Source organism: Melozone crissalis, unplaced genomic scaffold, assembly GCF_028551555.1.
Source record: "Melozone crissalis strain CALT ecotype California unplaced genomic scaffold, PUWL_Pcris_2 ptg000106l_1, whole genome shotgun sequence".
In the NCBI taxonomy this organism is placed as follows: domain Eukaryota; kingdom Metazoa; phylum Chordata; class Aves; order Passeriformes; family Passerellidae; genus Melozone; species Melozone crissalis.
In genome coordinates, this window is record NW_026535883.1 from 4,664,008 (window position 1) to 4,808,186 (window position 144,179).

The 144,179-nt window shown below is 40.7% G+C and overlaps 2 protein-coding genes across 3 annotated transcripts; one reads left to right on the forward strand and one right to left on the reverse strand.

The window, feature by feature from the left end:
- The first annotated feature begins 211 nt into the window (after positions 1–211).
- ATG5 (autophagy related 5) lies at positions 212–71,770 on the forward strand. The gene is made up of 8 exons (XM_054291754.1): positions 212–289; positions 990–1,144; positions 6,498–6,625; positions 13,039–13,117; positions 18,810–18,972; positions 31,662–31,756; positions 46,735–46,852; positions 71,365–71,770. Exons 2-8 carry the CDS (start codon positions 1,037–1,039, stop codon positions 71,499–71,501), a joined length of 828 nt encoding a protein of 275 aa, XP_054147729.1. The 5' UTR covers positions 212–289; positions 990–1,036; the 3' UTR covers positions 71,502–71,770.
- Positions 71,771–100,247: 28,477 nt separating this feature from the next.
- PRDM1 (PR/SET domain 1) lies at positions 100,248–122,394 on the reverse strand. 2 transcript variants are annotated; one of them, XM_054291767.1, is made up of 7 exons: positions 122,317–122,394; positions 120,562–120,810; positions 113,957–114,076; positions 110,682–110,934; positions 101,856–102,964; positions 101,424–101,552; positions 100,248–101,010 (listed from the first exon to the last, which is right to left on the reverse strand). In XM_054291767.1, exons 2-7 carry the CDS (start codon positions 120,742–120,744, stop codon positions 100,435–100,437), a joined length of 2,370 nt encoding a protein of 789 aa, XP_054147742.1. In that variant the 5' UTR covers positions 120,745–120,810; positions 122,317–122,394; the 3' UTR covers positions 100,248–100,434. The 2 variants fall into 2 exon arrangements, with proteins under 2 accessions (XP_054147742.1, XP_054147741.1); XM_054291766.1 differs by lacking the exon at positions 122,317–122,394 and having other exon boundaries at positions 120,562–121,475.
- Between the last annotated feature and the right edge of the window lie 21,785 nt (positions 122,395–144,179).

Consider the following 144,179-nt stretch of genomic DNA (forward strand, 5'->3'; position numbering starts at 1 on the left):
CTAGGACCGGCTCCGAGACCGGCTCTCGGCTCCGGGAGCAGCTCTGGGACCGGCTCCGAGACCAGCTCCCGGCTCCGAGACCACCTCCCGGCTCCAGCCCTTCCCGGCCCCGCCCCTGGCCCCGCCCCGCCGCTTCCTGCTTCCGGCGCCGGCGGAGGCGGGCGCGCGGGCCGGGCGGAAGCCCCGCGGCGGGCGGCGCGTGCGCGGGGGCGTGGCGGCGGCGGGGGCGCGGCCGCCGCTCAGTTCCTGCCCCGCGCGCGGGCGGGCGGTGTCGCCGGTCGCGACAGAGGTAACGGCACGGCCCGGCCCGCACAGCACGGCACGGCCCGGCACGGCCCGGCCCGCACGGCAGGGCTGCCCGCCCGCCCGGGCCCGCCCCAGGCCCGGCCGCTGCCCGGGACAGCGCGCCTGGCGCGGCCGCCGCGGCGCTGCCTGGTCCGGCCCCGTGGGGCGGGAGCGCCGCTGATTCACCTCGGCCGGCTGCCGGCAGGGAGGGAGAGAGGTCGACAGACGGGCCGACAGACAGGCAGACAGACAGACCCCGCGGGGCCTGTCCGGGCTCCGGAGGGCGCCGGGTCGCAGCGCGGCGCTCGGCGATGCTGGGGCCCGTCCTGCGGCCTCGGTGACCCCCGGGCCGGTGCCGCCCCCGGCGGAGAGCCCGGCTCGTTTCGGTGTCCGTGCGCGGCCCCGGGCTCTGCCCCCGCACCGCGGCCTCTCGGGGTACCGGGAAGGGACCTTTGGCTCTGCGGCTGGGGCGTGATGCAGCCTTAGGAAATGCTCATTTATGTTTCACTCCTTATCCACCATGCGTTTGTAGCTGGGAACTTAATTCATCCCGTTCTTTGTGCCAAGCGATGCATTTAATGCCCCGGTGACAGCGTTGGTCAGCCTGCAGGAACGTAGTTATGGGAGAACCTTTAGCAAGATGTGTTTTATTTGCAGTCGTCTTGACTTGTTTTCTCTTTGGGGGGAATGGGTTACATTTGTAGCTGAAGAAACAAATTGATCTACATGTGCTTCACTGTCTATTGGAAGAATGACAGATGACAAAGATGTGCTTCGAGATGTGTGGTTTGGGCGAATACCGACCTGCTTCACTCTGTATCAGGATGAGATAACTGAAAGGGAAGCTGACCCCTACTATGTGAGTATGACAAAGGTAGTCACAAATAGTCCAAGGCCACGGTTATGTTTGTTTCCTTTATTCTCTTCATGTGTACTACTGCATATTGTGAAAAAACCCCGCTTCTTTTCTTCTTATTCCTAGAAGCTTCTGAAAGTAAACATATAGCCATGCTGTGTGACTTCATCTTTCTTCACAGCAAGTTGTGTCACTAGTGAGAGGAACTTATCACAGGTCATTAAGATCTTTGAAAAAATTCTTAAGAAGTCAGTGAGTGACTAAGTAAAGGAGGAGGCTGGATGTGAGTTTGTATGTTCTTGGATAATGAGCAGTTGAAGGGAGAGAACTCCTAGTAATGCAGAAATAATTTAATCAGACTTATGAAATCTCAATGTTTAAGGTTGGTCACCTGTGTATCACAAATTGCTAATAAACACTGGCTCTGTGGATGACCTCTGCTCATTTTTTTTCTTTAAAGTCCAGACTGCTGGACTTTAAAGAAATAAGAAAAGCAACTGTAATGGCTAAAGAGAACACTGCCTGAACAGGATTGCTGGCTGATGATAAAAAAGGGATGATGGATGTATTTGAGTTATAACATGGAAGTGTCTTCTATAATGATGTATTTATTTATAGTGTTCTCATCAGTTTTCATTCTTTCAGCACCTAATAGACATGTAATTGAGAAAGAATGTTAGCTGATTTCGTGAAATGCAAATTTGAAATGTAACGAGTATATGGGAGGGAAATATTGAACTTTTAATTTTTATGGGATTCTGAAATTCTTAAGCCTTATCATATCCCATTCCACACTGGATGGATCTCTTTTTTCTGTGTCAATAATATCTTTGGGTCATCAGTTTCTCATTTGCGTGTGTTGTTTTAAAACCTAATAAACTATTGGTGCTTTTTGTTCAGCAGTAATAGTGCTTATCTTTGTATATTTTAGTTTCATCACTGCTGAAAGATAAGCACTGCACTTCATTTTTATTGACCTGTTGCCAAATACATCTAATCTAAAAGTCTGAGACTTTAAATTATACATATGAGTTAAAATATGTTTGCACACTTTGTGTAAGAGCTACTTGAAAGTTATAGATTTAAGTTTAGAGCCTTAGAGCCCTGATCTGCTTAACATTGGCTTGGAAAGCATGAAACCATGTTATCCTTGTGGTGTGGCCAGCTTTCTAAGTCAAGGAAATGGTTTTAAGGTCATAGGATTTCTTTTATTTACTCCATATAAAGTGTGCACAAAATTCTCAATGCTTAATTTTTTCTTTCTGCAAAATGTGGTTACTCAGGATGACAGTTCTAAAATTTTAGCTTCTTAAATTTTCAGTTCATGTTGGAGCTGATAATACAGCTTTGTGCCTTATGAGGGACCAAGGATTTATAATAGTATCAGGCAGAAGAGCAATCAGGATTTTAAGTCCTGGTATAGTTCTGATAGTTTCAGAGTGTGTTTGCATTAATGTTTTTGTTCAGATCTGGAGTGTGTTTGAAATAAGTCTTCATCCTCCCCTCTTCCTGTGCCCAGGTTGGCATCACAGAGCAGTCAGCCCATGGGTTGAATTATTTTCATGTGAAGCTGAAGGAGGTGATGGACTTCAGTTGCTAATGGACATTTGGTGTATGGGAGCAAACTTGAGCTAAATTAAAAAGTAAAATTGTGGGTAAAGTAGAAAAGCACATGTGTAGTTAACATTTCCAGCCCTTGACATCAGCTCTTCAGCTTTACATGGCTCCTCTTACTTGTTAGTATTGATACAACTTCTTTATTCCAGACTGCCTTTCATAAATGGAAAGACTGCATGGAAAGGGAATACTGGCATCATTAAGCTGAGAGAGGATAAAGGATTCTGCTCTGAGGAATTTGCTTTATGAAGATGAAGGATGACATAGACTTGGGGGGTGAGGAGTTAGAAAAACAATTCTGAGTCTGTGGGATGGATTTTGGGTTTTGTGAGTGGTGTGACAGGAGAGCCCTGTCTGTCAGATGGGTTAGTGCAGCACAGCAGTTGGAGTTGTGTGTATCACCTTCTGGCACTGCACAGGGGTAGGACAAGTAATTTAAAATTAACTTGTCTGTCTTTTGGAAAGAGTGGTGACATAAAGCCTGGGCAGCTCCAGTAAAACATTGTCCTGTGTTTTAATGTAGTCATGTAGGGTAGGTTTCTGCAGTTATGCTGGAATGGATACATCCATTTTCTTTGGAGTGTTTCAGACAGATGGTTATGTTTTGAGTGGCAGCACATTTAGGAACAATTTGCTTGATCTGCTTTGGTTGCTGATTTATCTGATTTTTCTCTCATCCTAAAATTGTTATGCATTTCATTTTAAAATTATATGATGTTTGCCTGTTGCTGCAAGCAACAGTTAGAAAGAAAAGGATGAAAGAAGTATACAGGAAGCAGAGACTCATTGGCTGAGACTTGTCAGATGTATAAAGAACAAAATTACAGCAGGATACAGTTTTAGAATGATGCTCTGCCCCAGGGACTAGTCTTTAACAGGACCACTCCTTAGCTTGCTTGGTGTCAAAAGTATTATTTTGTTAAGATATCTGTAGGAAAGAGCAACATGAAGCCATTTCAAGATGGGATGTTTTGTTTCATCTCCCTTGACATTTTAGTGATCAGACCAGTCCAGTTCTTGTTAAATCTATAATTTTTCTATTTTAGTGCTTTGTATGTAAAAATACTGCATGCTGTGCAACAAAACCTGTGGATATACCTGGAGAGGCACTCTTTCCACAAAGTTGTATTGCAGGCATTTACTTAGGCATTAGGAGTTCTTTGTTATTCATTTAACCTCCTGGTTAATAAGAAAACATTCCTGGTTATTGTGATTAAATACTGTAGCAATTACATACTATTCAAAAGGAAGGTGTTGAGATTTGTGTAGTTTTTGGGCATAACATTTAGGAATGGCTGTTGGGATTTATTCTGCTTAGTGATGAATTTGGAGGTTTACTTTTCTTAATTTAATGAAGGGAACCCATGATCAGGTATCTTTCACTGGGTGGAGAATGGATATTAAAAGGGGTAAGAAGGTGAAAATGTGTTTAAACTGCTCTTAAAGATCTCACTTAACAGATTTAGTGTACTGGTAAATCTCTAAGATTAATAAAAGCTAGATAAATTAAAGCTAGAAAAGTGGTAGATTTGGATCCTTTCATTTATCCTATAGGGGCGTAACTATATCAAGGGAAGGGGATAACTGTATCATGGTAAAAGAATGGGGGGGACCAAACAAAGAGTTCAGTAGGCTCTACAAATGCTCAACATGTCTGAAAAAGAGGTAATTCCTGTTAATCTGATTAACTGTTGGGTTTTGTACAGTTGTACAGTTTTTGTTGAAGTCATTTGGGAGTGCTGGCCACGTTCTGTTAAATTCAGTTGAAAGCTGTTTGGTTATTGTCTGTTTTCTCTAATTTTGTTGAAGTAGAAACTGGGTTGTTCTTTCACAACATAAACTGAAGCAGAGTATTTTATGGAGGAAATTATGCAATCTAAAGGGTTATGTGAAACACTGTTGCAATAAATAATGCTTTAATATATTTATCAATTCCAGCATGGCTGTGCTACATGCAACATGCTGAAAAATGTCTTTTGTAAGAGTCCTAGTAAGTCTTCTCAAATTACACCAGCATTAATTTAACTGTACATATCATGCAGAAATAACATGAAATTACTACCAAAAATATGTGGGTTTGATTGGTATAGCCTGGACTGTATTGTCTCAAGAGCAATCAGTGAAGATATGGAATTAGGTAAATAAAGGATAAGCTTCTGTCATTAAAGTACCAAACAATTCTTACTTGAATGTGTACATAACTTCATTAAATTTATTGAGTTTGTTTGCCTTTTAAAAATGAAGGCTGTGTTTTGATTGCATTGCTCCTATGAAACATGGTAGAAATAATGTGATGATGATAATAAAAGCAGCAGTTGGAAAAAGAGAACCATATGGTACATGAAAAATGAAGTGTTAACTGACATGATGACTGTGACAGGGGTGAGACTTGGCCTTATGTAATTTTATAAAATTGTGAAATTTACCTGTGTCACAGATGTAACCTAATGCAGCATTATCAAAAAGATGAATCTGTTCTTCCAGATACTTGAACAGAAATATTATCTGATTGGCCAAAATATTATCTGATTTATATATCAAAGTGTGGTCTAGTTATTGGAGAAATTATGGAAGAATGTTACAGCAGAGATCAAGTTTTCTGTCAGGCAAAATATATCCTTACATGATTTAGGATGTCTGTACCACAGGCATTCACTGAGGCCTGGCATTATTCATATACTATAAAGAAAATACTTTAAGAAGCAGCACTGATTATGAGGAACACTGGAAAAGAAATGTTTCTCTAAACATGCAAACGATAATCTATATATACCTTAGGCCCATCTATTTTATTAATAATTATGAAGCAGAACTTTACAGGATGGATACTATTAATTTAAAATGTTTGGTCTAAAGCGAATTGATATTTTATAGGAAGGTTACTGAATACTGAAAAGCATTGTTTGTTAATGCTTAGGGATTGATTTATCTCTAGTCAATGTGCCACACAGTCATCAGTCAATTCACTGATTGGTACTGAGTGCTTAACCACTCCTGGGCATAAGGCTTTAAAAAAAGAGGTGATAGGGAAGATGTTGCAAATAAAAATAGCACAACATTCTGATTTGGATAGTATACACTTAAGACAAGAAGCTAGTATATGATGAAGCTTGTTTCAGCTAATAAAATATTTACAGTTTTCTTTCTGATTTTAGTTCCTGGGTGAAGGTTAAATAGTAGAAGAATGGCAGTCTTGACTAATAGGTTGAAATGGCAAACCCAGTGCAAAGAAAATGGAAATTAACAACTATTGAAAATACAAAACACTGGGAAACCAAGCCTTTAATATCTAATTTTCATTGGCTTTATTTTATTTTTCCTTGTATAGGAATTTTCATTTTGAATAATAGCTAATACACATTCTCATTCTTTTCAATTAGAAGTTATAATGTCTTCTTATGTGCTCATATAATAAGGTTTAAAACTTCATTATTTAAATACAGAAAATCAGAAATTGAAGTCCACTGTTCTCCCCCCAACCCACTGAAAGAATCAAGAACTTAATTTTTAACTTTTTTTGGTGTTAACATATTGGATACTACTATTCTGCGTAGTACATCTTCTGTGTACATCATTTTATAGCCTTCCATTGACCATTAAAAAGTAAACTGTTTCACCTTAAAAAGGGGAAGAAAAGAATGCTAACTGAATTTTGATTATGAAAATGCATACTTGTTACAGATTTTTACTAGTTTAGTGTATTTTACTTACACTTAACGCTTCTATAATTTTTTTTCAGTTGCTTTTGCCAAGGATAAGCTACTTGACACTGGTAACAGACAAAGTAAAGAAGCACTTTCAGAAAGTTATGAGACAGGAGGAAGTTAGTGAAATATGGTTTGAATACGAAGGCACACCACTGAAATGGTGAGTTTATTGAACTTTGTACTTTATGCACTTTATCATGTAGAGAGTTCCCAGGTTTAGCACAGTGTCAGTAGTTTTTCTGAAGTAATCACTCCCTTGGGCTTCAAAGATAACAATAGAGGAGGAGGATAAGAAATGCATGTTTTTGGGGAAAAACAAAAGGTTTAATGTTGAACATATTTTTTATTATTCTGCTTGAATTTTTATTGTATGCTTAAGACTGTGGTGTTGTGCTGCACTTACTGGTTTTGTTCTCGTTGTTACCATAATTCAGAATGCTTGTGGGTTTGGCTTTACAGTAGAATTGCCAAATAAATCTTCCTTTAACATATTTCACCTTCATAAATATGTCTAGTAACACAGATAGGAAGTAATAATTTTGGAGTCTGAATGCAAACAGCTTATATACATCATGGTAATAAAACATGAGTAGCCTTCACTGTTCACTGGTGTGATACGTGCTTGCACTGTAAACATCTAATATTGATCTTCAAGGGTTTGTTGAATTCAATTAGTTCAAGTTGACTGAACTAATTGCTGTTGATTCTGTTTTTATTTTGTCCTATAGTCTATTAAAATGATCTTTTTTGGGTTTTTAGTTTGTTGGATTTTTTTGGTGAGAGGTTCGGGACTTGGACTGATATTGTTTCATTTAATTAATTTTCATAAATACTTTTCATCAGGTTTTCTACTTCTTTTGCTGTTAAGGAGTTTAAAAGAAAGTATTTTGAGAGCTGCAGTGTTTCCTAGTTTTATATAGACAGCATCAGCCATCTAGAAGGTATTTAGTATTTTGAATGATTAAGAGATTTTTATCTCTTTTTATTTCTTGTTTCATCATAGGAAATCAAACTAGTGATTTTTTAAATTTTACTGGACCTGGATTGTCTTGTGATTAGCATCACATCATGGAGTGCCTGTAGATTTGGTGAGGCAGTAGATATTTTATAGTCCTTTGTTTCTTTGAGACCAACCTAATGTAAACCTTGACAATATGTAAAGAGAAACCCATAAAAACAATCTCTTTAAGCTTTTATTTAACTGACTGGCAAAACCATCTTTAGACGTCTAAATAAATTATGTGAGATTTAACAAGAAATGGTGTCTTATGTGCCACAGGAATGTGAGTCATGGATACTACCTAAATAAAAAGCAAGGTACCACATTTATCCCAGTGTGTTCATAATCCCAGGTAAATATTGGAAGAAAACTAGTTTTCACTGAAGTTGTAACAAGAAAGGAGAGAGAGGCTTTGTACTTCAACCACAAATAGATCCATATTTTCTGTAAGTTTTCAAATACCATGATGTTTGAAGTAGAATAAAAAAACCAAAACTGTACAATATAGGTATAGACTGAATATGTAGCTGGTAATTCTAAAATCAGGTGAAGAGTTATTAAATTCATTGAATGAAAATAAAAAGTGTAATGATATTTCAATGAAATGAAAATAAATAGTGTAATGATGATCTGCTAATTAAGGCTCTCATCTTTCAGAAAAACAAAGCCTATTCTGCCAGGGACAGCTCCACTGATTTCAGTGGAACTGCTTTTCTAAGGAAAGTGCTATTTGTAAACCAGTATTTTAGGAGAATGGGTCTTCTCCAGAAGAAGCTTCAGCTCTTTATGGGATTACCAAACACCAGAATTGAGAATTAGATTGAGCTAATAGTTGGTAGAGAAAGAACAGCAGGCATTAATGTTTAGTCTTTTAAGCTATGACTTGTGCATTCAGAATCAAATAAAACTTGTTAATAATATTGTTTATTCTAATTATTTACTTTGCACTGTGAGGTCTTATTGCTTCTAGTCTGCAGTTTCGCACCTAGTTGGGATGGAGTCTATATCTGTTCAGATGCAGCTCTTCCATTTTCCAGTGAGATTTTGGAGGAAGTCTGAAACATAGTTTCTACTTCAGGCTCTGCAGTGCTTGGGTCAAGTTCTTACAGGAGAAGGAAGCCCTCCAGGCCTGGAGTTACATGGGCCTGGGTTCTTTGTCCTGCTGAGCGTGTTGGGACAGGGGAAGATGGATTCTTTACCTGCAGGAGGTGGGGGAGGGTGTCTGTCACCAAGGTAAGGAGTTTCCGGAAGAGATTATCAGACTGTGCAGCACTGGAGACTACAGAAAGAAATGGATGAAACCTTAGACCCTCCTGCAGCTACAGGAGACTAAACCTGCAACCACAGTGAAGGAGATGCAGTCAGAGAGTGTGATTACAAACTGGATTAGAAGACAGTCTTCTAAGATTTGGAAGAGCTGGCAGTTTATCACTTCTTGCAACAGGAAGAATTTTACTACACCTGCATTTCTCTAAGTACAGCATAGGTTCAGTGCTCTGGCTGCAGGTGAAGGACTGAAGGTGTTGTCCAGTAATGCATCTGATAGGGCTGAGCCTGAACTGTGTGGGGGCGCCAGGAGGAAATGAAAAGTTAAGTCATAAGTCTGTATTTGGCTTACTGTCCTTTCTCCAGGACTTTTAACTCTGACATTTCATGATCACTGCAGCTAAAGCTGCCACTGGTTATCACAACTCTTTTGTCTTAACAGATAAGTAACAGATTTAGCTTTGGGTTATCTCTGGTTTATCTGGTGTCTGTATCAAGAAATCTTGACTACTTGTCAAGATTTGTTTTCCAGAAGATGTGGGAGATGAATAGGAACCAGGATCTGTGATGTAGACACTTACTAAGTTGTTTAAAGAAGACTTTATCAATTTTCTCACCTGGATTGCATGATCTGTCGCCCTTCCTAGTCCCTCCTCTGTTCCTGACCCACAAGAACTCAACCAACCTGTTGTCTGTCCTATTCAGTTCCATACATCTGAGCTGCTCTCTGACATGGAAGACAACCCTCTGTCCTCATCTGCTCTGCCTGCCTTTACTAAGCAGCTTATGTCTGTCCTTCCACAGCAGTATTCCAGTTGTGCAAGCTGTGTCACTGTCCCTCAGGTAGCCCAACACTCTCCCAGTAATGTCACAGCATGTGCAACTCTAGTTTTTCCTGCTTGTTTCCCAAGCTATGTGCACTTCTGTAGATACTTGTGGTGGGCTCTGTCCTCCCTTCTTTTATCACTTTGACATCTCCCTTGCAGCTATCACCTTTCACCACTTGCTATCCACCCATGACCATTAATTTCTTTTTATCTGTGGGTTGTTATTTACACTTCTGTTGTTTGTGGTCTAAAGCTCTCACTAGGCTGGGCAACCTTAAGGCAAAGATACTTTTGTCTGACTTAGGTGGATTCCATCTCTCCCTAGCAGTCCATTATCCCCAGAGAGCATCCTATGTCTGTAAAAGCCAAGAAAGTCCTTGTTATTGCACCAGCTGCATAACCAGCTCCTGACCTGCAGACATCTCTCCGAACCTGTCTCCTTTAATGGCAAAATTGTGGAGATGCCTCCTTGCCCCTAGAACTTGTTGAGTCACTTTTGATACTCTCAGAGGTCCTGTTCCAGCACTTAAAATTTGTGCCCATGTGGGTAAACAGCAAGGACTAATAATCCAAGCAGAGGACAACTTTGCCAATCTGCAACTTTTCACCAAGCAGCAAACCTCTGCTGGTTAACAAGTGAAGTTGGCTCAAGATGGGGCTCTCTCTCCTGTAGGATGGAGTCTCATAGTGCTATGTCTGCTTCCTCTGGCTGTGGATGGATGTGCTGTTCAGACAGCTCTGATGCTTCCTCACAACTTCCAGCCTCTTGTCTGACACTGAAACACTGCCAGTGGTTGCAGAAGGCTTGCCCTCTCTTGGCCAGAGGTTAAGGAGACTTTCCTGTCTGTCCATCTGGGAGCTGCTCTGGCAGTCAGTCACACTCTTGGACCCCCTGAGCTGGGACAGGTCCCTTTGCAGCCGGTGGCTCCAGGGAGCGATGGGGGCCTTGCTTGGCTCCCTGCACACCCACACAGCCAGACAAGGTTTCCTTTCCTGCTCGACCCTTGGTTTCTCACAGCAGAGCCTCAGGCATCTGGATCCTTAAAAGAGCTTAGTCAGGTGTAACAACAGAATAACAGCTTGGGCTGGTGTCCCTGAGCAGGGACCCCAAACCAAGGAACCCCTGGGCTTCTGTACCCTCACAGTCTGTGTGTGATAGTGTGGGGTTTTTCCTCTGTGCCATTGGCTCCTGCCCTGTCCCTGAGTGTCCTGTCGCCTGGCAGGGCCACAGGTCCCTGTGCTCTTTCCTGTGCAAAGGGTCCCATCACATGGAGCTCAACCTGCAGCTCCCTGTGCAGCTGCACTCTGTGCTGCTGGCACTGCATGGATTCCTCATCACCAGAGTTCATACAAGTCTGGTACTCCCAGACTCCCTGTGACTTCCCACTGACCACTTCAATGACTGCTGACACTTTTTCTCTCCAGATTATCATCTCTGTGAGATCTTGGTGAAGATGCCATTAATCTCTGTCTTCCCTGATGCTGTGCAGCCCCCTGACTTCCTGCAGCTCCTTAGCTTGGTGACATAGCTCCTCACTGATGTGCACCTCCTCTAGGCAAGGACATTTTCTCTGCTTGCTCCAACCCTCAGGAGAGGTCCCAGGCTCTCCTGGCAGCTTGAAACCTGGAGAGCTGCAGCCTTTCTCAGGAGCCCTCCCTGAGTGATGCCACTGTGCTGGAGTAGTTCCTTCAGCAGATGCTGGGGGATGAGACCTGCAGCTTGTTTCCATCCTGTTCCATGAGCACTTGCACATGGCTTTCAGTGGGGTTTTTGTCCCTTTTGTGCAGGTTGTGTTCTAGCCCTGGTAATTGTAAAGGTGGCTCTCCAGTACCAACTGGATGGGTGCTTGACCCTTCCTGTTCATAAATTAGCAGAAGACAGAAGGTCAAAGCATCACTTAATCAGGCATTGATTTACTCTGCAAAGCACAGAGATTTTACTGAAGAAATTTGATTACATGAACTTTACTGTGTAATCTTAACTGTTTATAAAATACAGATGTAGGCCAAGACCTGCTACAGGAGTTTTTGTATGGGTGTTTTGTTGTGGTTTTCTTTTTCTTAGTTGTTTTCTTGTACTAGTTGAAAGTAACTGGAAGTCATTGTTCGTGTTGAAAACTTGTGTTCATCTAATTATCAAACCTGATTTTTGTTACTTAACTCACCTGGAAAACCACTCTTTCATGGAACTCTTGCTGAATCCTTGTTTAGTGTTTAGCACATGATTGGCAGCTAGTAGATAAAAATCTTCATGGTAAAAACTTGAGCATTAGCAGTGAATCAGGATAAATCTGGATATGCATCCTTTTTATTCTCAGGTAAGCTCAGGAATTGTAGCAGTATTTTATATTTTATTTTGCTGTTGTAGTGAATTTGTCTTAGCTTACGGGTGGCTCACCCGTAGAGGGTGCTAAAGCACTGTTGTGTGTGAGTTTCACCGATCTGGAAAGTGGCTTGGCACAGGTGCTGTTAAAGCAACGCTCTTGGTTAGTACTCTCAGGACTTCCAAAACTTGTGTACGTGCTTGGGTCTGTGACCTGAGATCAGTTCCATTAGTTCAGTGAAACTACTGACTTTACAGTTCAGTGTGTGTTTCTCTCTTTGTAGGATGAAAAGCAAGTAAGGCTGTTTGGGTTATGATTTTTGAAAGATAAGAGAATGGATCTTGGTACAGTGAATGTAAAAAAAAACTATTTTATCAAAAATCTTGCCAATATCTGTGTGTGAGAAAACTGAAAAAAGAGCTTTTTTTGTAGTGCCTGTGGAGGTTTTGTGTGTGTGGTACACGTTCCATATACTGCTGGGGGCTGTATATTCTAATGAATTTAAAGGAGAGAAAGCTGTGAGACAGAAGGGAATATTTGTCAGAAGCAACCTTTTTTGTGTAACTTCTTTAATCTAGAATGCCACTGAAATACAAAACTCCAATAATTTTTTTCCTTCCTTTTCATTCTTCTTCATTTGATAGCAAAGATACAGAGTTGATCTTGATCTGTCATCTTTCAGGCCTTTTACAGATATGTAATTTTTTCACTCTTCTCCTTATTCTCTGCATTGCTATATCAGACATATGGAAGAAGGAAAGGATATTAAGGGTCAGTGTGGTATGAACCCCAGACACTCAAGCATCTGAAAGCCTGTGTGCTTTTCCTGGTCTGAGGCTTTTTAACCAGAAGTTCTGTTTTGGAAGGTTCCACAAAGCAGCTGTGGGCCACTTAAGGCTGTTGCAAAAGTAGCAGTGTTTTGTGGGCACAGCTTGGAAACCACTGGTTTAGATATTGAACATGTACATATGTACATTCCAGACTTAATTCTGCCTGTCAGTCATCTAAATTTGCCTGTATAACTTTTCTAAGTTATAGAGTGGGAGTCAAACAGCTATTTTGTGTGTGTGTGTGTAAATGCAGGTATGTTGATACTGGTGATACATAGAATTAAATGCATGGCTTCTATATTAAATTAATATCTTGTCATTTTTAGGCATTACCCAATTGGTTTACTCTTTGATCTCCATGCATCAAATACAGCCCTTCCTTGGAGCATCACAGTGCATTTCAAGGTAAATTGATAGAGATTTCTTAAGAATGAGTGAACATGAGATTTCATGACATTTGGAAGCTGGGAAAAGGTTTCATAACTATTTTATAAAACAGGTGTATGATGTGATTTGAAAGGGAGACTATCCATTGTTCAGGAAGCATTTAATGGTTTCTGTAAATCTGCAGCTATTTTCCATGAGACTGTGTGTGCTTTTACTGCACTTTCTGTAGAAAATTATTCTATTATAATCTCAAAATACAAAATTGTTTTTCAAGTTATGAGGCTTATAATAGAAGAACTTCCTATAATGTTTTAAATTTAATTGGTTTGAGTTCGCTGAAGATTGGGAAGATTGAGAAGTGCTCGTCCTTTTAGGCATATATGAGCATGGATATGAGATGCTGTAGAAATCTTTGAAGTCAGGGAATACTGTTGTACTTAATGCTGGTCCCTTTTGGAGAACTGAGTGAAATGAGTTTGGTCTTGTGACTGCTTAGTCACAGGAGAGACATTATTTTGATTATGCATTGTAAAACCATTAGGTATGGCTTAACAGCACTACTGATGTTTGCTCAGAATGGAACTTGAACAAGGTTAGCTTTGGTGCAGGATTCTTGCATACTCTGAAATGCATTGAGGCAATAATTCCAAGGATGTTTTGAAGTCAAAAGCACAACTAGAAATCATGATATTTAACTTTGAAATGTTAATTTCTCCATTGTAAAAGAAACAGCGCAATAGGAAAACTGATCTGAAAGACAACACTACATTAATAGGCTTTACTTTAGTGCTTGAGGGATTGAGTGAAATGAAAAATGTATTGGGGAAGCACTAGCACTTGTGTTGAATGTTTTCATTGAAACAATTCTCAAAGGTGTGTTAGAAAAACTTTTTCCAACAGTAATCTGATTCTTTTTGGAAGTGTACACTGAAAGCATACATTCTTATGATATGTATTTCTACATGTTGAAACTTCTAGAATGACTGACTTAATAGATCTGAAGTCGGGGATGTTTTTGAAACCACTGTAATTGCTACACTTGTCTGATAAATGTCAGCGAGCTGGGATGAGGAAACTTCCAGAATGTCCTAATGAAAATGTAGGGCGTCTAGTTTCATAAACCATGCTTTAATTGTTATGTTCTGAGAGCTCTGGGATATTAACAGTGGCAATGTGGGGATGTTGCCATCACAAAGTAGAGGCATCTTGAGAAGTTGCAGCACCACAGTGCTTTTTAATCAGCAGCATAAATTTGGCTTTAATGTCCATGTTGCTGCTTGCCAAAAGATCAGCTACTTTTAGTTTTTCTGAAAGGTGTACATTAAAGATCAGCAGAAATAATTAACTGCTAAGGTAGTATTATTTTAAAGGTTGATGTAATTTAGTAATATAATACTGTGGAGTTAGCACCTGCATAATCTCTCTTCCTATTTTGATGTAATCTAAAGTTTATTTAAATAAAATCCCTCTGAATCCTTAAGTCAAAACATAGCTGAAAGATATCAAAGTATGTCAAAATATTGAAGAGGTTTTCATGTGTTACAGTTCCTTACAGCTTAGGTGTGGGATTTTTGAGTAGAGTGTTCTTTTCATTTCTGTGTAGTTATTCTTCAAAGAGTCGTAATTCTTATTTGGCTTAATTAAACAGTGTTAGCTTTTATGGTGTTTAACTTTTGTTGTTGTGGCTGTCTCTTCTACCAATGCATGCAGTCAACAACAGATATCTCAAACATCTGTAAAAAGTGTTTTTCAACTTATTTTTAATAAGTCAGACTCCCCCTATCAGGTTTCCTTGTTTGAAGTTAAAAACATGGAAAAGGCTTATTTGTGTTCAGCAGAAGTTTTCAAGTTGACAGGTGTTTGTAATTGTCCTCCTGTGTTATGTATGCAGACCAAATCATAAACACAGTGAGCTTTTGCATTGAAGAATTAGTTTGTTAATTTTTACTTCTGGTATGCAATAAAATTACATGCATTGTATCTTGTAAAGTTGAAAAACAGTTGCATTAAATAGTTGCAGAAGGATGAGGCTGAACAGCATACTGGGGTCTGAGAATCATGAGAGGCTGTAGCTCAAGTTGCTGTTGTTATCCAGGTGTGGCTTTAGAGGAAGGAGGGAAATTCTACCCCTTCCTGTTAAAACCATCTCACCTTACTCTGAGGCCTGTTTAACACTACTCAGTTCTCAGTGTGGTAATCACCCCTCCAGATTTTGGGCAGTAGATAAGATGGCAGCACTGTTGGAGGAGAGGGAATTGTGTGTGCCGGGGAAATGCTGAGGTTGTGCTGAAGCCATTGTCTGCTGGTGCCTGCCCCTCCACCCATGACCTGATGTACAGGAGGAGAGGCAGCAGCTGTCCTGGTGTGACAGACATCATCTTTGTGGATTTTTAGGTGAAGATTGGGTCGGGTGCAATGGAAAGGAAGTACTTTTCCATGTAGCATATGGATAAATTGTGGAACTGCTAGGAGATATTGTGGAAGCCAGAAGTATAAATGAGGTTTTTTTTAAATCAGTCTACTTAAAGAAAGACCACTGATGGTAACTAAACACAAATATATAGATGTACCCCCTGCCACTGGATAGATTCCTTATGATTTTTAATGCCCTCTTTTCTGTAAATGTAGTCTAATGCAAGTAGACTGTCACAGGATAAACAGATGTTTTGTGAACTAGAACTGAGAGATAAATATGGGTGGAATGGAGTTATGAAACCAGACTGTTGAAATTGCCAGTGATGTTTTTGGTACAGTTTTTTTTGTGAGAGGTCATTTAGTGCTCTTGTCTGTACAGACAGTACCTATTTCTTGGTGACCAGTTCATACTGCAAGGGTCTACTGGTATGTGAAAACAAAAACCAGAACTCCTTGAGCTTTCTAAGAAAATCAGAGCCAATGCGTAGTAACTGTTCTTTCAAAGATGCAGGACATGGAGGGAGTAAGACACCACCAATGAGAGTACTTGAATTAAAGCTACTTATGTCATCTGTTAATACTTTTTGCAAATCTCCTAATTGTATAGCCAGGAGTGGCAACCAGTTTACAATTGTCCCTTTCTTCAGGGATCTGAATGAAGTTATTTATGATTGATCAGTATTTCTTCAGGTAGAATTTTTTTTTAAAAATACAAGCATACATGACCTACATTTAAATATAAAACTTACTGTTTTGTACCCTGATGGATAAATCAGCTGGGATGCCATGTTTTCTGTTGACAGTCTCATGTAGGTGAAACTGTTTCATTTACTTCTTGCAGGTGTGCAGTGTTTCTTTTTAAGTCATCACTTTCATGTTTAGGTTTTTCAGCTTCTCCTCACAGTACTTCATAGAAATGTGTCAGTGTTTTCCTGCTAAAGAAAAGCATATGCAGCACTGAGGTTCAGGAGTGTTTTCCAGTCTTTCACAGTGTTACTCCTTAGAAGCTGGGAAAATTAATCTTGCCACACCTAGTTCTACTACTGTGTCTAGATTCTTTACACTAGCTTAACTAGCTTTGACCAATTTTAAATAGGTCATTGCTGTTCTGCAGACTGCACTGTGTATGTTTTCTGGAACTCATCCTCAGGGAGTGACATTAGCTGCAATTTGAAATGCATTGGAAAAATGTAAGCAGGAAGATGTCTACCTGCAGAAAGAGAAGAATGTCCAAAAAAAGACTCTGCAGTCCAATATTTACATGTGTGGTGAAACAGTTGTTGTAACAAAACTGTTGTTTTCATAAACTTTGCTAAAATATCACTTTTAAACTAGGAAAGTCAGTTTCTAGGTTCTTATATTATTTGGCATTAGGTATGTACCACTGTTTTTTCCTTTGTTGTAAGGGATGCCAGTGTCTCTCTTTGAATTCTTGTGTGTAAAGAACTTTTTTGATCTTTAAGTATGCTATTTCTGTCTATTTGTTTCTTCTGGATTGGTTACGAGACTTTACATTTTTATTTGAGCAAGTAAATTGAACTTCTGAAAGAATTTACAGGCCTATGCAGATGTCAATTGGCAAGTAACAGTCTCAGTAATGTTTTCCTTGTAATCTTGGGCCCAATTATGCTGAGACACTCCGCTTTGTGGAGTAGAACAGGAGCAAGGTCTGCCCCCGAAGAACTTTCCTTATTGTTCTGTCTTCTTTAATGTCTTCATACTTGGCCATTCTCATGTAAGAAACTAGATTTACCTCTGTCCTTAGCTTTCTAGTCAGCTTAACATACACCAGTCCTAACAACAGCATTTCCTTTTGCAAGTTCAGCTCAAACCATGTAAACTTTAGTGGAAAAGATATTGGCAATCTTTTCTTTATGCCCCTGTTTTTGGAAAATACTCATCCTTTTGATCCACAGTTTCCAGAGTTTGGGTTCTCACTGTCATAAAGAGGAAACACTATCTGAAATTCCATTATTTAATTTCCAACTCTTCTCAATAACCTAATGAGGAGGGAACTATCACTGTTTTCCTCAGAATTTCTTTCAGGTAAGGCAATCCTCAGCTCCCTTTTTGATATTTTGGGTTTCTGTATTTTGAAGCAGTCATTTTTTCTTGAGGTTATGTGGGGGAGTGAAGGTAGAGTTTTTTCTGACATTAGGTTGCTCCTACTTTTACATGTTAACTATGTTGTAAAAGCCTTTGAAAGATACTCCATTATATGTATTTGTATTTCCAAAACGGTTTTGACAGTCCCTCACAAAAGCTTTTTAAAGTGCCAGTTTGTAATGGATTAAGAGGAAAGGGCCTCTGTTGGAATAGCATGAGAATTTAAGTATAAACATGTGGCAAGCCCTTGTTAGGAAGGGAAGTACTGATGGTGCCACCACTCTGGCTTGGCTCTGAGGTTTGCTCCATTCAGCATGGTCATAAGCAACTGTGAAAATAAAGTTAATTAGGAGGGAATAGGGGTTTAAAACTTGTGAAAGCTAAAGGTAGTGGATTTGTGGTAGTGAAAGCTTGTGTTATTATAAAATGGTTAGTGATAGTAAGTGTGGATAAAAGAAAAACTGGAGGAAGAAAACCCACAACCTCTACAGTGCCAGACTTCTGACCAGTTAATGTTCAAAGAAATCTTTTTTGTATCTGAATGAGATATACTGCCATAACTCCTTAATAAATTCATTAGGAGAGGTAGGTGTCATTTACTGAAGGGTTAAGAGTTACCTGAGGAGTGGTAGCTGTGCATCTGCAATGCTGAATGCTGTGTGCCAGTGTAACCAAGCAAAAGGGATATAAAATCAAGTCACACAAGCTAGCAGTAGTCATGTGGATTAGTTGAAGCTGGAACTGACAAAGATTTCCAGTGTCTCTAAGGAAAAATGTTTGTAAGTGACAGATATGCTACAGTTCTTATATGTAGGGGATACTGCTTGATTTTCAAGGATCTGCATAGAAATGGTTGATAAAATATCAGAGAGCTATTTCGTATTAGATGCTTGTCACTTCTCATCATTTTCTTCTATTTAATGTCTGAGATTGAATATCTGCTTGAAAACATATTAAAATTCTGGTTTTACAGAAAGTTGTTGAGCTTTTATTTTTCCTGAAACATTTTCACTGCAACCTGTTTCTTGTCAGCAGAGTGAGAGAATGGTTGTTACATTCTTCTGTAAGTAGAAAATTCCAGTGTGCTTCTTTTGCATAAATGTGTGCCCATTTAAAATTATCATTTATTCTTCATCATACAAGGTGTATGATACATTTATTTTTCTTGATCTATCATTTATTTTTGTAGAATTTTCCAGAAAAGGATCTTCTACACTGCCATTCTAAGGATGTGATTGAAGCTCATTTTATGGCTTGTATAAAAGAAGCAGATGCTTTAAAGCACAAAAGTCAAGTCATCAATGAAATGCAAAAAAAGGATCATAAGCAATTGTGGATGGGATTACAGAATGGTAAATACAACACATCAAGTATTAATTATATTCAGGTTGAACAACCTAATAAATAATTTCTTCAAATTTCATTTATTGCATGAGATATAAAATGTCATTGTTCTGCAGAATTTTTGTCTAGTGTCATGGAAAGCATTGATGGTTTTGGTGTTTTATAGGTTTTTTTTTAATTAAAATAATCATTTTGGTGTTAATTTAAATGTGCCTGGAGTTATTCAAGGAATTAGATTGGGTTGTGACTCTGTTTTAACAAACCAAAACTAGCAGCAAGTCAAAATAGATAAATATTGTCTAGTGTACTTCTGTGCAAGTGATGGTCTTTATTTGGGAGACACCTGGGGTGTAAGTATTCAGTATTAGCTATCTTGGACCATGCATAAGAGATTGTCTCCTCTAGTTAATGCTTATGAATTGTCACTGGTAACAATATAAGTAAACTTTAAAAAAAGTTGTCCCGTAGATTTAATAATTTTACTTTTCTCTCTGCCATTTTTTTAAATTGCTTGATGGCTTTCACAAGGACTTCTGCAAAAATAAGTATTGACTTGGAAAAGTCAGCAAAATAATTCAGAACAAGATCTTTAATTAGTGTTCTTACTTTGCACAAATGGTATGAATCCATATTACAGTGGACAATAAAACTTCTGTTTGTAGTGTCTTCTGTATTAAGGTTTGTAGAGCTTGTAAGGTTAAAAGCTTTTGTAAGTATTTCAGAAACTGCTCTCTGGAATGGGTGATCATGTTGCTTTCATTGCATTTTTCTCATCTCCTGAAGCTGTCATTTATATTATCCTTAGTAAATTTATTTTATGAAGACATTTTACTAGAAGCGTGAAGATGTTTATTCTGTGTTGTGGGACAAAATACTGAACAGTTAGAATTAATGTCTTCCCATATATGTATAAGAAAGATTAAATGAAAAAGAAGAACCTTAGAATGCAAGAAGACTTGAACCATGTTTTTGGTTTAGAGCAGAAGGTTCCAAGTTAGTTTTGGTTTAATGTGTGTGTTCAGTGGGTGTGTGCCTTTTTTTTTTTCATTGTTGTTTAGTGGTACTGCCTTTCATATTAAAGGTACTCTAGTGATAATTTTGAAGATGAATTGTTATTAGAAACTCTGCTTTCTATTTTTTATTTATTTGGACGAGAGTTAAAAATTAAAGCATTATCTGAATTTGCCATTTGAGTAGTAAGATCTTGAGGAAGCCCATGCATACCTCCAAAATGAAACAGCGGAAGTTAAAGTTCCTTTAACCAGAAGTTACAGAATCTTGATACTCTTGATATTTAAGGTAATAGGACAGATAAACAGCATGTTTTTTTTGTGCTCATCTTAGACTTTATCTTTTAGTTGATTATTTGTCTAAGAATATCTTCAGTTGTAGGCAAAGGAGAATTTTTCTGTTTTGCTGTATAATGTTAAGAACAGAGGTTGCCTAGCAAAGGTTTCACTGTACTTAATGAGAAATTGCACCTGTGGAATCTGACACCTGAATGAGAAGTTTAAGCAATCTTTCAAATGCTAATTTTAATTTCTCAACTCTTCATAAAAGAGAAACAAGAAAAGCTTGTGAAACCAAGAAAACTCTTTTTAAGCATGTTGTATCTTTCAATATGTTTTTATAGGTTTTCGTTTGAGATGTAATAATTTTAAACCCCTTTGTGAAACAGAATAAATGACCACAAAAAAAGAAAAGAAAGTAGCATTTGTGATAACTGCTTTGTAAGTAAAGGTACATCTGCAGACTGGTTTTGCTGTGCAACTTCAAACAATTTTCTTCAGTTCTTAATTACAGGAAGTGTTATTTGTTTAATGAGTGATAGCATTACTTAGAAGACATGTCCTGAATTTACATTTTTGAAAAAAACCCATATCCAGTTTTGTTTGGAGAAATATAACTATCAAGTAATTTGGTATAAATGTTTCTGCTGAGAAGTAGTTACTTGAACAGGTAACACATGAAACTTAGCAGTTGCTGTAAGTTGCAGCACAGAAGAGATGTAATAGTGAATTTGTGGGAAAATCTTATGCTGGTAACAGCTGCTGGTTATTCATATCAACCTTTACATCCCTCCTCCCACCGTTTCTGGTTTTATGTTAATCTGATACCAAATCAGGAAAGAAAACATATTCTTCTATTTTGTGCTGTGGTTTTTCTTGCTCTTCACAGACGATTTTTGATTCATAAACCAGATATTTCTGAGGTGGAACTCTTCTTTGGGACAGGTACATTTTTGACCAGCCATGGATATTTGTCTGTGGTAGGGAAGTGGAAAGCAGACTGTGCAGCATACTGACCTTTGTTCTTTTGTATGAATTGTTCAGATTCTTTGGTCAGAATTCATGGAAAACGTTACTACTGTTTTTGCTTTGATCGAGTTATGGCCATTTTTATCATGCATGAAAGGGATTTTCAAGTGGGTGGGTTTTTTTCTTCTTGCCTTTTGTGTGGAAAAATAAAGGCTTTCAGCTTTGAAACTCTTAAGACTCTATGGGTCTACTGATGAGTCAGGATCAAACCAATGAAATCCCAACTGTTTCCAGGGGGAGAGTTGTATTTTTTGCATGGTTCAAAGAATTAATATCTATAACTTCAGTATATAATGGCTCTGATAAATGAGGGGATTTAGATTTAGCACATCTGCTTTTTATCAGTTGTGGACTAATAGAAGCGACTGTACCCTGGAACTTTCACAAGCATCATTTATAACCAATGAAGAATAGACTTGGTATTTCTGATACATGAGTGGGAAAAATAAACAGTAAGAACTCAGAACTATTTTAATGTTTCTTTTATATATTATAAAATATAATGAAGTCATTATTTTACTGAAAATATTATGGAAAAAGCATGTAATGCTCATTCATGCTGTAGGGATTACCAGAAGTTAAGTGGCCATATTGAATTGTTCTTAGTAGAGGAGAAAAATCCTGCGAACATTCAGAATATACAATATTTTATCTTTTAATGCATCTGATCTCTTTCTTGCCTTACTGACACAATCAGCCCTGTGTTGTCTTGCATTTCATTCCAAAATCTATCTAAACTGTTCTTGGGTTTTTGAGAGCCAGAAGTTGTGTTTGTTCTCAGTTACCACCACATTTCTGTTTAGAAATGTTCAAGCTGCAAAAAAGGGAGTGTCTTAGAGCCTTTCTTGTGTTGCTTACATTTGACCCACTGAGGTTTGATGGATGTGTTTCGCCTCCTCATAGAGAACTGGTGGAAGCAATGCTGTCCTTTACCCCATGGTGAGCATGCTTTAGTAGCTGAACAAGTCTTTGTGATCTCAACTCATCAGATGAAATTTGCTTAGAAAATCTTCTGGAGTTTATCAGGAGAAGCTACTGGTTTTTCAATGCAAAGCTACCTGTTGCTTCTTCCCTGAATTGGCACCAAAATGGGGAGTTCTTTCCATGTTCAATCTGTGGAGGTTTGGTTAACTGTGAAAAAAAGATTAAATAATTCATTTGAACTTTGAAAATTAGTGTATTGGTTAAAAGTGATTTTAAAAACCCAATCATTACCTTCCTGGGCCTCCTTAGTTAAAAATGTCCCAAAGTGCATCAAGTTGGTTTATAACTAGCATCAGTACCTGCTTATTCTGGAGTTCAGCTAGCATGGCCCACACCAAACATTGGTGTTCCTGATACCATGGAACTGAGGGAATGTGATTTAGGCTGGTTCAGATAGCCCTGCACAAAGTGAGCCCACTGCTGGTTTGGTGTTGAGCAGGGTCTGGCTTCAAGCAGGCTGGACCTGCAGAATGAATCAGCTGGTTGTTAATGATATTCCAAGTGGCATAAATGTTTGGGATTTTTTTTAATCCAAATATGGGATTAATCTTTTTGTATTTTGAAATTTTAATTTCTTTTTTATTTTAATACAGTGTAATTTGCATTAAAGGGATGTTTTGGGTTTTTTTCCATAGCAGCAGGTTTTATTTGGGGTTTAGTTAGTTGTGGTGGTTTTTCTGGTAATGGATTATGACCTAGACCTCACTGTTAGTTCTGCAGTGTTTATGGGATTGTTACCCTTTCTGCACAAATGACTAAGGCAATGCTCCTCTCACATGGGTGAAGTATTGTGAGTCTAAACTGCCATCCCCCTGAAACTGCTTCTGGCTTTGTTTGTCCCCTGTGCTGGCCTGGTGTCTGCTTGAGTAGCTGCCCTTTGCTGTGGCACAAAGGTGGGGAATTGTTGGCAGCCTGCATTGCCCCCTTGCCTTTCTCTTCTCTGCTCTCAAGCAGGAGGGCAGAGCAGGTCTGTCTGTCTGTCTGTCTGGCCAGTGAGAACCAGTGGGTCTCAAAGGAGGGCAAGAACTACATGAAGGCAGAGAAGGAAGGAAAACAAAAGGTAACACAGCATTCACAATCGTACTGAAGTCTCTGCCATGAGAGCAGGTTGCATAGAGATGAGGTAGAGATTGTGTTTCTAGCATTTTCACCCTCTTGTGTTAGATGGCCATGTGTCCAGTGAAAACCATTATTACACTCTGAAGGAGCAAACTTCAAGGTCTCTTTTTGCTGCCTTCTACTTTTCTTCCTCCCCTCCCTCTCAAAATAAGTCATTTCCTGAAAAATCTGTATGGGCAAACTAAAATTTAGAGTAAACTGTCTCTAGAAAATAGACTTCACTTTTAAATTTAACTTCCTTTAGTTGTTGAAGGTTTCTTGTTTTGCAATTTGAAATGCTTCTAAGTTACTTTCTCTTAGTAAATGGCTGAATTTATTAATATGCATTAACATAAAGGTTCCTTAACTTTTAAGAAAAGCTTTTTTTTAGGAAAAACATAGTACAGGGAAAGCAAAGTGGGTTGGAAAGTTACATGGTGTTATACTGGTCAGTTTTCATATTTATAGAGAAAGCATAATTAGAAATGAAGAAATCAAAATTCCAAGGCTTTCCTAGACATGGAGCAGGGAGCTGGTGGAAGGATAAAATTGCTGGGAGTCCTTTTCCCTTTGACTTTCTCAGGAAAGTCTGTAACAAGCCCTGCTTCTAATTCCTATACAACCTGTGGGGTATGTGTTTCAAAAGTGGCTTTCCCTTTCTCCTGATCCTGTCTCACAGCAGAAGTGAGTGCATGGGTGATTGGCCAGCACTGAACCCACCACACTCATCAGCGCATTGTTTGGGAAAACCTCAACATTGGGGAAATCTTAAATTGGTGAACCAAAACCACTACACCTTGTCTGTCATCAGAGCTTTCCTTTTAGTTTAAGTGACAGGGCTTCTGAGATCACCTGGTTTTTGTACAGAGAAAGCTTTGTAGGATCTATGCATTTTGTTATTTGAATAAAAGAAAGGAAGTAGTCCATCTTGATGACTTTCTTTGCCTAAACCTTTTCCAGGTAAACTGGTGACCTAGAAATGAAGGGAGGTGGTGGTAAGGAAACTGTAAAATACTTAAAGTGAAACTTCTGGTTTGTGAGTATGTTTAGTAAGTGAAAAGAATGTTGGTAAGGTATGGGCTCCCTTGTGTATACTATAAGAAAACAGGGGGAAAATGCCTTTTTGATCTGATAGATAACCTGAAGAATGACATGCTGCTTTCTTGTACAGTCTTCAAAATGTCCTCTTATGTTGAATCTTGTTACTTTGCTGTCTGTCACATCAAGAATATTTTCACATATTTCTGTGGCTTCTGCTACATTAAGTCAAAACTGTTCTAAGGTCCTGTCTCTCTCTATCTGATAGTGACTCATATATGAAGGTAGTCTGAAAAGCTCAGTAAACTTGTGTTCCCTTTTTATGGGTGGATTTGTATTATATACCATGGGTTTTCAAATGCCCAGGTAAACTAGGTATTTAATAGCAAGAATAGTTTAACTGTAGCAATGTGTAAAATGGAAGAGAAAAATTAATATCTTAATAATGTCATACCAGTATTTCAAGCTGTGATCTCAAAAAAGCTCTCACTAACTGTAGTAGTCATTGAGAGTCAGATGTGTACTAAAATCTTCCTGAAGTCCTTGATAGTTGTAATTATTGGTGTTTTTATAAAACAAGAATATGAATTATTAATTTAGGTGAACTAAGTAATTTAGAAACAAGTCTTTATATAGCTGGGAAATTTTAATAATCAGCTGTTCTGACTAGCACAGAAATTAGTTTTAAAGTGTTCAAAATACCTATTTCATCAACAAACACTCCTTCATGTTTGAAGCGTACCACTCAAGAACTTAAGTTTTTATAAAATTGGTTAGAAATACCAGTGAGCAGAATTATGTATGCATGCAGAGTCTTAGTCTTCCTGGGAACAATGTGGAAGTAGTATTTATAGTAAATTTTGAGAAGCCTTTTTTTTTGGCTACAGCAGTTAAAAGCAATGCTTGTTAAAACATGAGTCAGTAGAAAATATGCTTGCTTTAACATTAAAGGGATACATATAAAGGTATCTTTGACTTTCAGCTGCAGGTCTCTGTACCCTACAGTTTGATTGTATGGATGTGACAGATCAATCCTTAGTGAGTTTGTCTGTGAGTGAAGGGAAAAATTGGTGGGAGCAGTTGGTGGATTGAAGGGCAGATCTGCCATTCAGAGGGGTCATGATGGGCTAGACCCTCCCAGAGCTGACACAGAGACTGGAAAAAGCCCATGGCAGTCTAAGAGCTGACTGGAAAGCAGCTTTCTGGAAGTGGATAATGGTGAACAAGAATCTGAGCGAAAGCCTGTTGCCAAAATAAAGATTAACCTGGGATCAAGCTGTTGTGCCCCCTGCTTGGCTCAGCTCTTGTAAAGCTGTACTGGGAGTGCTGTGTCCTCTTGGATCCCAAGACAAAAGATATGTGGGCAAACAGAAAAGAATCCAGCAGAGTGCTGGTAAAATTCTCAGGGGCTGGAGCACATGCTGTGTTAGAGAGTGGGGCAGCTGCCTTGTTTGGCCTGAAGATGAGGAGGAAGCTGAAGGTGGATTTAATACCAGCTTTACCTGAAAGGAAGGCCCCTAGAGCAGATGGAGTCAGACTCCTCTCACTCTTGTGTCCACTGTCAGTGGAGCTGGCAATTACCAAACAAGAACCAGTTACTAGGTAGAGCAGCAGGAAATCTGATGGTACCTGGGGAAGGGAGGGTGGGGTGTGATAGGGAGTGAAAGTGGTTGAGTGGAAACCCACAGAGACTGTCAAACTTCACTGGGCAAGGTCTTGAGCAAACTCATTGAACTTTGTGTACTTTTGGGACAGGGTGAGGAGCTGCTATTCCAAAGCTTGACCTCTAAAGTTTTTCTGTCTTTCTTGTACATCTTGTACATGAGTCTGTAGTCTCTAAGTGCTGTCTCCAAGTATTCCATGGTTCGTATGGTTGTTAGACAGTGGTGAACCACTGAGAATGGACAAGTTTTGTGTTTTTTAAACTTTAGTACTGAACATAGTTGCCTGCAAGTTGGTATTGCTTGCACAGAGCTACAGATATGATTTAATTTCAAGCTCTCAGTTTAATTTATTCCAATAAATGTCTTTAAGAAGAAACCATGAATAATCCAGACAAAACTGTGCATATGTGCTACCCAAGGGCTACACCAGTTTGTTCACTTCTTTGACTTGCTTAAAAGATGCTGAAATACAAGAGCCATGAATTAGTATTTCCTTTCTGAATTTCAACTCATTTTTGTATTAGTTCTTTCTGTTTTCTAAACCCTCTCAACAGCCTTCTTGAAATATGTCCAGTCCTAGAATCTGATAATCTCTGATAGTTACATCCTTATCAATTACAGAAACAAAATAGTTCCTTACAATTATGATCTTTTTGTTGATAAGGTTAAAGATTAGGGTGGAGTTTTTTAGTTCTTTTGCCTACTACACTGCAGTGGGAACTTCATTTCAACTGTCTGTATGCTTTTACCAGGGCTTTTCATCGCAAGATATTTGCAGGTGTATTTTTCCATTCTGTGGTAATTTCCCAGATTGTTTGTGTGCAGATTTAAAGCTATGCTGCAGTGAAATGCACGTGTTGATGGGGGGCACTTGAGCAGTGCCCTTTACCCTCTCAGTGATCCATCCTGTTGTAGCCTCATGTAGGTGAAAGGGACGTGTCTAACTTCAAGATCCACGTGAAATTTCAAGTTGTTTGAAGCATGACAGTAGTTGAGTTTCAGAAAATGACTGTAAGAGGCTAGTATGTGTGAAACTAATTTTTCTGGTTGCCTGAGGACCATTTCAGGTTGAGACTCAGGGGCAAAAGGGAGCCCAGCCTTTTAGCCCTTAGCTGGGACTAATCCTTAGTTAACACTGCTCAACACTAAGAAGTTCAGCAATTGCTGTCTATTAAGAACAAAGTATAATGGCATTACCAAGAACTTTTTAACATAACAAGGTATAAATTTGTATTAATTTCAATGACTGCTAAAGGATCTCTATCGGTTTTTCTGTGTCTGGATTGAAGGCACTTGAGATGCCTTCATGTATCATGTAGTTTGAACAGGTATTTCATGTTCAAACTCAGGTGTTTATTATTTCTTATTGGTAAAACAGTCTCACTACTGTGAGTTCAGCAGCTTTTCATTAGAAGGCACAAAATGGCCAACAATCTCTTGTTACGAGGTCTTTTAAGACTAAACTATCCAATTAAGAACTGACACCTAGATTATTTTCCCTTTTAACCCCATAACTGATCCCAAAGAGCCTCCAATGCAGACTTTTCTGCTCAAAGTGCCACCCAAACCCATGAAGAAGAAGGAAGAAACATGAAGAAGAAATCCAGGACGACGCACTGTGCCCTCCATCTTGCTTCCATTCACAACATACTAAAAATCCCAAAACCTAAATTTCTCACCAAGTGATACACCTACACTACTCTCTATAATCTGTTTCACACTTTTGTGGATTCCAGTCTATCTTGAAGTCTAGGAAACTTTCTCCATGAATGAGGGTGAAAGTCAGTGCTCCCCAGAGCAGACAGAGAAATATTCCCGGTGCCGTGGGTTTCCAGAGATTTCCAGTCTGGTTTAATGGAGAAAACAACAATTCCCAGTGTTTCCCTCTGTCAGTAATTTTTCCATCAGTTTTAATGGGTACTTTAAGGACATTAATAATTTTACTGATCAGTTTCTGAACCCTACATGCATAATGTAGGCATACTGTATTTGTAAATTTATATTTGAGTTTGCTTTGTTGCTTAATGAATTTTTGTACTGAGATTATTGTCATGGGTGACATGAATTCTTTGTAGTTTTGCCAACTCATAGATTCCCTGCATCTCTGTAGTACTGAAGGCTGATGTCTGTTTTTTGGGCATTCAGTGACTGCATTTCTAAGCAATAGATAGTTATAAATATTAGCAACTTGGCTGATACATTTCTCAATTATTTGGTCATGAACTTTCTGATCTTTGACATGAAATACATAGAGAAGCTTTTATATTTCATTTTATGCAAATTTATGTAGAATCATCATCTCTTGTTTAAGAAATATGATTAGTGGAGTCATATCAAACTTTTATACTGCCACAAATCTCTTCAAATCTATTCAAATCTTATTGTCATTACTTTAAATATTGTTATTCAGATAGGGACATCTGCCTTTTGCAAGTACTCTTTTTGCTAATACAGAAACTCTAACAATTCAAGCAAACTGTGAAAAACAAAAGGGATCAGATTTGACTGTTAGGGTGGTTTAGGTGTCATGCAGACTGCATAAGCTTTTTATGAGGGAGGGAGACAAGGGTGTAAAGTGCTTCTGCTGATAGGTAGAGAACTCTTCCTTGTTTACTGGCTTGATGAAAGCTTAGTTTTGTTTTGATTGTTAAATTTCCAGCCAGTACCTTCTGTCTTTGTCCTGTCTAGCCAATAAACTAATTAGCTCTTCCAGCTCAGTGTAGCACTAATAGCTTCCTTGAGACTTTGCAAAAATAGGGGGTACTGATACATAAAAATGAGAGAAGGAAGAATCCTTTCACTTAGGTTTTTAAGGAGATTGGGGTGGAAATTCGTCAGTGGTTTTGTTTGTCTATTTAAGCTTTTAGTCCTAAGGATTCTGTGAAAAGCAGTCCCTTTTGGATTTTGTACTTTTGGAGCTTTAGGATTCTGGCACCCAGCCACTGCTCTCCTAATAAAGGCTCTTGCCAGGTCATATATATCAGTATGCAAACTGGATAACTTTTTTCTCCCCTGCTTGCTTTAAAAATTTGTGATAGTTTTCTTACACCCAACTCTGTTTCCTGTGGTGAAAATACTTTATCACTGGAAAGATGTTCGGAGGACAGCAATATAGGGTTGTGAGGAGGAATCTGTTCAGAGGTCTTTAGACAGTGCTGTACACAGTGGAGATCTTAGGATACCTGACTTCATTATGTCTAGCTAAAATTCCTGGGGTATCAGGTGGATTGACAGAACATGCTTGATTACAAAATGCAACAAGTTCATAATTTAACTGTTGCAGATTTATTGCTGTTATATTTGGGAACCACAGAAACTATTAGAACTTTGAACAATAGATTGTCTTAAGCACTGCCTGAGTGTTCAGAGTAATTTGAGGGGTATAAATTCGTAATTTTAGCTGACTTAAATAAGATTACCTGGTTTCTGGCATGTGTTGTGGGAGGTGAGGAAGCAGGAATGAAGAACAGAAGTGAGTCAACTGCACATTACCACTGTTTAACTTCTTTTTGTCATCCAGAGCCTTCCTTGTTTTCCATATTTGCATGCCACAAGGGTTAATGTGCCTAATTTTCAGACATAAGTCTTTTAGTTGTTCATAATATCTTTTTCTCCTGATCCATAAGATGTGATGCTTATTTCTGGTGAATTTTGAGAACAGTAAACTGTTCATCCAATATTCCTAATTACAGTAATATGAGCATTAAACAAGTAAATCAAGTTAATGTTTGTTTTATTTCTGTTCAAGTAGGATGTCTCCAAATATGGAGATTCCTTATTTAAGTCTGCTGAAGCTCACTAGCTTAAGTAGGTCTGAATTGTTTTGTTTGGTGTATCACCATAACAGTTTTCTCAAGTGATTCAGAAGTGGTAATTGGAGTATAAATCTATCAGTGCCTGCTGTGGAATGCCTGTTCACACATCTGTAGTGAAAGCTACAAGTCATTCTGAGTGCTGCCTGCAAGCAAAAAGGAAACCTGCTGAATCTTCACCTTGTTAAATCTTCACCTTCCCTCTGAAAGGGTTCCTGAGGAGGAGGCGGTCATCTTTGTGTTGGACATGTCAGATTAACCTCTGACTCTGCAGACTGGCGTTCCCAAATGTGGGATTGTTTGCTTGCAGTCTGCTCCAGGGCTGTCCCTGTCCCTCCCAGCCCATGGGATGGGTGATGGATGGGGTGACACCCTGCATCAGGCAGCTCCCCATGCCGGGCAGGTGCCTGCCTGGAGCTGCTGCTGTGGCTCAGGTAAGTGCCTGTCAAGAGGCACTTGCTGCTAATCAGGAATCAAGGGTGTGGAAGTGCTTTCTCAGATAAGTATCAGGAAATGCTGCTACAGCATACCTGGCAGGAGTTTGTTCCCAGTTTCTTGGAAATTCCTGCCTTGTGTTGCATTCAGTCAGGAAAAGCAATGTATTATAAACCCTGCAGTATATACTAACCTGTGCCTTTTAGTGCACTGACAGGCATCTGTGCTGTGTGCTGGAGTGAAGCAAATCTCAAACTCATTTTCTGCAATTGCTTTAAGTGTAATCAGCACTTTTGGAAGCAGGAAGAACCTTTTTCCTGTGAATACATTTCTGAATTTTACCTTGTTTCACTGGGGATGAATTTTGTAATGGGTATATTCTGTAAGAGCCCAGCTTCTTGAAACTTGGCTGAACATTGTACCCAGGAGAGAAAATTGGAGACTGTTTGTTCCTTCTGCAGAAACATCTTGTGTATTTGGTGTCTTGGGAGAGTTAGGGCCTATAAGGAATTTGATCCCTTGCTCTTCCCTGCCTTCTTCAGTAAGGCCAGCACCAGCTTTATTCATCTTAGCTCTTTGTATTTCTTTCTGTCACTTCTGGTGCTAGTTACTTGCTTCATTTGAATAATTGATTTACATGTATCAAAGCCTTTATTACTCTTAAATTAAAGTACATTAAGAGTACATTTTAAATGTAATAAACTATTCAGTTCTTTTAGTGTATGGACAGCATGAAATGGTGTGCAGGCTATTTACCCTGCTTACTTGGATAATAACAAAAATGTGTTACAAGCATAAACTTTTATTTTCAGGTTGTGTCATGAATCTGGCAGTATATTTTCTGATCATACCATGCATTTTTACAGATTATTTTAAGATCTATATATCCAAATGTAAACCACTCAAGAAGTATTTCTCTTGCTTTAGTTTCTTTATGCTTTATACCTGTTGCTCAGTTAAAGCTAAGAACAATTAGATGTTTTTAGCAAACTGTGAGGCAGTATGGACCAGTAACATCAGGGAGTGGAGAAACAGGCACTGTTAATTGAGTAATGAAATCCATAATTTATAGCCCAATATTTCCTCAACAGTGGGAGATAAGATATGAGTTAAAGTTGCTTTCTCTTTCCATTCAATAAATCACCACATCACTGTTTTCATAGGAGAATGCAGATGACCTACTTTTGGCTTCAGGCTAAATAGGGAAGAGAAATGTGGGGAATATTAATTAATACAGGTTTAAACTTCTGTAAGAAAAGCTTGCATGATATTCCAATTGTGTCTCATTTACCTCTTTAGGCTGAAAAAATGTTACTGATATTGACAAAGTCTAATTTTACCTTCACAGATAAATTTGAGCAGTTTTGGGCAATAAATCGAAAACTCATGGAGTATCCTCCAGAAGATAATGGATTTCGATACATCCCATTTAGAATTTATCAGGTAGGAGACAATAAAATAAAATCAAACTCTTCCACTGAGGTGTCACATGTTGTAATATGTTTTCAGAATTATGTTTCCTTTTCTAGCATTATGGCAAAACTTTGCATGCTCATTTTTGCTGGACCCTTGAGTTGTATGCATTAGCAGACAAAACAGACTGTACTTATTCTAATAGGTAATTAACATTTATTATGTTGCAAGTGTGTAATACTTGACAACGTGCTACAGCTGGTGTAGATAATGTTTGTCTGTTCTTTTTTAAAAAACAGTTCAACAACCTAATTCTGTTTTTATAATAGCTGCTAACTATGAGGAATGCTTTAGATGCAAAATGCCCTGTGAAAGTTCTAAGCCAAACACTTTAGAAGCAACACTTTTCCCTCAAACACTGTATGGGGTTTTTTTCCTTGTAGGCTTTTTAAGGTGGAAGTAATGGCATAGGTCTTGCATCTATTTCTTACTTTTGTCTTCTAGTTGTATACTTACATTCCAAAACCAGCTTTGAATGTGGATTTTTTTCCTGTTTTAATATACCAGCACTTTATTTTTCTCAGCATTTTGTTTGGAGAAATATTCCTTGGAATCTTTAAAATTTTTTCTTATCCTAAGGACACCTCCTTAGTTTTTATAGCATTAAGGTCACAATGAAGTTTGGAATGATGTATGGCTAAAAGCTTATACAAAAATTCAAGTAGCCTCTCTGTAAATTAAACAGTTGTGCTCTGTTGGAATGTTTCAATCTATTTATATTTAAGTTTTGCACCAGTAGCTATGAAAAGAAAGTCCTTCATTCATAGTACTGAATATTCTGATATTACTCTGTAACAGGTTATAATGACCACAGAAGCCTATACAGTCTTGCAGTGGGCGTGGAGTAGCTTTTAATGTTAGATGTAAGACATTTACTGTCATAATGAAACCTCAGATTGAGAACGGAAGTCAGTTATTTTGACAGAGATCACAACAGATGGCAAGGTTTGTATAAGAATCAAAAACTATGTATCAGGAAGAGTGGTACTCGCAGTATTTGTTTGGTTGGTGACTAAGTTATTTGCTTGTTCTCTGATAGGTGTGAGGTTTTTAAAAAGTCTTTTCATAGAAATCACGTAAATAGGTTTGCAAAAAAGAGGTTTTGCTCTCTGAATAGGTTGCAGATCTTTAGGGCATGAGGGAAGATTTCTATGATACCACATGATTTCCAACTAATAAAGTTTTTTAAAAATAATTAAATCAATAACATCTATCACTTGAAACAGTTGTACTTATCTTGATTGCCATTACCTTTTCAATTGGAAACCCTTACTTGCCATGGTTTAAACCCAAAATATCTAACTAAGAATCAAAGACCAAACACAAATAAAGATGATGCTGAGACAACCTTTGAGAAGGTTGGTATATATTATTTTCAGTAATGCTGCTCTTAGCATTTCTAAATATTTCCAATATTTTTAAAAATGTGGGCGCAGATGTCTCTAGCTTTTTTATTTGATTTGTTAGTGTGTGTACTGATTACTGCTCTATGTGTTTAAAGGAATTTTCAGAAAGCCTTAGAAAGGGTGAGGTTATAATTTAATTCCAAACAAGGAGTTAGTGACAAACTTGCATATGGAAAATTAACTGATTCTAAAGTGTTCTTCAGATGTATTTAACCCCTATCCAGTATGCATTTGATTTCCATTAGTGCTGGTAGGAGACCTCTTGACATTCTAATTGGTTGCTTGTTTATCTCTACATAAACACCTGATTTAACCTGAGTTTATGTTGCAGTGGATATTTATTCCCTGTGTGTCTTCACACAGTGTTCCTGTAGGTACTTAGGGATACACAAGTGGATGGCAGGAAATAATGAGGCATTGCCTTCAATGGGAAGAGTTCCCCCTTGTATTCTCTATACTTTCTATTATGCCAAATTATTAGAAGGAAATTCTGTGAAGGGAACTTTCTTCTTTTTGGCAGTAGGAGGTGGATGAATTTGTTTTCCTACAAAAAAATTGTACTAGATTATGATACCAAGTAAGAAAAACCAGTCTTAGCTGCAATTAAATGTGAATTGGCAAAGTTGCTTCAGAAAAAATGCATTCAGTAAAGTGATTTGATAGCTCTTTTTCACTGAAGAATTCATTATTTTAAAAACTCAACAACTCTTTCAGTTGTAAAGTTTGTCTACTAAAATACATTTCTAAAGAATAATATGAATCATACCTTGTGTGGTGACCAAATCTGATGAGGTGTGTGGGAGAAAGAAATGGCAAAAATATGAACATCATACTTGGGTAAGTCAGAACTAAACTAACCACAGGTAATTTTAAAAACCCTTGTCCAGCACCTCTTCTTTTAAGTATAGCAGCTAAGATTGGACCAGAATCCTGGAATCTACAGTAGATAATGTGAAAAAAGGTTGAGAATCACTAAGGATTAACTTGTTTGCAATTTTAATAGTTAGCTAAGGTATCTTGGTGATTTTATTGCCAGCTGCTGTCGTATTCTGTTAGCTGTGCTGTATGGAACTTGAACCAGATAAACCTTTGACATAGGTGGAAACTTTTTCTACCAGAGACAGTTTAAAAATAGTATTATATTTTTGTGATACTTTTAATTCAATGTGTCAAAAAAGAAGTTCCCCACTTCATCTCTTCAGAGGCATAAGCTGCTTTGTCTTCAACTGACAGGTGCACAGAAGCTTTTTTGCCTTTTATCTGATAGTACTGTAGAATTGAGTGCTTTTTGCACTTGTTCTTTAATGGCAAGAAAGAAAATAATAGTAATGTTTTGAGTATGTTTTGAATCCCAGGTGTCAAACTGTTTGTATCCAGTACTAGAGCTGGTTTGGCTTGTGGAATTTCCCCCTGTGTTTATAAGACCAGCTGATGTTTCACAGTCTGATTGAACAAACTGGCTGATAGATGGCAGGAAGTTTTCATCAGTCTTTGGCTCCAGGCTCTGTGACAGGACATATTAGTCAGGAGAGGAGTCTCTACATGCTGATAGAGACTGCTCTGATGAGCTGCTGCCTGCTGTGGGAGCGTTCTGAGTCTCAGCTGTTGTGCACCTAATTTGTACTCATTCCCCATTTTTGTTTCTTGCTCTCTTCCCATGTCATGCTCAGCCACCTCATCAAGCTTTTTTCTCTGGAGTCTGCCCTCTGAGTGTATGGGATTTACAGCTGTATAGTGTATTTCATTCTTGAGATTAAAATTACAAAATTATTGGAAGGAAAGTAGATAAGAACTCTTCATGCCAAGTTTTCCTGAGTTTTTTTAGAGTCTCAATTGCTTGAGGCAGGTTGGCTGTTTTGTGTTTGCTGTCCCAAGAAGGGATGATTTGTGATTGTGTTTCCTTTATTTGGTACTGAACAAGCATTTCCTTTGCTTCCATTTTCTAAGGGTTTTGATTAGCTTATTAATTTTATTGTTTACAATTGCATACTAGGCCTTAACTTTGAACGGGTTTTCCTATCATAAGTCCATTAAAATGTTGAGATTAAGTTGTACAGTCAGAAATAGTGAGGATGTTTCTCTTCTTTTGTAACATGAGTGAAATTCTCCATGTTTAATAACATATAAGTTAAATTCAACACTTTGCTCTTTACTTAAGGCTGCATTATTGAGATGTCTGAGTCAATATAAATGTTTACCATGACCTGTCCTCTAAAAGTGGGAGTGGGAAGTAAAATATTTTAAGACATTGGTAATACCTGTCTCAATAAGTGAATCAGACACTCAAGCATGGCCATTTCCAAGCAATTGAAGACTGTTTCATCCATATTTCCACATTAATTGGCAGAGCTCAAACAAGCAATTGCAAAACCCATTGCAAGTATGCAAATCAACAGCAGAATTTGGCCCACATTATGACAGCTACTTAAAAAAAAGATCAAAAGAGGTTTTTTGGAAAGATACTGGGTCTACCCTTAGAGTTTTCAATTAATAATAAATCTACCTTTTAATTCTAGTAGATTATTAAATTTTTTGTTGCTGTTGAAAAGTCTCCATTGCATTTCAAGTCTGAATTTCTCTGACTTCAGTTTCTAGATTCTGTTTTGCCTTACCCCCCTTTAAAGTCATGTGACTTTCTGATCTCCCATATTCACTTATGGATCGGTATCAGGAGCTTTCTTTGCTAAGCTGAATCAATTCAGCTTTTTAAGCCTCTTGTCATGAGACTTTCTTATCAGTACTTAAGTTTGCTTTTAGTCATCTTTTCAAGCGCTGGCTGATAGCTTGATAATCCTCAAGATTAGTATTGAGGTTAGGGAGATATAAAGGGCAAAAGTGAAGTTAATTTTTATAGGATATTAAACCACAAATGATTCAAGCACTGGTAGAATACAGGTGAAGTTAGCTGCTACTTGAAACTTCAGATCTAAAAAATGTTATGGAAGAAGTTGCAGTGCAATACCTCGTCAAGGAAAGGAACTAGAAAATATGCTGTCGACCTGAAGAGGGCAACACAACACAGCAAGTTTCAGTGTTTTGCTGGCTAGTGTAGAGTGCTCTTGAACAGACCTGTGTACAATATCTTCGTTTTTTCTTATTTATTGAAAATGACGCTTTCATAAAGGACCTGCTGAAAATAGAAATTTGTTTCTTAAAAACTTCCTTTTATAAGGAAGAAGTTTGAGTGAATAGGAAGATCATGTGAGAGGGTGATTTGTGTAACAGCTGGGCTCAGCTGAATTTCTGCACTGAAGAGAAACAAATGGACTCTTGAGTTTTTCTAATAACTGATGGTTTGACACTAAAGAAACAGTAGCACACTTTCACCAGTTTTAAATTACTTCAAAATCAAAGCTTCATAAATAAGAAATTTTAAAAGCTTTGTTAGGTAAATATTTTTCCTTGTGCCTCATGACTGGGGGCGGTGGGGGGAAGAGAAAGAAACATTTCTATCGAGTGTTGCACAGGGGCAGTGTGATCCTTAAATACTCATTTTCTGAACTGGGATGTTTTGTTCTGTGCTGAAAGTAATAGCAATTTGACTAGTTCTCACCTTGAGTTGAAGGTCACTGTCACCACAGTCCCACCAGAGGTTCCGTAATTGCATAAGCTTTTCTTATGCATCACAGTGCACACTGAAATGAGCTGGCTCAAACCAGTGCTGCTAAAGATGACTTTTTAAACATTTTCTATATTAAGGAGTGCTCATGCAGCTCTCTTGAAAGACTTGAGGAACCCCTGTGCAAGTTCAGCCTTGTGCCTTTAAGAATCTTGGTACAGTATGGGAACTGTCAATCAGAGTTTCAAAGAAAAGTTCTGAGATGATAAACTGTATTTGTTGTCAAAACATGACTAAAGTTTCCTTAAATATGCTCAGGTTGTCTGTAAAACTGTCAATCTGCCTAGTTCAAAGCTGTTGTAAAAGTTGCACAGTGCTCAGGGAAGGAGATGCAGAGGAGATGGAGCCATAAAACCTCGATTTGCGTTGATTCTCAGCTGTGGTTGAGCTGTTACCAAGCTGGATGGTTTTAAACTAGTTCAGGCCTGTCACTAGGAGCTACAGTAATTCTTCTGGGTTGAGCGTAGATGTAGCTTGCATACAGTGAATAAAGTAGTTTTGCTTGTATGAGAAACAGTTTGTTGAGGTTCTGAGTTAATTATACCTAGTTTTAAAAAAATTAGGGATATACTGGATTCTGCATATTGGGGGTAAAATGGGTAGTATTTTTTTAATCCTTTTTTTATCTTGCAATATTTAAGTTACTTGTAAATCCCAGAAGAATCTAAGTATATGAAAAACCAGTAGAATCTTACTAGTTACTAAATGAAGTCAAAGTGCATCTTGAATTACAGTGGAATAATGAACAGTTTGTGTGGGGGAAAAAAAGTCCATTGGCAATTTGAAAGTACCTTATTCTTAATCTTTGAAAGTATCTTAATCTTAATTGCACCCTCCAATTACAAATTGGTAGTAACTTTTTAACCAACTAGTATTGTATAAAACTCTTCAATTGTTGTCTTTAATTTGAATTGTCTTATGATAATGGAGTTGAGTGTAAATAAGTTTGGGAAAGTGTTCATGCTACAAGTTTGAATTTAAGCCATGAGGTTTGAATCCTTGTGGCTCCCTAAACTGTTTCATTAAGCTGGTAACCTTGTAGATTTATATATCATCCTAAATTTGTTAAGAATGTTAGTGTATGTATGCAATTCTTTAAAAATTGCACTTTTTACCTCATCCTTGAATCTTTATTCTTAAGAATATCAATACATTGAGAGGCTGTAATGACGACAGTGAATGAAGCATTAATTCATTTCATTTGGGTCTGTGTACAGTTACTCACAGATCTTATAATTTAATTGCATTGTTCTTTAGTATAATGCTACCTGTCCTCTGATCATTGAAGCTGATCACTTTGCTTTTCCATTTCACTTGCTGTAGTCAACACTAAGTGATTTGCCACTTTTATCACATACTGTGTAATGTGGGCAAGTTCCTAGGTTGTGGCAAAAGAGACTTTGCCTACCTGAAGCTTACCTGAGCTGTATTCCCTAGAGATTGGCTCTTGTGCTCTGGTGTAGTAGCAAAAAAAAAAAAAAAAAAAAAAAAAAAAAAAAAAAAGTTGGTGAGCTGCTTTCCTCAGAAAAAGGGAAAAAGCTGATATGTAATTTTTTCTTCAGAGAAATGAGGGATGTCATCTTCAAGGGTCATTTCTGTGGCTGTGCAGCATAAGCAGTGCCTGTGGAACTAAGCCTAGCTGTCCTATCATGCTGATGCAAAACTCTGTACCTGTTTTGACTTATCAATATCAGCATTTCACCTTTACTTATTTTAAAATAAAATAGGTGAATAAAGCAGGTTAACTTGTGCACAGAATTGAAGATAAGAAAATATAGAAAGTGTTCTGTTTTTGGAAAGTACCAAGACTTCTATTTGCATTTTCCAGAAGACTAAAAGCAAATTCTCTGCAGGTAAATGTGGAATGGAACAGACCTATGAGGAAGCACACTCTAGAAATACAGTATGAATTAGCAAACAATTTTTTAAAAATTTTTTTGTCCTTGATTATAGGAGCTCCTTTTGGTTAATCATTAGTGTAGAAAACTACAGCAATTATTTGATTTAATGGTTTGAAGTAGCTTGAAGAGATTTATGAAGTATTGTATTTTTCACTGCTCTTAAGCAAGCAATGTAGTGTTTGTTTTTGTGGATGTAAATCCATTTCTAAAGTTGTTTGCTTGATAGGTAGTGAGTATTCAATTGCTCAGTTTTTGAGTGAGGCTTAGGTCTGCATGTGCACACAAAGCACTGCAGCTGTGAAGAGCACTATTGGTTTGTTGTCCCTGACTCTTCAGATATCTTGATATGTTACCAGTTACAAATACAAATTCTTTCCTGGGAAGGAAATGTATTACTCTGAGGCCATGCTTTTATTGTAGGTGTGTTTGTCTTCTCAACAAAACTGCCTCTTGAAGCTGTTTTTTGTATTCTGTCTCTGCTGTTTCTGGCTGTGTGATGGTTGCCTGCTGTCTGCTCTGTGTGTCTCAAGTGTTGACTTTCTTCTGCTTCTAGGATCTGTCCAATTCACCTGACATTAAAAGTAATGCAAATCCAGTTGTTCAGAGAATACAGTGCTACTTTCCCTGCACAAGAAAATTCGACAATTTGAAAGACCAGGCAACAGTCAGAATGTGATTCAGCCATACTTGTTAGGCATTTTGAGTGGTACTTCTGCAACTTTTTCTATGGAATTGGAACTTTGGGCAATATATACTCTTGTTAAAAATGAGCCACAAATGACTCCCTGTCATAGGTCCCACATAGCAGTGGAACCTATGACAAGGAAAGTAAATTATATCCTGGGCTGATGCAGGATGAGCGTTTTCAGCAGCTTGAGGGAAATGATCCCTCCAGTTCACTCAACACTGGTGAGACCACACCTGGAATCTGGTTTTGGGCAGTTCAAGAGATACATGGGGCTATGGGATGAGAGTCCCATAAAGGACCGCTGAGATGATTGAGGAGCTACTGAATCTAACATCAGAGGTGAAAAAAGACTGTGGGAGCTATGACTGTTCAGTCTAGAGAAGAAAAAATTTAGGGGTGGGGAGATCTCATCAATGTGTATAAATATCTATCTGAACATCAGAAAGTATTTTGAGTGCAAAATCAGTGTAAACAACATGATGCATCTTCACAAACAGTTACAGAAACTTAAGCAATGTCTTCAATTCTCAAGTGTCACAATGCACTCAGGCCATTAAATTTTTAATCAGTTTGTTAAGGGATGCTTTCTAACTACACATTTCTTTTTCAGATAACTGGAACATGTGGTAGGACATTAACTTTCAAATGTTTTATATGGTTCTAATTACTCATTTTGTTGCTATTACGTAAAGTTTTTTCTAAAAGATTGTAAGGAAGCATTCTCTGCCAGTTTAAATAATATGGAGAAGGGTGATATTTTAAATGGCTCTTTAATGTTTTTAAGGATGAGCAAGTAATTGCTCTCAACAATGTAAGGGAGAATTAGCTGAAATAGTTGCCATATTTCTCTGTAGGTTTATAATGCTAAACTATTGTTAGTTGTGTACAAAGTTAGCACAGAACTGCAGTTGCTTCATAAGTATGCTCTGTTTAATGAAAGGCATCAAGGAAGACACAAGCTGTTGTCCATGAATGATTAGGAGAATAGTCCTTAACCATTCATGATCAAAAATGGTTCAATATTATTGTCTAGACATAACTGTAATAAGCTCTACTACATAAAATTTTAACCTTATTCCAGATGTGTTTATAATTCTAGTTGTGGCTTTAATTTGACTACAGTTTTGGCTAAGATACTAGATAATTTTAGCATTATTACTTGCATCAATTCTTGACATAATACTTGCCACATGTTATGGGGGCTGTTGTTAAGGTCTGTTAAAGCTTCCACCAAGAAAACACATCATGTAATTCATCTTGCTTTTAAACCAGTGATCATTTATGTTCAGCACCACCTAAATGTTTCTCAGTTTGTGTAATACTGTTAGGAGTGCTTTCAAGAATAACAGAATTTTCACTTGACTTGATGTTGTGATTCCTTGACACGTATGACTGATACCATGATTGCTTCCCTATCTAAGGGGTTTTACAGGAGTGCCATTATAGAGGCACACATTTAGCATGACCATAGTAAAGCAAATGTGCATGCATTCATAGAATCATCTTCAGCTTTAATCTAGTTATGAACTTCTGCACTACTAATTTCGGTGGAGTTAATGTAATTAAATGTATGAAGTGTAGCCTGTTTGTCGAATCTTTTTGTTGTTGTTGTTTCAGGCCTCTTAAGAATAGTAGGGAGTGTAAAATTCCTGTCCATCATAATTAAGATTTTCCATTCAATGAGGAAACCAGAGTCCTTTTTACAACATTTAACTGTAAAAATTCTGATGCAAACTCCAAAACAGGTGAAAGGATTAATTTTTTTCTATAGTTTAAACTCAGGTATATATGTTGTAATTTTTACAACCACTGAAAATGTCTAATTTATTAGAGAGATTTAAAATGTAGTATGGGAAAAACAGGTAATTTGATTTAACATATTTGTTGATTTTATAGCTAGTCCTGCAACCCACAGCACATCCTGTCAGTGACTCAATTTTTGTGGTAATTCTGGGTAGGTGTGTTGAGAATGTCTATTCTTCTTTTTGTCTTACGGGTTTTAGTTACGTAGTTACGTGTTGGACTTATAAAAGCTTTACTTGCTTCTTTTATTAAAAAATAATTCTGTTTTATATTGAGTTGTTCTTTTTTCTCTGAACAATGTTGTGATACTGCAGATAAGCAGTTCAAAATTTTGAATTAATAATTAAAAGCAATGCCAGCCTTATTCAAAGCACACAAAATCATAACTAGAACATCTACTTGGTGGACTTTGCAGAGACTAAAGAAATACTAGAAATAGTCTTTTTTTTTTTTTTTTTTTTGGAATGTTGTTCCAGTCCCAACAACTTAAAGAGTAAAATAGAAAAATTATCAAAGGTATAGAATAAAGCAATGGGTTGTCTGGGAGAAGCCCTATATTACTTGGAAGATTTGAAGAGGAGAGGAGCAATGATTACAGGATAAAGACATAGCCCATTGTCATGTTTTATGCCTCTTGTAATAGAAGCTCAAAAATATTAATGGAATTTGAAAGGTGACAGATTTCAAATAGATTAAACAAGATCATTTTTGTGTGTACTTAAGCTTGTTGAGCTGAAAATCATCTTTATGAAAGAGATGGAAGGGTTTTTTTAAAAGGAAAGAAACAAAACAAAAAAAACCCCCATCAACTCCCACCCAGAAACATTGTTGTACCATCTCCACAATTAAATACTCAATGAGTCTGGTCTAATATTAAGCAAAAAGAAGTCATCTTGAAATTCCAGCAAAATCCCAAAATTTCAGCACCAGTGGAAGAACAGTATTTCAGATGGGGATTTGCAGTATCTTGCTTTTGGACAAGCATGGTGTTGTGATTGTTCTGTGACTATAGCAACTCATCAGCTTTTCAGTTAGTCACTTTTAAATTGTGCATTGAGATTCTTAATTGAAAAGATTTCTACAAGGTAGAAATGTATGGAAAAAATGTATTTTAGCAAATATTTGCATAATTTTATTTTCCTGTTCTTTCTTTTTTGTATACAAGGACTAGCATTATTGTGCAAACTCTTTTTACTTCTAAAGCTTCTTGGTTGATTTTAAGCTTAAACAAAGTGGTTCTATGAAATTAAGAGAGCTTTTTTTTAATGTAAAGTTGTTCATCACAAAGCAGCACAGACTATGAATTTGACAAGTTACTGAAAATATAATGGAATATGTAGGGAGGTCTCAGCTTTTATTGTTTTAGGTTGCCAGCTTATACACCTGTGGGGATTGTAAGAACGTCTTTTTTACTTTGTGGGTTCAGTATGCATGGTAACTTTTATTTGTTTGAATATTGAGGAGCAGCTGAGTGTTTAGGCAGAAAAATCCAAATCCCTTCCTCTTGATGAAAATAGTGGTAACTGATTTTTCCAGATTAAACCCAGTGGTTTGTGAGTTATGTTTTTCATTTTAAGATGCATCCTGTGTAAAGTATCTGACTAATTAAATTGTGGATTTCATGCAGTGTTTGATGTTGTGTTGACTCTGAAAAGGACCAGGCAAGCTGACAACTTTTTTTTTTTTTTTTGCCAGGATAATAGGGAGGAAAGAGTTACATTTGTTAGCATAGCATGTATGTGACTGTGTAGATTGTCTGTGATCCTGTGAGGCTTTGCACTGCATTAGAGGGCCTCTTAAAACTTGCCCTCACCTATAACTCTTCTCAGTGCCAGTGTTCCTGAATAGGTAACTTTAATCTTTCTCACTGTGGTGTAATTTGTTTTCACCCTCACTCTCCTATCATTGTCAAGGCTTAAACTTTCTTTTAAAAAGAGTAAAATCTTCATTTGTTCTGCATTTGTGAGATGTCGGCTGAGTGATTGTCTTCCTATGCTCATATACCTGAAGGCATTTTCTGTGCAGGGATTGGCAATTGCTGATTGACTTTCACCTGTTGTGTCTTGCAAATGCATCCAGAATCTTGAACAGCTCACAGCGACATGGAGGCTACACTGTAAAATAAAACAATTTTTAAAATTCCAAATTTCTGTTGAAGGTATGGTCATTTTAGCTGGCAAAAGGATAGATATTGTATCAACATTTGCTTTAGACCTGGTGTAGATTATTTAAAACCATTATCAGTTATGCAGTGATATCTTTATGGGTTCGATTAGATTTTCTCATGATTGATTAAGCAAATATTTTACAAAACACAGCATTATAAAAGCAGCTATTCATGGTGGCTGTTCCTTCATGTCTTGTTCTAGTAAATGGAATCATAGAATAGTTTGGAATGGAGTTGGAAGGGGCCTTTCAAAGGTCATTGAGTCCACCCCACCTGCCATGGGCAGGGCCATCTTGCACTAAACCATGTTGCTCAAAGCTCCACCCAGCCTGGCCAGGACTTGCAGGGATGGCAATACTGGAGTAGAAAGTTGTAGTCAAGCTGGTCTTACATTGCTACACATGAAAAAGGGTGATGGCAAGGTTGTTCTAAAACTATGCTCCTGTATGACCAAGACACTTGGAAAAGTTATCCTGTAAATACTGTGGAATGTAGCATGGGACTTTTCTTTTGATTCTTTTAATGCATAAAGCATCTGCTGCTTGTGAGGGAAGAAGTGTGTAAGCATCTTGGGGTAATACTCTGCCTGTAGGATTAGATTTGTGAACCACAGTCTTTGTATAAACAACAGGCAGTTACTTTTATCATTTTAACATTGATGAAGACCAGTGATTTTTATTTACTTTACCACATCTGTGTTGCTTAACACTTAAAATGCAAAACTGAATTCTTTTTCTATAATGTTTCATGATAGAAGCTAAGGATATTGTTTGCAGCAGTCAGCAACTATGTGGGAGACTTGAGAAAATACAATTTTGGCTTTTCCCTCTTGGCATTAAATTATTATAGCTAGGGAAAATATTGTTCTTAATGTATTAATAAGTAATGAGAAACTGCAGCGCGCACTTGGGAAATTCTTATCTTAAAAGTCTGTTGATGATAACAACCTTTGACTACATACTTCCATTTATTTCCACTTCTACTTTGGGTGTTAAACACTTGGGAGTTATGACTAGACTTCTGTGAATATCCAATTATTTTTAAAAAGTAAACCTGGTACAAAATTGTTTTGACTAAAACAATGTTTTAGAGGGATTGGGGTTTTTTCCTTTTTTTTTAATGTTTTGCTTGTATATTTGTTCAGCATAATGTTCAGAGTTCACTTTTTAAGTGTGGATCTGTCTGAAGTGGATACATCCTGCTGGCTGTGTGCCTCCCATAATTTTTCAAATGTTCAGATATTTCATTAGCACTGATGATATCCCCATACTGGTACCCTGAGGACATGGGGAAGTGATTGGAGCAGCTAGGAAACTACTTTTGATTATTCTTCATGAGAAAAACTGGGAAAATGCTATTTTTCCTTATTTGAAGACTGTTAGCAAGAAGTAACAAGTAGTTCCTTGTTACTTGCAGTGTGTCAACAGTTCTGTACTGTACTGCCCTGGAATTACCTCTGAGCTAGAGCACCACTCAGGCAAAGACTCCCTGCCTGTGAGTGACAGTTGTGTTGTTCTTTACTTGTTTGTTTGAGTGATTGTTTTTTGCCCATAAACCCCCACTGGGAGAGAACATACCTCTTGATATTGAGTTGTTTCTATTTTTTAATTACCATAATAGGATGGGAGATAGTTTCTGAGAGGTAGGAAACTAAATTTGAAAGGGGCAATGGCTTGTATTGCTTGTTCCAATTAAAATAATGTGTGATGAAAGTCTCATTTGCTGGAGCCCACTCATCCTCAATGCAGGGCACATCAGCTGCTTTTGGGAGTTAGCTGCTAGCAGAAAATTGTCAGCAACCATTTAGAGCAAGATTAAAATGTTTGGGTTGGTTGAGTATGAGATTTTTAACTTCTCTGCCTCAGGTGGTGGGTTTGGGTGGCAATGTCAGGTTACCAGGAAAAAAAAACTTTGCCTGTCTTTGCAATGTCAGGTTCTTGCTGCCCCGGAGCTGCTTTTACAGATAGCCAAAGAAGAGAGCTACCTTAACAGAACCACAGTTCTTTAGTAAGTGCTGAAGATCTGATAGAATTCCGTTTGACCAGGGACATCAAGGGCAACAAGAGGAGTTTCTATAGGAATGTCAGGGATAAAGGAAGACTAGAAAAATTGTGAGCCCTCTCCAGAAGAAACGGGGCACCTGTTTACCCTGAATGTGGGAGTATTCTGTGTCTTTTTTGCCTCAGTCTTCACCAGCCAATATTCCAGCCAGACTGCCCAAGTCCCAGAAGGGAAAAGGCAGGACTGGGAGAATAAAGAACTGCTCACTCTGGAAGATCAGATCCAAGAACAGCTAAGGAATCTGAAAGTGCACAAGTCTATGGAATTGGGTGGGAGACACCCCCACATACCTTGAGCAGAGTGACACGTGAAGTGGCTAAGCCACCATCCATCATATTTAAGAAGTTGTGGCAGTCCAGTGAAGTTCCTACTAAAATGTAACCCCATTTTTTTAAAAGGGAAATCAGGATGACCTGGGGAGCTACAGGCCAGTCAGTCTAACTTTAGTGCCCAACAAAGATCATGGAGCAAATCGTGCTGGAAACTATGCTCATGCATGTGGGTAATAAGAAGTTCTGCTTGATCTGCCTGGAGAAGACAACACTCCAAAGAGACAAGGTGGCCTGCAAGAGAGCTGGGGAGGGACTTCTTACGGGATCATGTGATGATAGGATAAAGGGAATGGCTTCAAACTGAAAGATACGTAGTTGAAATAATTCTGGATTCCTCTGCATATCTGCAGCAGAAGTGGGCCATATATGTTCTTTGCATATGACTGGTTCCTTAAGTGAGTAGAAGATTCTAGGTTGTCTGTCAAAGCATAACACTTTCTTGTGTAAGTTGGTAGTGGTTCTTGCAGCTGAAATAGTTTGAAAATTTTGATATTAAGAAAAACTGAGAAAAAAATCACCTGTTGATCTGTAAGGGTAAAGTATTGCTTTGGCTTGGCAAAATATATAAGGATATGTTGAACTCCTAAGCTTGTGCTCACTGTTTGTTTTTTTTTTTAATGAAGGATATATTAAAATGGGTTTTATTAAAGCAGGTTGTATTCCCATGACAGAAGATTTGGGGCTTTTAAAAAAATAATTAACACTCTTGTATCCATGACACTGTCTGTGAATTATCTTCACAGTTTTTCTGGAGTGACAGCTCACTTGTAATTGTTAATAAACAAAAACTTCCCTGCATTTCATGATATGAATGAAATGTAAGGTGTGGGGCAGGGGGAATGTGGAAATACCAGGTGTTTCTTCTGGTGCAACCTTTAGTTCTGTCCTATTGTGTACCTGTCTGAAGTGCTAATACTACATATTTGCATGGTCCTTTAATTGTTTGGTTTGATTATTTTTTATTGAAACAGGCAACAACAGAGAGACCTTTTATACAGAAGCTATTTCGACCAATTGCTTCAGGAGGACAGTTGCATACTTTGGGAGACCTGCTAAAAGATGTGTGTCCTAGTGCTATCACCACTGAAGGTACTGCAGAAATAAGTTTTTGTCCCATAAGATAATTCTTTTTCTGTTGATTTATTGGGTTTTATGGTAGAGGGGTTTTTTTTTTGTTTTGTGTTTTTGTTGGGTTTTTTTTTAACATGACTATTTTGGAGAGAGAACTAAAATGTCAGTACCAGAGTTTCAGATTTCATTCATTCCTGGCTCTTTACCGTGCCCTGCATGGTTTCAAGAAGGTAAGATTGAGTCCTTAGTCACTCCTAAAGAATTAATCTCTAGAAATTTTATTCTGAAATTCCTGTACTCTTTTGCTGTTATGATGATCATAGTAGAAATATCTACATTATTTTCTGCACTTTAAAAAAATTAGGAAAGTGTCAGCAGATTTTAAGTTACTTTAATTTTGTATTCCAAAAACTTTTTATATGTAAAATTCCAAAACTGATAGAAATTGAAGATGTTTTCAGAATGCTTTTTTTTGTTCTTGAAGTCCAACCTTCTAAAATGTACCAGTAAGAGATTTTTACAAGTATATAATAGTTTATTTATGATTACAAATTGGTATTGTGTGAGCAATCAGTGTAACATTATTTCATACAATAGCATTTGTTGATCTGCACTTATTCAGGAAATAGGATTTTTTGGATGTAATTTTAGTCTCGAAGCTTACAAGTATTGTAACTATGATACACGTTTTGCAGGGGATAAAGGTAACAGTTATGTACTCTGCAAATTAAGATCAAAATTATTTAATGCAAAAGGTTTTTAATTTGTTCTTGCTCTTGCCTTACCTGTAAATGAGGAACTTCAGAGAAATGTGTGATATTCTAGAGAAAATCTTGGCACAGAATTTCCTGGTGTAGTATCAGCATCTTTTAACAGCAAAGCACTGAATTGGAAATCAATATAGAATTCTGCAAGATTCTGTTGTACACAGAAGTTGCTTCATTCAAAATTAAACAGTTGTCACAGATTTCTCCCAGTATCAGGATCTTAGAAATTCACTGAAATATCAAAGTACTTTTTTTTTTTTTTACCCTTGTTTAATACTTGTTAACATATGAGAACAATTTCCAAAAATAACAGAAGGTAAGAAAAATATGGAGTATTGCTAACCACGTGTCCATTTTTCATAAAGCTCTTTTAAATTTTGGAGCATTATTTTAAGTAATGCTTTCTACTAACTGTCCAGAAGATAAAGGGAGATACCAATGGATACATGAATGTTAGCACCAGCAAGTTTAACCATCTTTAAGTACTTAACTGTCAGTATCATACACACCCTACTGGAAAGGTACAGAGGGAATTTTAAAAAATCGTCGAGAAGGATGGATGCATTTTAACATGAAAGGCAGTTGAGCACAAATTAAATGAAAGAAACTCATAAGCATTTATGCGCAAGTTATTCCAGGATTTAAGGGATGACAGTTTTTATGTAGATTTGCCAAAGCTGCAGATGGTGAACGTGCCATTTAACTACCCTTATAGAAAGTGTGAATGTAGTACAATTCTATCTGAATAGCAGTGATGATGCTTCCCATCAGTAGGCCTTCTTTTCAGATGTTGACAAAAGCACCAACCTTGGACAGCAGAACAGAAATATGCTGTGCTAATTGCTTGCTTTGTTTTTGTTAAAAGCTAAAAAAGCTTGCATTTATTCAAGCTGGACAAAAAAAAAGTTGGAAAAAGAGAAAGTAGGTACTGTTCTTACACATAAAAGGAGGGATGTGAAATTCAGTGGGTTTTGGAGTGTTGGAATGTGCTTCTCTGTTACTGTATACATCTGTTTAACTTTGGCCCAGTTTTCACTGAGCAACTTGCAAACTTCAGAGTTTAATAGATCTGGTCCCTCAGATGGGTGTGAGCTATCCAGAACTCGGCACATTTTCTGCTGTAACACAGCTTTGTGTTGCAGTGTCATTCAGTTGTTCCTCCTGTATTGTGGGCATTCTCCCCTTCTGGTGTGCTGGAGAGCTGGGGAAGCTGTCTGAGCAAAATGCAGAAAACAGCCTGGGCTTCTGAGGAGATGTGGGGGTAGGCTGATACACAGAGCCTGTGGAGGGCGGGGCTAAGAGTCTAAGCAAGTAATTTAGAAGAAAATGACAGATCTGGGAATCATTAAATGTGATTGGGAGAGTGACTATAAACAGTGTGGCAGAATGAAAGAGATTGGGGCAAAAGCCAAAATCTGACGTAATAAATGTGAACACCTGGGCAGAGTAAGTGGGGTAGGAGATGATAAAAGGATGAGGGAGAAAAAGAATCATGTTGCTTGTGGAGTATGCACAGAGCTTGTGCAAGGCATCTGTTAAAGAATGGTGAGTAGATATCCTGCTGGCCAGGTGATTCAGAGAAGGGATTTGGAGAAGCAAATTGAATCAGAAGTTGAAAAGAAGGGTAGGTTGTGCTGGCAGAATGACAAGCTGTAGGTGAAGAGGTGGTCAGGTGGAGCTGGGGATTGTCAGATAAAGGACTGAAGAAAGCCTGTTCAGGGTTTGCTGTAATGGAGACAGGAGTACAAAGCAGAAATTTAGGCATGGCAACATGGAAAGACAAAAAGGAAGAAGCAAAATTAGAACAAAACAGAGGGATGATCAAGAAAGATTCAGGCATAGAGGAAAGTAACCTGAAAAGATAGATGCCCATGACAGATGTGATTCTTACTGCTAAGCATCATGGACAGGGAGGGACAGTGCTGGTTTAGGCTTAACTGGTAGAGATCACCATACTCTGTTCACTGATTAGTCAATTTAGCCAAGAAGTGAATTTGATTATTCTCTTGCTTGACTAAATCCATTCATTCATTATTCAAATGTAATGTGCACTATATTAAGTGTTCATGCTCTAATATAGCTTTGAGCTATTAAAAAACCAACTAACTCACCAGAATGTTCAGTGCCATTTTTGAGTTTTGCCTGTAGAAATATTAGCAGCCATAATGAGGAAGAGCATCACCCTTTTCCATCAAGTAGAGTAAACTCCTGAGGCTGCAGAACCACAGCACATCTGTGCTATTGAAGTCTCCATGAAACTCATTGAGTAAAATAATTTTCTCTCTGATGCTGGATCACTGAGAATTTACCAAATTTCCTATGTCAACAGATGTTCCATTAGCTCAAAATACAGAGGAGATACAGGTATAGGAGAGTTTTATTTGCAAGCATGTTTTGGAAACATGGGATACCACACCTAAAGGTTTTACTTCTGAAGGAATTGTCTCCATTTGAGGTTGAATACTTGAAGTTTACAAGGTGTCAGAGCTATAGACTGGCTGTACAGTCATAATTTCCTTACATACTTATATTTACATTCAGTTTATAATCTCTGACTCTCTCTGCCTCTCATCTCTGTCTTCTCTGAGACTCTTGTCTTCCTGCCCAGGCTGGGTGTGTTTTAGTGTCAGGTGTGTGGAATGAAAAATCACAATCCTGATTCTTGAAGGAATAAATCAAGAATGAATGTGCTTCAAGAAGTATTATAATTTAGGCAGCTGAATACTGCCTTTGGGAACAGAATTTAGTTCTTTTTTCCCTGGAGAATTCACTCATATGTAATAGCAGGCAAGCTGAGTGTTACAAATCCACACATTTTATAGAAAGGAGCATCAGAAAAATCCAGTGATCAGCATGAGTGTTCTGCTGAACAGTCTGCTTGCTTGTGCTTGAAATCAGTGAGAGCTCTGGGCCTCTGAGAGTGCAAACCCTAGACACTTTCTCAAGTAAAGTTTAGGCCTCTCATAACTATTCTTTTGTCCCACCATCCAAAAAACTTATATTTCTGGCTATCATATAGCTTTGACTTCAATTTGTGATCTCTAAAATGACGATAATTCAGGAAACTCTTGTTAAAATGGTTTCTGAAGGAAAAATAGATTGCAGTCAGACATTAAATATTGTCCTCTTTGGACTTAATGTCTTCTAATATTTTTCTTGTAAACTTGTATATTTTGTCTTAATTTACATTTTATTCTGGTGGAGGCATTAAAATAATATTGTAACAAACCAGAATATATTATCAAAGGTTTATTTGAAAATAATTTTTAAAATTTCATGTCTGGATTTTCAAACTATTCAGTTACCAAAGTTTAGATTTACTTAATTTTTCTGAACAAAGGAAATTAAAGTAGTATCTCATGAAAAGTATGCTTAAAGATATAATAGATAATGGATAAGCAGGTTTCTAAAATTCTTTTAATCTTTTCAAAGCCATTTAGATAGTTTTCCAATTAACCTCCCTCTTTAGTGAATTGATTCTCTGCTGACATTAACTGCATCCTTTCTTCAGTGCAACACAATCAATATGAGTTCTTTCTTTCTCTTTTTCTCCATCTGTTGACTTTTCCCCCCCCCCCTTTTCCTCTATGGTTTTCTCTTTTCCAATGACTTTTCATTCAACTGGAAGCTTCACGGTGATTGTGGTGGTCGCTTGTCTGTGGTGACATCCGTAGTGAGCTTTGTGCCGTGGGAACCCAGGGAATTTATGGTTTTCAGACTCAGCATTTGTAGCTGTATATTGAGCTGTTCCTGCTGCCAGATTCTTAGGGACCACCACAAGAAGAGGGGAGGGAAGGGTTTCAAGAACCACCCACAGTGTCTATATGCCTTTGCTTTAGGAAGCATGGATATAATTAAGCCTTCCTTTTAACTCTGCTGAGAAAAATGTTTCAATGAAAAAATGTATTTTTTTATATATATATATATATATATATATATATATGTGGATTGAATATATGCATTGGTTACCAACTGTTGAGAACACGGTGTAAAGAGCACTGTCAAAAGAACAGGTTGAATAATGACATTAAAAGATTGATAGTGAAAATGGTCTTTGTAAAATGCTGTGTCAATGTTATTTTGGACTGTTGTAGACTGCGGGTAGCTGTTTAGAATACTGTATTTTATTTAAATTAGCTTATGAAACTATTTATTCAAGGCTTTTATTGTTCGCTGAAGTGCTGTAAAAAATCAAAACTTTGAACTGTTATTATCCCAACCCTGTGTCTCCTCAAAGTGGTCCTTTATTCAATTTTATATATACACATAATCATATTTTTAAAAAAATGTATATGTGTGTCTGTAATTTTTTTTTCTGCTTAATAAGTTCTGTACAGTGCTTACCTTTCTGCTAAATAGTTTCATCTGATTAAGCTGTTAATAAGAGAAAAACTGGTTGACCAAAGACTTTGTTATGGATGTTGTTATACCAAAAGCAAAGAGTGGCTTTTGTTTAGAGTCCATCTTCAAACTCTTCAGATTTCAAGGAGCATTGGCTTTATCTTCCCTTGTCCTCCATCACTGCAGTGGAGTTGGAGCAGTGTGCACATTTGGGAACCTGTTTATCAAAATATGTATCAGGCATTTCAAACATTAGTAGTAATGGTCAGAAAGTGTAAAGAAAAGCAGTGGAATTAGAACAAGCACTGAGAAGCCAGTGTAATTCTTAAAACTATTGGCAATTACATTAATTGTCTTGACTATAAAGGATACCCTGTATTTCTAAAGCAACAATGAGAATGCCTGTCTTTGTTAGTAGCAAACATAGAATGATTTGGTTTGGAAGGGATCTTAAAGCTCCTCTAGTTCCATCTCTTCTGCCATGGGCAGGGGCACCTTCCACTATCCCAGGTTGCTCAAGGCCCCATCCAGCCTGGCTTGGAACACTTCAGGGATGGGGCAGCCACAGCTTCTCTGCACAGCCTGTGCCAGTGTCTCACCACCTGCTCAGTAAGGAGTTAATTGCTAATATCAAATTTAAACCTGCCCTCTTTCAGTTTAAAGCCATTTCCCTTTTTTCTATCACTTTCTCTCCACCTCTCTTGTAGGCCTCTTTTAGGTAGTGGAAACATTTAAGAATTCTAAGAATAATGAAATGTTCAGAGAACCTTCAAGGAAGACGCACTTATTTTCACTTTGTATTACTCCTCCTGCAGTACTGTGCAATACTTTCTTCCAGAAGGCTAGGTTAGAGCAGATATAATATAATCCTCTCTGATTTTGTGTCTGAGTAAGTATTTAGACAGCAAGTGTGTTAAATCATCTGTTTTCTCATTAGCTGAATATTTATTCTTTTTACATGGTTCCTATTTAGCTGCTTCATAGGCAGTGGTTGTGGTTATGTGGCAACAGAAACAGTAAGACCAGGTCACCACCTTCCAGTGAACATTGATGCATTTCATTTGTTTCAGTTTTTTTCTTTGTTCTGGTCTTCCTGTGTTGACATAAATTTTGAGAAGTAGTGAAATCCTTCTTGTCATGTTTAATAAATATTAAAATCAGTATTTTCAAACTAATCGAATAATCACTTCTTCTGTCTTGTAGCCTGCTGTAGTCTTTCTTTAAGGCATGTTATATTTTTGTGTTTCGTTACTGAACTGTATTTTATCAATTACACAGCAGTTCATAAATCAAAGTCACCTCAGTCTGAAATTTTACTATGGATAAACCTATATTATGTATTAGTATATTTTTATTTACTGTATTTCCATAATTATTGTTTAATTCAGTTCGTCTAAAGACTGCATACAATTGAAATCAAATTTGGGAGCTGTGTAGTAATATAGATATACTTAGCTTGCTATTCATGGACTATTATTCCTGACTGTCTAGAGTTTTTGGAAATAATTCCTGGAAGATAGGCAATTTAATTTCAATTTTCAGTCTTTAAAACATAGCAAGTTCTGTTTGAATATATTAAACTATATAAATAGAAACTATTGCATATAAAATAAACTATTAAATATATATTCTGTTTAAATATAGTAAACTGTGTTTAGTTTTCAGTTGTGATTACCCTCTGTTGGAGGAGCATGTATGTATCTGTTTTAGGTTTGCTTCTCCCTAGTTGTTCATACTCCAGTCTGAGGCAAGCTGGTCAGTTGGGTTTTTGGGCAGTGTCTCATTATATTTGATCCTGATAGCAACATCAGGAAAGAAGGGTACTTACTTTTCAGTTCTCTTTTCAACTTGCATTGACCTATCTTATTTTCTGTTCTGTCAATGTCTCTTCCTGCTCATGTTCCTTCATCATCTATTCCAGTAATAGCTCTTGCTGTCCTTTGATACTCTTTTAGTATCTGCTTTTGGATCCTCTAAAGCTAGCTCTCTTTTGACTAAGCTCACTGTAATTTATATAACTAATTTTGCAGAGTTTCAGACCTTAGCTGATATCCTAACAGGAATAGATCTTGTTCTCTGGGGTAGTAATTAGTCAACAGTCACTTCTGCTCTGTTAGTTTTTTCTTTTTGCTTTCTGTCTTTTTGTCCTGTGATATTCTATTATCTAGACTTCAATTTTCTAGAGTTTACTAGCAAATTTTGGTATCACTGGATACAAAAATCTAAAATATTTGGACACCTAGGGACTGTGCCTCTCTATCAGCATTCTTCCATTTCCCAATTTCTCTTGCTTTTCATTTGCCCTCCAAGATGACCCATGTCCTGGTTAGTTACTCAGCAAAGTCAGAATAAAGTTGTCCAGTGTCGCCCTTCTCATTCACTGTTTTACACTCTTGAAACTTTACATCTATCCTTTCCAGCCAACAGTCCAAGATCCTTCAGCTTTGCTCTCATAGGCTGTGCATCATGTAGTTTTGAATCTAGGTTCATGACAGATGACTTTTTTATTTTAATATGAAACACTCATTCATGAGTGTTTCGAATAAGGGTTAGGATCAGGTTATTCTGATTATTCATGCTGCAGCCTATAAACTCATCGTCTGATCTTTTTTCCAGTGCTTGTGGATGCCACTTGCACAGACAAAAGTTGGTTCTTTAATTGGACAGTTCTTGTGTGGTGAAGTGCAATTGTCTGCAGTAGTTGCAAGAAGTTCCAGAAAATTAGGCAGTCATTTAAATAACTTCAGAGTTATTGCTGTTTTTGGGAAAGTTTGTGGATTATGCAGGAACAGGCTAAGATAGAGCTTGATATTGCTTGTGGTCTCTTACACTGTGTTGTTGTAGTTTCTATGCAGGTAAGGAAGAGAGGGTGTTAGGATCATGTTGTTGCCTGCATCTGTATCATAAGGTCTCACACCAGATATGACAGAACATGTTACTTATGGTTATTCTTTCTCAAACTGATGAATAACAAAATTATCCATCCCTGAAAGAGATAGTACCATGGCTACTCTCCCCTACTGTCTAAAATTCTCAGTTTTACTTACATTAGTTGGATTACACCACCTGCCTTCAGCAACACTGTTGTTTATGACAGATAATTAAATTAAGTGTTATCTATCTGTTGCTTCAAGGAAGTCATGCTGTGTTTCCCCATGATTTTCTGTATTTGGTGATAGCATTCCTGTTGCCAATTAAAGGGTCTTTGTTTCCAGAAGTAATTCCATTTCTGAATGTCAGCATTTATCAAATTGGAAAAAAAAAGTGAATAATTCACAAGTATTGGAAAAAAATATTTTTTTTAGTGCACATTTATGGTTAGTGCACATTTATGGAGTTCCTGTAAATGAACATCCTAATACTGTAAACAGTTCATTTAGAAATAGTGACTCATCTTATTAGGAGAAAGGGAGGAACACAGTATGATCTTACATAACTACAAAGCAGCAAGAGGAAACAGTGTTGAGTTCAACAGAATGCTTTGAAGAGGCAAAGGGTTAAAATGATAGAAAACAGAGGTCTGGGAAGGGAAGGACTTTTCCTCTTCCCCACCAGAAATTTAAGACATTGGGCATAATGCAAAGATAAAAATGGTGTAATGCAAAAGAAAGCAGTTTTCTTGCACTGCTATCATGTCTAAACAATTCTGGATACAATTTTAATTTGCAAGTGTTGTTGAAGTCTTCATAAAACTTGTTTTGATTTTTGTCTCATGCTTCCTTGAAGGCTCAAATGGTAAACATTTGGACATAATGACGCAAACAGTAGGCTATCAATCATTCCCAGTTTTCACAGCATTGTTGTTCATTCAGAAAAGCTGCGTGAACTGACCTCTTTCTAAAGCAGTGTCATTAGTTCTTTCAGAAATAAAACAAGGATCAAAAAGACTTTCAGGATTTTTCTCTTAAGACTTGCTGTACTGAATGATTTTGGAAAATTAGGGATCAACTGTTTTCAATTAACTCTCAGCTTTTTTTAATGTATAATGTATGAGAGACTACATATTAATTGTTTTTGTTCTCTCTCAGTTTTTTAAGCATTGACTTCCAGTAAATTAGTTAAACAGAAAATTGAATTTAGATTATATTTGCTATGTAGACTCCTAATTTTGATACAAATGAGAAATTGTGCAACAGAAGGAGATAAATTTATGCAGTGTGAATGTCTTTGGATAGACATGAAATATGACTGGGCTTGCTCTGCCTGAGGTCAGAATTAGCTTGACGTGGGGCTTACTGTGGGAATTGGAGCAGCACAGCACTATCCCATTCCTTGCTGCTCCTGTGGTGAGCAAACTGAGGAAGTCTTTGCTCCCTATCTCTGACTAGTAAGTCTGATTGCATATGCTGTCTCAGACTGGTCTGCTTTTCAATGCTGTGGAGGTAAAGTGTTGAAATACTTTCCCAGGCCACCTAAATTTAAACATACAACAAGTCCTGGGCAGTTTTAGACACTTTATTAGCCACACTTCCATCCCACGTGGCTATGAGAGTGTTGTGAAGGGTTAGTGGTCTTGTAGAGTGTGGGTGTACTAGAAGATGGTTAAAAGCTCACTAGTGATACGAGTTCAGTCCTCTGTGTGCTCTGCTGTGGGAGTCATCCTCTGGCCACAGCTGAGCTTCAGACACTGCTTGAGCTATTCCGCCCTCCTTGTGTCCTTGTCTCAGTGGTGCTTTCCGTCTTGGAGGAGGTCATCCTGTACTTCTCCTTTCTGCTGTGACTCATTCTTTGTGCCTGTTATCTTTTCCTAACTAGGCCATCAGCTTGGATTATCCTTCTGCATCTAACTTGCATCTTACTGCCGACTTTTTGGTTTTAGAGTTTTTTTAAAGCCCACAAACACCTACCTGCCCCAGTTGCCTTTTTTTAAGTTGAAGTGGAAACTTTTTGTTCTGTGTCCAAGTTGCATATCTTTTGATTTAGTAGTCTTTTTTAATCAGCTGGGGTGGAAGTCCAGAAGTTGGCTTGAGATTATAGCATTAATAGTCATGACTACACAATTAATTAATATAGATTTAATTTGTCATGACCACATGGAAAGGTGCAGATAATCTGAGAATATCATTGTGCTTCTTGTTAGCCATCTTCATTTCTAAACAAACTCCTTACATAATCAGAGAGGGCCTCTGTTGTGTGCAGGATGTTCTGGCTCACTTGCTCCTAAAAGGAAGCATAGTGGATATGTGGGGTTGCTTGTGATCTTTCTGCATACAATTTCCTGGGAAACACTGAACATGGCTTGCTTTTCAGGGTTTCTCTCACTTCACCTGAATTGACTCTACAAGGATTATCCATCTGGTAGCTTGTGAGTCTTTCCTCCTTTCCTGTTGGCAAATGGGATGAAATTCAGTAAGTCCAAACGCCAAGATTCTGCACCTAGAACAGAGTAGCGTGGAGCACCGATATTACCTGGGAGAGGAGTGGCTGGACAGCAGGCCTGCAGAAAAGGGTCTGGGGGTGCTGGCCAGTGGCAGTCTCAGTGTGAGGCAGCTGTGTGTCCTGGCAGCCAGAAGAGCAAACCACATCCAGGGGTGCATCAAGCACAGCACAGTCAGGAGGAAGAGGGGATTATCCCACTGAATTCAGCATTGGAGCAGCCTCACCTGAGTGCTGTGTGCACTTCTGGGTCCCATAATTGTTGTTAAGGCACTCAAGTGCCTCCAGAGGGGAGCAACAAAGCTGGTGATGGGGCTGGAAGCTTGTCCTGTGAGGAGGAGCAGCTTCCTGAGGAAGGGAAGTGGAGACGGAAGCACTAAGTTCTTCCCTGAGTATTGGGTGATAGGACATGTGGGAATAGCTCAAAGCTGCACTGGGGAGGTTTGGACTGGACCTTGTGAAGCATTTCTTTACCATGAGTGTGGTCAAACACAAGAACAGTTTTCTAGAGAGGCTGGGAGATGCTCCAAGCCTGTCAGTGTTTAAGAGGCATCTGCACAATGCCCTTAATAATGTGCTCTAACTTTTGGCCAGCCCCAGATGTCTCAGGCAGTGGATGAGATGATCATTGTAGGTCCCTTCCAGCTGCCATAGTCTGTGCTAGCTCCTGTGTCCAGCAACTTTGCTAACATCACAAGAGTAATGTGCTGTTTCTTTGTGACTTAGAAGTGGTTTCTGGGCATGCACAGGCACGCACATTCAGAATGGTAGACTGTAGGAAGAGGTACAACAAATAGGGAAATAATCCTGTTTCTCGGACAAGCCTTTGGAAATTTGTTCAGCTTCAGCTAAATTTGTTCTGCCGGCCACCCAATAAGTTTTATTAGTATCAGACTCCAGACTATTCTCTTTAAATTAGTCAAAAGGCCAATGACTTTATTCAGACACAACAAGAAGTTTTTTAAGTCTATCATTAACAGTAGTAGTATGAAATGGAGAAAGTCAAATCCTCGACAGAGCAAAAGAACTTCTTCAAAATTTAGCTTATTTGGTTTGAAAATCACGAGCCAGCATTTCTAAAATGCTCCTCAGAAGAGAGGTAAGGTTTTTCATCCTAGAATAATAGTCTACTCTTCCCAGGAACATCAGTGTCCTACAACCAATTTCCTGACTGAGTGCTATATAGATTTGGAAATCTAAACAGTTAAGAAAAGATTGTGGAAAATTACTGACAGAAAACCTGCCTGATTTCTAATCATCTGCTATGTATGTGAGTTTTAGGAGAACTCTTGGGATCAAAGCATTTGACAGTGTGTTTTGGTTGTGTTGAATTTTCAGTTTTAAAATGAGTATTTTTTGTGTTTTAGGAGGAGACCGCAGGTTCCTTACGCACTGTACACATTGCAGTGTGTTCCCACAGAATTTATCACTTAGATAAAAGATGAGTGAAGAGAGACAAAAAAGAAGGAGAAATTAAGAGGCACAGAGGGGTGATGTGGCTTGTACCTGGTCACACTGAGGTCAGTAGCAGAGTTAAGAATTGGATTTTTTTGAGTCATGATCTAAATGAGTCTGTCATACTCCAGAGGCCACAGAGGTCACTCAGTATGAGTGAGCCATCAAAAACTTCACAGAAAGAAACCCAAACCAAACTTTTGGTTTTTCATATATCCTTGCTTGCAGAAATAAGCGTGTCAGCAACAGCTGAATTACACAAAGTTCATAGATTTACAGGCTATTTCCTATGGTTAGTTCCACAGAAAATGTGACAATGCCTTTAGTGCTATAATTAGTTCAAGAGTAACTGGAGATTTGGGTCTACCAGAACTTTCAGGAGACAGTAATAACCCTCTGTGAAGATCCACAATGTGAAGTTCTCAACCAGGACACTGCAGCCCACAAACAGATTTAAATTATTTGCTCTCAGTGTTTTTATTTTTACTAGTTAACAGAAGTGGGCTAGAACATGTGTTGTTTGTGCTGTATGAGTATTAGCAGTTCTCGGGCATAATTTTGGTCAAGGCATATTAATATTATCCCAGAAAATTTGAGCAGGGCTCATGGATTAACAGTTTGGGGTCTGTTCTCAATAGGCAGTAGAGAGGGGCAGATAATTTATCTGAATAGGCATGAGCTGTTCTCTGGCATTTGTCCTGAAGTTCAAATAGTGGGTTCTGGCCCATTTTTAAAATTATATATATAATTTATATATATCTTAATATATTTTATATACCTTTTTTTTTAATATACCTATATATTTTTTTGATATATACACTTTTAAATTAGGTGTATGTACTGTGTCTTTGGGGGTTGGCTGAGTGAAATCATTCCTATCTTCCTTGCATCTCTCTTGTAGTCTGGTTCTGCTTTGTCTTGATGCATCTAGGTTGCATCAAGATGCAACCTAGGATGCACCTGATTTTTCCAGGAGATAAACTTACAGGGCTGGAAAAAATAGAACTGCAAAACTAAAGGACCTGCAAATAATAATCAGGAGGGAAATAGCAGCTTTACCAGTACTGTAAAGGAGAATAATCCACTGTGTCATACTCTCTTCTTTAAGGCTTCAGCAGCACTTGCTAACAGTATTTGTCCCCTGCTTCAATAGCCCATTTTATTCAGAGATTTTAGTAACTTCACAATCAGTGGATAAACAGTGGATAACTTTATTTTTTACTTTGCGCCTAGAGAATATCTGTTAAAAGATAGAGGTAAAACATTTTCTTATGTTGAAGCCAAAGTCTTATGCAGTGGTTTGGCTTGTGCACAGGAAGTGCCACAGTCAGTGCAGATTTGAATGCACTTATGCTCCTTATCCTTTTTCCAGATGGCATCATCACCACATTTACAAGGGCAAAATGCAGCAGGTCTCTACACTTTGGCAAACTTCACAAGGTCCAGTATCTTGGTGCAAGCTGTCACCAGGCATTTAAACCAAGAAGCCACATTTATGGACCACACAGACAAATAGATGCCCTTCTGACACTTGTGATGTTGGGCATCAATATCCTCAGATGGAGAGATGGCTGCAAAGCCAGTTCTCTTTAGTGCTGTGAGCCAATGCAGCCAAATTTGTGGTAATTAATTTCAGACCTGTGTTCGTCCACACAGCTAATGATTCCTAGTAATCTTGCTAACTAATTTATGATACTAATGTAACAAATTTTGTTTGCAAATGCTGTATGTTTGTGTTGTAAGCTTTATGGATCTATTTTTCTACTATAAAGCAGAAAAATACTTTCTGAACTCTAAAAATTTTAAATTATGAGTCAAACTCTCATTAAAAACAGAGATGATATTATAATCTAACAGCTTTGCAGCTAGAATAGAAAAGGAATAGAAAAGCTAAAAAGAGCTTTTGATGAAAGCCTTCTTCCAATTTTAACTCTGACCAGGTAGCTTTTTTGAGAAGGGGTTGTTATTTTTTTTAGTGTTCAGTGTAAAGAGTCCTGCAGGTATTCCATTCCTCCTTTCACCACTCTTTCCTGAATTTTTCAATGCTAGATTCTTTAATTTTACTATTGTACAGATCTCTAAATACTTTAGTCTACTAGCTGTTCTAAAGAACCTGCAGTACATGTATTAAAAAAAGGTATTTCATGTGTGCAGACTCTACAGCCTGCTCATTACAGAATTTATTTTTCGATGAGTAAGGGCCCGGAAGACGCTAATGTAAGTATTTTAGCAAGGGTTTGTATTTCTCTGATAAACAGCACTCCCCTTCTGTTTGTGATCACAGGATGAAAGCTCTCTAAGCTTGTATATGTACATTTTTACTGCTACATCATGTAGTGTGCTCTTAAGATTGAGATCTCATTCCCCAGGAAGCATTTCTGTCTAAGATTAATTGCCCTTTTAAAATCAGTGTTTGATGTATTCCTTTGGCTATATCCTGACTCACTTTAACCCTCTTTGACCTAACCCCACTGACTATTACTGCCATGGCTGGAGCAGAAATCCCTCAGCCTGATGTATGCAGTACAGACTTGAGCCTGTGGTTTTTCACATCAATGGATTCAATTAGCTGAGTTTTTACTGATCAGCTTAGCAGAGGTTGAAGAATTTGTCAGACACGAAACAAAACTGTCCGTACTTTGAATATAATTAAATAGCTCATCTCAATTTTCACATGTAGTTTGCTTGTGAAGTTGTTTACTTCATTAAATAATGTAATAATAGTCTTGGATGTAGCATTTTTAAAAAGGAAAAACCAGTTTATTTTTCTCTAGTTAAGTAGGGGAAGGCAAAACATGAAAATAACAGCCATTAAGCCTTGAATCTGTACGTGTCACTTATCACTCTTCAGCCAAATGGTTTTAACCAGTGATTATGTCCCAATGTCCACTTTTGAATTTGATGTATTAAGCTGGGCAGACAAACTAGCAATTAGCATTATGGCTTGAAAACAAGTGAACGTGCTGGTCCTTCTGTATTGAGAGTGATTTTTCAGAAACAGTAATCCTGCTGTGCTTTGTAGGAATAGTTCATCATTTGATTAGCTGAAAAGTTCTTTATATAAAGATGGACGGCCATTAGGATCACAGAATATTTGCAGGCATGATGTGAATTAGAGTAACTTGAAAATGAAGTAAACTTGAGGTTGAAAGTTCAAGAATGCCATTAAAAATCTTTAAAAGTGTATGAATGTGCATATGCTTAGAGGATATATAGAATGACTGCATAGAGAATTTGCTATTTAACTGTTTGGCATAATAGTATTTTGAAAACAATGACATTATAAAAATTCTCACTAACTATTAGCAACAATGTCTTTTGCAGCAAATTGATTTGCTCTAGACCAAACTTTGTAGAGATAAATCTTTATCAAATGTGATTTTTTTGTTTGTTTTTTTTTTCTCCAAGACCCATAGTGATCATGTTTAGCTCCCTAGCTGCATAGAGAGCGAGCCCTAATTTCTGAAGGTCAGTTTTACACTGTTTGGAGGGAAGGGCAACCTCAAATCTAATTAAGGGCATAGTGCATAAAAGGGTTACCTTCTGGTAAGTCAAGATGACTGCTGTTCAGAAAAGCTACACAACTCTTAAAAGTGATTTAGCTCTCCTTCAACAATGGAAAATATATCATGGACAAGTTGGCCTCAATTTGTCACACATTCAAGTGTTTATCTTTTAATGCACACCCTGCCTGTTCCTTGTGTATCTAAATGTGTTGTGTGCTTGCTTGTTACATGGAACAGCAGCACGATTTACACTGAACTTTCTCACTCTGTGAATGGCCAAACTTAATGCATTGTAGAAAATTGTTTTATAAGCCTCAGCTGCTAACCCCAGGCTTTTAGAAACTATCACAGGTTTATTGCTAGTTCAAAGATGAGGCTAAGACACTGATGTTAAGGAAGAAGGATTATAAGAATATTCCCTGGGAGTTCAGTCTTAACTTTTTGTTATTCTGCCTGAAGCTAGATGCTTGATGGGAAGCATCTTTGGCCTTGTAAGGTCTTCCATAAGATGTCAGATTTTTAAGAAAAGTGTTTTGGAGTTCTGTCATAAATTAGTTTGCGAATTATTCCAAGAATCCCATTTTAAAAACTTCTATGAAGTATACAAGAATAAAATAATTTAAAAGCAACAACAACAAAGTTCATTTAAGTAAAGCTTAACCTATTTCCACCCTCTATCTGCTTTTCCATTGAGTTGCTTGAGCTGTTTTACAAAAGGAAAAGTTTCCTTGTCTTGCATGGCGTTACTGTCAGTGTTAACTTTTTGGGAAATTGTTAAAAATAGTCTGCTCAGGCTTAGTCTGTTTAATGGTGTTTCAGGCCAAATTCACTTTCTCTAAAAACTTTTTGAGTGTACTGGAAAAAAGGTTTTTTGGTTCATTTACATGCTTCCTGGCTCCTGTGAGATTAGAAGTGTAAGCCAAGTTCTCATCTGCTGCTTCAAAGCATCATAAACTTTTACTTGTGGTGATTACTTTAATCTGTTTTTTTACTATGTTTCAGAAGTGTGGCTGTCTAACCTGAGGATAGATTTGAGGTAAAAGATGACAGGAAATAACAAGAGAGAAGAGTTGCATGGAAAAGAAAATTATGAATGGAGTGATGCCAAATATTTGATTTCATCTCAGTATTTAGTGATACTTAATGTAGATGATGGTAATATTGCATATGATAATATTGCACTTCTGTTTGGGGGATAGAAAAGGCAGGATGGTACCTGGAATAATCCAAAGAAGGTAATCATCTAAGAACTGTGACAAAGAAAGTTTTGTCCTGTCCATTAAGTCATAGATGTCTAAATTCAAGTTAAGATGTGTACACCACAAGAAGATCACAAAGATACCAGCCAACTGGCCTGTGTCAAAACCACGTGAAGAAGTAGAGCAATAATTAAAGCTAAATTAGTGGATATGGATTTAATATCAGTCCATATCTGTATCTTGCCTGGAGGTGGGCTTTTGCAGTCAGGTACTCTGCAAGAATAGAGTTCACTGAAGTTGATACAGGTTTGGTTCTATCATAGCATTTTGGACAACTACTTCCTGTGAGGGGCTCTGGTACGATGACATGAAGGCACTCCAAGGGTTAAATTGAGACAATATGAGTGATAAAACACTTCAGGATCGAGAGACTGGTGTTTCTAACTTTTTATTTTGGAGAAGAATTTTAAAAAATCAACTTAATTAGTTAGAAAAGATAGGTTGAACACTCTTGTTCTGTTATCTGTAGGTTGTTCAGTAAAGTATTAAAAATTAATATTCATTTTAAAAGAGATTTTAAAACAAAATACAAAGTTATAGCTTTTATTTACCATACCCTAAACTGGAAACAGACATTTAGGAAAACAATGACCTTCAGTTTGAGCAATTGAACTCGTGTTACTACTAAATGGTTAAAATGAGTGATATTGTCTTGTTGCTGACAGTTAACTAAATCTATGTCATGGCTTATTTATATTCATGTCAGGCAGTTGAGTCTATCCAGGAACTGTCATTCTTATTCTCCAAACCACATCTTGTGTTTGGAACAATTCTTATTTCAGACACAGAATCATTTTGAGAACAAAATTTGTACTGAATAATGCACTGACCTTGTATTTCTGTGGGTGAGTTCTTCACCTGAAATCAGCTTCAGTGGCTTTCCCCAGTGCTGGTGAGATATGTAGGCAGGAAGGAAAAGTCAGTCCTGTGCTTTCATGTCACATATCAGCATCTAAAATTTTTGAGGTCAGAGGAACCTTTTGTTGTGGCTAGGCTATTGTAGAGTTGGCTTTGCAGAACTCTTTGTGTGTTCTTGCTCTTGGTCAGAGGATACTGAACAGCAAATCTGCTGACATGATCCATCTGTGTGTCTCCTGAAGCTGATCATCATTCCAGCTCTGGGGAGAGGAAGAGAATAAGGATTTTGGTACTTTGTGAGGTTGACGTGAGGTTAAAAGCATGTTAAGATTGCTATGGAAAATGAGTCACTTCTAGCAATAGAGCCTGCTGCTGTGCCAAGCAGGGTTGTGTTGCACAAGATGGAATTCACAGAAAAGTAAGGCTATCCTGGGATATGCTGGCTAAAATAGGTTAGTGTGAAGCTTTTCAAAGCTCATAAGATTTTATTCCTAGTTAAAAAATTCTAAATTCTAACTAAAAATACCCTGCTCAATTGAACATGTAGTAAACTTAGACCTTGAAGTTATAGTTCCTTAAGTATGAAATACTTGGTTTTAGTAAAGAACATGTTTGCTGTGTGAAGTAGTTGTGCTGGGTTCATTCCAAGAGCAGAATATCATTTGGCCATGAGATTTCACCAAAATCAACTTTTTATGCACTTGCCATGAAATGACATTGAGCTCTTGTTAGTACTCAGCTGATTAAGTACAATTTTTTTCAGTATACAAATTTATTTTTCTATTTGATCACTGTACGTTGAGGTTGTCATCAGTGTGGAATCAGAACACCTCACTGTATTTCTGTACCTTGCTCACTGTTACACATACACATGCCAGAAACTGATTGCAGGTGTTCCAGTTAGATTGGAGTTTATGAATGGAAAAGCCTGTAATAATATATGTTAGTTTCTAATAAGTTTTTTAAAGGTACTGGAGAAAAGTAAAGCATCAATATTTAATTTATACATGGGTTTAATTCATTCTGTAGCTCTGGTTGCTCATTGAGAAAAGAAATATTTTGCCATGAATCAAAAAATATATGGTATCTGCCTATAGTAAGTACTACAGAAGTTATGTGAAGATGTTCATAAATGCTCCTTAGCCTATTTTTTTTTTTTGCACTTTATGAACACATGGATTTTTTGTAGCACACACAATGAAAATAATTGTGAAGCTTGTTTTGTTGTAAATGGTATCCTGTCTTTGTCAATTTTAATATTGGACATTGGAACTGTTGGTACAGGTTACTATTAAACTAAGTAGATGCTCTTTGTCAAGTTTCAGAGCTAACAAATTAAACCATTGCTGATTTTATTAAGGTTTGAGGTTTTTAGAGATGCTACCTATTTACAAGTGCAAAAAGAGAAGTACATTCATCAAATATTTGTGTTTCTTTTCTGCTACCAGTGCTGAAGTCACTGGTGGAGAATTTCTTTAGACTCTGAGGCTTGTCAGGGGCTGTCTTGTCTCTGTAAGTCCTAGAATTTCCAACCTGAGGTGCCCAGAGAGGGAAAGAATAACTTCAGCCACTATCCATTGCTTTCCTACCACATGTGGTTACAAATTAGAACAGTCTTTGAATTTGCTTACTAATACAGAATAATCTTTTGTAAATAAGTGCGCAGTGGCCTGTGTGATCCTTGGTGCTGAACCAGAGACCTACCTTCCAAGAAGGAAATTTTCACTTTTGCTTACCAGAGATTTGGCCTTGCCCAGCTCGGGCTTCAGGCTTTCCAAACTGGGTCAGCAAAATCATTCAGTTGCAAACTTAGTGGTTGCACACTGCATTACTCACACCAGGTATGTTACTGAAAGCTATGTTTCTCTAAGTAATTTCCTATGACATCCTTCAGAGGTAGATAAAATCTTTCCAGTGAAGTTGTTGGTGTGTCTCTTCAGATTCAGAGATGTCTGAGGCACCAGGTGCTGAGCACACACTGTTCTCCTGCCAGATAATCTGGGGAGCAGAAAAAATGGGGAGGAAAGCAGCCACATCACAGTCACAAAAAGAAAATTCTGCTCCTTGTAATGCTGTCCCAAGATCAGTTTTCCTACAATATGGCACAGCCTATTGTCAGGAATACCTTTGGTATCATTGTCTTCAGAGCATATGATATATTCTGAAGATAAGTAAAATGTCTATGGCCTACTTTGCAGCTGGAAAAGCTGGCATCCAGTTATGTTGCACTATTAAAATGCTGCTACTGTATAAAGTTGGTTGTGTTCACTCCTTATACATTTTAGTGTCCTTGTCTATAGTCCCGTGGCCTTGTACCATACAAGAAATGCATTGTTTGCCCCTGATTCGAAGTACCAGGTTCTATTTGCCTTTTTAGGGTTGTAAAGCCAGTTTTATAAGTGGTGCTGCCCCTGACTACAGGCAGATTCAGGGACCTGCTATGCAGAGAACTTGCATACTGAGGATTCTAATTGAGTACTCCAGGGGCACTTTTGCTAAAGCCTGAATATCTTGTATTGTCTATCTGTTAAGGGATTTAAGCCTACTAAATTGCCCTGACAGGTGATTGCTTGAGGCCACAAATCAGAAGGGAGGTATTTCATCCCACTAAAGAATTTTAAGTGATACATCACAGATGTAGTCTGGCTAGAGGAGCTGTCTTGTGTAGGTGAAAGGGAGTATGTCATTGAGGTGCTAATCTGGGTAAAAACTGGCTGAAGTAAGTACCTGTGACAGAGGCAGTGCCTTCTCACTATTCTGCTCTCAGGCACTTGAATCTGTCTCAAAACTAAAACAATCTTTTATGTCCATCTTCAGTTCTTTCTTTCAAATCATAACATAACTCGGTAGAAAAATTTATTGAGATGCATCAGTGCTCATGTGCAGCCATCTGAACTGATGCTGAATGAGCTAATTTTCCTGTTACTGAGTAGACTAGTTGGCAAGCAACAACTTATATAGCTGAAGGAAAGATAAAAACTTACTGTGTGATAACATGACATGGCACATTTTCCCACCTTATCTAAAGGCTACAGATTTTCTTGTTTGTTCTTCCGCTGTGTCTCGCTGATTCCTGGATATTGAGGGGTTTTAAAGGAAGCTGGGATTAGCAACAGTGAATATTGTAGTTAGGGCATTCCATTAAAGAAGAGAGAGTGGGCTCAAGCTGCCTCAGGTTGGGGAGGGCTTTGAGCCACTCTCTGAAGGACTCACTTGAGATGCAACAGCCACTCTCTCTTGCTTCCTCCCAGCAGATGCCTATCTGCAAAAGAGAGTCCTTTGCAATATTTTCTGGTAGTGGTTTCCTCATCAGGAGCATGGAGCCACCTTGTTGGTGACAGAGGAGCAGATCTCTTCTTAAAGCCCTTCACTTCAAAGGTTCTTGTTTCTCTCCATTTTCTGTACAGAGCTGGAAAACCCTTCCGACTTTACATGAAATGGTTAATTATCCTGAGTCTGGTCAACACTAAGTGTTGCAGCCTTGAGTTAGGGTCTAAGTTAAGACAGGTGAAAAAATGTCTTAGTATATAACATTTAAGTATTGTTATCTGCCTTCTGGAGACGGAATATTGTTCAGTTTTACCAAAAAGCATTACCATCTCTGCTTAGAGCTTGCCTCTGGTAACTTGAGGGGGCTACAGTACCTTCTCCGTTGATACAGCTCTACAAGGAAAGTGCTAAAAAAATAAATTAATCTTGAGACAACCAATCTGATAGATGACTTAATTAGTTTTCAGGGTTTTTTGTGGGGTTTTTTTTGCAAATGCCAAAACAGTGTTTGTTACTTGAGCATCACTTCAATAAATAGAAGCACTCTGATTTTAAGTAGCATTATGAAAACTTATAGATTGCTATGCTTTTATTTTTCTTCCACTTCATCTTACTCCCAAAAGTAATTTGCAACAAAGCAAAAAAAAATAATCTTAGGTTATGTGATAAGTAACATGTAAGTCAGTTCTGACGGGATTTTAAGAGGACAAAAAAAGTTGGGGAGGTTACTGGAATATTTGAATTAGTGGTTTTGAGGAAATCCTGTTTATTTTTTCACTACATTACTGAACATTGTAGAATGGGTATTGACAGTAATAATATCATCAGGTCTGGACCCTGTGCACTGCAGATGAACAGAGTTATTTGCCCTAATTTTCACAGACATTATCCAATGATATAGAAGGGCATTACTTTGTAATTAGGTCATTTACATTTTATACCACTCATTTAAATATATGTTGTGTTTAGCAACTTGTACACTTTGTAGCTGCATTTTATCAGTTTAAAAAGGCTTCTTGTGATCATAGAATGTGAGTTGGGGAAGAGGAGGACAGCAGTTGGTGGGTCAAGCTGCATCTAAAATCATGGAAAAAATATTTTGTAAATCTCTTAATCTGTTGTATCTCTAAAATAGGTGGATGAAGTTTCCATGATAGTAGCAAATCATTGAGGACTCAGATCACAGTGGAAATGGATACTAATTAGACAGCTATTGACAAGATAAGAATATTTTTCAGCAATTGTTTTAGTGTATTTGCTGTTTACAACTTTTTGCTGCAAAAAGTAGAGAAGAGTCTATATGAGAGAGACTCTGATTTATAATCGGATGTGTGATGGAAAACATGAAAGTTGAGGAAAGTTTGGGTAAATGTGCCTTAAGTGAGAGTTTGTGGTTCCTAGTAACAAAAGGAGAGAAGAATGTTGAAGTAAAAACAATGGATTTTGTGAAAGAAGGCTGCAGTAAATGCAGAATTGGGAGATAAGATCTCTTCAGTCAAGCCTCAAGGGGAAAAGGAATTAAGGAGAAGTGATGCTTTGTCAGAGATAATACTAAAGCACAAACAATGCTAATGCAGAGATTTAGATTTTAATTAAACTGGTAAATTCTTCATTGACCTCTGAGGCTTTCTCAGTTTGCCAAGGAACAGAATAAAAGATTTGTATGAGAAAGGGACAAAGCTGGGTAAGGAACAAGCAGCAGAGACATCAAGATTACCTGCACTTCATTTTCAAGCAAGGGTAGGCACATGCACACACATACATATGTTGCACAGTAATGGAAGAGCCAAAGAAAATGTTTATAATTTATAAGCCTTTCCTTCAATGGCAAGAAAATTATACTGGGGTTCTAAAGCTTTTAATTTTTTTTTTTTTTTGCAAGTTTGGGCCAAAAAGAGTCAGGTGCATTCTGTCATCTGGTTTTATGCAAATTAGTTGTTTCTGGAAATTAAATAATACTACAAAACATTAAAAGAAGTCATCAGCTCACACCAACTTAAGGAATACCATAGGTAGGTTTTAATTTTTTAGTGTTAAATACATATATTTGGAGGTTACTTAAAAATATTTAGATGTTCCCTGACTTCCAAGAAGAAAGAAAACTGGTGTTGTAAACAAATGAATGCACCACCACAACTGGGTTTCTGAGATGTTTTCTTTGGGAGTTAATTCTTTTGACAATCTGACTCGGAGTGTTTCAGCCCAATAAATACCTGTTTTGGCTAGAAATACCAGAAGTTGGTTTTTAAATAATGTGCTTTGTTCTTCAGACTTGTCTGCAATAAAACCAGAAACCAGCAAGTGTTTATACTTAATTTAGTGTGATAATGTGTGCATTATGCCATTTAGAGAATCAAGACTTGGTACAGAATATACCATATGTAGGTAACAAGTAACAAGAGTATAATGCTTTATTTTAAGCAAACATAACTGTCTGCTCTTGCAGGAAGAATTATTACTAGCAAAAAGTCAACTACATGTTTAGAATGATTTTTTTACCAGCTGTGCGGGCATAGATAGTTGGTTATACTAGAAACTTCTTCAGGCAGCTGTCAAATCATTTTGGCTATCAAACAAATGTGATTTCACCTGTGTTGTAAAATAGAAATTACACTACAACTGGGGCCACTGAATGCAAGAACCAGTAATGATACCTACACTTCTAGATTCTGTTCTCTTCCATGCAGCTCTTGGTCAGGATGGTGGTTTGTTCTGTTGTAGACACTGGAGTGGGACATAAAGTGCCAATTAGTGAATGCAGTAGTACTTTTGAGTACTGAATGGGGAGTTCACTGTGGTAGGTCCATGTGAGAATGCCATAGTATAGAATAAAATGAGTGAAAGGTCACTGCCTACTTTTCCCCCTGCTAACCATTATTTGAAGCATATTTCATATGCTCTTCTCATCCCTTGTCTCTGAAATAAATTTTCATTTTTTGTTGTTTTAGTTCATGTCATGACTGTTATGTCAGTTGCTTTAGCTGGTTCCCATCATTTGAATCAAAGGATCAACGTACTTGCATCCTCTGGGACAAGTATAAATAAAAAGAATTGAAATATTCTTAGAAAATACTCTTGTTATACTGGGAATAATTTGGTAACTCTGCTTTTCCAAGAGATGACACTAAGTGAGAAAAAGCCGGTGCCAACTCTGCCTTCGGAGTAACTCTGCAATATTGCTAGTGATTTATGTAAATTATTCTTAGCAATACAAGATTACTTCAGGAATAATGCATGTATTATATTACACACAGCCCAGCTCTTTCAGGAGATCACAGTATTAAGAATACAACTTACCAGTATGGTTTAGGAAGCTCAACATTTTGAGCTTGATCTGTGTAAAATTCATATGCCTTACAGCTGGGTGAGATGGATGTGCCTTAGCTGGGTTGACAACAAGCTGGGATCACTGTGGGATTAAAAAAAGCCCTTCTTACAACTAGTAAAGAAAAGTGGCACTTTCATTAAGTTTTACTTAATTCTGGTTTTGTCTTGGAATTCATTTTAACTCAAAGTTTCTGTTTTACATGATACAAATCTCAGCTTTCTCCACACTGATATTTCCTACTTTTCGTTCTGTTAAATGTTGAACTCGGTAACACCAATTAAATCTACCGTAAATTAAGTATGAGTAAATGTTTAATCTTCCTGTGAACTTTGAATGGCATACTAGTGGTTTCTCTTTTTCTTTGAATTAGATGGAGAGCAGAAGACTCAAGTGATGATTCATGGAATTGAGCCAATGCTGGAAACACCCATTCAGTGGCTAAGCGAACATATGAGCTATCCAGATAATTTTCTTCACATTAGTATCATTCCCCGACCTACTGATTGAAACTCAGCTGTATTCCTATGAGGATCATTCTCAAGCTGGAATTCTAAGGGCATGTCAACTTCTTGCTTCTGTCAGTCTTGACAGAGGCAGCCTGACCAGAAAAAAGAAACCAACAAAAAGCCGAAACAAAACAAGAAGTCCTCACTGCTGTAAGCCAAACAGGAAGAGAGATCCTATCATCAGATAAGGGCAATTGGGCTGATCTTATTTTGCATCACTGCTGCGTTTGTTCACTGCTGTAATTAAATCAGTTGCGATATGAAAGAATTTACAGGACTTCTGCAAGTCTGCTGTTTTCTTGTAAAATATAATGAAGCTGAAACTGTCAGCCGAAGAGCAAATGGAAATACGCCACTTGATTGTATTTCTGATTAACAAATAAACAGGGCTGTTTCCTAAAGAGGTAGTGTTTCAGCTTTGAGGGTGGAAACATTGGTTTAATTTTCTAGAAAGTTAGACACTGAGAGATTTGGTTACCAATAGCTTTTTGTAAAAGATCAAATTACTGTAAATCCATCTTTCCTTAATGAGAAGTTCATGTTTACAGTATATGTATTGGTATGCAAATGATCTTTTAACTTTGATAACAAGCAGTGAGAGATTTTAAAGTAAGCCCGTGAGCATGTTTTGTCAGTTAAAAACATGCACAACTTAATAATTACAAATACTCTTGATTTGTATGCTGTCACTGAATACTCCAGTGTGTTTATTATTCAAACCAGTTTTCATAGACTAGCAACGATGTAGGATAATTTGTCTCAGGATTCGTCATGGCATTTCTTTGTGCTCATCTAGTTTTTTTTCTTTAAGAATATATTTTCCTAATTTACTTTAACAAGGTTTTTTTTAAAAAAAAAAGCTACGTGGATGTTGCAAACAGGATTGTATCCTGCTGTTTATTCCCATAGACTAGGAAACAGTTAAATCGTAGAATGATGAACAGATTGCTTTTTAATGATTTTGAATTTTGGAAAGCTGAAGCTTTCCAAGCTAATACTTTCTTACATCTGTGGTCCCTGTGCAATCAGTCCACAATTTGGAAGCTTCTAATCTCATTGCACAGATTTTTTTCTTAGTGTAGCAGATGTATTTTTAGGTTATTGGATCATTTTGGTTTCTAAATGTTTGTTACCATTGCAAGATGCTACTCAACTCTACCAATTTTTTTTTTCTGTTGCACTAAATTCATCAAACTCTGTGCTCTATTGCTTTGTCTGCAGTTTGTGGCTGTTTGTGACACAAAACTATGTTTATAGTAGACATATTATCCAATCTGTCAAATATTATCCAATATAAAGAAAGCATGATATTTTTCTTTCAAAAATAGTGGCTGTCAAAGCTCCTACTCACAGTCTTGGCTTGTAAATGTCCCAGTAATTCCCAGTGCTGTTCCCATTCGTTCCCATGCTCCCTTTATGGCAGGATACTTACCTGTGTCTGAAAAAGAAGAAAATGAAAATCAGCCAAATGAACAAAAACCTCTTTCTGAAGCAAGAGGGGAAGGATCTCCATGGGTGAGGATAGGGTTGAGGCTACGAAGAGCCCTGAGGGCAGAAAAAATCTGTAGACAGATTAGATACTGTTTTAAATGTTAATGAGGAAAATAGCATTAAGGAAATGGAAGGGTAAAGGTACTAATGAAACAAATCTATGCTGTATTCTGCAGGACATGAAGAATTTTTAAAACAAAACAAACCATGCTGGTCTGTGTTTATGCAGAACAGAAATATAATATTCTTATGGTGGGATGATTTGGTTAAGTTATTCTAATTTCCAGTTCTGTTTGGAATTTTTGTTACAGTGTTGGATTGGCATTTATAAACTTCCTTAGGCACACATATCTAAATATTTTGGAGATTTTCAAAGTCCTGCCAATGGATAAAGCAAATATTTTGTAGAGTCTTCATATTTAAAAAAAAAATCTTTTGTAGGGATAATTTTTCCATTAATCAGGATAAGAGGCAATACCTTTCAAAAACTGTAGAGATTGTGTTTCCTTTGTTTTAAGGTAATCTGGAGTGAGTCACTGGCTATTTTAATATATCCTACACCAGCATTTGAAGTATACAGCTCTTCTTATGGCCCATATTTGCCAGTAAATCCAACTTTAAGGCCTAGCATGGAACAAAGAAATAGCTTGGCTTTAAAACGTACTCTTTCCTCTAACTATTTAAACTTTATTAAAAAATAAAACAAAGTTTGAGTCTGTCTTTATTTCCAGCTAAATAACGATCTTTGTCATTGTATGATGAGTATTTACTTAATAAGTAGGAACTTCTTAGAAGAGGTTCTTAGAATATCATCACATACAGATTGGGTTCTGAATTAAAGCAGGTAGGTATCTATTCTGTGTTAAAATGTCTGGTTTTGAGATAGGCATGGTGACATTTTGAAATGTCACAGTAAACCTGAGTAATATCTCTTGAGAGAGAGGTAAAAAGACATTCAGAACTAGATTTCAGATTTCTGTACTTTCACATTACACTGTCAAATTAGCTTGTGGAAGATGAGTTTAAAATGGGAGAGATGTTTTCTCTCCTTCCCTTGCCTTTCACGTCTCTACAATTCAAGTAAGTAAGGTTTTTTTAACTGTGAAATGAAACACCAATTTCTCTGAACTATAGATTGAAGAACAGAAAGCAATACAAACCAGCTATGTAAACAGCTACATGAGGAGTTTGGTGTATGTCAGGTTTTTATATGTACAAAATAACTAGCATTATATGGAGTTTATATGTATAAAAACCACTTAGGATAGAAAGACAGGCAGTCAACACCCAGGTTAGGGTTGGAGGATCTTGACTGCCAAAATGTGTCCAATATTAAAATAGCACTTTCCATGGAAGATGTTCAAAGCCTTAATCCTTGCATCATTTCACTAATCTAGATCAATAATAGAATGAATGTATTGTGGAAACAAATCCAGCTACTAATACTCATTGTACCCTGAGCTCTCACCATAACTGAGTAGAACATGTTGGAAAGGGTAAAGCCAATTTGCAATGTAGTTTGCTTGCATCTGTTGGAATTGGAAGGATTGCTTGCTAGACTTTTGTCAAGTGTGTTTTGCAAGTTCACAAACACTTCTTAGAAACCTCTAGAAGTTTGGTTCTTTTTCAAAGAAAATCAGGCTGTAGTGGGGGAAAAAGTAATCAATAGCACTGTTCACTAAACCTGTCCCTTTGGTGGCTGCCTTACAGTGAAAGACACGTGGAGAGAGTGCACGAGTGAGAGCTGGTGATGCCTTATTTTGCACAGATATAATTTCTCCTTGTGTATATTGTTACTAAGTGTCCCAGCTGTCATAACAAGCCAGACGTGTTATTCTTTCAGCTAGACAGAGGCACTCAAGTATTTTTATTACTACAAAATTAAAGCTCAGAATGGAAACTATCTGGCTGAAACTTGCACCTTACATGCTTTTCTGACTATAATTAAAATAATCTGCACTTCAGAGGTTTGATTTCCATCAGTCATATGGACACACACCCTCACTGGATTTTTTCTGCAGTTCAAAATTGGCAAAATAGGCTGGTTTTCCTTTATTTTAAAGACTATCTGAGCCTGTACAAGGCAAACAGGAGGAGGGGATCAGGCCATGGGGGTGAGCCTAGAGCCCTGAAATCGTGGCATGACACAGGAAGTCATACGGTTTCTTCACCATTTCCACAGCGACCATTTTATCATGTGAATCCTGGCCCCTGCAGATTCTCCTTTAATTTGCAGCTTCTCTTTGTTTAGCTGATGCTTGACCTCAGCTGAGTGGTGATGAGGCTGTGCCTGCCCCTGGCTCCACAGCTCTGTCTGTCCCTTGCAGGATTTCCAGTGTTGGTGCCTTGTGTGTGACTGAGCTGCCCATCCCCAGGACCCTCCCTGACACTTCCACACAGCTCCTCCCTCACCAGCAGAGCATGAGTTCATTCTGCTGGCTTTTACCACCAACTGGGTGGCCCTGGAGGAAAGCAGTGAGAGAAGGGTGCAGAGGAGGAGAGAGGGAAACTAGAGGAATTGAAAAACAGTGAAGGTGGGGCTTGAGAGAAAATACTTTGTGGGGACTGAAATGACAGAGCCGGATTCTTGATCTCACCCAGGTTTCTCATTCACTCATCACCTTGCAGCTCCCACCGCGTGCTTTCCTTTCCATCCTTTCCATGAATACACTGCAATGGCTTTCACCTGCAGGACAGTGTCTGGCACCTCTGGTGTGCTGGGAGTGAGCAGTCACTGAGTGTGTATTTAGCTTTGATGGTTTGGCACATTGCTGAAGGAGGCCTTTATTTACAGGAATTGTTTCAGAGCTTTCTTCTCTGCAGCCGATCCTTGGCCTGAGCTTCCTTCATGTGAGGAGTCAGAATGGGGAGGTCCTGCTGCAGAAAACATCCTGCACAGGCACCACAGGTCACTGTTCCAATACACTGTATGTTGGGAAACTGAGCCGTGGATGGGTCACTAGAGGACCTTTCTTTCATGAAAAGTACTGTCTCATGTCCCTGAAGTTTTATTTTATGCTATTCTGAATGTTTCATAAAGAACAGCAGAATACATTTTCAGTGTGGCTAATAAATACCAAACCCAGTTTTGGTCACAAGCATTTTCTGTTTCATTTTCCAGTCAGAATAAAATTCCATTATATGGGGTTTAATTGTAGAACAGGACATCAATATTTGTAATGAGTCTGTATAGGCAGTAGAAAGAGGATGTGTCCATTGTAATGATCAGCATTTCTGCAGTGTACATCTCAACACCTTTTAATATGAAGATACATGAGGACTTCTGCTGAGGCATGGTTTTGCTGAGCCACCCAGGCAGTTTCTCTGCCAGTTTGGGAGGTCTGCTCCCCTATGGAAACTCTCCAGTTTTGGTTTATTGTATATAAATTTATACTTGATGGCTGTTGAGAAAATGACTGATAGAATAGCCATAATGGCAATGGAAAAAAAAAAAAAAGGAAAAAAAAAAAAAGAAGCAAAGCTTAATTTATTGCTCAAATGGAATGTCTTTCCGTAAGAAATCATTATGTCAGTTTTCAGCAAAATTAGTGAATTAGTGATGTCCTACTTCTGGTTGTGTATTCAGTTATTTCAATGGTAAGAGGGAGCAATCCTAATGGGTCTGCTTACAATTGCCCTGAAATATATATAGTGTGTTTTTAATTAATATGCATTGGCATATTAATAGGAATTACTTGTATTTTATTCTTTCTCTTACTGAAGCTTGAATGCATTCAAGGGTTCTGCTGCAATTGGCTTCCTCAGGGAAGTGCAGCAGGAATTGTGTCCCTTCTGGCCTCCATGGATCACACTCGGATCAGTGTCTTATGGAGATAGAGGGGAAAATAGTTCTCTGCAGCTTACCTACTTGCACTCTTCCTTCCCTCCTTCCCCAAACTAGATGCCACAATTTTCCATCATGCAACCCTTTTTGTTGTTGTTGTTGTTGCATGCACTGGACAACAAACCAGGTGAACTGTAGCTACTGAGCATAATGATAATGATCTTCAGCTCTCATTTTGGGGGTCTCTGAAGTTTAGGTCTTTCAAGTTTCTGAGCCACACCTCTAACAGTTCTTGTTCTGAGGTAGCCACACAAGCTTCCAACAAGTTAATACACAGTGTAAATTAAATTCTCTTTTAAAATTGGCACTCATGTAAATGGAAGTATCCCCAGCCTTCATTCAGGCTGGTTTTGCTGTGTCTGTGTAATCGGCTTTCTGGATACTTCCAAAAAGCAAACCTCAGTGAGGTGGTGTGGAGGGAATGGACGATGCCTGTTGCACAACTCCCTTGCCCGCACCCAGCTCAGCCCTTGCTTGTGTCACTGCAGGCAATTAACAGTGCTCAAAACCACAGCAGCTCCTCTTCCAAAATGCCATTTGATGGTATCAGGACACTTGAGCATTCAGGAAAAAAATTGTTTATATTTTAAAGGGAGTTTATTCTTCAGCGTTAGAAAATGCTGAAGTAATGAAAGGCATTGAGTGTGTAGCATCAACAAGAAGAACTTTGCTGCAAGTTATGATCTGGATGGGATAAAAATGCTTCTTCAGTGTAATATATGCTTGAAATGAACTGAAATGTATTTATGTGTTCTGCTTTGATCCTAATGTGTTGTGGGGTGCTATGCTGGAATGAATGTGGATACCATCAATAAAGGAGAAGATCCTTAACACCTTAATGTATGGGCATGTGCCGCAGTTGCCGCATCATAAACAAGGGCGTAAGCTCTGCAGACCTGCCCCAAGATAGGGAACTTTTTTCCTCCTCTTGTCCCAGGGTAAACAGGTTGCTGGTGTCTGTGAGAGCAGTGGGGTGCTTTCTCTGGCACTGGCCAGGGAGGGATGAATTAATTGCTGTGGATTTCTCAGATGTGCTGTAGATGTGCATCTTGACCCGATAGGAATGAAACTGAGTGCTTATCTCTACCTGCAGGATTTATGTTCAGTGATTTCATTATTTATGTCAAAGAGGGCTTCAGGGATTTGAAGTAACCTTAGGCATGGGATCATTTTGTTGACTACCCTTGTTGCTAATTATTTGAAGCAAATCAGACTCTAACATTTTTATCAAGTTTCACTGTGGAGTGAGATAAGATTAAGTGTAAATGGTGTGGCTGGAAGCTTCTTGAGAAATATTTAGGTTTATTTTGCAGTGTCACATAGGATCACAGGAAAAAAAGAGCACTCCTGCCTGTGCTCTCTGCTGAGGGTTTTGGTGGGTGTCACTGTTTGCCTGAAGTGAAGTATCCCTCTGCCATTCAGATCATGTAGTAAGGGTGTTGTTCCAGTGGAAAAATCTCCTTGCCCAAGATAAGGGCTGAACTAAACCTGAGTCTGGTTCTTCTGAATTCTGACAATAATCATTTGAGTGAGTACAAGCCACGTTGTTGCTGCTCAGCAAGTCTGTAGGTTTTTTTCTGGATTTATTACCTTGCAGAGATAGAGCCTGCTGTTTATTCTGAGAAACTCCTACCTTGACAACTGAAGAACACCTTAAAATTTTTCAAACTAGAGGAAGAAGCTAGAGCTAGGAGGAGCTAGCAGCAACCTCCCATGATGTACCAAAAAGAGAGAAATCTCAAATTCTGTACTTTTCATCACTTCACAAGCTTCTTGATGCAGCCTAAGTGAAAGATTTCTCAGCAAGTTGTCTGGGGTTCATGTAGGGAAGAGAACTGGGGGTCTTACTGCTGCTTATGTTTTGTCAGTACTTTTGACTTTGCAAGCAGAGCTTATCAGTCTCTGCCACGAATCTGCTTCCTTCCTCTGCATGGCTATGGAAATTCATCTTCCAGGAGAACTCCGTTTCAGTTTTACTGGGGGGATGAATTGGTAGAAGCTTGGGAATAAAAGATGATGTCTAGAAGGTTACTAATGGCAGAGGATCCTTCTCAGAGCCTTGTTTAATCCTGCTGTGGAGCAGGTGCTGGTCAGAACTGGGCTTGTGTTGAACCATCTGCTGATGTGTGGAACAAGTCTGTCAGTAATACCTGTGTGATGGCTTGGGCCTCAGAAGGGACAGATGCTACCATGCTTGGCAGTGCAAACTTTCAAGAGTGTGTGATCCTGAATTTGGAAGATGGCAGGGTATGGTAAACGATGCACACAGCCTGTATGGTTTTATTATGGAACAACTCTTTCATGGCATGGTACACCATTAACATGAGGAGCATTGTTTTATTTATCTCAGCTGATGTTCCTCTGAAACTGTTTGGTGGGTAATTTTAATGGATGTGTGTCATGGTTTAGGAATGATATTCCACAATTTAGTGTTCCCATTGCTCCCTTCCCCTTCCCCCTGCCATGGGATGGAGAGGAGAATGAATGGGAGGCACAAAAGGTAAAGATCAGGGGTTGAGGTGAGAGCAGTTCACTGGAAACAGCAGTGAGATGAGAAAATGAACAGTGTGAGCAGCAATGTTAATGGCAGAGGGTACAAGAAAGAGGTGAATGATTCACACACAGAGACCCCCTGACAACACCCAGCTGCTCCCTCCGCCGCAATTCACTGATCCAGATGACTGTGAGGGGGTACAGAATAACCTCCAGGCCCTGGCCATCCCCATCCCGGGCAAAACTTAACCCTGTCCTGCCAGAGCCAGGCCGATGAGGAATGGGAATCACTGCACTGGCAGGTACAATGGTGCTCACCTTCTCTGCTTACAAATGCCCCAGGCAATCATGTGTGACACCTTCCTGCAAATGAGGCAAATCCCGCTTGGCGCTCAAGCCGCTGAGGAAGAAAACTTTTATATTGTAACATTAAAGGCAGACACTTTGTTTTAATCACTTGCCAAAACAGCTGAAAACAATTATTAATTAATAGGAAACATTAACTTTTAACTTTGCAAGCTCTCCAAAGAAGTGTCTGTGACAACTTGCATCTGGATTTATGGATAATTTGGATACAGTGAAAATGGGCATCGTACTGCAGAGGTCGACTGCTTTAAATTCATTTTAAGTGTACACATAGTGCTCTTAAAATTAATATGTTTATAAACCTAAATTGGTTCAGTTGGATGCCTTTTGTTCTCTTTGTGGCTTCATTTGAAGCAACAACAAAAAGCTGTGCTTGTTTGTGTGTTTAACCAAAATGTTAAATGCAATTAATCCACCAAAAGCATACAAATATTTTTTGAATAATAGAGGCGCCCCTTTCACAGTGTCTTAGGTATTTAGCACCATGGTTTGGCAAGTAGAAAGCAACTTCTTCACATCTCATAAATAAAATTTTAAAAATCTTTTGCTTGGCTTGTTTAATTTGAACTAACACAGTGCAGCACCCTTAGTTTTTCTTGTCTGCTTTGATATGGCTGGGGTTAGTGTGTGTAGCTGGTGGGGGTGGCATTCCTAGTATTTTAGACTCTGGATCCTACTTTTCCCTCTGGAAAATACTGTGTCTGACAAATACAGCTCCCAGGAAAAAAAGAAAGGGGGAGATGAATGTTGCAGTCTGAGACAGAGGTCCTGTTCGATCTGGCTGGGATGTGACTGTATGGGGATTCATCATGCAGATCTATTGCTTTTGCCTCTTTTGTCCAAAAAAAGAAAAATTTCTTGGACTGGCAGAAACACAATATCCAAAATATTTCAGCTAGATCAGACCACAAGAGTTAGTTTGTTATCTTAACTGAGGATCTTTAGACATCTCAATTATTTCAACAATGGGAGAATGGCTCCTTAGCCTGTTTGCTTCTAGCCAGTCCACTTCCCAGTTATTGAGCAATTCATGGGGGATCATAGGATGAGTTTAGGAACTGCAGATTCTTCAGCAATTACAATATCGTTTCTAGCAAATGTGAGAACTTTGCTTTTTACATTTGTTCCTAAGACTCTTCTCTTAAAAAAGGTGTGTTTTCATCCTTTATTTAAATTCTGCAGGTCCTGCTAAACCAGCAACTTGCTCTTTGCCAGGTAATTCAATCTGAGCTCATCTTCTGTGCATGGGACTGAATCTGGTTGTCTGGTCTCTGTTGTGTATAAGGACTGGGAATCATCTTAGTTATCCTTGTTTTGATCAAAGCACAACACATATGGCTCTCACCAACTTGTGGAAGGCAGATTGGCCTATGTAGTCCTATATTTATGATTAAGAAGAGAATTGTTACACAGTTCAAAGGTTAAGTTGTGCCTTCAGATAATATTGCTTTGCTTTTCCTGGAATGTTTTGCACAAGTCTCATAAAGAAATAGAACTTGTCCTCATTTTATCAAACAGTTCAGACTTTAATGGCTACTGAAGTGATGCCTACAGCTCATTTCCCTTTCCCTTCTCCTCCCCACCCAGCACAGTGCTCTTGCTGGAAAGGAGGGGTTGCAGTGGTGCACACATATGGATGCAGCACCTTGAGTCAGATGTACAGGAATGAAAGGCAGTGCTGCCACATCAACAGAGTGACATCTCTGCTCTGGGTGATAGTGCTCAATCATCTCAAAAATAGTGATCATATAAATACCTGAGGATTTTATGGGCTGAACTATGGCAACTGCTCTGCTTCAATTTATGTTTGTACCTGCTGAAGTCTTACACATTCATCCCGAAATTACTTTTTATTACACACAGTGGCTGTTTGCTCAAAGAACTTCGTAATCTCAAAGCAGTTATCTTTCTTTAAATAGATAATTGGGTCATTACCAGCTTTTTCTCAAAAGAAGAGGGGAAATCGACTAGTCTAATACTTCTCAAAGGACAAAAAGTGATTTTTGCAGTGGGTTGGGTATTTTCTAGACTTCTGTTCTCTCCCAGCTGTTGCTTGATGCACTGCTCTGTCTGGAGACTTGCACTGAGCATTCACCCTATCAAGCGTAGGCTATCAGTGCCCTGCACTTGTGGCACCTCCACTTGTGGCACATTGTGACCAATCTCAAATGAAAGCAGTAGGTTGCTTCTGCTTACTCACTGGTGTATTAGATTTCTAGTAGCAGTACCATTTTCAGGTCTGTAGGTTGTGTGTGGCAGATGGAAATAATTACTTTCAGTGTGCTCTGGGGTATTGCTAAGTGAGCAAGAAAGACAGCGTGGCTTCCCTCTCCCACCACCCAGGGTTTAGGATATGCCTCGCTGGAGTGCTACAAAGATCTGGATTGATTCCTGAGTTTTATTTTTGGTGGTTTTCATTGTTTCCACAGAAGCAGCTGAGGGGTAAATGTAAATTCCAAGTGTCAGCTTCCAGGGAAGGTGTGAATCTGATGTGTGATGGCTCTTATTGAGAATGAATTTAGAGCAGTCTTGCTTTTAATGCTTGATTTTTGCTTGGGCTGTGGTGATTCAGGGTTTGTTGAGGCCTGTGAGGTTCCTTTATGCCAGTATTGGTTTGTGCCTTTTAAGCAGCATCCTTTCCAAGCCCTCAGTGCTGAATCTCAGGTACAACTCCCATGCAGCAGAAACTTCCCCCAGCTCTTGAGCTTCCTAAACACAGTCTGGGACTGCTGCATCCTCTGATGCTTCTGCATGCAAGAAGTTGTTTGGATTTGCTCTGTTCCTCTCCAGCTCTTTGGATCTGCCAGCTCTGTGAAAATAATGGGATGTTAAAATTTTAAAGTTAAAAAATAAAGCATGATTTGATATGCCAGCTTCAGAGGACAACTGCTAATTCCAGTGCACCTCTCTGTGCTGTCCTGACTGCTGTTCCCTGCTACTGTGGCAGAATGAAATTTGTGTGATCCTCAGTGTTATCCTACGCTCACAGGATGTGGGAACCAGCAGGGTTCCATGGATAGAAATCCAGCATTAAGCAAGTGATTTGGTAATCTCTTCTAGTTGTCCAGAAGGTAAAATGCATTGTGCTGCCACAGAGCAGTCCTCAGAGCACCCTGTATATGGACAAGCTGTTTCTTTTTGCTTGACCATCTTGTTTAAGATACAAAATTACCCCCCAAGCATCTTTCATGGCTTTCATCTGTATCTGTGGAGCATTTTGCAAATGAGAGTTGGGAGGTTTGCCATCCTTGTAAACAATATTGCACACCCCAATTCCAGAACAGGGAAATGCCTCCCTGTCCACAGATGAAATACAACAGATGCTGAATTTTGCAGTTTTTTGATGTCTCACAGCATAGAAGCTGTAGTATGAACATATGAGGAAAAGCCTTTTTCCCACCCAAAGTCTCAAGCAATTGTACAAGTGAAGCAAAGCTGCTTCCTCTGTCCTGAAGAGAACACCAGGGAGAGGCAGGGACATGCAGAAATTAATGAGAAGGTTTGGTCTAACTGGTCTTTTTTCTCACATAAGGTTAGCAGAATGCTGTTTGTTGCAGTCTGTTGTTGAAGTACCAATATTTGTTCTATTTTAAAAGCAAAGAAATGTTAATTTGATGAAAATCAACAGAAAAGAGTGCAGGAAGCTGCTGATGTGAATAATTTTCCCATCATGCCAAGACAACATTTTTTTTATCAAGTTTTTTTTCTTTAAGGTTTTGCAAGGTTGCTTGCTGATGATAATGTTATGCTGCTACAGCTGTGTGGAGGAAATGAGACTGATGAAATTTCTCTGTGTGGAAACCTGAAGAAGTTGACTTCAAAGAGAGAGATGTCCATGAAACATGAATGCAGCAGAGATGTTCCCCAGAGATATTTCAGCTACCAGGAATATGAACTGTTGTGAGCACCTCTCCTCTCAGATTTGCATAGATGGAGATGCATTGACTCAAAAGAGAAGGATTTTGATAAGCAGATATTAGCTTCAGTCAGAGCTGAGTAAAGAGGAAAAAAAAGGTAGGTCATATTCAAAATAATGAACACTCACCAGCTTAATTATACACTATGTATGGTCCTACTCTTCATCAGTGAAGATGGAAAAGTCCTTTATTAAATTTTATTGGTACCCATGAAACTGCAGTCTTCAAGCCTATGCCAGCTGCTTCTGAAATCACAACAGAGGATGCTGCAAGCTGCATGGCCATGTCCTTTCCTGAAATCCTGTGGTTTAGCCTACAAGTGAGACTTAATTGGGTCAAATGAAAAGGTTTGGATTTGATCATGGGTTGGTGTATGGTTTGTCAGCTTCTGTTGCTGTTCTGCCTTGTCAGTTGAGAAATGCCAAAAACTTTGGGCAAGTGAAAGTAATGCAATAGCTTTGATAATGTAACTTTCATGATGGCTAAAGGACAGCTCAATACCAATTACCCATGATAAGTAATAAGAGTAAGCTAAAATTATAGCCTGACAGTGCTTAGGAGGGACTTGGAGGATGTGTGTAATACATTTGCTTCCTTCCAAAACTTGTTGGACTAGCAGCCTGACTACAGGAAAATCACTGTAATTTAGCTTTTGCTGGCAGTATCAGCAGTGGAATCTAGGGCATAAATACATTGCTTTATGTATATCTTAGCCCAGATCTAACATGGGAGCAAGTGAATATGACAAAGCTTGCACTGTTGTTGCTTCTCCTTTTTTTAAATAGGAACAGGGACAGCTCAGGCTTGGTTGTGCTGCAAAATAGATATGAACTTAAAACCATTACCTTTATTTCATCCCAAACATCTTATTGAAGGGAGATATGAGCCCAGGTTTTGCCCAAAACAGAGACTCTCAGACAGCAGGGCTGCTCTCAGGCAGCCACAAAGGAGGCAGATGAGCAAACTCATAGTTTAGGTCTTCAGGCTTGGCACAGGAAGGCAGCTCCCACTGCACCCAGCCCCTGTCTGGGATGAAAGCAGTGATCACAGCAAACCTGAACAGTCCACATGCCTCACATGTGACAGAAACATTTGTATTTCCTTCAGTCTGGTCCCTGGGAAGCATCTGACACACCTCATGAGCTTTGATTTGTGTGTCTGGGGCACAATTTGTTTCTTATGGTATTCAGAGACTACAGACAAGAAGAACTGTGGGTCTTGGTTTTAAATTTTGGAAGAGTAGGGTAGCCAAGCTTTATCCTTGCATTGGATGCATTCTGTGAGCTAAGGAAGCACTCATGGTGACATGTTTTGCCAAATGAATTAGCAGAAGGAGACTCAGCCAGCCCTGAGTAGGTCACTGGCCACTTTGGTGGCCCTTTTTGCCACACTTGCAAGAAACCTGGGAACGGCTGCAATCTGGAGAGAGAAACTTTGGAGCTTGTGCCAGCATGCACCTGCTAACAGGGCTTTGCTGAGGTCTCTGACCTGCAAACAGAGATAAGCTGCTCTTGTGGGTTAGGAGATTTGAAGCTGCCAGGCTGAAATCCAGCACGTTCCAACCCAAGCTCTTTACCTGTTCCTTGGTTAAGAGGTGCTTGAACTATTTGGCAGGGAGCCAATGAGGTCTGCTGGCTCTGCCATGGGGCAAGGAGTTATGTTAAAAGACCCAGTTTCCAAGTAATCCAGGCCTGTGTAACTCTCTAAGTAGCTTGGCCAAAGTCACATCGGTGCAGGGTCACCCTTGTCTGTGAGTGTGACACGGGGCAGAGGAGACCTCGGGTTCTGCTGGACACTGAACTTCAGTGCAGATCATTAACATTTTGAGCTTATCAAGAGAAAAGTTCTGGAAATGATCCGTGTGATTGTATCTTGAGGGGCAGGAGGCAGAGCAGAGCTAACTGGCTGATGTTTCTCTCTCGGGCTGGAGTTCAGCATTGCCCCATAATCTCTGCTGAGGCTGTTTTTTGAATAAAATAGAAATCTGCATGGGGCTGTTCTTGGTGTGGGTTTTGTGCTCTGAATTCTGAGGGAGAATTCATAACCAAAATTAGCCTAATTTTTTTCTTCTTTCCGCATTTCTGATGGTAGGTGCAGGATTTGGGGAAATTGCTTTGCTGCACCAGGTGAAAGTGTTACTATAGCTGTGACCAAGGTGACCAGGAGATGGTCCTTGCTGCCAGATGTGCCCTGGCTTTACTAACCCGTGTGATTATTTTTGATATGCTTTTGGCTCATGGCAAGTATCTCTCAGAGGTAATCTGTACTCTCCTGCCCTGAAATACATCATGTGTAAAAAAGTGATGATGTGGTAGCCCTGTGACAGAGGTTTTTGATGTAGCAGGGCCATGGTGAACACCCCTTTTCAGTAACTGGGATGGGTTTGCTGGAAAAGGCCTGACTGACGTGATACTTCTATGGTGAACTGATGGAAGCTGTGAGCAGCAGCACAACACTGGCAGTGCCAACTCCTCTGCTGCTGGCTTTGACTGAAATGGTGATTATCTGCAGTAAATGGTGAATCAATGCAAACCCTGGATATGCCTGCCCATTTAACAATTCACACTCACAGGGGCTTTCAGATCCATCAAATTTTACTTGCTCAAAGAAAATTCACTTAAAAAAACCAGGTTCATAACAGGAAGTTTATTCTTTTCATTAATACAGTCTCTCTAAATGCAGTGTGTTTGTTAATATGGTATAAATTGAGCTGAGATAAAAGATCTAAGAAACAGAACTCTTGCCTGAGTCCTGTGTGGTGTATATTTAATGAATTTTCACTTAATTATCCATTAATATGTATTAATAAAATAAACATGGCAATTGAACAGTACAGTACTAAAATACTGTTCTGAAAGAAAACCACATTGAGTAAACTAAAACAACTGCATTTCTTACTAATCTACACAATGCATTTAATTTAAAAGGAGAATTTATAGTATTTGAAATATCCTACCACATACTGAAACTTTTAGTGTAAACTGCCACTTTCTGACTATCACATATTGAAATACTTGTGGTGCGTAGTGAAATTTATGTTACATTGTGTAAAATATATAGTGAAACCGAACTGATGTATAATGAGACACACATGTGCCTGCAATGACTTATCAGTTCCATTATTTTCTAACTAACATTATTTTCATGATCAAGTTTTTCTGGGTCAGAGGAAGAAAATGGTGAAGACTGGGACTGATACTACAATGGAGAGCGTAGACCCAAACTTGTACAAAAACCTAATCAAGCTGAGTTATCCTTTGTCCTTTCCTCAGATAAATTCTAAATGTAAAGTCTGCTAATGGTTACAACATGTCTCTCTTTCTCTGCCAAAGCTTCATTACAAACATTAACATCAGCCCAGCAAGGGAAATACCACCAGCCACAAGTAGAAAGGCCGAGTGCTGAATTCTCAGCAGCTTTTACCAGGCCAGGGCTACTGCACAAGAGACCCTGGTGAGGTTTGTGGGGCCTTGCAGGACCACCCCAGCACAGGTTGGGTCATTCAGACCCATTCAGGTTTTGTGGGAGGGGGTAAGTAGACATCCCAGACCTGACCTCCTTCATCCACCAGTGCTCCAGCCCTCCTGTGAAGGCTCAGGGAGGATGGGCAGCATTGCTGTGACCTGCAAAACATCTCTCCATGCTGCTTAGATTTGTTTTTTCTTTCTTAAGTTAGGTCTGGACGGCACAGCCAAGCATCCCTGCCGGGCAGGGCAGGCAGGCTGGCCTCTGGGTGTGCCCTGCTGTGGCAGAGCGGGGCTGTGGCAGCTGCTGGCCTCCTGCTGACCTGGGTGCTCCTCTGCAGCGCTGCTGGTTCCAACCCACAGCTGCCCTCCAGCTTCAGCAGTGGCTTGGGCTGAGGATGGTGGTGCTGGGCTGGTTGCCTGGCTTGGGAGGTGCTTTATGCTGGTTGACTGGAATCTTTGCAGGTCCCAGCTGCTGCAAGGCTGCAGGATCTCTCCAGCTCTGCCCACTCTTGCCCAGAACTTGCTGCTTGGACCACAAACAGACTGCTGTTTCTGAGAACTTGCCAAAAAAGAAACTGAGGTCCTAATGCTGCTTAACCAAAAGAGTAGGAAATAAACCACCTGTGAACTAAGTCTCACACCTCCTTGACAGTCCTATTCCAAGCTCCATCATCAAAATGTTTTCTTTTATGTGTTATCTTTTACCAGGTTTTGCAGCTGTGCCAGGATGACCAAAGCATTTAACACCCAGACAGCGATAATCACCATGAAGTTCCCTCTTTCTCATCTGCCTCGGTAACACTCAAGTCAAGGTGTCTTTATCCCATCCTTGCATTGGGCTATTGGCCTTTTGCTAAACCAAAACAAGCTGGGCTGTGCTGAAATTGAAAGACCTTCCTACTTCATGGCTGTTGTGCAATCAAGGTGCTCATCAAGGATGGTTAAAGGCACAAGACAAAACACACCCTGCATTTGAGGGTAAGGTGTATTAACCTTTCCACTTGGAATGCCTAATTGCTCAAATATTGCCAACATTGTTCAAACTGCCAGATATGTTAGGGAACAGGCAAAACTGGAGGGACAACTCTATATGAGGGGTATGACAAATTTATTGGGTAAATTGTATGGGAGTGCTTAACCCTTCTCTCTGTTCTGTTTTTTGTAAGGACAGTTGCCAAGTAGAGTTGGTCATGACTAATTCATGTGAGGAAACAGCACGGAGAAGTTAAACAGCAACAACCAGTTTAATTTCACTTGTTACCAATAAGGCCTAACTTAAGTTTCAAAAGGAGATGAAAGGTAAATTTGCCATTTGCTCTCTATGTTTTAAAAGCTGCATGAGAGCTTGAAGAGTGACATGTTCTGTATTACTAATGCTACCTCTGTCCTTAGAGCAGAGGGAGGAGACAAACACAATTTAATTTCTGCGTGTACTAGGACAAAAATTCTCCAGAGCATAGATTTTGTGTTTTGTTCTACCTCATTCCTAGCTTTTAAAAATCATTCTAGAGGTACATTAGTTATCCCTGAAGCAGGGCAGAGCACACATATGCATCAGTGCCAAAACTGACCAAAATGATACTGGGACATTTTCATGAAGAAGAAGGAAACTTATCCTAAGTATCTGAGTATCAACTCTAGCAAACAACACATCAGGTATGAATACTTCACAGGTGGTACAACCAACCAGCAGCTACTTCTCTTTTGGTTTATCTTCTTATCTCCCCTGAATCACAGGGTACAATGGTGACAGTGAGTGGATGAGGCACTGTGTATTTAGACAACATTGTAGAAGATGATTTGTCAACAGGGAGACAGAAACCTTTCATAATGCTTGGAGGAAAATTCATAGCATAATCCCAGGATAATAGATTTTTAATCCTTGGTTGTTTCCTTGTATGATACAAGCTAATGAGTGTCACCCACTCCTTTGAACCTTTCTGTAACTTCCTTGAGAAGTTCCATTTCCTTCCTTCCATTTCCTTTTGAAAAATGTTCAGTTCAAACTGAAACATTTACCAATTCCTTCATACCTGTGGCTAGATTGTTATTTTGCTAAAACAGAATTGAGCAAAACAAGAATCTTTTCAAAGGCAGTATATGGAATTGTTATCCCTTTGAGCTAACTGTGGGAAGGCAAGCACATGGCTGAGCTTTTGTAAGATCATGTTGGAACACAATTCTCTTCATTTAAAATGCTTCCGAAGAAGCCAGTCTTGATTTAAATGTCCACTGCATGGGTTGTAGTTGAAGACCATGTGAAATGAGGCTGTGAATGGGCAGATCTGGCCTCTGCTGAGCCGGGGGAATCTCTGTGAAGAGGCTGAAGGCAAATGGCTCTTGCTTACATTAGCAGCTTAGCAATTTTCTCAGAATCCGTGAAAAAGGTGGGGGTGATCACTTGCCAGTAAAAGGGACATTTTGCTAGCATGGACCCAGTTATTTTCTTCCCTGGCTGCCTGTATCCAGTCATGGAGATGTCAGTGTCCTGACAAGAGCACCAGCTCCATATCACTGGATTTTCAGCTGCAGGGAAAAGTATTAGCAAAGGAAGATGTGTCAAAACAAGGAAAACCCTAAAGAAGAGTTATTTGGTAATATCAACACAGCAAAATACTGAAAGGGAGCTTTGGCAGGGTGGGAATAGGCTTCCAAGGAGCCAGAAAGCATCGTGGATGTCACAGTTTTTCAGGCCATTGAAATTTCATGCCTCAGAGTAAAGTCGGAGATGAGAAACTCTGGACCTTTCAATGTGGGAGAGCTGAATCTATCAAAATAGTTTCACTTTGCATCTGCAGACTGTGAAAATGTGTTCTTCCTTTTTTTTTCTTTTTCTCTCTCTTAGTATTTTATCTCACCCTTGCCCTTAGTTGTGTGGGTCCCCTCACTTACTAGGCACCATGTTTTCCAAAGAAAGGTAGGGTTTCACTGCTTCACTTCACCAGAAATTCTCCTTCTGGGAAGACTGAAGAAGCTGGTGGCCACCAACTTGCAGCACTTCCAGGGGTCCAGGAGCCCCAGGGATGCTCACCTAGAGGGCAAGAGGACAGGGATGGGCACAGGGAAGGGGGGAATGAGAAAGGTAACAGAGATGGAGAGGAAGTGGGGAAGGTTCCCCACCCTCCTGTGCCAGTCTGTGTCATGGGTGACAGCCTTCTCCTGGCAGCAGTGCCACAGCTAGCAGAGCTGGTGGATGGATACATGGAAAGTGCCAATCCTGCTGTGTTGTGCAGCCATAGCATGGGACAGTCACAGAATGGACAAATCTTACCAGTGCATGCACTTTCCAAAGCCTCAGAGTCTGCCCATGCAGCTGGTGAGAACAGCACTGAGGCAGCAATCTCAGGCACTCAGAGGATGAGAAAAACTGGAATTAAGGTTCAGTCAGTCCTTCATGGACATGCATAATGATGTGGTGTTTACAGGATGTGTGTTACCTTTGCCCTTGGCCTTTGGAATTGGGACCCAAAGGAGGCTCTAACGTGTAAATCCCACACCTTGGAGATGGTCTTTTGAAAGAGGAGGGATAGATGGAGGGGCTGTCATGGCCAGAGACTGGAGTGCTGCCTAGGGACAATGTTTTCCACTGGCTGTTACCCAAGGAGTTGTGGATTGCATGGAGCAAGTCACTCAGCCTGAATTTTCACAGGTCATGTAGTGTAGTTATCCCTGGTTTGTGCTTGGTTTGAAGGTGCTCAGGATTCCCAGTTGACCCCTGAGGTTAAGATAAACTAAAGTCAAATAACATGTGGGATAAACTGCCCTGAAATTCTGGGCGCCCAAAGAGAGTTTTTGACTTTAAACTCCTGTGTTTTATTTCTTTTTCAGTCCTGCCTAGGGATACCACCTCTGTCTCCCAGGTGAAGCCTTCTGCCATCTTTCAATGGGTCCACTGAGAGCACTCAGGAGCAAATGGCCCCAGCTGGAGTGGGGCAGGAGCACAAAGGCCAGAGACATGTAGCCAGAAAGGAAGATGGGGTGACAGGAATGGCATCCTGGCATCCGTTCCCTGTCCCATGCAGGATGAGCATTTCCTGCCTTGTGCACTGAGCAAGGTATGAGTCCTGCGGGAAAACCAGTGTGTGATCCTGCAAGCAAGGGCTGCTCCTGAAGCTATGTGTGGACAAGATTAATTAATTCTGTCCCTTTTTTTTTTGGTGCTTGACATTTGAACTTTGCTTGCAGTGCGGTAATGGAGGAGAGAGGTGAGTGTGTGTGAGCCAGTGAAAGTGGTGTCAGCATTTTGATTAGAACAAGGTTTCCATTCGATGCAGACACATGTCCAACCTGGTACCTGTTTGTTTCCAAGTGATGTGAAGGCCCCCTCAGTTCAGCACACGTCTGGGGGCCCAGGGTTTTAATAGCATGTAATATTAATTTCTGGCAACAGATGAGAGTTAATACATTATGTTTAAATCTGGGATGAGTTGTTGACCAGCTGTGGTCTGTGTGCAGAGATACCAAATGCTTTTCTTTGGATAATGTCAGCTCCAGCCTGCAAAGCACATGTGGTCAGAGGCAGGACTGAAGACCAACAAAATTAACCCATTTAATCTTATGGAGCCATGTGTCTCCTGCAGAGCATTTGGTGCACTTATCCTCTAATGATTTAAGCATTTCAGAAAGTTCTGGGTGAGATGGCTCTTTTTTCAGTGCAGCATGTCAGTCAGTGCTGGTGGGAGGTTTCTGCCCTTGTGTCTGCACCAGAGAGGTAAATTAGGTAAGCAGAGGCATGAATTATTTGCATGAGGCTGAGATGGCGATGTGTTATCTCAACAGCAGAAAAGGAAATGGTTCTCTATAGATTATTAGTTACTGAAAAAGCAAAGGCATGTCTTTTGTTGCCACCACACCACTGGTCTGACTGTTGAGTAGATATGGATCAATATCTCCCCTTCCTCCTCAACCCCCTTGCTCTTCACATTTTCACTTGGGCTGAGGTGAAGAGGTTTCACTTTAATTTATGTAATTCTTGTATTGCCAAATGGCATGCCAGCGCAACCGATCCGGGTGTGATCTGACTCTCTGTTGTGTGCTCTCATATGCAATGCCCTCGTGGGAAAATGCTGAGAGAAAATGGAAATTTAAGCTGTGCACCTAGCCACTGTGGTTTTTTGGGTTTTTAATAGTGCTTTGTTTGTGATGTCCTTCAGGCAGAGAGAGTTTGTGTTGAGTTCAGGGTAGTCATAGCCCATAAGTGAGGATTTCTAAATATTATGATATTGCAGATAGTACTGTAAGCAACTTGTTCTCTCTATGAACAACAAACTGTGTGTAGTTACAGATCAGAGGATCTCAAAACAAGGTACAAATATTAGTCCTACACCACAGCCTGAACAAGTCTTGTACCTATTCTACAAATGAGTTGGGTGCTGTATGGGAAGGTCAACTGACATGTTCCAGATCTCGCTACTAGTTAGTGGAGGTGCCAAAACCAGAGCACAGCCATCTTAGCTCCAGGGTCCTTGTTTTCATTGCTTAGCTCTGGCCTTGAAGTACTGAAATTTTTAGATTAAAAATAAAAAGTTTGTCTTTAAACCTCCATTGTTAGATAAGCTTGATCTTGGATATATTCCCCTGTGTAGATACTCATCACTGCCTTAGTGTTTAGATTGATCTAGATAATTACACTGAAAATCAGTTTTTAAAAAATGTAGTAAGAATGGCATCAACTGGTATTCCCACACTTAAACAACCTGAATCTGGGGTAAATGAGAACCCCTGTGACTGAAGTCTGTGTCTGAGTCCATCTCTTGATATATTTTTGAAGTCAGACTCACATGGAGTGAGGCATTTCCTTGCGGCTAATGAATGCAGAGGGAGATAATGGGCAAGAGACCAGTGGCAAAGAACTGAGATTTAGCATGTTCAAGTCTAACAAGGCACTTAGAGTGTTTTGCAGGGGTGTGTGCTGCTTCAGGAAATGGGTTTAATGGTCAGGGAGGGCCCTTGTTTTCCAGCCTTCTCATTTTGGATGAGTAGCTAAGATTTTGAAGGAAACTGGAGAGCATTCTGCCTCCACTAAGGTTTGTCCCCTCTGCTCCTCAGCCTGCCTCTCTGTTGGGTGCTCTCTAGCAGGGTAAGGATAATTCTGCCCTACACAGCAGAAGGGCTTGAGCCATGCTGCCCATGCTCAGCAGCTCTTGAGCCACTCACACCTGCAGCCACTGCTCCACCTCATCTCCTAGGCTGCTTTTTGAGGTCAAGCAAGACCAACAACAGTGCAGCAAACAACGCAGTCATTCCTGAATATTGTATCTGGAGGGGATTGCAAACTCAAGCAGATGTGAGGGAGGAAGGAAATCTACATATAGTTGCTATGTAGGTCATAACTTCATCTTAGAAATACTTGGGTGTTTTATGAACAGTCTCACAGTGATTTGTGGCATGTGGCTCCCAAGGAGGGCAATGGGAACTGGGCTGCCCCCTGGAGCTGTGCTGAACTCCTCCTAAACAGCTCCTCTCAGTCATGGCCCAGGCAGGGACAGCAGGACAGCCAGTACAGACATTGGTGTGTAGTCTAAAAGCTGGGTGTTTATAGCAAACACATGTAAAGACACCAACGCTTGTTTGGAAATTGACTGCACACTGGGCACAGGTATTACTCTTGAGACCACAAGCCTTTGGAGCAAAACTAAAGCTGCTTTTCAAGGGCCATGGATGTACCTGCCCTGCCCTTCCATTGCTGCCATCTCTAATCATGAGCACAATTTTGGTCAGGGACTTGTGGCCAGTCTTACTCAGAGCCAGCCCAGGGAGGAATGGGGATGGGCAAGCACATCCTGCAGCTGCCCAGTTTGTATCTGCCAGGCTGTGCCCCCAGTACTGGGATACCAGTGCAAGGGAATGGGGCTGAGGCAGGATTTTAGGGCAAAGGAGATGTAGGAAAAGAGCCCCAGCCCTGGGATCCTGGCTCTGCTAGCTTGGGTCCTGTCTAGGGCCTCTCAGGGTGGCACCGAGGTTGCGGCTCTTGAGGCTTATTGCTCCACCGATTGGGTTGTGAGGGTTTTGGCAGATTGGGATGCTCTGCTGAGAAAAAGCCCTTTGGTTGTCACCTCTCTCGTTTCTCTGTGCTTAAAGTGTATTTTCTCAGTTTGCAGTGTCAGGGGGCTGGGTGCACTGTGAAACAATTTGGATTCTGCATTGATAAGGCAAGTGCAAACTGTCCCCACAGCTCTCGGGAGCAGAATCAAACTGAAACTTACCACTCAGAGTAGAAAGCACATAACACCCACAGCTACAGACATGCACAAATTGCTGTAATATAGGTTAGAAAAGGAGCCCTGTTCTGCACCCTCTAGTCTCATTAAAAACATGCACACAACACCAAATCTTCACTGAATGACTACAAGCTGCAGCACATGATCCCTCCTAAACACCCAACTTACTTGTAACGGCTTATTAAAAAGGCAAATTTTCACTTTTCATGTATTCTTGCTCCCCTTAGCACCTGGTTGCAGTTTCTACAGCATTTTTTAACTTCTGTTTTTTTCATGACTGGTTGAGAGTAAAGTGAGACCTCTCTGGGACACCACCCAGCCTGGTTAACTGGGTCCCCACCTAGGGACATGGCTCCAGCGTGGCCAGAAGAAACCAAACTTCTCCCTCTTAGTAAAGCCCTTCTGCAAGGAGCTTTGAGGCTGACAAGAAGAGCAGATCTGGTCTGTAAAGATGTACAGAACCTGTTCTGTAAAAACAAAAGGTCATCACAATACACAAGGTAGACTAAGAAGGTGAAGGTGGGGAAAAAATGTTTCCTGGAGTTCACAGAGGGACAGTTCTCACACAGAAAATTTGGCCATAGGAAAGCTCAAGGGAGACTAGGAACTACAATATCCAAGAAATCACATTCAAAATGCTGCCTGCCACACTCCTCTTCCTGCCCAAAAGCTGACCACTGCTTTTAAGTTAGGATTTAGTGTGTAAAACTTAACAGGTAAGGGCAGAAGCATTGGGTCTCCCTAACCCCAAGACTGGTATCACATTGTGACAGCTGTCCTCAGCGCAGGTGAACTGGGAAAGAGGTTTTCAGCCTCTGATTTTGCTGTGTGTGGTTTCAATATTGCAGGAATTGTTTCTCTTCCCAGCACAGTGTGGCCACTTTGGGGCAGGAATGCTGTAAGGAATCTCACTCGGTCCATGGATAAGGAAATGATCAAGGACTTGCTTATTCACAATTAATGGAGAAAAAGAGCTGAAAGCCTTTATTAATCATTGCACAATAAGGAAGTCATACTGGTTTTGCTCCCTTCAATAGGGCTATTTGGTCACACCTACCTAAGTAGTTTGGCATTCCAACCATCTCTCTGCGTGCAGCTGAGGAGGAGGAGGAGGAGGAGGAAGGAAGGAAGGAAGGGCTTGGCTTCAGCACCACCAAGGTGCCTGGCTGACAGCTCACAGGGAAGAGAGAGCTCTGAGTGTCCATCTCCCTTTCCTCAAGGGCCTGGCATCTCTTTTTAGAGATCTCTGCCCAGAGAATTCCTGGGAAATGTTCCCCAATCTCTTAAAAATGGATGACAGCAGAGTCATGCAGTGTGTCAGAAACTCCGTCACTGAGGGCAGTTGGTACACTGGTGTGCCAAGGCAGTTGGCCTTCACTGGTGTGCAAATGTGCTCTTTGCCAGCTCTTCCATGTGCTTACCGGGAGAATGGGAAGGGCAGCAGACATGCTGGTTGTAGGATGGGTCTGTTTCAGCATCTCATGAAAAATTAAACACTTGTGATTTTGGGAAGTGCCACATCTTTGACAAAAGCTCTTGTTTTTCTGCTGTTCAGGCTAGACTGTGTTGAAGTTACCAAAAAGTCAACCTGTGCTCCCCACATCCCAGGCCAGGCAGCTGCCTTTTCCCTGCCAGCCTACCCCAACCCTGCACAGAGGAGGGAAACCTCCCTGCCAGTGCCAGGGCGGCTGCTTTGATGCTGTCAGTGAGTTTTTCTTTAGCCACTGTGACAGCCTGTGTTTTGCAGATACCTGCCCCATGATGGGCACATTCCTCAGCCGCACCGCATCCACTCAGCTCCGGCTCATGCAGTAATTAGACAAGTGTTTCCTGGCTGTCTTTAATTACAGCCACAACTATTTCCCTCACTCTAATGTAACACCTCTGAATGACAGCAAACGTTCTGGGCCGCATCCCACACGGTCCCAGCACGTGTTGAGACGCGGCCGTGCACTGGCAGACACTGATTTGAACCCAAAGGGCTCATACCCCCTCAGTGAGTCACATTTTTCATTTTCGACCTCAAGGCCATAATTGCCCTCACTGGGAATTAGCGGTGTCTCCCAATACCCAGCTGAGAAGCACTGGGCTTTATAAACCAGCCAGAGGGGCAGCAACATCCTCCCTAAATCCATGCTTAAGTCTATCTCAGCTGGAATTCGCCCTGTCCTGTGCCGAAGCAGCTGAGCTGGCAAGGCCACACTGCCCAACACGTTCAGCCCCTCAGCATTTTTACACTGACACAGCAAGATGGGCACCAGGCCCGCCTGCCCACAGGCCGCCAGCGGCCCTGTGCCGGGGCACGCGGTCTCGCAGGGCTGCGTTTGTGGCAGCTCCCAAATTGATGAGCTTTCCCCCCAGCCCAGCCCCTTGCTAAGGCTGTTGTGGTTGTCTGACCTGGTGGTGGTGGTGTTGCCATGGCTGAATCCCGCTGTAGCGCTGCTCAGAGCCCCCAGGCCCTCAGCGGCTCCCGGGGCTTGGGGCTGCCAGGAACCAAGGCAGCAGCTGCCGCGCTCGGCCTCGCGAGGCTGTGATCTAAAACGTGCATTGTCTTTTTATGTAATGTGTTTTATTAAACATCTTCTAAAGCTTACAAGTGTCCCCAGGACATAACTCTCCAGCACAACGTAACGCTTTGCCAAGTAATGAAGTATGATTTATGGCGGTAATGGTTATCCTATGTTTTTTTAAAAAAATTATTACAGCAATAGCTCTGTCGAATATAGGAATATAACATGCTGCATTTGGCACGTTTATGACAACAGTGCTCTGGTTTTCTTAACTCCACAGTTCGGTGTTGGCAGTATTTCAAATTCTTGAGACAGATGTTTAAATGAATTTTTTTAAGAGGACAGTGAAATACTTTTAAAACATCATACGGCGCTGAGTGTCTCAATATGTGCAGGAACGTTATTTCTTTAACATTCAGGTAGGGCAGGGCAGCACATGGCCTCTCTGGTTTAGATCTCACGGTAAATGATGGAAGTAGCAAATGTTGAATTAGGCTTTCTGGGGCATCCTGGCCTGCTGTTACTCTTGGGCTGAGGTGGGGAGGGAGGGGCGGACACTTGACCTTCCCCTGGATTTAGTGCAGTGTTCACATCTCCTTTGTGAGCACTTACACCATATCCACATTTGTTTTGAATGCAGTTCCCACCATGCTGAGACAGGACTAAGTGGTCTCACACTGACATTTTGAGTGTGTCATTGTGGTCCCGGTGGTTAGGGTTTCAGGCCAGAAATGACAATCATTTGGAAAAATGTAAATGAGAATCCTGGTCATGTATCTCTGAGGCAGATAGCATTCAAGCATTTCCATTGAAACAGTGAAAATGCTTGGCTTTTTTTTTCTAAAAAAAGGTACTGGCTGAAATTGAGGAAACCTCTGTAAAAAACGAAGCCAGGGTATTCAGTTCTGGCATCACTGTTTGCACCTTTCAGTGAAGGAAAATCAGAACCCACAAGGGCAGGGACAGCGTTGCTGAAGACACCACTGCCCTCAGTGTACCAGCGCTGGGGCCAAAACCACCCAGCTGGTGCAGAGAGATTGAAGACAAGGGAAGCATCAGTAAAGCAATGAACACTTATATTTAATTTACATTTGACAATTTGCACATAAATAATGATGTAAACCAATACGTAAACATATAATAGTTTGTTGTTCTAGCAAAGTAAAAAGCCTGTTAACTTTGGTCAGAGTCTTTCTTAAGAGAGACAAAAAAACCCCCAAAAACACTGTTGATTGTTGCTACATTCACATGTAAAACGTCTAAGGGAAGGGGGAAACAGTAAAGAGAAGTAACAATTCTTAAAGCTGATGCATATAAATTCTTGTAAATTTTGTATCAAATACAAGAAAGCACTACAGGCAATAATAGGAAAAGTGTGTGTCCAGTGACAGAGTAGTGATACTTTGGTTTATCCTACAATTAAGAACTATATTTATGAACTATTGCTACATTTAAAAGATGTCAGCCTCACAATTTGCAGGAGTGGAAATGTAATGAACTGGAGTCCTTCAAAAGGTGTGTTTAGAGACTTGTATTTCAGGATTGTTTGGTTTTTTTTAACAGAAGGCATTAAAATGAAGTTTGCTGGAAAAAAAAAGACCACTGAATCCTGAATTGTTGAGGTGGACTTCTAAAAAAATTTTTTAAAAACATAACCAGACAAAAAGGGATACATGGTGGGGAGGTGTGTAATAATGCTAATAATGTTCTTGTGAGTTGACTGTGCAACTCGTTAGTGGCAGGCACAATGAGACAAGGGCCTTGTCCCACCTGACTTCCATACTGCCCTTACTGTGATTTGTGACCACATCACACACGGGTCATATTTGGCTTCATTTCAAGTTCTTTCAGTTACATTTTCTGGCTGGCTGTTGACTGACCACCAGCCTCCTTCCTCCCCAGTGCAGACTGCCAGGAGAGCAGGGGACTGAAGGAGCCCTGGCCTGCAAACAGGGTAATTCCCACCAAATTCACTGAGATGCCACACATGGATGCATGATGATGTCATTCACGTGTTTGCAAGTTCAGCTGTGCATGTGTATTTGCAAGTGATAAATGCCTTGGTTCAACCTTCTGGTTTTGAGGTCATTGGTTATTTGCAAAACTGGGATAACATTTGATTTTCACACTTAGATGAAAAATAGGTTTTATTACATGGTTTGGCTCACAACTTAAGTGGTATAAATATATATACATATACATATATCGTATAGTGGTATAAATATATCTATAAATATACATGTATTCTTTGCTACACCTCAAACGTCACCATATCATCTTTGGGCTTAGCAAAACAAAAAGATAAAAGGACGTGCATTCTATCTTTCCCTGTGCACATTTTGGTTTCTTCTCTAAAGTAGCAAAGCATTTAGGTAAAACAGCATTGTCTGCACCACTGGACACAAGCACTGAGGTAATTGTTGTTCAACAACTTTGCAATGCCCTTTTCTTCTTTAATTAAATTAACCACAAAATGTACAAACACAAATACTGAGAAAAATCTGAGTCGTACAGGAAGGAAGAAAAAAAATTATGTGCCAGGAAAGGACTCTGTTCCCCACTTCTACCCAGGCAAAGTGGGAGAGAAAAATACAAGTAAAACTGAACCCCTTCTTACTCAGGGAATATGACCATCTCTTTTTTTTTATCCCTGGAAGGCTCTGGCCAAAAAAACCCCCAAAATAAAACAAAAATCAGAAGAAAGAAATCTGCCTAAACCCCCCCTTTTAGGCAGAATAATATTTGTGTCTTTGCTTTTAAACTGCTTTTGGAAAAAAAAGAATGTAAGTGAGACTTTATTCTGGAAAAGCCACTTTAAGCTCATGTGTTCCTTTGGTCTAAAACTTACATGATAATGCGTGGGGCTGGAGCTGTGTTCTAAAAACCTGTGGTATTGTCCATGGCAGGTTGGTGTTTGCTGTGCCACATCTGTTCCAGGGAGAGCTGCAGGTAGAAGAATCTTTCTCCTCCCCTCAGAGAGGCAGGAGAAAAAGTTTCTTCCCTGCTTGCTGCTACTCTGGGTTTGCTATTTTTTTTCTCCTTTTCAATTCTCAGTGGGGTGATTTGCTCATGAAAGTACACAGCATTTTTTTTCAAACCAACTGATCTAGGATTCTGTATGTCACATGTCCAACTTTGGCAATATGAAAAACCACATTTGTTTAAAAGACATTGGTACATAAAACACATTTACTGAAACCCTAATCTTAGGTTCTTAAAACAGATGTGCAGAAAAAAAATATCTACAAAGAATGGCCCATAAAACAAAAAATAAAAACATTTAAAGTAAAAATTACAATGAATTTTTCCAGTCATTGTAAACATTTTCCTAATTATTGCTTTTAGAATGATTAATTGCATAATAAATTATGAAGTACTATCATTGAAAAAATAATTATGGATAAATGATTGTCTCTTAGTAACTGGCGAGGCAATGCAGAGTCCTTTGCCCCTTTTTATGCCCTGAGAAAACAGTAACTTTGGAGTTCCTTCTTTCAGTTGGAGAGCGTAGGGAAACTACTGTAAGCCAAGATTGCTTTGCAGCATTGAAACTATGTACAAGCAACTGCTACAGGCACCCTGACTTGCCAAGTCATAAATAAAAAAAATCACTTTGCCAAAAAGTCTTAAGGGTCCATTGGTTCAATTGTTTCTTGCTTGACCTTTACAGGTAACAGAGGTAGTGGGTGACCGTGAGGCAACTTCATAACTGACATATCTGACGACTCGTAAAGGTTGCATCCTGAGGAGATAAGCCCATTTCCCAGGTTCCTCTGCAGAGAGACTTTCAGGTTAGCTCCTTCCATTTCCCTCCTGAGCATGGTCAGTATATCCTTCTCCACGATGGATGTTAAGTCGATATTGTCCTCCACTTCTTCCAGCTTGTCAGCATTGTCACTGATGTCGAACTTCTCGATCTCCTCGTTGATTCGGTTCAGGTCCTCCATGGAGCGGCCGGAGGCCGGGGCAACGGGGCAGTTGCCCTTCAGGTGGACCTGGAGGCTGCAGAAGTGAATGTAGCTCTTGTGGCAGTGGATGCATTTATGGGGGCGTTCCCGAGTGTGGAGACGCTTGTGCAGCTTCAGGTGCACAAACTGGGTGAATTTGGCTGGGCAGAGCTTGCACTGGTAAGGCTTCTCTCCAGAGTGGAGCCGCAGGTGGGTTTTGAGATTGCTGGTGCTGCTGAACCGCTTGTGACAAACCTAATGTGGGGGGTGGCAGAGAAACAGCGAATGAGTGGGAGGCGATTTTATGGTTTAAATCACAGACACCTAGGAGGAGACGGCAGGATGAAGCAGCAGCTTTCTATATCTTCACACTTTCTCACAAAGGGAAAAAAATCCCCACCTTTTTTATTTAAATATTGCTGAATGTCATTTTGAGTGTGGCTGATGGCAAAACTGTATCAGGCAGGTGTTGCTCTAGCAGGCTGCAGGCAATCGTGCTGTCTCACAGACGCTGCTGCACGAGGGCTGGGCCCGGCTGTGGTGCAGATTCTAGCCCTGAGCAGCCAAGGGTTTGTCCCTCAGCCCTCCCTGCACACCATAGGGGGTGTGCAAAGCCCTGCCATCCCTTTGGCCTGTGAAGGAGTCACCTTTCTCTCTGTGTTACATACCTGACACTCGTGGGGCTTTTCTCCCGTATGTACCAGATAGTGCTTCTGGAGGTGAGCCAGCTGCGTGAAGCCCTTATTGCAAGTCTGGCATTTAAATGGTCTCTCTCCACTGTGTACTCGGAGGTGCACCTAGGGAGAGACAAAGCAATTAACAATTTGCAGTTTCCAGTACTACAACAAAAGTGCTTTCAGATGTTTCCTAAAGTCAGCGGAAGAGTCCCATTGCCAAAATACAATGTTATCTAGTTAATTAGGTGGCGTCAGTGTTAAAGCACACAACCATGCTTTCTTGCTGGGGGGATACTGTATTAAGCCCAGACACATAAACAGCCTAACAAAGCAAGGGAGGCCTGACCCTGCTTTTCCTCGAAAACCTACAGGGAGAAACCCGAGCCTTCAAAGAAGGCTCCTGTCTTATTCTCCACTGCCTACCTTCAGATTGGAGAGCTGGCCAAAGGTCTTGGAGCAAACGTTGCATTCGTACTTGATCTTCCCATTCTGCTTTTTCAGTGGGTATGGGAGGGTTTTGTAACCGGTCACATTCCTCTTACTTTTAATGAGATTCATGGCTTCTTCACCGCCGGTGGCAGCCAACACCACTGAGGTAGGTTTAGGTTGCATTATGTGTTCTGAACTGGCTGCTGTACCAGCGGTGGGGGACCCACTGGTAGGGCTGCATGGCTTGTCCTTCATGCTGGCAGCAGCGCCCGTGATAGAGAAGGCACTGTTCGGTGCTGGTATGAGGAAGTCTCTTGGATGATCAGGCTGCAGCAGTCGACGGCCTCCTTCACTGGGCAATGAGCTGGGGAGCGTGGTGGGGTTGAGCATGTGGTGGGAAAGGCTACCTCCACTGAGCAGGTTGCCATAAAGAGGGTACATCCTTGGGAAGAGATTGAAATTGTTGATGCCATTGATATTGTTCAAAGCGCTCAGGTTATTACAGCTCATATTGAATGGAGGTAACAGGAATTTGGGGTAATGGGGGTTATAGGACGGTAGAAAGGCAGGTGAGAGGTGGCCAGGAGGTGCATATCCAGGATAAGACCCCAATCCTTCTGAGCCATATGATCCGTTCAAGTAAGAGTATGGCTCTCTGTGCTCTTGGGAAGTAGGTGCTAGAGGTGAAACTGTGACCCCCGGACTACTGTGAGGGCTTGAACTTTTTAAACTTTGGTCTGGGCTGCTCCTCCCGGAAGGACTTGGTGTAGTAGATGCCTGGATGGGTGAGTGAGTAATGTAGCTGGGTCTGTCCATGCCATATGCTAGGGAAGCTTTCAGATAGTCTTCAGGAATGTGAGGTCGGATCGGGTAGACAACTCGAGGGAAGAAACACCTCTCCGGGCTATAGTTCTTACGTAAATCATCCAAGTCTTTTTCTGGAGTAACTGGTGAAATGTTGGTCTGAAAGAAGTCTTTTCCTTTAGGAGGATTGGATTCCATTTTCAGGATTTCTTTCACACTGTGCTCCTTCTTTGGGACGCTTTTCTGATAAAGCTCATCTTTATCAGCGCTGTGCTGCTTTGGATTAACGTGGGTTTGTGCTGAAATACAAAGACAAGATAACAATTATTTAGATATGTCACTGGCGTTATCTCTTTTCAAAACAGAATCTAACCCCTACAAATTTAGTGGGAAGGAAGGGCTACTCTCGGAGATGAACAATCATTCAACTTGCCACAAAACTAATGGCTGTGTGAAGAAATGCCTGCTGGTATTAAGTGTTAATAAAAAGCATTGTTAATTTAAGGGATACCAAAGAGTACATAGAGATCTGGATGATGATGCATTTGCAGAGTGCCAGCCTCCACTCTGCAAACTGATTTCAACTTTCTTCCCCCTTAAATTTGCCTAGCTTTGCTGTTGAATGTCTCTTTAAGCAGTATTTCTAATAAATGTGGTAATGAGCATTTGTTCACAATACAGGTTTAACTGAAGGACTTTGCAGAACACAAGCTCCCAGAAATGTTCCTCAGTAAAATAACAAGGCATGACAAATCGGGTTTTGCCAAACCGCAGCAGTCACTTCACCAGCCAGTTCAATTACTTACAGTACCAAAAAAACCATGGCTGGCTAGGATGAAAGCCTTCTTCAAAGAGAAGGTATTCTCCATCAGTAAACAGATCATTACTCATTAAATATACTGCTTAGGAACATCTACAACAAAGCAGACTATTTACTGCAGATTTCTGTGGCATTCAGTCTATGCAAAACTCCTCTGCTTACAGCTGTATTTTATAAAAAAAATGCTGAAGCAAAGCAAAAGAAAGCAAGACTGGTTGGCTCCAGCTTAAGTTGAAATGTGCTTAAAAAAAAAAAAAAGAGAGGGAAAAGAATTATGTATTTAGAAGGAAATAGAAGCTAGCATACATTCATCTCAGGTCAGCACATACTCCATTTATTTGTATTCAAAGATCTTGCTGTATGGACATAATACAATCTTAACAGCACACTGAAAGATGACTTCAGTAGAAAAACAAATCTGCCTTTATCTTTGTTACACAGTTTTGATTACTTGTAAGATATTTTATTATGGGGGGGGGGGGGGGGAACTATAAGAAGGTTTCATAATCATAGTTAGTTAGTGCAAGGTTTTCTATCAGGAGGTACAAGCCATGTACCACTAGGTACATGACTCAAGGACACTGCAGTCCTTTAGAAATGTTTCTGCTCCTGTGACTGACTGTTCTTACTTCACTATCTGAAGTGAGAAACAGTTATTTCTGATATTTGGAGGATCATCTGAACCAAGGGTGGAACATGAGAACCAGCAATGACCACGCTGCTTTCAACACAGATTCTTTGCTTCACTATTTACTACCCTGATGGAATCTATCATTTGGCAACATTACCCTATAAGGCAAAGAAAGCCATTTATTAAACATATCCAAGAAAACAGCTGCTTGCAAAACATGCTCCTACTTAGAGCAACCCACTTTACAGTATCATCCTTTTTGAAATGGCATTAGACTAGTAACAAGCAAATTTAGTTTGAGATTTTTGAATAGTTTGGCTATTTTCAAGCTCCAATGAAATGCAATTGAACACATTTAAGTTCAATTAAAATATGTATGATAAAACTTGAAAGTGTTGTACAGCAAGCATATGCACACATAAGCACACAGACAGCTTCTCAATTACTTCTCTTAGTGTCCAAAGTTTAATGCAGAGCTGTATCAAAAATAAAATAATAACATACTGTGTTTTCAGGCTTTAAAAAACATCTACTTTCTTTGGTAATTTTGTCTGTACTCGGGGACTGATAACTCATTTTCTAAATGTCAGCCAGATTTTGGGGCATAGCACAGAGGTCCTACTAGGTTCAAGAAGCTCCACAATGGCACTGTGAGTAATATTATCTGTATCTTCTTATCAGCTGCCTTTCACCACAGCAGTGTTTCAGAGCAAACATTCCTGGTGACACTATCAGCATCGGGAAGTATCAAGACCAGGCAGTATTGAAAACTGGATGGGGGGGGGGAGGCACGACTTGTGAAGCCTTGCAGCAGGAAAAATAAATAAATACCACCTTATCAGGCCCATATCAGTTTCTCAGTGGGGTCTGTCAAGCAGGAAGTTCAAATTGACACTTTTCCCTTTTAAAGAAAAAAACTCAGGGGGAGGGGAAGAGGAAGGAGAAATGCTGGTGGTGCTGGAAAAGTGATAGAGAAACTGGGGCCTCTTCAGCTGGAGAAAGAGCTCCCACTGTCACAAGGTTAAACATGAGGGCGGGGATGTACGTGCCTTATGTGCAGGAGCAAGCCCAGGAGTGACAGAAAGGAAGCTCATGCAGAGATCGTAACTTTCTTTGTGCAACAATCCCATGCTCTCTCTTGATAATTGCTCTTTTCTTCCCTTCTGAATTTTCCCAGTAAAGCTGTCCCTCCTACTAATTTCCATGTGTAAACAGAAGTTATGATATTTAAAGAAATTTTTTCAAGTCTAACTGTGATAGCTGTCTTTAGTTTGCAAGCTATCTTTGGTCCATAAATCCACTCTTGGCTTTTTCCCTTATTACCTGAGCACAAGGGACACTTGGGAACACCAGAGAGATCAAAACATAAACAAGTGTCTCAGCACTGTAAAATAAGAGAAAGTAATGTCCAGGGCCAAGGAGAGGTTCTTAAGTTTTATACTGAAGGTGGATTTAAACCAGGGCTGAAACTGATTGAGAGGTTTACAACCCTTCTTGCTGCTCTTAAGGCAGCCACACTTCAAAGTTAAAGAGATATTTCTTATAAATGGAATTTTTTTTGAACTTGTGATCTTCGATTTAAGTTTTTACCAATCAGAATGTCTCCCATTCACTCTTGAAATGCATTTCTCCCTCCCACCCCCATACACACACACACACATATATATATACATATACAGTAAATATAGGCACATACTCCTCCAAGATCTGTCTAGTTTCTGTGGTCAGAGGGACACACAGAAAAGAGATTCAAAACAAAACAAGAATGGTGCAGCTGCATTTTTAAGTTACTGATCTGAGGGCAGGGGGGGTGTGGAAGAAATAAAAAAACCCCAGACTTGCCTCTTGAGGATCTTGACACTTCTAACTGAGGTCAACAGATTATTTGCTCAGATCTGACATTAGTGAGTGCGTGCAAGAGGAAAAGGGACAAAACTCCTGTTACTTTTAAGTATTGATAAAACTTGGGTAAAGGAGCTGCCTGAAGTCACTCCAGTGTGGGTGTTCCAGCTACAGACTGCTGCAGAGCTATAGACTTTGCTCTCGGTTCCTGTGCTCTGAGCTGTACCCTGAGAAACATTTCATAAAAACAATGATCTGTTCTTTTCTAAAAACTTGAAAAACGGTTGTAGGCAGACAGTAATTGCAACAGTAATTTCAGGAGTGAGATGGTACTGAACACTTCGAGTGGTAGAGCTTAATTATGCCGATTCACATTTTCGATCTAAATTAAGCACCTCTTTTGCTAGTAGAAAGAGAACCTCGAAGTTGTGAAGCGAGCAAAACAAAGAGTGTTTCCACTCAAAATGAGAACAGAGACCAACATTCAGAAGTACAAAATTTGATCATCTGTTTTCTAAATGTGTCCACGGCAGTGTGACATGCCTTTGAAAACCTTGTGCTCAGAGAAGGTCTTTCTGGGAGCCTTCAACTAATTCTCAATATTAAGACAACTTCAGTCCTCAAATTCTGATTTTGTGAAGACAACTTCTCATATCATTTAAAAATCATTTTCCTGAGCCCTTTTGAACATTCCAGGAGGCATTTTTTTAAGCAAGTGCAGATGTTTCCTCTCAACCCAAACAGAAAAGCTTCAAAACCAGAAAGTGAAACTGCCCATAAACAAAAGGGAAAGCGAGCGACAGGGCTGAGCTAACGGCCAGCATGTCAGGGCCAGCAGGAAGAAGAGAAGAATAAATCGCATTTAAGAAAAAAGCATTACAAAGTTAATCTTCATAGAACCGGAAACACTTTAAATAATGTCTTGTTAAACCTGTTAACGAAACAAAAAGATTGCCAAATATTTTGTAAATATGCAAATTATCTTCCCCCAGCTTGAACTTTTTTTTCTAAAGCTTGACCAAAAGATGTCACCTGCCTGTACTTGACTGAGGAGACAAACATGACATGAGCAGCAGGAAGTTGCATCATATGATTGCAATATATGAACATTATTATCAAACAGTCATGTCCTGAGTCAATGCAATTGTTTGGATTTTGTTGGGTTTTTGTTGTTTGGTTTTGGTTTGGTTTTTTTTAACTGTTACCCTCTCCACCCCTCCATCCTGAAATAATCCTCCCATGTTGAGGTAAGAATGAAATTCTAAACCATTTGGAACCGCCAAAGCAAATTTCCTCAGTGTTTGCTAACTAAAATATCACAGACTAAAAGACAATCTGAAGGTGCAGTTGAATGAGGTTAGGTGCATTTAACAAATTACTTTAAATTCATTTTTAGCAGAATACAGAAATCTGGTGCCACCATATTTAAAACTATTTACAGGACAATGGCACCATCTGAAGGTGATATCTCCAATCCTGACAGAAAACATTAGAGACCTCAAAACAGGCAGGAAGGGAATGCCATTTGAGTTTCCAGCACTGGGATAATGTGGAGTCTTGCCTCTACCGCTATTGTGCAACTCCTAGCAGGCACTTCAACATCCATTTGAAGTTACGTAGCTGCACTGGGAGCTAATCACGGCCGTGGAGGTAGGTGTGTGCTCCAGCGTCTGAAGGACTGGGTCAAAGGCCCCAGTTCAGGAAAACACAGAGGACAGGGTTAAACCCACAACTAAGTACATGCCTAATTGCTGTCTTGGATCTGGATGCTTTCCTTCTGCGGCACAAATGAGCTAATGCTGGGGAAGTTACCTTTAATTTGAAAGTTTGCTGTTACACAGGCAAGTAGATGTTACATGTGGGTGTGTAAATACATTTATGCTCTAAAGTGGTAGTTCTCTCATTTTTGAGGCCACTAATTACAGGAAATAAAGCCAGAGAAATTCCCTGATACATTTTTCCCCGGAGGCCCATCCTGCTCTGGTGCTTAAAGAGGAGCTAAGGTGCTGAACTCTAAGGCTGTGATCCCCAAACCCTTGAGGCACTTAAAGCAGCTGCCTATATTTTAAGCTGGCAGGACTGGAAGGTCTCTGTAGGTGTGTGTCCCAGGTGGCCTCTCCTGTGCTGGGCAGCCAGCCAAGGTGAGACTCTTCCAAAGCCTCCCACGGGCACCAGTGTGCACTGCACACCCAAGACACAGCTAAGGGAGAGATCTGGGTGCAACACACCACGGCCACTGGCTGCCTCCTGCCCATACCAGCATGTATCCATGGGAGGAGACCCTGGCCTCAGCTTTGCCTCTTGGGACCCAGACCCCAACTTTCCCTCCCTCCTCCACAGAGGGTGCCAAAACCAGCCACAGGCTGGGAGAGGTGGTGATGCACCCCTGCTCTTCTGAGGGAGGCCATACCACTTTAAACACCAAATTATTAGCAATCCATTTGGCTGGAGAGGACTTTCCTGACTTCCTAGCAGGTTGGGGGGGAGGAGGGGGTCCCCTCAAGCAAGGCTGTGTTCAGATGTCTTGCTAGGCCAAAGCCCCACATCTGTAGCAGGTACAAGGTGCCAGAGAACTGGGGACAACTCCTGCACTTCGCTCATGGATGAATGCAGTGCCAGGGTGCCTTGGCCAGCCTTTGTGACAGAGACAGGCTGGAGAGGCACCACGATGCTCTCTAATTTTAGATTTAACTAGTGGCCTGGGAGAAAGGAGCAGAAGAAGGCTCAACAGTGCTGGCATTCACAGTAAACTCATGTGGTTCCAGTACTAATGCTGGAAAAACCCTGCTTGCACCATTGCTACAGGGACTTCGGTAAATAAAGATATTTTGGAGACTTTTGGATTTTTCTTCCACACTTTTCAAAAGGCTAACTTTAGAAAACCTCAATCCTTATGGTACCTGTAGGGTTTTTGGCCCATGTGCAGGCTTTACGCCTGATTGTGTTCCTCACAAAAATGAGGGGAGAAGAAAAAAAAGTGAAAAGTTTTTCTCATTTTCTGAACTATTTTCTGTAGGTGGAAGGAGCTAACATAAAATTTCTAAATGGTTTAAATGTAATTATCTTAAAAAAGAGAAGAATGTTTATTTCAAACTCAGCAGCTGGAAATACTGCAAATATTAAGGTTGAACTACAAAACTGTGGCTCAGGTTTCTATTTATTTAAATCCTTATACTGAGCCTACTGCTTTTACTGAAATCAGTTATTCTGCCATGTCCAGACACTCCTAGTTTTGACCTGATTAGGAGTAACCAGACACAGTAGGGAACACATTACAAATACATTAACTACTGCTTCTGCAAGGAAGCCCAAGGTGCCAGCAGATGCAGGAAACTGAACCCGTGTTTGTGTATCCTACTAGCCAGTGACCAAATGTGCCTGACCAGATTTTAGCAAACTCCTCATCCACCAGAGCCCTACATGCTGCTGTCTCATCTCACCTGCAGGTCCCACTGAAAAACTAACAGCTCATTATATCAGGAAATAAAACTGCACAGAGAGTGGTGAAATGACATTTGTGCAAAGATGACAGAATCAGTGAGACAGTTTCTGAATAGAGAATATAGCTGCATAACACATTCCCTCCCTCTCTTCCCTCTGTCATTAGGAGACAAGTTTTCTTCTATTAATTTGTAGTGAAAGACAAAAAGCTAGTGAAAGGGTGACACCCACAGAGTATAGATGTACTTTTGATTAATCTGAATGTGTGATACAAATTTTATAATATGGGATGACAGTTCTAATGATCCCCAAGTAACACTGCTATTTTATAACCCATTCCTTGTTGCCAAATAACTGTAAATAGTCCTTTTTATTAAAAAAAAAAAAACCAACCAAAACTGCTTGCAGTTTTTCCTTCAAGTTCCAATGTAATCACTGGCAGAAGGACAAAAGAATACTCTGTTTTAAGAGCAGCAACGGGGGAAGTAGCCTAAGAGTCCACTGAGAAGTCAGCAAGAATCTTTTCTTCTCTAGAAGGGGCTCTGGGTGAGGTGTCAGGCAATGATTAAACGAGAAGTAAAGCACCAAGGCTGGAAATAATCAGAAACCACAGAGGAACACAAACTCCTGGAAACACCTCTTCCCTCTGCTACCAGTGCTATTATTTTTGAACAGAAAATGAAAGCTGCAATAAAAAGTCAAGAAATGGGGACAAAGTACACTGAGCTTAAAAACACAAGTAACCAGATGAGAAGACCACAGGAGGTTTGCTCCCACAAGATAAGTAAGGGTAGATGCAAGGCTCAAAGTGCATGATGCAGTAAACACGTATTTGGTCAGACACCTAGACAGAGTCATGACATGTTGCCACTTCCTGGTACAGTGAGGGCAGCCCTTTGGGAGCATGAGTGGACAGCCTTTAGTGTATGCTACCAAAGCAGACTTTTGCTCAACACACCGTGAGATCTGAAATTGCACAGTCTGAGACTGAGCCAACGGCGATGGTTAGGAAGACAGAGGTCAGGTTGTCTGTCCAGAATTTCACCAGATAAGACTCAGATTGTAAACAAACAGCTACTCAGATTTCATAATCTCTTTCCATTTGAACAAGCACAGCGAACTCATTCTCTTGTGTTGGGTTTTTTAATTCCCCTTTTCCACTCCAAGCTACCTCCTGTGACACAACAGATGATGAAGCTGTGTAATTATACAACTTATTATTAGATTGTATAGGCAGAAGAGACATTACTAGCATTCCTTATTTATACTGTAATCCACTTACTGAGGTTCATCATTGTCAGCTCTCTGGAGGGGGGATAGTGCAGCCTCTCTGCAAAGTCTCGGCAATACCACACAAGCAGCTCTTGGTTGGCAGGGATGGGCTTGATGGTGTAGAAGTAGATGTTCATTCCATTCTGACAAGCAGCCAAGTTCTGCTCCTGAACAGAGTAGCCAGGGTTTACATAACGCATCCAGTTGCTCTTGTCCTCGTTAAATCCATCAATGAAGTGGTGAAGTTCACCACTTGAATAGATCTGGAACAGAGAGGAAGTGCTTATGAATATATATACATATATATAGGCACAATATGCAACATGTAGGCACAGAGTCCAGAGAGGAAAAGTGATAAGCTCCCTTTTTTTTTTTTAAGATGAAGTAAGAGTTCAAGCTGTGTTCATGCCTTTCCAACAATGACATCCTCTGAGTTAAGAAGGTATTTAAAGGAAAGTCCACAGTCACCTTTTCCATTTAATCTTAGCTAGCTTTGGAAAACAAGACCCAAAATTTGAAATGCAGAGTACTCTCTCTGTGTGAACAGTCTACCTTAGAGCCCTTTTCCTGGTGCTCTGATCAACAAGTGGGTGATGCTGATGAGGGCAGGTCTGAGTGCATGCTTGCATTAATGCTTTGAGTCACCTGTGTATAAGACTGACTGGCTGCGCTATGTCAGAGTTCTTCTCGCTATGTCAGAGTTCTTCTCGCCTCTTTCTATGGTCTCTGTACTTGCAGTTTCCTACCACCTCCACCCAAAGGTTTAAACTATGCAAACATTCTCCACCCCCCAGAGTCCTAAAGCAACACTTGCTCATAGTTGAACTGTAACCCTTTTGTAGGAAGGCTGGGCGAGGCAAAGATGAAATTCACCTGCCATAACTGAAGGAAGACCTGACAAGGGGTTAGCCCATGAGATGTCACTTTTCCTACCAAGGGACATGCTCTGACTTGTCCACAGAGGGGCAAGAAAACATGAATCTGAAAACTGTTCAGTGGTTTCAGGGGAAAGAAGTTCCCATCACTGACAGAAGCTACTGTTTCTTGAAATAATAAGAGAAATATTTTAAAAAAGCAAAAAAATCAAGAGAAATCCAGGAAACACGCTTGTAAAGACACACTGCTTACTCTCAAGGGGAGCTAGCTCCATGCTGGATGAAATGGGGTTCCTGGTTTTCTGAAAACAGATGACCAGGCAAAAGCCAGACCTTGAAGTGGGAGCAGCTCACACCTCGCTGAGCAGGAAATGCCTTTCCAAAGGGGAGACAGAGCTTATCTCTAAAAGAAAACCCTCCGCGGGGCGTTCCTGCCCCTGTGCCCCCAGCGCTGCCTCCGCACCTCTCGGGCCGGCCGGGACCCTCCCGCGCCCCCGGAGCCCGGCGGGCAGAGAGGGGAGGCGGCCTGGCCCTTTAACGCGGGCCGTAAACACCAGAATCACTTTCTTTAAGAGTAACTTCCTGTAAACTGAGAAGGGGGAAATACATGTGGCCTCATCAAAGCAGCTTGCGAGAGATTTTGCGGTGTGTTTGTTATGAGAAAATGGAAGGGAGCCGGGCGAGTTGTGCTGCATCAAGAGGAGCCTCCGCGTTTCTCCGCTCAGCCCGGCTCGCAAACTTCCAGGAACGCGGGGCTCCGGCGCTTGACGCCTGCCACCACTTCCCAAACCAGCCCTCCGCCGCTCCCACGTCAGGGCCACAGCCCCGGCTCCCCGGCAGAGGCACCCCCAGCTCCCACCTATTCTGGGGAAGGCGCGCCCAGATGTGCTGAGTCACGGCGCGCTTCCCAGAAGTGACGCGGGCCCGGCCGGCCCCGCTCCCCTGGCGCGGGCAGCGGCCCCGGGCGCCCAGCAGATGTGCCCGCCCCTGCCAGCGAGCCCAGGATGCCTCTAATAACATGTGGGAAGTTATCTCCCACAATTTCCTTTGCATATGCAAGGCTGTGTCAGACCCCTAGGAAGGAATTAATTTTCAGTGCAGCAGTTTGCCTTGAACGAATCAAGAGGTTATAACAGGGAATTTAATGATGCCTAGATGGCTCCTAGGATATTATTTCTGAGGATCCCTCCACATTAAGGCTTAAAATCACATCATAAGAATGATGTCATCTTTCTCACTGCAATGTAGGAATGAAGTCCTGCAAGATGGCTGTCAGCCCCTCTTCCCTGTGTCAGCCTCCTGGTCTCTTCCTACACTGGACACAAGCTCCCAAAAAATTCAACAAAAAGAAACATTTTGTGGCCTTGTTAATGAGAAAACAGTTGCCCACTCTGTAAAAACACTCATGCAAATAAATGCCTGTGCAATGCTGTATTACATCGTACAAGAATGATCTGAGAAAACCAAAATGATTCAATTAGGTAGGAAGAAAGGGGTGTGGGGAATGCTGGTGCATGCCCTGGGTTTCACCTGGATATGAGGTTGGGATATTACTAAGGCAGGCAGGCACCTGAGCACAGAGGCTTGGACACAGTCCCAAATCCACGGATTTAGACACAACCTACATGGCTAGAAGGCAGCAAAACAAATCCGTGGAATGAGATGGGGCTGAAGGAATGTTCTCTAACAATTAATAATGTGTCTGTAAGGAAAATGAGGATTATGTCAACTGATAAACTGGAGGCATATTCCACAGCACACACTGCCCACGCCAAAACACATTGGCTGCTGCTTTCTTCCAGTTTATACTATGGAGTACAAATTAGGCACCACCTCTGGTGTTTGTCTCTTTTCCCTTTGCATGAGCTGCTTTTTTAACAATTCTGAGGAGGCCTAGAAAGATTTATGAATTGAATGATACATGCTGAAGACTACTACCACTGTGTTATAGCAGCTCTATACAAGAAGCAGGAAGAAATGTCAGAAAATGTTTCATAATTCCAGAGTGAAAGTTTATGCAGTACTTTAACAGCTTCTTCATGGTGGGAAAAATCAAGGATGTGATACCTGCATAAATCAGAATGACTTTCCACTGTGAAGAAACGCAAAATAACCTGCCCTTACAGCAAGCAGCAGAACTATTTCTTTACAGAATCAGCACAGATACATTTTGGAAGAACGAGCCAGGAAGGGCTGTGCATCTCCAGCACTCTCTCCACCCACATAGTCCCTGCATCCAAGACAGCCAGGCTTTTAACTCAGCTTAATTCACCCACTGGCCCTGTTTGTGCCTGGCCACATACAGAGGCTGTCCCCTGCATCACACAGCAGGAAGTGACCCAGCTTCTCAGCCATACTCATTTAGTGATCTGCTCACTGCAACAACGTGCTGCTGTTTTTTCCTACTTACCCGCCAAAAGTATTTTCTGTTTGCATTCTTGGGAACTGTATCACTGGTATAGATCTCTCCCACCAGGGGTCCAAAGCGTGTTCCTTTTGGGATGTACTCTTTGCTTATCACTCCAGTGACCTGCAAGAAGAGCAGCACAGGATCAGTCCATTGCCAGTAGAAAATGGGAAGTCTCCCTCTTCTCCCCTGTTCCCCAAGTGTAACAAGATAAAGCAAACAATGCAGCAAATTTTCTGTGACAGGTCAGCAAACCAGAAATGAATAAATGAACAATCGTGTTGGTTGCAATATGAACAGTTTTGTTAGGTACTAGCATTTTCCTAAGACATATGGAAGCTAATGATGAAAACCACCTTAAAAATGTGCTTTTTGGAAATACATTTACAAGAAGAAACAGTAAGCAAAATGTACAGAGACTGTCAAATATCTTCAGAAGTTATTTTTCCCTATCAAAGGCAACCCCTAAAAGTCTAATTCCAGCAAACAAAAATATGCAATATCTATCAATCACTTCACTGCTACAGAGCTTGCTTTTCTAATAAGTTAGGAACTGGAATGACTGCTCTTCCAGATCAAAATGAAACCACCCTCCACCCCCCTCCATTCTTTGGTCTATACCCGCCCAGATAGCTAAAAGGAGAACACCAAAAAAAAAAAAGATAACCTTCAGTTCTCTTACGAGCATACAGTGGCATACAAAACAGAATCTGAAATGGCTCTGGGACATATACTCACAGATCACTTTCTTGTACAAAAAGGAATCATCAGTTCCAGTAACATATATTAAGTGGGTTTGGTCAAAAAAGGTGTAAGGATTTTGAAGAAAATGCTCCACTATGCTAGGTCTAAGAAATGTACTCTGGTTGTTCAGCTTCCTTCTTGACAGTAATTATACCAAAAAAAGTCACTGACCACAAATCAGGAAGCAATTCATCATTATTCAGAAGAACGTGCCTTGGAGTAACCCTTTGCAAAACACTGCTGAGTTATTGGTTTTGTCTCCCTGTTTCTCACCAATCTTCTTAAATTTAATGTATCTAAACAATGTTAGAAAACCAACAATTTTGTAAACCAAAAACCCCAAGCCTCTGCAAGATTGATCTTGCTGCTCAGATAGCAGAAAAAAAAGAAGGTAAAAAGCCCATTAATTTGGTACTAAAACCAAATATATTAAAATTGCTCATAGCAAAATGTATTAAACATCTTTCCACTTGTCTTGCCACACACCTTGCCACTTGTCTTTTTGCTCACCAGGATTTCAGAACAAGACAGGAATACCAGAAGAGTTGAGGAAGACTGAGAACTGGGATTACTGCTGTCTGTACCCCACAAGGAATCAATGTCCTTACCAAAGCAGATTAGCACTCCTCAGACCCTACAGATAGCTCACTTCAGTGAGCTTTTCTTTTTCTTTTAACAGTCCTTCTCAGCAAAGGGTGGTAAAAACCCTGAACTGTATGTAGACAGTGCTTCACAAATTAGCTAAGCCTTCTGACTTTCTCATGCTACATTTTCTTACATTTTGTGATCCTTAATGTGTAAGTGAGAGGCAGACAGAGAAATCCTTGCCTGTGTACTGGTCAAGATTAAAAATCCCAGGGAAATATGAACACCTAACATAATTTCCTGTTAAATGTCAAAAAAAAGGGGCCAAATAACAGCCATGGATTCAAGGAATCACCTGGGAACACATTGCTGGGTGTTCGTGGTGGCTGTTTGTACTCGTTTGCATTTTAACATGTGTTTTCAGCACACTACAAAGAAAAAAAAAATAAAACATCAACAGCAGAGGTAAATGCTCCATTGATCTGTGCATCTGGACTGAAGAGAGAGAAGAAGGACTTCCAGAAATTTTCTTACACCTACCATATGCTGAAACAAGCTCAGTGGCTCAGTTTTATTTTTGTCTTGCTTGTACATGTCTCATAGAGAGCTGAAAAAGGCAGATGTTCTTCTCATTTTCCCTATATATCTTAATTTACATCCATCTGCCCTCTCAAGAAAAGTTCACAACCAAGCTACAAGCACACCCTACCAGTTTTACTGCATGATAGCTTGAGATTTTTCATGGTTTTAAAAATATCTTGGCCTTAATTAAAACGACTTTAATGAAATTCTCAGAATCTCTAGAAATCACTCCTTGAACTAGTCAACTTGAAACACTCTGTGACACAGCAGATACTTTTTGATATCCACTTTATAGACAGCGCTTGTGTTCAGCTGTGCCAGGGGAGAAGAAAAGATGATTTCCCAGCCTGCACACATCAGAACTTGGCAGAAGTGGTTTCTGCACATCTGTCTCTGCCAACACTGAAGTTTTGCTAAACCAGGCTTTAAAGCTGTCCAGATGACTTTTAGCTGACGGTGGCTCTCAGGTCAGCAATTCTCGGACTCCACTGTTCCCTGCCAAGCTGAGCTGCTGGGATCGCTAGGGCAGTGCCAAGGCAGCCTGGCTCCAGGCCGCCAGCAGCCCCCCTGCCGCAGCCAGAAGGGGCTCCTGCCCCGCCGCAGCTCAGCGGGTGCGGCTTCAGAAGCGGCCAGGAAGCCGGGAGCTGCCGAGGGCGGGCAGGCAGGACAGCGGCGCAGCTCCGGGTCCGGAGCCGGGGCTGAGCGGCCCCCGGGCTGCCGGCGGCTGTGCCAGAGCGGCACTTCGGAGCTGTGTCCGCCAGGTGTCCTCCAGCGCGCCGCTCCGCCCGCCGGGGAGCCCTTCCCGGGAGCCGCGGGGAGCGGGGCGCGGGCGCTCCCCAGGAGCGGCGGAGCCCTTCAGCCCTTCAGCCGCGGCCCGGGCGCTGCCGGCGGGCCCGCACCTCGCCTCACGGGCGCTTCCCGCCTCGTTCCTCTCCACAGGCGCTTACCCCTTCTCCCTTCAGAGCTCCCAGCGCTCCGCCGCGTCCCTCCTCTCCCTATACAACAGCATTTCCAGCAGGAAGGTGCAGCCCGGCCTCAGCCGGAGCCCGCTGCCCGAGCGGGCCGGCTGCGAGCGGCGCCCGGCGCGGCGGCCCGGCCCGGCCCGGCGCGGGGAGCCCGGGGCCGGCGGCAGCCCGGGACCGACCGCGGCCCTGGAACTGACCAGGGTCCTAATGCGGCGCCGGGGGCCCGCTCAGCACATCCCGGCCTGCCCGCGGCCCCCGGGCGTGAGGCGGCTGGGCTCCGGTCCCAAATCTCATCTGAGATGGCGCTTTAGAAGATTAGCGCTCCTGCATCTTTGTTTGGGGAGAGGGCACTGAAGTAAAACAACGACTCCTGCTCATTCTGCAAAGGACGGTATTTTGCGATGGGACCACTAAACTGCTTTAAAAAACTAAAACATCGAACAAAACTCTCATTGGCTTCATTAAAACAGCAGCATTCTCCACATGCAAATAGGGCAGGCCGTTATGTGTCCTCAATTAACACTGATTTTAATTTTTTTTTAGCTACTAGTTCTATAGTTATGTATTTTTTACCCCTTTGTTCAGGGACCAGTTTTCTAGAAGTTATGCCACAACATAGAATGCTTTCAGCTGGCTTCCTCGGCAACCACATAAAAAATAAATAAAAGCAATAGGGGAGAGCAAGTGTCTGAGGTCAGTGAGGCACAGTTCATAACAGCTCAAAATCACTCCTTTCACCAAAATCACTGATTCAGGGTCTGTCTCTAAGAAATGGCCTTATCAGAGATATGCAACAGTAATGGGTGGTTTGCCAAGATATGTTTTCCTCTGTCAAAGCTCACACACCAGGATGCGATGCTAGTAATATTCAAAATAGCAGAGTAACTATCATTTTATATGAAGAAAGGCTGTTTGGGCTTTAAGCACTGAGACCAAAGGGAAGATTATTGAAAAAAAATATTTTTAAATGTCTCTATGAAAAAATCATTCACATATGGCCTTCCAGAGCATAAGTCCGACACCACATTTCATCATTTTTTGACAATTGCCAAAACTGGGGGAAAAGATAAATAATTCACATACAAATAAATAAATTACTTCATGTAAATCTAACAGCCTAAAATGTTATGAGCAGTAGTAATTCATTTTTTTAAATGCTGACACATTCTGTGAACTCACAGCAAAAAATGTGTTCTTCAGAAAAGTCCCTGATCAAGATCCAAGAATAAACAAGAGTATGATGACGTGTCATGGGCTCCCTTGCAAATTGCATAAACCTTTAAAGAGGAGCTCCACAAAGCATGCAAGGAGAAGATATAGAAGAAGCAGCCCTCCCCAAACATCAGGGGCCGTACTTCCTCCCTCCTAAGCAGGCACGCAGTACTCTTCCTGCTCTAGTCAGAGATGCAATAGCAATCGTGACAGAACTAGGATTTAATGATCTAATCATGACAGTATCAGCATTTCACAAGCGATATATTATAAATGTTTTTTTGACAATAAACTGACTCAGCATTTTAAACTCTCAACCAGATGAAGCCATAGCTTTTCCCAAAGTTAACAATGAAGACAGATCACATCTGAAACCCACTGGCAAACACGCACGTATGCATCCCTCAAAGTCTTACCTCATCCTTTTGCAAGTGAAAAAAACCCACTCTCCCGAGCTGTCAGGACTCCAGTGGTTTTCCATGAGGTCAAAACCAGAATCAGGCTCCCTCACTGACCCACAAACACGCAAAAGCAACACATGTACCCAGTCCTGACCTCACTAAACAAAATCGAACTTGGATGGCAGACAGAAGAAAAATACAGTGTTGCATGTCAGAAGTTCCTAGCACAGGAGCAGATTATGCCATTTACAACTACTTCACCCTGCAGACGAGTAGCAAATGAGACCTGTCTGTACATTCTCCAGAAGGTAGCCTTCACAGAAGGTGGGCAAAAGAGCCCAATCATATCGGCCCTTCCTTGCAGAGCTACCTTAAAGATAGTCAGGGCTCAAAAGCTCCTATTGCTCCTTAGGGTAGGTGCAATTCAGCACAAATGAAAGACCGGGGGGAGCTTTGGAGAACAAAAGGAGGATGTCCTATATTCAGACTCCCACTAGCAGGGAGCTGCACGGGTCACATTTTACAAGAAAGAACCAGCAATCTTTCAACAACTTCTCTCTTCCCCCACCTCTTATACAGAGATGGCAGCAATCCTCCTGATTCACTGGCCTGAGCCAGGGAATAAGGAAATTACACCTTGGTGTTTCCAAACACAGTGCTGGGAATTTTGAAAGCTCTCTGGATGTCTCCAGCCACAGCAGCAGGGCTCTACAGGGGCAGAGGGAGCAGGCAGCCTCAGCAGCCAATCAGTCATCAGCCGGCGGCCAAGGACCGACCCGAGCTGCCACACTGCAACTCATCCTTCAATCAGAAATCCTCCTCTATCCCATGGCAGAGTCTCAGCTTTATTTCCCTCTTCACACCATACTAAGACCTATCTAGCAATGCAATAACACAAAAGCAGGTTTCACACTTTTTTCTGGAGCATGACCTTTCTCTGCCAAAGTTCTGCAGGGCAGGGCAGGGCAAGGCAGATGGGAAGAGAAGAGTGATTTTAAGGAGAATTTAGTTTTAACCTCTTACCAAATGTACTTGGCACTCTATTAAGTACTGCCAAGCTAAATTCCACGGTGTCAACACCCTTCAGCTGGGGGTCTGGCCCTATTTCTCTACACAGGATTAAACAAGTACCTGCTCTGGAAGGAAATATTTGATAGGCATGGATGAGTGTACCTCCTTTTCAGCTCTGTGGTCAGTATGTTTAGCCCAAGCAGAAGCACAGGTAATAGTTGCTATACCACAAGTCTCAGCACAGGGAGAAATGAAGGGTTGTCCCCTGGGTTGTTACGCTACTGAACATCACACCTAGCTATAATAGCTACTCTATACGAAGGAGTAAACACAAAACCAAATTGCTCATCCAGGCTTGTTTCTTTCCAGCCCTTCTGAAACAACAACAAAGAATGTACCCACTCCAGGGACAAGGATGGAACAGACTCGCACGGCTAGCTACCGGTGAAGATACTGTCCCAGATAAACAAAAGTTAATTTAAGCTACAACCACACTTCTGTCAAGCTCGCTACAGTTCTACCATTACTTCCTTAACCGACATGCCAGAGTTTTTAAGAATTTAGGAAGTTGGGAATACAACAACCTCACAAAAAGAATAAAGCAATTTCATAACCAAAGGGAAAACAAAAAGAAATAATTAAACACATTTCCAGGAATTTGTTTTGTTTTTTTTTTCCTTTACTTTTTTAAAGCTATTTATTGGACAACCGAGGCACTTTAATCTCTGAGCCAGAGGCAATGAATGGTCCTGGCAAACAGCAGCCTAGAAATTGGCACAAAGAACTACCCCACAGTTTAAATATGCTTATTTAGATGCTGTTCAAATTGTGTGAAAATTTAACTGTTTGCGAATTGGTACGGAACCAGTTTCAGGGATAGGTTGGCTACAATTTTCAGTGAAAATATTACACAACAGATGACCAGCACACAGTTTCTTAAGAGCGTTATTAGGGTCGCATATGAAAGGCCAGCGGGCAGCATTTGTTGTTGTTGGTAGGGTGCGTGTGTGTGTATGCTAAAGAATCAAAACAGGGTGAGCACACGCTTTCCAAAGCGCTGTGATTTGGCTTGTCTGACTCCAACCTTCCCCAGAGCACTGCCGCTTACCTCTTTGCAGTTAGATGCATATTTGAAAGTCAAGTTCCTTGGCAAAGAAGCCTCTGCCTGAGTTAGGGTGCCTCCATCGGCACTGGGATCCAGCGGATGATCATTTACAATATATGTGCACTTCTCTTCAAAATCAGCCTCTGTCCACAGAGTCATGTCAGCATCCTCCATGTCCATTTTCATTGTCCACTCTCTCCCTTTCACCAGATTCTTGAAACTCACAGCGTCCGAGCTACACTGTGTAGCAGCCTGGAAAAAAAGAAAACAGCCTTTAATCCTCATTGTCCTCCAGTGTTGTGGTTTCCGTTGATACAGTGTGACTAATACAGTAGTCTGTGACACTTTAAAAGCGTACGCGGGATAGTTGGTACAGTTGAGTAATAGCCAAAAAGCAGTGTAAACGAAGCTGCTCTGACTGAAGCAGCACTTTAAAATGCCAGTCTCGGTAGTAATGAGGGAACAAAAACAAAGATGAGAAAATCCCTAGGCTGTGACAACCACTTTACCTTTTTCAGACCCTTTCCTTAATGCTTCAGAGAGAAAATAATATTCTGTGCTGAAGAAAATGTGGAGTCATGGCCGTGAGACCACTTAGTCGCCTGTGGAAAAGCTGCCTCAGAAAAGTGTCACACAAACAAGGAGAGGAAGAGGAAAGGAACTGCTGTCTGCGTCTGAATGAAGCTAAAAATGGAAAGCGCATGTTGGAAGAGCGGAACCCAGCCTTGCCTCTTCCAAATGGGGAAGCCTGAACTTTCCCACCGGCTTTCAACACACAAACAACTTTCAAAACAACCTGGCCCCCCCCCGCCTCCTCCTGACGTCCCCTTATCCTTTGGCATGGAAGGCTGAGAAAGCCGACATCCTGCCAGCATCACTGTAGCAGCAGCAGCCCTTTACAAAGCACTGCAACATGTTCCTGGGGGTCAAACCAGAAAAGGAGCATGGGAAATAAATAAAATAAATATTTTTTTAAAAGTTATTCTATCCCTTTTGATTTTGATGGTACGTCCTAGAATTAGTATCCCAAAGCAGTGGATATGAGCCTAGCAGAATAGTTTCAGCAAGTCCTTCAGCCCCTCTGTCTGTTCAGGACAGAAGCACTGTTATCTAACCTATCCTCGAACATGTATTAAGGTCGGGCTCTTTCCATAAGGTTCATGAGGAACCAAAATCTGTGCCTTCGCCAGTAGCTGAGAATAACCCTCAATCCGCCGTAAAATCCCTTCATTTTTCCTTTTTGGATGCGCAGCTACTAGGAAATTCACACCCCTCCTCCGGGAAAAACGAAACACGAAGACTGAAAGCGCACGATTTTCCGAGAAAGAGGTTACGGGCTGACTGACTGCGGGTTCGGGGGAGACCCCCGGCGACCCCCGGGACGGGCCCTCCCGGGAGGCACAGCCCCAAGAGGCTGGGGCGGGGGTCACGGCAATACACAGCCCCCCCCTCCTTTCGGCCGCCGCCGCTCCGGACCGGCCCCGTGCCCCGTCCTGGCCGCAGTCGGGGCGAGCAGTGCGACAGTGCCGGACCCTCGGCGTTGAAGGGGAAGAGGGGATGAACAGCGAAACTCGGGCCAGGGGTATGACAGCTGCGCAGCGGAGCGAAAGGGTTAATGCCGGTCAGAGGAGCGCTCCCGATCCGGGAGAGGCGACGAGGAAACTTTTGCTCCGTCCCGCGGGCGCCGGGACGGGCGAGAAGCAAGAGCCGGGGAGGTGGAGACGGGGCTGAGAGAGGGGACGGCATCGCGCTCCTTACCGGGGCAGAGTCCGCGCGCGTTTCCACACCGAAGCCCACCGACGGCGGCAAACCTGGCTCATTTCTACAGAGTAAACATTTCTCCTTCCTTCCAGCGGCCGGGTCCCCGGGAGACTGACTCACACCTCCAGCCGCCGCTCCCCTCCCGCTCCTCCCTCCCCCGGCTGTCACAGGTGCTGCTGCTCTTGCCGCTGGGGAACGCTGGGGGGCCGCCTGCCACAACCGCGCTCCCCGCTCCGCTCCGCTCGCCCCGGCCCGCCCGCGCTCACGCACCGGCCCGGCCCGGCCCGCCCCGCCCTCCGCCGGCCCCTCTCACAGCGCGGGAGGCGGGGCCCTACCTGCGGACCCTGCCCCGCCCAGCCCACCCGCGTTGGGTTTTCTACATCACTGTTATTATTTTATTTTTTTCCCCCCCTTCCTTTCGGCCCCGTGCGTCAGCTGGGAGAGCCGCGGCGCTGCCCCGCCGCCGGGATCTGCCGGGTGGGCGGGCACCGCGGCGTTTCGCGGAGAGCGCACCTGAGGCAGCTTTTACTAGAAATCTGTTTTCCGCGCTATTTTTAAGCTCCGGAGTTTAACACGTGCCCGCTTTCGTTCTTGCGTAGTTTGGCTTGATAGCACTTTATAAAAAATACCAACTAAAATTAATTTACTGGTTTACTGATTAAAACTCGATTCAAAGTGCTTGCTCCCAAACCTCAGCAATTTACTTCAGATGACAAATTTGGGAGTTTCAGAGTTTTGATTTTATCCCTTTCCAGAGTCTCTAATCAGTGCCTGTAAGAGGAACTGGGGAAAACATTTCTGTTTCTCCCCTTAAACAAAACCTTCCCCCTTTCCCTTGGTGACAGCAGGGAAGCTCACAGCAGCAGGACGCGGCGCGCAGCGTTTCCGAGCCCGGTGCCGCTTTCGCAGCGCGGTAAGAAAACGAGCCCGGGTCTCGCACGGGGCGATGTGCGAGCGGCCGCCCGGGAGCACACTGCCGAGGGAAGGAGGGTTGGTAGAGCAATCAACAGAGCCCGGCACCCAATTTTTTTTCCTCCGATCCAAGTCAGCATGCTGGCTGAAGGAAGGACATCCTGTGATGATGGCATACAATGTCCTGTTTGTTTATTATTAAGAGCATTCCTGCTTCTCATTACAAAACAACCAGATGCCTTACTTCCTTCAGTGGTCCTCTCTCTTCAGCAAGGCGTCCTCGGGCTCAGAGGAACGGTGATGCACAATTCCATTTATAGCCATCCACAGCCCAGTATGAATGCTAGCTGCTTCCCTGTGAGGCAACTCTACTACTTTTCCTTCTCCTCACACGTCTGCAAGCATATTTCTTGTCACTTGCCTGGCACTATACGCAGCAGCTAGTTTCACATTCTCCTTCTAAATATACATGCACTAATATTCTAGGATGATCTTGGTGAATTTCTTCACAGGAGAAAGGGAGAAGGGGAGGGGGGGCGGGAAGCAGGTTTATGCAGTCGGGTGCCTGCCTGTCTCTCTGACAGGCGGACACAAACCCCTTTCTCTTAACCTGCTCCTCCTCCCACTGATAAAAAGACGTGTGGAAAGGATTACTTGCCATTTTGGGCCTGCGATGCTGAGAATAGCACATCTGTGTAAAGACCTTCCGTGTGTGTGTGTGGCAGGGCTCGTGGCAGCAGACCTAAGTAGGGCAGCTGCTCACAAGTGAGTGTCCTGGCTTCACTGCCACCACAGCGTAATTCCACAGGAGAGGTGGCCCGAGCAGTGGGGCTGGAGGATAGAAGTGTAATTGGATATACCCTGTAAAACCGAGGCACATCCAAAATGAGGTCTAGGAAGGCTCTGAAGTAGGAAGAACCATTCATTAAAGGAGAGAAATCCGGCCTACTTGATTGGGTTAATTAACTGATGCTGAGTCACACTGCATAGAACAGAAAAACAATGTAGTCATACTGAAGGTGATTATTTTACCGAAAAATAGTCTTACTCCGAGAGGCAGCTGTTTCAGAGCTTTTCACTTCCCTGTTAGCTTGCAAAAAAAACAAAAAAAGGCGGGGGTGGGGGGGAGGCAAGAAGAAAGGGTTGATGTGTTTCCTTTAGGGACTGATCTTCTTAATGTGAAGGAGACCAGGGGAAAAAAGCAAATCTACTTTTCAAGGAACTGAGAATGCTTTTGGGCTGGAAAACAAGAGGAAGCTGAGATTAGATTAGATTAGATTAGATCACATCAGATAAAGTGAAATATTCTTCAGGAGGATGCCAGTATCCTGCGTCTGTGTGGCTCTATTCCTGGAGCCTGCGGAGGTGAGTACAGCCTATGAAGCCTATGGACTTCAAATAACTCTGTGGCACGCTCTGAGGCTATCCCGAAATTAGCTCCAGGTGTCTCAGTGAAGCTGAACCCAGAATTTAGTGCAGGAGAAGGGATATTGCTGATGTGCAGATCCAACCTAGCAGTGCCTGATCTGGAATAAAACTAAGTTTATCAAGAAAAAGAGACAGAAACAAATTGTTAAGAATGTGTATTAAAGTAAGAATCACAGAGGAAGCTCTGCCATTAAAGAAATATATAGACTGACCTTCTGACCTTCCTCCTTAAGAGAGAAACATAAAAAGACGCCGTGTTCAACCAGAAGTTATCTGCTCTTTTACAGAAATCGTTTGCACCAGTAGCTGCTATTGTCTGGAATGTGCAATCTCAAAATGTTGCTCATTTCAAAAAGAACAGTTTTAGTAATGCTTTAATTTTTTCCTTCTCGCTCATAGAAAACCTCAATTACTGTATTAATCAGCATTTCTCAGGCAGCTCTCTCTGCAGCAGCTTTCAGCCTGGCAACAAATCATGAATGGCCCTAACAGCTCTGATCTCAGAAATCCCCATCCATTTCCTTTGATGCTATCACCACTTCAGCTCAACAACAAGCCTGTGCAACTCAGCCTCAGCTGCCACTGCTGCTGTTTTCCCTACGCCTGCTGTAATTGTAAAGGGAAGAAGGAGGGAAGGGAACTGACTCTAATAGATGAAATTTCTTTAAAAAGTTGGAGGGGAGATAAAATGCACACAAGAGATTAAAGGAGAGTCTCATTTTCACATCCTCCCCTTCCCCAAACAAGGTCAGTGGCAGATTGACCACATCAAGAGTAACTACCAGACCCACCCCCATTTCCCACTTCCTGCATGTAGGCATCCTTGTGCTGGTAAACATTTGGGGACCAGTTGTGGTCATTGTTGGAGAAGGTACATGATGTAGTTGCACGACTGCACATCTTTTAAAAGCCAACGGAGAAATCAAACTCTAAGAAGAGCTTTTCAAGTTCTGATATGCACTCAAGTTTTGGGGCCACATTTCTGAAAACATGGTTGCTGTCAGATTCAAGGGAAAGAGAGAGACCCAGCACACGTTAGTGACTGTGCAACAGGAAAAGTTACACTTTGTTGTAAAAGAGAAGCTGCCTTCTCTTCAGACTTGCCTGACCTTTGCAAAACCTGCCTATGGGCTTCAGATATGATCTCAGAGGCTTTGTATGCCCTAGACAACTTCAGCTGGTATTGCCTACAAGGAGAGAAATTAAAATTGCACTTGCATCTACAAGAAGATTTTTGCAAGGGCATTTGGGGTGGTGTGTGCTATAGCCAGGAGGCTTTTGAATTAACACATGCAGCTTTCAGGGACTGCCTCTAATTACAGAGCACCCTGGTCATTGCCTCGTAGCACTTCCAAATGCCAAACGTTTATTTTTGTCTGGGCTGTGCAATACCAAGAGCAGATCTTTTGGCTGCACTCTCAGCTACTGCCTAGTGCAAGCCTTAGCATCACTTTTGGTTTCTGTTGTTTTATCCTCTCAAGAAATTTTCCTTAAAAAGAGAAAAAAGGAATCAAACTAAAATACCATATCCCTTTTTGTTTCCCACTAGGCTTTATTAAAACACTGCTCAGAAATGACGTATGAATAAGCCAAAACAATTCTCCTCCAATGGAATAAAAACATTCTCACAGCACACAGAGGCAAGAATTAAGCTTCAGCCTTTTCCTCTTGTTGAGGCTTCAGTTTGAGAAGAAGGAGCTGAAGCTGTCTGGGCCTGTTGTCAGGAGGGCAAGAAGGCTTTGTGAGAGGGTGGACCACAGATGTGCTCTCCTTGGTTACCATCAGCCTTCCCATCACACTTCTGAGCAATAGTGGTCTTGGGAAAGGTAGAGATGATAGTCAAATGCCCATATAAGAACACTTTTATTGTCTTTGTATGTTTCTACCAACACAAGTTTATACTGGACAAGAAGAGCTGAGTACAAATTCTACCTTTCACGTCCTAACCTTGGAGTTTTGAATATTCTGTCTATTGTAACTGAATCTGAGGAAAACTTAATGACAACTGGCCAACTCATTCCAACTACTTTAATTACTTTCCAACCTTACTGGTAACAAGAGGGCTGAAAAAAGAGTGTGCTTTGGAAAATTTTCTTTTAAAATAGGCTGAGTTCCAGACTGTCATGGAGGACAGCTGAGATGGTATGCATATATTAGAAGGCTCACTCTTGTGAATTCTTCAGACATCAGCATCATAACAAGCTCACAACAAGCTGAAATAATGAAGTCACCTCAGAATTAATTGTATTATTTCAACTTTCATGTCTCTTCCCAACTTGGCAGTTATGACACTTTTTGGGGTACTCTCTCCTCAACCTGCCTGGTAAGACACAGTGAAATGAACAATGGTGAAACTTCAGACTGTGCTCCTGCACAGTTCAGTTCTCATGTCAGACACTCTCCGGGCTGCCCAATCTCCTGGAGCTGATGAACACAGCAGAAGGAGGGCAAGATCCATGGGTGGAACCACGCCACTTTTCTGACAAAGAGCTGGCCACAGAGCGCATTTCAAAACAGATTAACAAAAACAACAGCTACACACCATGACAAAGTGCATGTGGTGGAAATGAAAATATTTACCCACAGATTATCACACATCCAGCAGTGTGACTACCATGCATTGAGGACCAAATGATTCAAAATAGTGACTGTATGTTTAGAGTTGATTAGGGAATCTGGAAGGGTTGGTCTGTAGTACCACTTTTTAAGCTTCTAAGAGTACAGTTGTCATTTCTCCACCTCTCCTACCCCAGGGTGGTGAAATAACAGTCTTTTCATACCTGTGTGTTGGCTGGGGGAGGGAAGAATTCCTCTGCTATTAAACACAACTTCTCATTAAATAGTTGACACCTTATCCTTCTTTAAATGTTGTAATGTTTACTTTGCAAAACCCAGGAAAGCTTTTAAAATAAAGATAGCAGAGAGATTCTTAAGCCGGGTGTCCTTGCTTATCTGCTCTTTATCAACCAGCTATTGTTTCTGGAGGAGCTCGTTGGGGAAGGTGGAGCAAAGGGGGTTAATGTTCAATAGGTATCTATCAGTTCCCCTGAAGGAATAGTGCTGCTGACAGAAGAGCAACACTGGGCTCTCAGCTACTTCCTGCAAATGTGACAAACCAGAGAGGGGGGAAAAACCCAAAACAACTGAGGGCTGCAGCCACTTCTTGTCTCTTTTCTTCTTTTTTTTTTTCCTCCCTCTCCCAAAACAACTAGTTTTAAGAAATACATTGTCCTTAGGAGAGATAATCCCACAATAGAGAGTCCATTAGAGGTATTAAAGCATTGGCAGTGCCTGATCTACAAGAAGGGCTCTGTCCTGACAATAGACAATTAAAGCTGATAAATCTGCACTACTTGTTGCCGTTCTAATTCCTCGTAATTGTATGCTACTTGTCCCTGCCTCCTGCGTCCAGGGATGAAGCATGCTTCTTTAATCTCCAGAGTACCTGACCTAGTTCCTATGTGGTCTTTTCAGGACCTGTTTTCTTCCCATCTGGACTTCTTCCCTCCTACTCTCCTTTCCTGCTTCTCTGCCCTAAGCATTAAGAAGAGGTTACGATAGAGGGCACAGAAAACACCAGAGCACAGCACCCGGATCAATAATTCTGGAGCCCCAGACAATGCACTAATCTGCAATAACAGCTAATCATGGTCAATTTGGCACACCAGTGATTAAACTGTACTTTTCATTAGGCTCAACAAGTAGAGCAGACGCACACTGACAATTCAAATTGCCCTATCAGTAAGAGCTGCCAAACTCGTGTGCACTTCTGCATCTGTAGCTGCTGCACCACTACACTTGACAGACTAGGTGCTTTGTGGGGGCTTACCGGTTTTCTTTTGGTATTTTATGAACTGGGACTCTTAGCTGTGTTTTCTATAAAAAGCAAAGCCCTTGCCTCATTCCACTGCCACAAGTTCTCTTACTTAAAGGGCTCAGCAGGTGAAATTGTTATGTGCAGGATGCTGAAGAATGATCATTGCAATTACATGTTCCCTCCTGGTCCTAACAGAATTCTTGGGTTTATTTTATGTCTCAAAGATATTTGGTGATTTTGTCAAATTTCTTTTTTATTATATTTCATTGAATAAATCTTGTGAGCCTCCTGGCAACAGAGCAGAGGCATGAAAATGCATCACTGGATTTAGAAGATTGAAACAAGTAAAAATTACTTTGGATCTATGTATTTTTCAAACAGAACTGTTCAGCCAGCCTCAGAGAGTATTTGGAGACTTGAGAAGGGTTTGGATTTTTTTTTCACCCCTAAACTTTTGAACTAGCTGCTACTGTGCCCACCTCAGAAATCTACACAGTTATTATCCTTTACATGTCATTTTGAAAGTGACCTTCCTGTCACCCTCATAGAACAATTTCTTGTGACAACAGTTTATTCTGGTTGCAGTCACACCTAACAGACCCATTTTAAAAACTGCCCTGAAAGTCTCACCCGAGAGTTTACCACAATCTTGCTCTAAAGCACAGCACCAAATTCCAGAACTCCTAGAGACCAACCCCACACACTCAGAGGTCTCCTTCTGTTTAACTTTAGCTTATCATCCTTGTAGTAACTTGAATAAGTGTTAAAACTGCACTTCAAGTTGCTCTTAAAAAAAAAAAAATAGAGCTTGGAAGATGTCAAACGAAAGCAGGAAATGTCTATTCTACTATTAATATTAATGAATCCCTAATGCATTTGCAACCCACTTGAGGTTAAGTCAGTAGAGTTCTTCTTCTGACAGCTATTCCTCATCAAACTACCACTGCTGAAGATGTTGATGCTTTCCCTTTTGCTCTGTAATCTCTAAACCAAGTTTAAATCACACCAGAGCCTACCACAAAATAATGTATTTTATCCTAAGTGAACACAAAGCCCTGGAGACAGCAGTTTAAAACAGCACACATGTCTGCTCAATTTATCATTTTAAGATAGGAAGCTGCCGCAACAAACAAAACACCTCCTTGAAAGTGGGACAGCAGCAGATTGCGGTGCAGAAAGCTCCGGGATCTTTTGTTTTCCTGGAGAGCAACAACACGGCTTTGCAGAGAAAGACAACAGCCTCCCCTTGCTGAAATCTAAATCAGTTCATATAGAAAAGCCTGCCAACTGCTAGTGAGATGGTAGCAAAATATTGCAGATAATTCACTTTTCACGATAAAGCAGGAACAAGCAGGCGTGCAGCACCCAGCAGGGGCTCAACTGATAAAACGGTGTCAAACTCAAACCATTTGTCAATTGGGAGGGAAGAGAGCAAGCTGAAAGATGGATTCAGGAAGTAGATTTATCTAGTGCGACACATTAACTAGTATAAATACTAAGGAAAAAGTAAACACATTTACTCAGCAGTATCTCTAGCCAGCAAAGAAAAGGCTTCTGAGCCTCAGACTCATGCTGGCTGTCTAACCACTCAGCTGTCAGCTACAGCAGCAGTAGCATTTTTCTTCTTGTGCAGGATTGCAATGGCATTTAATTCACGGCACTAAAAGGTTTTATTAAAAGTGTACATTATAATTAAGCAAAACAAAAGCGTGACTCGTGTGCTGTTCTAGTCTCCTCCCTCCACCCAGTAGCCAAACCAATAAAACCACCTTGGCAGCAAACAAGTCAGGTAACATACCCCGGAGAAGAGCACAGATTTGTTATAGAATCATTCACTTGGCGTCTGGCTTGTTCAAAACTGCCTTATCAGAAACTTCTGTGCCGGAGGCTCCTGAGGCAATAGAGGGGGCTGACAATGCAGGTCAGGCACAGTAATTCGCCAACAGCGTAATGTGGGGCACATAAACAAACTGGAATAATGCAGGGCAGAAGGGCTCTTTGGATGTATGCTTTCCATTGGAAAGTATAAACAAATAACACAGTCTGTGCACGGCACATCTTGCTACAATCACTGGGAAGAAGGAAAACATTTCAAAGGGCTTTAGGATACCAACCCACAGCTACGTGGCAACCTGTAATATCAAAGAATAGTGCAGCATATCAGCAAACCATTTTAACACTCAATCTAATGCAAACCTCAAAGATTAACAGCAAAGTAAGTCATCTGCATCCCCCCCCCGCCACCACCATCCCCGTCCAAAAATAAAAAAGGGTTAGTTCATAAAGAAAACTACAGCATGGTTCTTTGTTCAGCTGTACCTTTATGTGTCCACACGGCACAGGTTCCCCACCTCCAGCTTATGCATCTCAGGATTTTAGTCCATATGGAAAGTCTGTCATTCGCTCTCACACTCTTACCCACACGCACGCATGCTCACGCACTCCACACCACACCCGCACTCTTGCTCCCCAACACACACTGCCTGGAACTGCTCCGAGGATTTTAGAATTTCCTCTTGCTAGCAGATTCCTCCCTCCCCTCACATCCACTCCACCCCGTTCTGTAATTAGGCTTAACAAGAACAATTAACAAAACAAACTCCTCTCCGCCTGGTGGCCTGATAATTCTGATTGTCATAATGTATTAAGATGTGTAAGCCAGTTTAAAATAAAGGTAAATTACAGCATTGCACAAGGGTCATTTTGCACCTATTTCTACTGCTTTTATCATAGGGATAATGAACATTCAGCCACGCCTTTAATTTAAAACATAAAACACCAAAACTCACATCTGAACAGCAGAACTCAAAATCAATGCTTTTGAACTAACAAGACTATTTTGATTTTTTTTCCTAGTTTGCTAGAGGGCAGCTCCCTTCTCCTTTGCACAGCAAACTCCTTAGAAAGATTTTTCTTTATGGAGCTACTTTGTGATCCTAAACATTCAAGGTGCAAAATCAAGTTTTAATGCATCTTCTGGCTTTGCAATTGTCCATGAATAAACGGATTGCAAATGTTTCTTTTGCCCTGCCTGGTGTCTAATGGCATGATACAGGAGACCAAAGCCTCAACATTTTTCTGATGGTTTCTCTGTCCACTTTTAAATCACTTTCCTTCAGCAAGCAAATCACATAACTTTAGTGTCAGAATCATAAAAAGACCCAATTGAGGACTAACTGATTTCAGGTGGTCAGTGGAGAAACTTTGATGTTCTTTGATTTCAGTGAGCTATGGGTACAACACGCAGAGAAAATTTACAGACAGCCTGAATTCAGCTGGAAAACATATCTAGTTCTTGTTTTGCTTATATACTCTGTGAGTTTGTCATTAAAACTATCAACATCAAATGAGTAAACATATTAAAATCATAAGCACACAGAAGACCTGAAAATAAAACTGGTATGATATGTGACAGGGATTTGGGTTCATGTGAACTGAAAAATCATTCTGTTCCCTCAGTTACATACAGTCTGATTCACAATACCATCTGCCAACTAACCACAAACAATTTTTTCAAAAAAGACAAAGAAAGAAAAAATAAGGCTGGTGTTGCTGGTTTATTGTTAGAATCGTGCAGTTTCTGATAAGCTCGTTGTGTTTCCCCAAGTCAATGATTTCATCTCTGCTGGGTGTCAACATTTACACAAGAATAATTTGGGGGGTCAGGAAGACATCAGCAAATGAGATTTCAAAAGGTTTCATAACAGCACAGATTGCTCAAACCCAGGGAAAGGAGGGTTTCAGAAGTTCACTCTTCTGCTTCTTCATTCCTCCTTCCCTGAAGCTGAGTCAAGGTTCTGTAAAAACCTACAGCCAACCATCAGATTTGCAAGACAACAGACTCACATAAAAAACCCCAAGCTTTACAGTGAGACAAACACTCCAAAATATCAGTAAAAGGGAGACCTATTATGGTGCAAACTCAGGCATTCTTTCAATTGGTAGGAGATGCCAGGAGATCTAAGATTGTGTACAGAAACTCAGTTCTGCAGTCTTGGCATAGGACACACCATCTTTTTCTCCACCTCATCTGGTGTTTAGAAAGAAGAGTGCTGACTAGAGAGCCATTTTTCCAGAATTTTTTCTCTCTCCTTTCTCCTATAAAGGACCAGTGCTTTACTTTAACCACAGACCGTTCAAATGAAGACAACCAATTTTGTCTTGTATTTTTCCACTTTGCTCATCAGAACAGCAGCACTTGAACGCTTCACAAACATCAAATAATGACTAATCTGATTTTCACAATACCTCCCCCATATGTTGATGAAGGTATTATTGCTATTCTCGCTCTGCAGAAGGGCTATGGAGACACAATGACATTAACATCAAAAGCATACATTACTTTTGGGATGCAGAGCAGCCGATTTACTCAACACAGTGCGTTATTTGATATGTTCAAAGCATTTCTCTTCCTGGCATCATTTCTGTGATGGCTCTGTGTTTTGCAGGGCTTCACATCAGGCACCCAGGAAAATGTCAAAATTTTTGCACACCTGCAAAAGGCTTTACTGAGGTGAATTGGCCTGAATCTTATTCTGACTCACAGGTAGGAATAATACATAGTTCTTCAGAGCAGAGCTGCCCTGCTCTGAGGAGAGCAGCACTTCTTCCTGCCATGGCCATCTTACTTCCTTATGCAGCAGCAAATGAGATGGCGGGAAGAGGTGTCTTAAAAGATAACATTTTATTACACCACCCCAATTCATCTCCCCTAGCAATCTTGTCTTGTGCCTGAATGAGGCACGTAGCCAGCTAACAGTAATTAAATGAGTAATTAAAGACTGTATCATAATGCATAAGAGGATCAAATTGGAGTTAGGCAAACAACCCTAAACTCTGGAGAACTTGAATTTGCAATCTTAGTAATGTTTTTCTACAGTTTTTATGCTGATTTTTGAAACTGCAAATAGAAAAAGCAGAGGGCTCATGACCTAGCACTACTCTGATGCCTACACAGATCAAGAACAAAGCTGAGGTATTCTGATCTGCCACAGGCAGACCTCAGTAGGGACACTGGCAGACCTGACTCAGAGCAACCATACAGTTGTTTTTGGCAAGGTTGGCACAAGCACTGCAAGGGATAGGACACTTCTCTTGATGGGTTTCATCAGGTGATAGGCTGGCAGCAGAGGAATTACTGCTTTCGGGCATCTTGATTTCATGCCAGGTGTGGTGTGGAGTTTGTTCTTCCTCCTCCAGTGCTCAACTCAGACTTCTGACTGGTTTCCTTGCCCAGCAAGTCCTCAGCTTGTTCCTCCTGACCCCTCTTGTAGTTTCCCTTTCCAGACACTCACATCTACCACTCCCACACCCAGGCTCCTGTGCGCCAAGTCTTCTCATCAAGCCAGTTTCAGTCCCTCCTGGTTCCTCATCTGCACTGCACTTCTTTCCTGTCCCACTTTAGGCAAACATGACATGCTGTCCATCCCCATGTGCCCCTGCTGCCCTGCTGACCAGCAGGCCTGGCCTCCACAGCCTCCTCATCAGTGTGGTGCAGCCAAGTCTGCAGGCATCTCCTCGTGCTGCTGTGCAGGCACGTAGCCCTGAGCTCAGTTCACACCATGTTGAGCAGACATGGTGTCAGGCCAACTGGAACTCCTGTGACTATGTTAGTATGGCACTGAGCCCGAGCTAATAAGCCCTGGTGAGAAGCCGGATATATTAGCTTGGGCTTAGCACTGTGCTAATGCAGCCAGGCAGCTTTTGGATCAGAGCTGGCTTACATCCCGCCCGCTTTTAACACCGAGCCTGCTCGTCTTCGTCTACAATAACCCATAAAGATAAATCCCCTGCTCTTGTACTAACCTTACTCTCAGTTTCCCTCTTCCCTGACACTGCTGATCTCCAGGCATAGTGTCTCCTCCTTCATAATCCCCTCCAGGTTCAGCTCTTGTCCATAGGCTTTAAAAACAGTTCCTTCTGATGACTCTCTGGCCTCAGGACGGTTTGCAGTGAGCACGTGCTGAACATGCACTCCTCTGCTCTCAGTTCCAGTGTTCCATTCTAGACCCAGGAGTGTTTGCCCACTGAAGGGAGCTGTGATGCAGCTCCTGGGAGGGCTGCTCTGCCAATCCTCTAGGCTGGCTTCTAGCTCAAAAGCAATTCTCCTGGGTGTGGGAGTCAGAGATGGAGGTGGGGACATTGCCAGAGCGTGTTCTGGTCTTGCTCTGACAGAGACCCAATGCAAATGAAGCACATGGATTCTCCACTTGGATGTGGAGATCCAAGAACTGGGAAGTGCTCCTGACAGAGGAGATGGCATTTGAGCATCCCAGACAATGACAGTCACCACCCTCCCCTGCCACATATGCTGCCCTTCCCCAAGCCACTGAACCTGTCATTCAAACTTTGCTCCAAAAAGTGGGAGATGTCATGGTGGAGATTACTTTTCAACAGAAAAGTCATCACACTCCTAATGTCAGCAATACAATTTTTGTCATAGCTAAATTCTTGGAAATGACAGAACAGATTTTGGGGGGAAATGCATCCATAGGAAAATAAAATGCAAGAAACACCCGAGGCACACGTTAAGAGTTTGGTAGATTTATGAGAACCTTAAAGTGAGATCTCCAAATGCAAATTGTCTGTCTGTCTTAGCAGTAGGTGATGCTAGCATGGTGCTTGATATAGTTCCCTGAGATTTATTTTAGGGGCATGTTATTGAAAACTCTCCTTTGTATGAGAATGAGAATATTTCCATCAGACACAAGCCACATACAAAGCACATGCATAGATTTAAGCCCTTTTTCCTTGGTCTGCTGTTCCTCTTTCAGTGACCCAGGCCAATGCACTAGAATTTTATTACTTATACAACATGGCAAGGTTTGATAGAGACAGAGACGATGCTCCTATTCCTGTAAGTTTATATCATTTTCTCCTTTTCTTGTACTAAATCTTAATGGAAAATGCAGACAATGGAATGCTGAAACTCCTAATTTTCATCACTATTAAGGTTAGAAAAATAAACAAGTGACTATGTAATTGCAGTATCTTGCTGTAAAAAACACAGATCCTTAAATGACTAATCTCATCACTGAATAATAATAATAATAGAAAATCTTTTTGAAAGAATAAACTTGCACCAGTCTGTCTCAGCATATCCCTCTCATTTAAAACTACTAGCACTACGTGCACACAAATCAGGCAACGGGGAGTAAGGGAAGCTTGCAATCAGACCTAATGTCTTCCCTTCCTCTCAGCCCCCAGTACAGGACAGCCACTTCCTTTCTACAAACGCTTTGCTCAGATCTGTACGCAAGACAGGCCACATCTTCCGGGGAGGCTCAAAGTCTTTGCAGACACACAGTTGCCTTCAAAGCATCACTGGAAATCTGTGTGGGAAGACTCTAAAATATTAAAACCATCCTATACTCTTTTCTTCTAAGCCAGCAAGAAACCGCCTCTAAACCTATCTATCTCTTCTCTGCTCAGTTTATTCTGGGCTGCAGAATAAACTTTCTGACTACTGAAAAAGATGCACAAATGCATAAGCTGCACCACATGTGCAAAGGAAGACAAATAGAGAAAATATGTATGTCCCTTCCAGGGAGACAGTTCTTTTCCAGAACATTAAAATTATGCACAAGCGTTTCCCCTGTTACAAGAAGCAGGCAAAAAGAAAGCTGGTGTGAAAAAAGTGCATTTCCAACTGTAGTTTATCTGTCCTAAATCCAAACTGACTTACCCTTTAGATCAACACTTCATTGCCATCTCGCCTGATTTTCTTCTTCCACAAGTGAGCACTTGCCCTGTTGCAGATTCATAAGTCACTTAAGCCATTGTGTTCAGTGTTAAGAAATCCCCATCTGAAAGTTTGCTGCGGCACTTGTAACCACAGCCCGGCAGCGACAGGACGCGATGCTGCTGCTCCTCCTCGCGCAGCGCTCGGGCAGCCAGCCCGTGCTTACCCACTACACACCAGAGATTGTCATGTTTGTGTTCCCCAGTTCTACCCTGAGAGCCGGCCTGTGCGGCAGGATGACTTTCAGAGACGCATCCTTCAGACCCTCTCCTTGCTGCCAGATGTCCTCTGCAGCCAGTTCATTGCTTTCATTTTGTATTTCACAACAGCTTGGAAATTTTAATAAAAATTCCCGGGCTACTACTCGTGAAAAAAAAGTTATTATTCTTACAGAAGGTGAAGAGGCCAAAAGAGCTGATCTCAGTTAAATCTTCTGAGTTTCTCTAATTTGACATTTCTTTCTGACTGTCAAATCCAGGCTGCTGACAGCCCTTTATATATTCATCCCTTTGAAATACGGTCAAGCTGACAAGGTGTGGGGCAGTACAATAGTGATGCTATTCCCTGAAATACTTGGCACATTTACACTGTGCTATCACAACTCACAGTGCAGAGAGAAGAGAGCACTACCAGGCCTTCACAGGCTCCTGATAAGTTTCTGTGGATGGATGCTCTGACTCCACAGATAATGATGAGGAAGAATCAATTGGTTTAAGTCTGGCAAGGAAATAGGTACCAGAGATTCAGTGTACATACTGGTTACTGAAAACAGGCAAGGCACAGGGAAATATTTTTTCTGATTAATTTACATAAAAATAAATTTGACTTTTGTAGAGTTGATGGGATTTTGCAAATCACCACTTCGAAGACATCTAAACAAAGTCCATCTGTATGTTTATAAACATGTACAAGTGTTTAAGGAACGCAATATGTTAAAAAAAAGTCAACAATAATGGTTAGTCTATGCTTCCAATTATATTCTTTCTTCAATTAGTCTTGAAGAAACTAACACCTCTATTAATCATTTCAATTAACTCCACGCACCACATGACATCCGCACCAGCAGCCCATATGTTGCGTTCCAATCACCCAAATATTAAAGCCTTTTTAATTGATTGATCTAAAGAACATTCAACAGGCTCAAGGTGGCAGCCAGCCAGGAAATCCCAAAAGAAGATGACAAAAAGGTGGGGGTGCTAAACCAGCTTCCCAATTTGTTTTTCCTCTTCCTCCAGGGTTCACTAAGTTAATCCAATCACAGCCCATAAAGCCCCTTTTTAATAAAATAAATAAATAGATAAGAGAACACACATGTTGGCTTTCCCCCAGAGAAGCCCCCTCCACTAAAGCTGGAGAGCCATCCTGTTAAGAAAGTGCCACATAGGAGGGTGCATTTTTTATCCAGCAGAAATATTTAGCTTGGCCGCCCGCCAGGGAATGCTGAAAGAATAGACTGAATTAGGGGATTTACCTTCCACGTGTTTGGCACGCGTCATTAGAGGCTCTGAAGAGCTTGACTCTTTCGCTCTCTCACTCTCTGTTTTTACTCCCCCCCACCAGAGCTTTGATGCAGAGAATAAAGTATGAGCCATGAGAGCGGTTGATGTGTTGCAGTTCCAAATGTTGGCACGGTGGCTTTTGTGCTGTGGAAGAAAGCCGGTGCCCAGTTTCTGAAGGTTTGCATTTTTTTGTTTTTAATTCCAGTCAGGTATGGGGTGATACATTTTAAAAGCATTTACTTTAACACAGAAAAAAAGAGCATGCTATTTTTCTTTCTCTCTTTTCCTAACAGCAGCAACAACATAAAAAAGCAACATAAAAAAGTTTCTGAAGTTTTCTGTAGGCAGATTTAAGCTTGGAGGAAGTGGCTTAAAAGTAAATTCCATAAGTGAAACTCCAACCACAGAGCATTTTAGGAACTCCTTTGAAAAGTTAGTTTTGTAACAATAACCCATTAATTGCTCTGTCATTTGACTTTTATATGCTGTCACGTGGACTTAGGTTATTTTAAAAAACACTTATTTACCTAGGTACTTTGGTCTTGCAAAAACCTATTAAGATCTATAACCAGAACATGTTAGTAGAGGTGGTTGGTCTATACCTCAAGTAACTTGAGCACCTTCTCAGTATTTCTGATTTGTGAAAGGAAACACTATGTTTTAAGTTAGCCTCTGCCACCTTAACTTAGGGCAACAAAAAGAAAAAAGAAAAAGAAAAAACCCCACAGTTTCCAGATTAATAAAAGCATGGAGGTCCTTAAACCAACAGTAAATGAAATGTTTCTGTCTGGTACATGTACCAACCAAGTTTACAGGGCAGAGTCTTGCAGATGGACTCCCAGTGCCATTCACCGAACTGGTGTGAGCACTGGAAGAGCCCTGCTACAGCTGCCTCTGCAGCTCATCACAGTATCAGATAAATACAGACCCTATTCACTAGCAGTTTTTATTGCTCTCGATTAAAGCAAATCAGTTGAGAAGCTCCTTGCTGACATGCTTACTCAAAGCAAGACTCAAGCAGAGTTTCTGAACTACAGTACTGGCAGTATCTTTATCCCATCTTCACTTGCAAAAACATCTGGGTCTGACTTTGGTTCAGCTAGTTCATGCAACCAGATGACAGATCACATGTGAATTTTCATCTCTCTTTCAGTAAAACTAGTTCATTGGGCCTTGCATATCAGGAGATCCTGTGGGCTGCAGAAAAGCAACTTAAGGGATGGATACTAGCCCTCAGATGAAAATACAAGATATTAATTCCAACTTCAGTAAGGGTGCTGAGGACCATCTCCTTGCTGAACATAAAACACCTCAGCTGTAGGGACCTCCTCTTAGCTTAGGGGCTGACCTATAGTTTATCACTGCTTAAGTAAATCATTCATAATTCATAGCCAGGTTGAAAACCACACAAATAATGAGCTCTCAGTATTACTCAGCGGAAAGTGAGAACTGGAGTTTTCCACCTAAACCCGTAAAGGCTGACAAGTTCAGACATGGTTTTGTGAGCTCCTTCCTGGACCCCACATTTTTAATTCAATTTAAAGAAAGCTAGGCAGCCACTTCCCCCCTGTCTTTGAAGTAAAGATGTTAACATCCGTGCTAATAATACAAACTACCCCTTCTTTTATCAAAGGCTTCAGCAATTGCAAAGGCTTTCTTTTCATCACAAAGAAAAACTGCAAAGTAAAGCTGTCTGTTTCTGCTACTAACAGGGCAGGTTTGGCTATGTACACTGCATAGATGCCAGCCAGTGCCCAAAGCACTGCTTTATAAATTCATAGAATTGTTTCAGTTACAAAAGACCCTTAAGATCATATAGACCTTAAAGATCATTCCAACCATAAGTTCACTGCTAAGCCATGTTTCTAAGTGCCTCAGCTACATTGCTTTTAAATACCTCCTCCTAGGATGGTCACTCCACCACTTCTCTGGGCAGCCTGTTTCACTGCTTGACAACCCTTTCAGTGAAGAATTTTTCCTAATATATCCAATCAGAACTGCCCTTTATGCCAGAGGCTGTTTCCTATTGTCATAGAGAACAACAAGTCCTCACTGAGCCTCCTTTTCTCCTGGCTAAACCACTCCAGCTCCCTCAGCTGCTCCTCATAAGACTTTTGCTCCAGATCCTTCACCAGGTTTGCTGCCTTTGTCTGGACTCACTCTGGCACCTCAATGTCTTTCTTGTAGTCAGGGCCCCAGAGCTGGACTCAGTGTTTGAGGTACAACCTCACCAGTGCTTAGTACAGGGTCCTGGTCACTGCCAGGTCCTGCTGGCCACACTGTTGCTGATCCAGGCTGAGATGCTGCTGGATTTCTTGGCCACCTGGGCACAGGCTGGCTCATGTTGAGCCACTGACAGCCTCAAGTCCTTTTCTGCTGGGCAGCTTCCCAGACACTCTTCCCCCAGCCTGTAGTCTACATAAGGCTCTTGTGAACCAGCTGCAGGAGCTGGCATTTCACCTTACTGGACCTCAAACAATTGGCCTTGGCCCATTGATCCAGCCTATCCTGTCCAGATCCCCCTGCAGAGCCTTCCTACCCTCCAGCAGATCTGCACTCCTGCCCAGCTTGGCAACCTGTGAACTGACTGAGGGTGAACCCCTTGTCCAGGTACTTGATGAAGACATTAAACAAATCTGGCCCCAGCACTGAACCCTGGGGAACCCCACTGGTGACCAGCTGGATGTCACCCCATTCACCACCATTCTCTGGGCCTGGCCATCCAGACAGGTTTTTACCCAGTGAGGAATGCCCCTGTCCAAGCCATAAACAGCCAGGAGATTGCTGTGGGAGACAGTATCAATGGCTTTACTGAAGTCCAGGTAAACAACACCCACAGCCTTTCCCTCATCCCCTAAGTGGGTCATCTGGTCATAAGGAGACAGGTTAGTCAAACAGCACCTGCCATTCATAAATCCACACTGGCTGAGCCTGATCCCCTGTTTGTTTTTTTTTAATGTGTCACGATGATCTGCTCCAGAACCTTTATGTTTCCAGTGGAGTGTGTTTGCTGCTAACTGAATCTCCAGATGACCGGCCATCCAGACTTTGGGTACTGTACACTAGTACATTAGGAACTGCAACAGATAATTCCCCATCAGTTGTTTCCATCTTATCAGAAAACAGGGCATGTACTCTGGTCTGACAGTCTCAAATGGGAAAATTCCTCTGTGGAAAGACTGCAAGTTTAATAAAAGGTGAATGAGTGAATGAGCCACTGAGAGTAGCTCAGCTGGTTAGAGCATGGTGCTAACAATGCCAAGGATATGGATTTGATTCCTCTACAGGCCATTCACTGAAGAGATGATCCTTGTGGGTCCCTTCCAATCCAGAATTTTCTGTGAATTAAGATGTGTAGGCTTCAGGCTCGCATTCCATGACAAAGTGCCACAGGGCAGCCTGTGCTTCTCCGTAAGGGAAGGCTTCCCTGCAAGGCAAGGCAGGCAGTTTTCCCCACACCACTGGCACAGAGCTGCCTTCCTGTGAAACACCCACTGACACAAAAGGTGCATTTCTGCAGCTCTGGCCCCCGTCATGTATGAACCCAGGGACGTGTGGATTTTGATGACTATGACTGGAAAATGCCTGCCTGCTTTACCCCTTTAGTGGATGCAGTGAGGGCAAGTGTATTTTAGTATTGTGATTCATATTTTGAGACTTGGGTCAAATAATAGAGAACATTGGCCTGACAATATCAGTTCTGTGGCAAATTGCTTGATATGTTTGTCACCATTAAAACAAACTTGTGTTTAAACACAGTCTGCTTATCATATTTACAGAATAAAACTATGACCTTTAAAGTGAAATAAAAGACCTCCTTTTTCCTGCCCACATCTCCTCCCTCTGTGTTTTTAATTAAAACCATGAACCAACACATGTATCCATCCTTCCTCCTGTAATAGCTTGGGATTCCACTCTCAAATACTATACAGATAAAACGAACATTTATGTGTTAGCGATTCGCAGGGCAGTAAATTCTCCTTTCCAAACCTGCCGTCTTCATTAAAATCTTATTTGCTTTGTAATCTCCTTTGATCGCTAAAGTTATAAGAAGCCCCCTCCTCTTCTTTTGATACTATCAGTGTAGCTTTTGACCAGAGAGCGTGATGAATTAAATGTATGACAGATATGACAGGTGAGGAGTGCTTGGAGAGGGCTTAAACAGCAGGGATAAGACAAAGCCCCCATTTAAGAACAAAACCCCTACCCGATGGCTAGCCCGTTAATGACCAACCACTCTATTTGTCCTGGTGGATGAGGAGCAAGCTGATACTACAGACAAAGCTTTGTTAGCCATGGGGCTGTTCTTCAATCAGGCCACACAACCAACTAATTGAAATGCCCAGTTTTTTCCCCCTCAGGATTTGATATACAAACCAGGGGGTTTGTAGGTATACTCTTTTCTTTTTCTTTTTTCCCCCTTGTAATGTATTAATTCAGCCACCACAAGTTTACAGCTGGACTAAGTGGAATTACACCATATAAACCTAAAAATCTATCTGCAGGGATCCAGCTAAGCCCTGGAGAGAGACAAGTCCAGCAATACAAATCCAAGGAAATTTGGAAGTCAATCCATTAGGATTACCAAGCCTTTGATTTTGGAAGTCACAGGCTCAAAATATGGAAGTGATGAACTCCATCTTCCTTCATTTTAGCCTCTTTTCAGAGGACTTATTGACCTCATTTTTTTTTCTTTTAAAACACATTGATAAATGTGAATGTAATTGTATTGGGTTTCCACTACATTTTAAATGAAGGAAGACATGAAAATATCTGGCTTCCTGAACTTGTGGGTAACATACCCTTTAAAAATTCATACATATTTTCTACATATTTAAAACTGCCACAAGCAAAGTCATAACTCCTCTCATCAGCTAAAGGCCTCTGTCCCCCACTTTAAGGTTCATGTTAACTTCCAGTGTGGAGTTAAACTAAACGTGGAGCTTCAGGCCCCAGTAAAAAAAGTGGAGTTTCAGGCATGGGTAACTGTAAACCACTGGCTGCTTCCCAGAGGTGAAGAAATCTCTGTGCCCCCTGCAGACCAGGATTATATTCTCAATGGGCAGTCTCTCATTTAGCCCACCAATCTGTGGCTAGCAGAAGGCCAGGAGTTTCCAGGGGTAGATGTCAATGCAATATTCACTGTTAAACCCAAATGGTAAATAAAAATTAGATTACAGGGATGTAGAAATTATTTGGGTATAATAGAAAACACTACTCGAAGCAAAAATTTTCACTTTCAGAAGAAATTAATTTTTTATCTCTTTGCTCCTTCCTGTCCTGCCCTTACAGTGTGCTGTGGCTGAATCATTCGTGCTGCTATCAGGAAACCTGGGTTCTGTTCTTAGCCCTTCCACAGGCCCAGTATGTGGCTTCTGGCAAACCTCAGACCCTTTCTGTGCCTCAGTTTCCCTATATAAAAATGCAAATATTCCTACCTATTTCAGAATAAGTGTGGTCCAGTGGTTTAAACCATCGAATCAAGATGTCTGAATTCTCAAACTGAATATGGTATCAATTTCTGCAGTCTTTGAAGTAACTACCCTTAGAGACCCAAGGGGTCAGCTTCCCCTGGGAAATGCTGAATGGCCAAAACCCAGGCTTCCCAGTAGAACATATGTGGTAGTTTCTGGGGAAGTGGTGTTTCTGTCTGGATAAGAGCTCAGCCTCACCTCACAGTGAGACCACTTAAGTGGAATGCAAAAGAAAAGATGGTCCAAGCTTCAGCCAGCAAAGCTTTTGGGAGCTGCTCTCACTGGAAGGCCATGGTGACCTTCTCTCCCAGTGCTTTTCTGCAGACCACCCAGCAGAGCTGGCCTGACTCTGGCTCAGCCATTGCACTCCTCATTCAGCATGTGGAGGCGTAAGGCCAAAATTCCAAAACTTCACCATGCAGGACAAAGGGCTGAAATGACAGCTTTCCCCTTCCCCAGGGAACACTCTGGAACTTTTGGCCATTTTGCAGCAAACCACTGTGTCTCTCACGCTCTCTCGTCCTCCAGTTCTCCTCCATGAAAACTCCCCCAAAGCTTTGAGTCCATTCAACTCAGAATAAGTAGCAATTTGAAAACTTTTGGAGGGCAAAAAAAGCACTTCCCGTCTGGCTCTGTCTCATGGTTCTCTGACTCACTGGACACTTGCAAAGGTTAATTAAATAATGTTTAGATATTCATGATACGTACAGCCCCAGACAAATGGTGTTAACATTATGATGCATAAAACTGTCATTCAAAGAGAACAACCTTATAGCAACAAAGTTAATTTTGTTAACCTCACAGAAATACACATTTTTTCACTGTGGACTCCAATAAAGATAGGCAAAGTTGTTACCAGCATTGTCACTAACCTTGTACTGAAAAAAACTGGACTGATTTTTAGGAAAAGAGCATAGGGATTCAGATCAGTAAGTATAGGGGAAAGGGGGGTGCAGGAACAAAAAAAACATTAATCTGGTGTATTTTGT

Coding starts and splice junctions, on each gene's coding strand:
- ATG5 (XM_054291754.1), top strand. CDS start 1,037: ATGACAGATGACAAAGATGTGCTTCGAGATGTGTGGTTTGGGCGAATA. Junction 1,145..6,497: donor GGGAAGCTGACCCCTACTAT/GTGAGTATGACA, acceptor ATTTTTTTTCAG/TTGCTTTTGCCAAGGATAAG. Junction 6,626..13,038: donor GAAGGCACACCACTGAAATG/GTGAGTTTATTG, acceptor TGTCATTTTTAG/GCATTACCCAATTGGTTTAC.
- PRDM1 (XM_054291766.1), bottom strand. CDS start 120,843: ATGAGGATTAAAGGCTGTTTTCTTTTTTTCCAGGCTGCTACACAGTGT. Junction 102,965..110,681: donor GCTGACAATGATGAACCTCA/GTAAGTGGATTA, acceptor TTTGTATTTCAG/CACAAACCCACGTTAATCCA. Junction 101,553..101,855: donor GCCAGCTCTCCAATCTGAAG/GTAGGCAGTGGA, acceptor GTCTCTCCCTAG/GTGCACCTCCGAGTACACAG.